Source organism: Ahaetulla prasina, chromosome 8 (genome assembly GCF_028640845.1).
Source record: "Ahaetulla prasina isolate Xishuangbanna chromosome 8, ASM2864084v1, whole genome shotgun sequence".
Classification (NCBI taxonomy): domain Eukaryota; kingdom Metazoa; phylum Chordata; class Lepidosauria; order Squamata; family Colubridae; genus Ahaetulla; species Ahaetulla prasina.
Window position 1 is genome coordinate 7,970,834 of NC_080546.1, and position 144,179 is coordinate 8,115,012.

At 44.4% G+C, this 144,179-nt stretch overlaps 2 long non-coding RNA genes across 2 annotated transcripts; both read left to right on the forward strand.

Annotated features, from left to right (window-relative positions):
• The first annotated feature begins 9,396 nt into the window (after positions 1-9,396).
• Positions 9,397-81,949, forward strand: LOC131202984 (uncharacterized). The gene is made up of 3 exons (XR_009156275.1): positions 9,397-9,757; positions 77,466-77,745; positions 80,424-81,949. It is a non-coding gene; the product is annotated as an uncharacterized LOC131202984 (long non-coding RNA).
• Positions 62,226-75,843, forward strand: LOC131202985 (uncharacterized). The gene is made up of 5 exons (XR_009156276.1): positions 62,226-62,310; positions 62,461-62,529; positions 62,623-62,742; positions 64,118-64,177; positions 75,833-75,843. It is a non-coding gene; the product is annotated as an uncharacterized LOC131202985 (long non-coding RNA).
• Positions 81,950-144,179: the final 62,230 nt, after the last annotated feature.

Here is a 144,179-nt window from a genome sequence, read left to right on the forward strand (position 1 = left end):
GCCGCCGTCCTCTGGGTTCACCACGGTGCTGGTGGTGGTGGACATGCTCACCAAGATGGCACACTTCATCCCATGCCGCTGGACTGCCCACAGCCGCAAAACGCCCGTCTCTTTCTGCAGCACATCTTCCGCCTCCATGGTCTACCGGACAGGGTGGTTTCGGACCGCTGGAGTTCAGTTCACAGCCCGCTTCTGGAAGAGCCTGATGGCCGCGTTGGAGGTGCAGGTATGTCTGTCATCATCGCACCATCCGGAGACCGACGGGGGTACAGAGAAGGTCATCGGTATACTGGAACAGTATCTCCGTTGCTTCATCAACCAGCAACAGGACAACTGGGCCGACTACCTGTCCCTGGCGGAGTTTGCTTTTAACAACTCTCAGCACACCTCTACTCAGATGACCCCGTTCTTTGCCAATGTGGGTACCATCCGCGCTCTTCCTCTGGCACCACCGGACTCTCCTGTTCCCGAACGCAGCCCTTCCTGACGGAATTGCATGCGGTCCAACAGTTGGTACGCCAGCAGCTGAATCGGGCAAAGGAGGACTACAAACGGTCCGCCGACCGCTCCCGACGGGCAACGCCCCCGCTGGCAGTTGGAGACCGGGTGTGGCTCTCCACCAAACACCTCCCGTCCGACCGCCCGGTAAAGAAGTTGGACCACCGATTCATCGGCCCGTTCCCTGTCGAGGCAGTCATCAACCCGGTAGCCTACCGACTGACCCTGCCACGATCCATGCGGATCCACCCCGTTTTTCACCGGTCCCTTCTGGTTCCTGAGGCCACACCGAGTCCCCTTCGGTGCCCAACAGCACCCGTCACTGTCGCTGAGGACGGATCGGAGGAATACGAAGTCCACAGCGTACGAGACTCTCGCTGGCTAAAGGGTCGTTTCCAATATTTGATCGCGTGGAAGGGATACGGGACTGATTTCTCCTGGGTAGATGCCTCCGACGTTCATGCCCCTGACCTGGTGCAGGCCTTCCATGAGCAGAACCCAGCCCGACCGCATCCCGATCGTCAGCCCCGGGGGAAGGGCCCTGCGGTGAGGGATAGTGTTGTGACCCAGGTTCCTGGACCCAGACTCCTGGACTCGGATGATTCAGAAAATGAGGGAGAAGACCTGGCAAGCCCTGTTTCTCTTGAGCCCTCTCCCTCCCTGGCACCCACTCAAAGGGAGGAGGAGGGGCCGGCACGGCCTGATTCTCCCGGGCCTTCTTCTGATTTGGCAACGCCCCAAGAACAGTTTTGGAGTGACGCAAGATTACGAAGACTTGATCGACGTGCGCAGCAGCGGAAGAGTTGGGACAAAGCCAAGTCATAATTGTCATGCAGTGACATCTGCAGAGACTATAAATAGGAGGCGGGACTTCCTGGTTTTTTGTCTTGGACAAAGCAATGAATTTGGCGCGAGCTAACTGTTTCATGGAGGGAAGAATATATTCGTGAGTAATTCTGGCCTTATCTATAATTTCCTCGTTATCTCCAGAAACTTGGCAGGCCCGTGGGTAGACGTGGCCAGGACATGTATCTATGTAAATAAAAGGGAAAAAAAGGAAGGCCTCTGACGGACTCTTTGCTGGGAGTATTGGGGGAAGGGAAACAGAACAGTAACCAACACCTTGAATTGCACCCGGAAGGCTACCGGCAGCCAGTGTAGACCGCGCAGGATGGGTGTTATATAGGAGCAACGCGGTGCTCCCTCTATCACCCACGTGGCTGCATTCTGGACTAGCTGGAGTCTCCTGGTGCTCTTCAAGGGGAGCCCCATGTAGAGAACATTGCAATAGTCCAGGCGGGAAGTAATGAGGGCATGAGTGACCGTGCGTAAGGAGTCCCGGTCAAGGAAGGGGCGCAACTGGCGGATCAGGCGAACCTGATAAAATGCTCCCCTGGCGACGGCCGTCAAGTGTTCTTCTAAGGACAGCCGATCATCCAGGAGAACGCCTAAGTTGTGCACTCTTCCCCTGGGGGTCAATACTTCTCCCCCAACAGTCAGCGATGGCGTAAGCTGACTGTACCGGGATGCCGGAACCCACAGCCACTCTGTCTTGGAGGGGTTGAGCTGGAGCCTGTTCCTCCCCATCCAGACCGCACGGCCCCAAGACATCGGCCCATCACCTCGACACCATGTTAGATACATGGATAGAGAGACTGGAGACAGGCTTCAACAATAGCTCTTTTATTAGCAACTATGTACAATTCAGCAGCTAGCCTCTCTGACAGCCAGTACTTTTATAGGGAGCTGTCAGGAGGACTAGCCAATCAAATCCAAGCTCTTTTCCCGCTTGAATAACGGACCAGAGGGAAAACTTTAGTCGTCAATATCTAACATTTTCCATCCAGCATAGCAATGGACGGAAACTAATCAAGGAGAGAAGCAACTTAGAACTAAGAAGGAATTTCCTGACAGCGAGAACAATTCATCAGTGGAACGACTTGCCTTCAGAAGCTGTGAATGCTCCAACACTGGAAGTTTTTAAGAAGAGATTGGACAACCATTTGCCCAGATTGGAACGGCAAAACCCCCTTGAATAAAAAGAATTAATTAAAAAAATAAACACGATGTTCCGGAGCCCATGATTTTAGTCACTAAATAAATTCGTTAGGGACAAAAAAAATCTGCAAAAGAAGTATTTTTTAAAGAAGTCGCCGATTTTTCCATCCAATTGAATAAGAATGGCGTTAAAACAAAGAAGAAATGTTTAGCGTAGCATTTTTTTTTCCACCTTCATTTCCTTACCAAAAGCTACCTACAATCATTCCATCATTTAATACAAGCCAGAGGCAGGAGGTTGCCCTCAGCAATCTACAGGACCTCTACCAATCTTAGATTCAGTGGTTCTATGACAGCTGGAAAATAAGTGCTCACCTTTTTATTCTAGCCATTTTGGTCACCTCTAAAATAGTAAAAAAGAAAAAGAAAGTGAGAAGGTATTGAAACACAATTCCCCAAGTGCTATACAAAAAACACATTTTGGGTAGATATTGTTTGATGTATTGCTTGATATGTAGAATAGAGTAAAGTAGAGTAGAGTAGCGTGGGTGGAGAGGGGAAGGGAACGGAAGGGAAGGGAAGGGGAGAGGAGAGGAGAGGAGAGGAGAGGAGAGGAGAGGAGAGAAGAGAAGAGAAGAGAAGAGAAGAGAAGAGAAGAGAAGAGAAGAGAAGAGAAGAGAAGATGGATGGATGGATAGATAGATAGATAGATAGATAGATAGATAGATAGATAGATAGATAGATAGATAGATAGATAGATAGATGATAGACAGATGAGAGAGAGAGTTAACAGACATGTTGCTAACTTAACAACTACCCATGTTTTGTTTAACAACTGTGGTTAGAAAGGTCCTAAAATGGAGCAAAGCTCACTTAACGAATGTCTTATGACTAAAATTGGGCTTGATTTTCTGCTTTCTAGCAAATATTCTTTCTAGCAAATCTAAATCATGTGGTACAACTGTTCCCCTCCCCTTGCTGTTCTACTTACCTTCCCAAGCCTCCTTTTTTCATGCGAAGCATGCGTTTGGTGCACACTGTGCAAGTGTGCATGCAGCGCATGTGCAGCGCATGCACAGCGCACTTCACACATGCGCGGGTAGCGCACATCACACATGCGCGGGTAGCAAATCGGTGGCAAACCAGTAAGGATTTCACCACTGACTGAAATGCTTCTGTCGTGTCCCCCTCCCCCTCCGACGACCGGGTCTAGGAAGTCCGTATCAAGCGTGCCCGCGAAGCCTCTGCAGCTTTGCCAAATTCTTTCCAGGTTTCTCAGGGCAGGCAGGAGTCCAAGTTGTGACTTCAGCAAACTAGATGAGACTTTACTTGACTCAAGGTTGGGATGCCATAAGCAGGTCCTTTATATAGGCTGTGGAGTGTGGCTCCATGACTCAGCATTTATCCAGGCCTGCCCCTCCCTTCCTTCTGCTGGCGTCGCCTCTCAGATCTCCTGAAGCAAGGATCCTCCTACTGTGAATTCTTTTCAGCTGGATCTGCTGTCGGTAATTCCAGCACGTGGCTGGCTCCCGGCTCACACGCTGTTTGTTTGTTCATTCCTGACATCCTGTCCAGGAACGGGGCCAGGGCCGGTGGCTGGAGTCATGACAGGCCGTTCATCTTCATTATCAGACTCTGAGTCTGTTAACAGGCCCGGGTGTAGATGGGAGGGGCCCGGCTAAGGAGAGGAGGGAGGACGAGGCACAACAGTTTCCATGGCGAAAGGATTTGCTGGTGACATCACTGTTGCCTGGGAGACACCCATTTGGAGTCTCCTTCCATATCCCCGTGAAGTTGCCCACTGAAGTGGTACCTATTTACCCACTTGCGGTCGCCCGCTTTTGAACCACTGGGTTGGTGGAAGATGGAACATGTAACAGGAGCTCGCCCACCCCGTAGTCGCAACAGGTCTCAAATGCAAGACTATCAATTGTCAGCCCAGCGTTTTAGCCTCGAGAGCCACCACGCTGCTGGTACACACAAAGCTAAAGAACTATCCTTTGTTGGTATAGCTGACAAAGCGAAGAGAGCCCATGGCTTAGAGGTTAATACATCTACCTAATATGCAAACAAGCCCAGGTTCGAATCCCAGAAAGGGTATGGCTAGCTGACGAGAACTAAACAGTTTGAAATAGATCTGTACTAGTCTCCCTTTATTTCTTTATCGGTAAAATATAAATTCAACACAAAAACAGTTTGTCACGAAAGCGACTGCCTGCGAAGGCTCCTGGATTAGGGCTGAAAGGCGAAAGCAGAAGCAGTATGCTTCGTCCCATAGTTGGGTAGACCAGGTTGCCCTGATAGACTGGTCTCATCAGAAAAAAAAACCACATACAAAGCTAAAAAGTATAAGTAAGTAAGTAAGTAAGTAATAGAATAGAATAGAATAGAATTTTTTATTGGCCAAGTGTGATTGGACACACAAGGAATTTGTCTTGGTGCATACGCTCTCAGTGTACATAAAAGAAAAGATACGTTCATCAAGGTACAACATTTACAACACAATTGATGGTCAATATATCAATATAAATCATAAAGATTGCCAGCAACAAAGTTACAGTCATACAGTCATAAGTGGAAAGAGATTGGTGATGGGAACTATGAGAAGATTAATAGTAGTGCAGATTCAGTAAATAGTTTGACAGTGTTGATGGAATTATTTGTTTAGCAGAGTGATGGCCTTCGGGAAAAAACTGTTCTTGTGTCTAGTTGTTCTGGTGTGCAGTGCTCTATAGCGGCGTTTTGAGGGTAGTGGTTGAAACAGTTTATGTCCAGGATGCGAGGGGTCTGTAAATATTTTCACGATAAGTAAGTAAGTAAGTAAGTAAGTAAGTAAGTAAGTAAGTAAATAAATAAATAAATAAAAAATCTAAAAAGAAAAATAAAAGCAATGAGCCAGCATATAAAACCCTTAGCAAACTAAATCAAGGTTCATGATTAATGACTTCATCCATTTTTGATGGTTTGCAGAAATCGAAGTTCCTGGGTCTGTTCCGTAACGTTCCTTCTCGTTTCCTCTCATCAGCAATGCTAAGATACCTGTGAATGGCTCTTAAATAAAACTAAGCAATTAAGCCAGTGAACAGCTAAAACAGAATCGGGAGCCTTAAATAATAATGTACAGCTATAAAGCAATCATCAGTAAAAAAAGGAAAGCAAATAATAAAAAGAGAGGTAACTATTGGAACAGCTGTTCCCGGTCAGAATATATATCCTTGGTTATGTCTAGGTTAATGAAAAGAAGGATGAGGGCAGGGGTGGGCTGCTGGGGGTTCGCAGGGGTTCGGGAGAACCTCTAGCTAAGACTCTGTGCAGTTCAGAGAATCCCCAAATCTCACTCCTGGCTGGCCCCACCCTGTCCCTCCCAGGAGTCCCCATGTGGCCCATTTTGGATGCAGGTAACTGCAGGGCGTGTGCAGAGCTTCAGGGAGGGCAAAAAATTGTTTCTGGCCTCCAAAGGGCCTCTGGAACCTGGAGAGGCTGTTTTTGCCCTCCCGAAGGATCAAGGAAACTGTTGTGCCTCGCCCACCCTCCTCTCCTCAGCCGGGCCCCTCCCATCTCCTGCTATCTGAGCCAGAGACTGATAGTGAAGAAGAATGGCCTGGCATGCCTCCAGCCTCCAGCCCCCAGCCCTGGCACCATGCCCGGAAAGACTGAGCAAACAAACCTCCCTACAGCGTGTGAGCACGAAGCCAGCCACGAGCTAGAATTGCCGGCAGCTGAGGACGATAAGACACAGTGGACAGATACCCGCTTCCGGAGAATGGAGAGGCGACGTCAGTAAAAGGAAGGGAGGGGCAGGCCTGGATAAGTGCTGAGTCATGGAGCCACACCCCATGGCCTACATAAAGGATCTGCTTTCAGGCAAAGTCTAATCTGGTTGCTGAAGTCACACCTTGGATTCCTGCCTGCCCTGAGAACTCTGACAGGAATTTGGCAAAGCTGCAGAGGCTTTGTGGCCACGCTTGATACAGACTTCCCAGACCCGGCCGTCAGAGGAGGAGTGGGACACGACAGAAACCCTCCAGAGCCCGGGGAGGGAAAAAAATGCTCCATGGTACAGGGGGCCGACTAGGCCACACAGAGGTAGGTTTCAGCAGGTTCTGGAGAACCGGTAGCAGAAATTTTGAGTAGTTCAGAGAACCGGCAAATACCCCCTCTGGCTGGCCCCGGAGTGGGGTGGGAATGGAGATTTTGCAATATCCTTCCCTCAGGAGTAGGGAGGGAATGGGGATTCTGCAGTATGCTTCCCCTGCCACACCCATCAAGCCATGCCCACTAATCCACACCACGCCCACCAAGCCACTCCCACAGAACCGGTAGCAGAAATTTTGAGTAGTTCAGAGATCCGGTAGTAAAAATTCTGACTGGCTCCACCCCCATCTATTCTCTGCCTCCCAAAATCCCAGCTGATCTGGAGGAAATGGAGATTTTACAGTATCCTTCCCCTGCCACGCCCACAGAACCAGTAGTAAAAAAATTTGAAACCCACCACTGCCCACCATGGCCACGCCCACCCAGCAACCGGTAGAGAACTCCGTGCTAAAATTTAGCTAAAACCCCTGCACGAGGGGTGACATGATAGCAGTCTTCCAATATTTGAGGGGCTGCCCCAAAGAAGAGGGAGTCAAGCTATTCTTCAAAGCACCTGAGGGCAGGACAAGAAGCAATGGGTGGAAACTAATCAAGGAGAGAAGCAACTTAGAACTAAGGAGAAATTTCCTGACAGTTAGGACAATTAATCAGTGGAACAACTTGCCTCCAGAAGTTGTGAATGCTCCAACAGTGGATGATTTTAAGAAGAGATTGGCCAACCATTTTGTCTGAAATGGTATAGGGTTTCCTGCTTGAACAGGGGGCTGGACTACAGCACCTCCAAGGTCCCTTCCAACTCTGTTATTGATTCTGTTTACTTAAACTCAACTTCTTTTGATGAATCAGAGTCAAAGCTCATATTTATGGGGTTTTTTTTGGCCGTGAATTTAAAAAAAAAGTGAGGGAGGGAGCACGTTGTGATCACTTGTCGCAGAATAATGCTCCATATTGTGATGGAATTATCCTGGTGAACTTGGATTAGCCTCGTCGTGTGGCTTGCTAGAAATCTCTTGCCATTTTGGGCCCCTGCCTAAATCTCTGCTTTTAAAGTATCTTGTGATGCCTTTTGAAACGAGATGGGAGACAATGGCTATAAACTCCCCACACACACACACACACACATCGTCTCATTTAAAAACAATTTGAGCTGGTCCAAATGAGCATCCATCATTTTAATAGATCAATTTTGCATCAATTACGGGCTGCCATTATTTTCCAACTCATTACGGTCTCACAATCCCGTTCCCCGCCCGCCGCACAATAAAACAGCCACCTTTTCAGGCAGAAAATCGCAGGGCGTGATTTTTGGCTGCCCGGGTTGACGCAACGCTGGACCAACCTCCCAAGTCTTCCTTGGAGATTGGAGATGGACCAAGTCATCTCTGTAGGAGGTTTAATTGGTTTTGTGTGTTTGGGTGTGTGTGTGTGTGTGTGTGTGCCTTTTGAGGAAAGGTTCAAAACATCAGATTGGGGGAAATCAATTTTTCAAAGCTGCATTTTGGCTGAAATTCATTTTATAGGTACGAAACCAAAAATTAAAAAAACCAAACAGAAGGGTTGCAAGAAAATTTCTGCCAAAGTTAGTCCTTGAAACTCTTAAATCGGGCAGCTGCTGGGAGCGTCAAGTTTTCTACAGATACCACCAATAAAGCATGGATCACTTCTTTTTAATTTTATTTATTTGCTTGCCTGTTTAATTATTTTCCTACTCTGCAACCCCAACCCAAAATACATGGCTGACTTTAACCCCTAATTGAATTGCCACCGTGTCTCCTGAATTCCGTCATTTAAATTTCTTAGATTTGGAAAACTGCACGAGAAATTTAAAATCTGATCCGGGTTGAATTATCTGGCAGCCTTTTCTGGCTTTCTCAGAATCCAAAAGGCATAAATCAACCACCAAAAATGAAGTGATAAATACAGATTGAGGTCAAAAGGAAAGAGTTCTGACTTGGAGACAAGCAATGTTTCTTTTCTTTTCTTTTTTTTTAAATTAAGACATGTTCCAATTGAAGCTTCTGAACAAGCTATTTTGTTCAGTTTTTTCATTCATTCATTTGTTCATTCTTTCGTTCACTCATTCATGTATTTAACTTCCATCTAATCCAGACTCTCAAAGATCATATTCCAGAATATAAAATACAGAATAATAAGAGTTGGAAGGGACCTTGGAGGTCTTCTAGTCCAAATGCCTGCTCAAGCAAGAAGGCCTATAAGATGTCGTGTCCCACTCCTCCTCTGACGGCCGGATCTGAGAAGTCTGTATCAAGCGTGGCCGCGGAGCCTCTGCAGCTTTGCCAAATTCCTGTCAGAGTTCTCAGGGCAGGCAGGAATCCAAGGTGTGACTTCAGCAACCAGATGAGACTTTGCCTGACTCAAGGAATGCCCAAAAAGCAGATCCTTTATATAGGCCATGGGGTGTGGCTCCATGACTCAGCACTTATCCAGGCCTGCCCCTCCCTTCCTTTTGCTGACGTCGCCTCTCCATTCTCCGGAAGCGGGGATCTGCCCACCTTTCGTCCTCCTGCTCAGCTGCCGGCAATTTTAGCTTGCGGCTGGCTTCGTGCTCACACGCTGTAGGAGGGAGGTTTGTTTGCTCAGTCTTTCCGGGCATGGTGCCAGGGCTGGGGGCTGGAGGCATGCCAGGCCATTCTTCTACACTATCAGCCTTTGGCTCAGATAACAGGAGATGGGAGGGGCACAACAGGAGATGGGAGGCTGAGGAGAGGAGGGCGGGCAAGGCACAACAATATTGTTTCAAACAGCGGGATGTCCAATCTCTTCTTAAAAGCTGGGTGGGAACAACAGGGACCAGAAGCTATCTCTATGCCATGGAGATGTGAATTCTCCGTTGGATATTGGGTATCTCCCTTCTCGACCGCATCACAAATGACACCATTCCACAACAGTTTGGTGTGTGACACCAATTATAGAGCAGAAGAGAGAAGGCCAACTCCATTAGCATGGACATATCCAGAGTGCGGCACCTTCCACTGTGGCCAAGACTGCCTACCAAGTTGAAGACAATGGCCGGCGATCTTGCGGGTGCCCAAAACAGAGATGGCAAGACACCATCAACAAAGATATGCAAGTCGCGGGCTGCGCCCTGGAGACACAGCTGACCATGCAAAGAATGCGTACTCACATTTGTGAACCGGTAGGGAAGGTAAGTTAATCCCCTCTCTGATGCACACTACATTTCAAGTAGTAAACTCCAAGTAGAGATCCTTGCAGTATCGTGCCTCTGTTGGAAGAAATGTCCATCTGGGTTCAGTTCCAAGTTGGGAAAAAGACACTGGATTCATGGAAGTTGTTTGGAAAGAAGGTTTATTGATGAAGAGGATGACATGGCTTGAGATTCTGGGCAAGAAAAGGGGTAGAGATGCTGAGAGTGCCTGGGTTTTATGCCTTCTGTTGGGCTTTGAATTTGAGCTTGCATTCCACAGGTGGGTTTCAGCAGGTTCTGACCAGTTCTGGAGAACTGGTAACAGAAATTCAGAGTAGTTCAGAGAACCGGTAAATACCGCCTCTGACTGGCCCTGCTCCCATCTATTCTCTGCCTCCTGAGTCCCAGCTGATTGGGAGGAAATGGGGATTTTGCAGTATCCTTCGCCTGGAGTGGGGTGCAAATTGAGATTTTGCAGTATCCTTATCCTGGGATGGGATGGGAAGGGACATTTTGCAGTATTCTTCTCCTGGAGTGGGGTGGAAAGGGAGATTTTGCAGTATCCTTCCCCTGGAGTGGGGTGGGAATGGAGATTTTGCAGTATCCTTCCCCTGGAGTGGGGTGGAAAGGGAGATTTTGCAGTATCCTTCCCCTGGAGTGGGGTGGGAAGGGAGATTTTGCAGTATCCTTCCCCTGAAGTGGGGTGGGAAGGGAGATTTTGCAGTATCCTTCCCCTGCCTCGTCCACCAAGCCAACGCCCACCAAGGCACACCACACCCACAGAACCGGTAGTAAAAAATTTTTGAATCCCACTACTGTTGTGTTCTGATTGGTTGTCCGACTCCCACTGGGCCATGCAGGGGCAACTTTAGTAGGTTGTCTTTTGAGTCCCAGGCTTGGTTGACTCTCGCTGGGTGATGATGAAATGAAAGGGCTTTGCTGTACAGTGATTGAGACTAAATTGATTTTGAACTTAATAACAGCAGCAAGACTGTTGATTGGACAATATTGGAAGAAAAAAGAATTACTTACAATAGAAGAATGGATATTGAAAGTTTCCAATTTGGCTGAGATGGCTAAAATCTCAGCCTTCTGGAAAAACAGTACTCAAGAAAAATATCTAAACGAATGGAAGAATTGGATTGATTATATTCAAAATAGATATCAGATTAAGAGATATCAGATTGCCTTTGAATGAAGGATCTCGTTTTTGATTTTAATGGAAGAAGTCAGGTTCAGTGAAAGAGAAGGATTATAATTGTGTTAGATTCCAAAAATTTAATGTATGAATGTTTGTTTATTGAACTATACTGTTGGAAGAAATGTCCATCTGGGTTCAGTTCCAAGTGGGGAAAAAGACACTGGAAACATGGAGACTGCTTGGAAAGATGGTTTAATGGTGGTCACATGTTCAAGGCGTTGGGTGAAGAACCAGAGAGGAAAGGAGAAGAAGAGAAGAAGAGGGTAGAAGGGTAGAAGGGATGCCGAGTGCATGAGTTTATACTCTCTGTGGCGCCCCACCTTGGTGCTTCCTGTTCCTGTATAAGAAATGTCCCCTGATTGGTTGTCAAACTCCCAGGTGGTTTAGGGGTCTTAGCTAATGTTGTAGGTTGTCTCTCAAGCTTGCCTGAGCCTTGCCATGTGGTGAGTTTCTGTTGCTAGATGAGTCCTATTGTGTTGCAAATGATGGTCCATTGACAAAGGTGGGGGGATTGAGTGAGCTTGGCTGAAGCCTTAATTGCCCATTGACAAAGGTTTGAGGAGGCAGGAAGCTGCTTTGTCTTTAAAACAGGTTTCTCCATTTCTCATCTATTCAATATCCTCCAAAATATTTCATGCTTCTAGGAGAGGGGTGAGTGCTAGCTTCCTACAATGCCTTGTGTTTGCTCCGGGAAGTCAGGTGGGGGGGAGGGGGGTTTTGGAGGGAGGGGGAGGAAGGGGGGAGGGGGAAAAAATTTATTTGTTTTTATAAAACTTTTTCAATAAAAAAAGAAAGAAAGAAATGAAAGGGCTTTGGGCAACTCCTGCTATGGCTCTGCCTGCGGGAGGTAGATCTTTGTTATGTAGAATAGACTGGCCCAGGCCTTAATGGCCCATTGAGAAAGGTGGGGGGTTGAGCTGAATTTCTGCCTCCCTTTTAGGGGAAATACTCTGCCCTTTTAATATTTCCTAAAATATCTCATTTTCCTAGGAGAGTGGTGGGTGTCTAACTTCCTACCCATAATATCAAGCAGCAGGATAGTCCTCTTTTTTTTTCCCCTTAAGAAGCAGAGATACTGGCTCAACAGATGTATTTTTAGAGCTTTGGAAATGTTTACTCTGACATTTCAATTCTGCCTTATTAGTCACCGACTCCCATTTTAGAGGAAGAAGATCAGACTTGTTTACACTTGGAAGCAAAGACAAAAAAAAAACAACAGCCTTGACATTCAGACCTGTCAGAAGGCACATTTTCTGCCTCTTGATGGCAGTTTTGATATATAGTTATTTTTGCACCAGGAGTTAACTGCCCTGCTATATCTGAAAATGCAGGCAGTTCGTCCAGATGTAATAGGACAGTGGAGATTTTGCAGACTGAATAGTCAGCTATCCCTGAAATTAAGTTAGTGTTGTGTCCCGCTCCCCCTCTGACGACCGGGTCTAGGAAGTCCGTATTAAGCGTGGCAATGAAGCCTCTGCAGCTTTGCCAAATTCCTTCGAGGTTTCTCAGGGCAGGCAGGAGTCCAAGTTGTGACTTCAGCGAACTAGATGAGACTTTGCTTGACTCAAGGTTGGAATGCCAAAAGCAGATCCTTTATATAGGCTGTGGGGTGTGGCTCCATGACTCAGCATTTATCTAGGCCTGCCCCACCCTTCCTTCTGCTGGCGTCGCCTCTCAGGTCTCCGGAAGCGAGGATCCTCCTACTCTGAATTGTCTTCAGCTGTCTCTACTGTCGGCATCTGGGAAAGGGAGAGGTCAGAGGGAGCAGGTCCGGGTAATTGCACCACTTGGCTGATTTCCTGCACTGACGGCTGCGTCGAAGGAACGCACGTTGTAGAGTGAGATTTATTGGGCTACTCCTTTCACTCCTGGAATCGTCTCCGGGCATGGGGCCAGGGCTGGGGGCTGGAGGCATGACAGGCCGTTCATCTTCATTATCAGATTCGGAGTCTGATAACAGGCCCGGTAGGAGACAGGAGGGGGCCGGCTGAGGAGGACGAGGCACAACAGTTACTATAGGAAGTCCTCATGTACAGAAGTGCTATTTAGCCCGTTCAGACCTGTTTGCCTGAACTGATAGCGGGTCACCCAGCTCTATGCCATTCTATTTAGGCAAGTTTTTAAGGCTGGGCGCATGCATGGAAGGCAGGTGTGCGTGTGATATGAAGCAAGCATGCATGAGAACGGTGAACCAGTAGTAACATAATGTGAAACTCACAGCTGCTTACATATGACCAGAATTCAGGACAAGAATTTCCATTGCTAAGTAAGCATGTTAAATGAATTGCACCTTTATTGCCATGGTTATTAAGCAAATCATTGCAGTGGTTAAGCAAATCTAGCGAATCCATGGTGGCGCAGTGGTGAGAATGCAGTATTGCAGGCTAACTCTGCCGACTGCCAGAAGTTCGATCCTGAACGACTCAAGGTTGACTCAGCCTTCCATCCTTCCGAGGTTGGTAAAATGAGGACCCGGATTGTGTTGGGGGCAATAGGCTGACTCTGAAAACTGCTTAGAGAGGGCTGTAAAAGCACTCTGAGTCGAACAATACAAATCTAAGTGCTATTGCTATTGTCAGAAGCCAATTGGAAATGTTGTGAGGGCAATTCCATGATCATAGGACACTGCCACCTCTGTAAATATATGCCAGTTGACAAATGCCTAAATTTTGATCGTATGACCATGGAGATGGTGTAATGATTGTACAGGCAAGAACTAGTAGGAAGTATGTCTGGGTCCAAGGAGGAGGTTAAGATGGAGCTAGGGCCGATGGAGAAATGACCAAAGGACCAAGGCATGCAGTCCCAGGTCCTGTTGTGTCTGCGCCCCCTGAGCCGGGCCTCCTGCCAGAAAGTGACTTAGAGCCGGGCCTCCTGCCAGAAAATGACTTGGAAAGTGAGGGGGAAGGGCTGTCAGGACTTACCTCAGGAGCACCGGCTTCCCTGGCTCAGCTCCAGGAGCCAGAGGCAGGCCAGGTGGAAGAGATAACGAGGCCTCCATCCCCTGACTCTTTCCCTCCCTAGGCCACGCCTTCAGACCCAGCTGATGGCAATCAGGCTTGGTTGGACCCTAGGTTTTGTAGGCAGGAGAGGCGGGAACAACAGAAGCAGGGGTGGGGCAGGCCTAGGAAGTGCTGAGTCATGAAGCCACACCCCACAGGATATAAAGGCAGCAAGAACTGCTGTGCCTCTTCGTAGCAGGCAAATCAACTGAGTAACTAAGAGCTGAAGTTTGTTCCTGGGTGACTCATTGGCGTTGAGGGAGATAACAGAGACACTTGACAGACGCTGGCTATTCTGCTGCCGGAGCTGATAGTGCCGACTAATTAAGCCATCGCTCGGACGGAGGCGAGGGGGGACAGAACAGGTCCGTTGAGCCTGGGAAGGCTTGCCAGTGAAGGAGAGAGGGTGCAGGATGAACAAGCGAGCAGGGAGGAGAGGGCAGGCATTGGAGCAGAGCAGCTCTCGCAACGAGCAATTACCCCCAGTCAAGGGTGAAATCTAGCAGGTTCTGGTAGCGGAAATTCCTTCTCCTAGAGTGGGGTGGGAATGGAGATTTTGTAGTATCCTTCCCCTGGAATGGGGTGGGAATGGAGATTTTGCAATATCCTTCCCCCAGGAGTGGGGTGAGAAGGGGGATTTTGCAGTATCCTTCCTCTGGAGTGGGGTGGGAATGAGGATTTTGTAGTATCCTTCCCGTGGAGTGGGCTGGGAATGGAGATTTTGTAGTATCCTTCCCCTGGAGTGGGCTGGGAATGGGGATTTTGCAGTATCCTTCCCCCAGGAGTGGGGAGGGAATGGGGATTTTGCAATATCCTTCTCTTGGAGTGGGGTGGGAATGGAGATTTTGCAATATCCTTCCCCTGGAATGTGGTGGGAATCGAGATTTTGCAATATCCTTCCCTCAGGAGTGGGGAAGAATGGGGATTTTGAAGTATCCTTGCCCTCGAGTGGGGTTGGAATGGAGATTTTACAGTATCCTTCCCCTGGAGTGGGGTGGGAATGGGGATTTTGTAGTATCTTTCCCCTGGAGCGGAGAGGGAATGGAGATTTTGCAATATCCTTTGCCTGCCATGCCCACCAAGCCACACCATGCCCACCAAGCCATGCCCACAGAACCAGTAGTGAAAAAAAATTGGATTTCCCCACTGCCCTCAAGCACAGAGAAAAGACAGGATTGGCGCAGGGCGACCTGGTAACTCGGAAGGGGGGCCCTGCCCCTCTTCACAAGGCTCAACTGGGGAATGAGATTTAAAGAGACGCCATTGGGAGGGGCACTTGTCAGGAATAAGCGTTGCCTTTTTCCAGTCTCACGTGCTGTTACCAACATCCTGATACATGGCTGTGCCTTGACTTGCTCGTTTTGCTTGCCTGACCTGGCTGTTGTAGCTCCAGCCCCCGAACCTGGCCCCATACCCGAAAGTGAGAGTGAGGGGGAAGGGCCAGTAAGGCTTACCTCAGAAGCACTGATTTCTTTGGTCCGGCTCCAGGAGCCAGAACCAGGTCAGTCGGAGGATGTAATGAGGCCGACATCCCCTGATTCCTCCCTTCCTCAGGCTACGCCTTCAGACGCAGCTGATAATAATACTAATCAAGCCTGGATCGACCCACGCTTCAGAAGATTAGAGAGGCTGCATCATCAAAGGGAAGGGTGGGGCTCAGGATATATAAGGAGCTTTGGGTCTGCTCTCAGTTCCACGGGAAGCAAATTAGCTGAATCATTTCGAAATGAGCTGAAGTCTTAATCTGTTTAAACTTTTTGGCAGGCAGCTGCGTTTTCTCGGCCAGGACTGATAGGAGCCGTGAATCCACTGGCTGTAGGCCAGCTCGTTACTCCAGAGTGGGAACGGAGACAGAACACTGGCTATTGTGCGCATTTGCAACAACACAGTTGTGCTTCGGGTTGTACTGCAGTCCCGATGAACTCTTCCTGTGACGAGGACTCCCTGGAACCAAATTCCCTGGATGGTGGCCACTCTCAGAACTGTGCTGCTCCTCCAGATTAATGGCAGCCAGGAACTATTGGAAGTGCGTGTTTAGAGCTTTGCTGCTGGACTTGCAGTAAACAGTGGGACTTTTTGGGGAAAGTTGGAGCAACAAAGTGGAGCTGTGCCTTCGTTCCGACTATGTTGCTTCTGTGCCCAACTCTGGGTCATCTCAATAAGTCTCATTTTTTTTAGTGCCCTTTTAACTTGGAATGTCCACTAAAGAAATGGTTCTAAGTTGAGAGCTACCTACAGTTTTAATAAGACAGCACATTAATAAAATTTTTATACCGATAAGGAACAGAAAAAGTGAATGTCAACTTCGATGGTCTGAATGGAACTCAGTTACAGGTTTAGTCAACAAGGGTTTAACTCAGCGGTTCTCAACCTCTGGGTCGCGACCCCGTTGGGGGTCGAATGACGATTTGCCAGGGGTCGCCTAAGACCATTGGAAATATGGGAAGTATACTTGCGAGTCAAAGAATCGCGCTTCAATGGTTGACTTCACAAGCCAGCTGCAGGCTCTTCAAATCGCTAGCCAAATTCAGCTTCAGGCGCGATGAATTAAAAAAGAGAGAAATCTTTGCTCTGATGTCTCCCTCTCAAGCCAGCTGCAATCACTCCCAATCGCTAGCCTAATCTGGCTTCAGGCGCGATAAACTTAATAGGGGAGGAGTCTCCACTTTAATGCCTCCGTCCTCAAGGCAATTGCAAGCAGTTCAGATCGCTAGCCAATATGGCTTCAGGCGCGATAAATTCAAAAAAACAATTTGCCGCTTTTTTTCCCCTTCTGCGGTTGGGGTCACCACATCGTGGGGAATTGTATTAAAGAGGTCGCAGCACTATAAAGGCTGAGAACCACTGGTTTAACCGGACTCAAAAGATATATTTGACAAAGTCCCCTGTCTCCCGTAACTTGATTCTTTCCTCTCAGTATTGATTCTCAACAATTACTTATAAGTTTTTTGAGGTGATTCATCTTACACCAAACTAGTGGTGGGATTCTACCGGTTCAGACCAGTTCAGCTGTACTGTTTGCTCAGACTTTCAGCCATAAGTGAACCGGTTCTCTCTTTCTTTGAAGTGGGCCCACCCGCCCGCCCCTGCGTTATACTTACCTATATTTCTGCTTCCGAAGCCCAGCTGATCAGGGCGACAGAGTGGATTGCTGCTCCTCAGCTGTTTTCCTTGCTCTCAGCAATGTGAAAGTTCAATGTTCTGCAAAGCGCGCATATGCGTGCAGTGTGTGTCTGGCGCGTGCTAAGCAAACTGGTTATTAAACCAGCAGGATCCCACCACTGCATCAAACCCTTTTGTAGGGTCATGTGATCACATTTTGTGACCGTCTGAGAAGCAAAATCAACGGGGAAATCAGATTCACTTAATAAATGGGTTACTAACTTATCAATTGCCATGATTCATTTAACGGCGGTGGTAAGAAAAAGGTCATAAAATGGAGCAAAATTCACTTAACAAATATCTCACTTAGCAGCCAAAATGTTGGGCTCAATTGTGGCTGTAAGTTGAGGACCAGTTGTATATGGTTTATTTTTAAGGGGTTAACAAGTTTTTGAATGTATGAACTTCTACAACAGATGCTGCTTGTATTCATGTTTTCTTAGTGAAATACAAACTTTATATACATTCTGTATGTCACTAAATACAGGTAGTCCTCGACTTATGACTGGTTGCTTAGTGGCCATTTGAAATTATGACCTACCTGAAGAAGGGGAATTATTACCCAGATCCAAAGTTCTGAGGGTCTCTCTCTGTCTCTCTGTCTCTCTCTCTCTCTCTCATCTCTCTCTCATCTCTCATCTTTCTCTCTCTCATCTCTCTCTCTCTCTGTCTCTCTCTCTCTCATCTCTCTCTCATCTTCTCTCCCCATCTCTCTCATCTCTCATCTCTCTCTCATCTCGCTTTCTCATTTCTCTCCCACATCTCTCTCTCATCTCTCTCCCCCATCTCTCTCTTTCATCTCTCCTCTCTCTCTCTTTCATCTCTCTCCCCCGTCTCTCTCTCTCTCTCTTATCTCTCACCTCCCATCTCTCATCTTTCTCTCCCTCCCTCTCTCTCTCTCTCACACACACACAAAGACACACACACAGAGCAATCATGTGACCACATTTTGGATGTTCAACAAAACAGTGGCATTTACAGTCGGTTACAGAGCCATGCAGTTCCCTGACTCCATTTTATGAAGGCGTTGCTGAAAACCAGCATTTATTTCCAGTTTTTGGCAAAACAAACAAACAATGGGTTTGCACTTACGACCACCGCATTTCCTTACTGACTGCAGTGTTCATGCTTACATTTAAGGACCATGCAATGAACCTTCTAACATTGTATCAGCTACATAACCGACCCATTTTACGTCTGTTACGACTTACGATTGTAATAGGCAGGTTCCATGATGGTCATAACACCAAGACCACCAGTTAAGAGCAAAGGACAGAGTGCACATCCCGTAAGAAACTTCACCAGGATTGTCCTCCCTTTAGAGAACATTTTTTTCTAAAAAATAAACTTCTCTTCCCTCAAGTCGAACGAGAACAGATTGGTGGGGGAAATGCATCAGATGTTTTTACTACTCTGGGTTGGCCAAAGGTGAAGGGAACGATTGCTTTTCCCTGTTTATCGCTGCACGTATAACTAGCAAGAAGTAGTTCAATAGATATTTCTTTGAGCTCGGCGTTTTGGATCAGTAGCTTAGAATGCAGCATGGATAATTAAGAACTGTACAGTTTTAGCCAGAGGCTGAAACATCCGAAGAACGGTTGCAGGAACTGGGCATGGCTAGTCTATAGAAAAAGAAGGACTAAGATGTTACATGTAATAACAGCAGTGAGAATTATGCAGGAACAAAATTCTAAAAACAAAAGTATACCTATAGGTGAAAATGTAATAAAGAAAATAAGATGGCTCAGTGGCTAAGACGCTTGTCGATTGAAAGGTCAGCAGTTCAGTGGTTCGAATCCCTAGTGCTGCCGTATACTTGTCGCAGCTTCTGCCAACCTAGCAGTTCGAAACCACGTAAAAAATGCAAGTAGAAAAATAGCGACCACCTTTGGTGGGAACAGCGCTCCATGCCCCTTTGGCATTGAGTCATGCCAGCCACATGACCATGGAGACGTCTTCGGACAGTGCTGGCTCTTTGGCTTTGAAACGGAGATGAGCACCGCCCCTTAGAGTTGGGAACAACTAGCACATATATTCAAGGGGAACCTTTACTAAAGAAAACCTTTAATAAAGAAAATAGACTGTGCTGAAATGGACAGGTTAACAATGAAAATTAAGGAGAAAGAGGAAACAGATATTATTGAACATGGAACCGATTTTATAAATGGTTTGAAAACAGAAGCAGTTCATATATTTATAATTAAGGATGATTAATAAAATAGAGGTGAATGTATACATATAGATATATATAAGCATAACACTATAAGCAATATTATTATTGGATTACATTTGATAACAGATTAAATTGTATAGAGCGACCAGAAGTGAATGTTATATTGTATATATTAAGAGAATAATGGCTATCATTAGGGTGTATAATATTATGTGTACTCAAAAGAGATTTGATACGGACAGTACACCGTTGTTGCAGACATGGAAACGCGATGTATAACAAAGGAAGATGTATAATAAAAAAGAATATTAAAAAAAGAAAAGAAAAGAAGGACTAAGGGAGACGTGATAACAGTCTTCTAATATTTGAGGGGCTGTCACAGGGAGGAAGGGGGTCACCCTATTTTCCAAAGCAAACCAGAAGGCCAGACAAGGAACAATGGATGGAAACTAATCAAGGAGAGAAGCAACCAGGAATTAAGGAGAAACTTATTTATTTATTTTATTTATTAATTTATTAGAATTTGTCAAACAAAAACGAGAACAAGAATAAAAGAAAAAAAAATACAATGAGAGGGATGCTTAGGCACATTAGGGTAATTCTGCATGACCCCTCTACGGACCACAATGTCAGCATTCCAGAATAAAAATCCAAACTTCAAGTAAAAATTCTGAAGCAAGCATTTTTCAAAGTTCTATTTACTAGGATAGGTAAACTGGCACATCTGGGAAAACCCGAATCTGAGAGGTCCAGGTTTTCCCTCAGTAAATCAAAAACCCCAAATCCATCCCCTCATTCCGCAGTCGACCACGTGCTCCAATCGCCATCCGTCCCATCCCGAGACATCACTCCGACCACTCCTCCTCCAGACGCAGGATCGGCCTGACCTTGACCGACAGGAAGAATGCTATTATGTCTAAAGACAACCCCTCTACTAAGTCCCCCTTCCTACTTTCCCACACATGAGAAAGTGGCAGCACGGAAGCTTCCGGCCTAATATGGCTTCCAAAGCTGACACACTTAAGTATGAAGTAAGGTCCACGGAAGTCAATTTGTGACTGAAACTGTGAAAATTTGTAGCTGAGACAACCGGATCAATAGTAGGGCATTCCAGACTTTGACAACTTTGTTACAGAAATCATACTGTTTACAGTCAAGTTTAGAACGATTTACATTGGGTTTATTCAAATTTATATACCGCCCTGAGTCCTTCGGGAGATAGGGCGGTATATAAATTTGAATAAATAAAGCGGTTGTTCGCGCGCGTATTATTGAATAGAATAGAATAGAATGTATTGGTCAAGTGTGATTGGACACACAAGGAATTTGTTTTGGTGCATATGCTCTCAGTGTACACAAAAGAAAAGAAAAAAAAATACCTTCATCAAAGGTACAACATTTACAACACAAATGATGGTCATAGGTTGCAATTTAACCCTTAATGATAGCAGCAAAAAGTTACAGTCATACAGTCATAAGTGAAGAGAGATTGGTGATGAAAACGATGAGAAGATTAATAGTAGTGTAGATTTAGTAAATAGTTTGACAGTGTTGAGGGAATTATTTGTTTAGCAGAGTGATGGCCTTCGGGAAAAAACTGTTCTTGTATCTAGTTGTTCTGGTGTGCAGTGCTCTATAGCGTCGTTTTGATGGTAGGAATTGACACAGTTTATGTCCAGGATGTGAGGGGTCTGTAGATATTTTCACAGCCCTCTTTTTGACTTCTCTAGTATACATGTCCTCAATGGAAGGCAGGTTGGTAATAATTGTTTTTTCTGCAGTTCTAATTATCCTCTGAAGTCTGTGTCTTTCTTGTTGGGTTGCAGAACCAAACCAGACAGTTATAGAGGTGCAGATGACAGACTCAATAATTCCCCTGTAGAACTGGATCAGCAGCTCCTTGGGCAGTTTAAGCTTTCTGAGTTGGCGCAGAAAGAACATTCTTTGTTGTGCTTTTTTGATGATGTTTGTTGTGTCCCACTCCTCCGCTGGTCAGGGAAATCCCAATCAGGCATGCCTCTGCAGCTCTGCCAAAGTCCTAGCAAAGTTCTCAAGGCAGGCAGGAGACCAGAAAGTGATTTCAGCAAGATAAGGTAGACTTTGCCTGACTCAGAGAATGCCAGAAAGCAGATCCTTTATATAGGCCATGGGGTGTGGCTCCATGACTCAGCACTTATCCCGGCCTGCCCCTCCCTTCCTTCTGTTGACGCCGCTTATCAATTCTCCTGAAGCGAGGGTCACTCCAGTCTGCAGCTGTTGGTAATTGACCTTCCTCAGGCTCACATGCTGTGGGGGAGGGGGAGGGGTCTAGTTGCTCCGTTTGCCTGGGCATGGAGCCAGGGCTGGGGCCGGGAGGCATGCTAGGACATTCCTCAGCGTTCGGAAGCAGATAAGAAGGCCCCGGCTGCGGGGAAAGTGGACAAGGCACAACAATGTTTTTGATGTTAGCTGTCCATTTTAGATCTTGAGATATGGTAGAACGTAGAAATTTGAAGTTCTCTACTGTTGATACTGTGTTGTCTAGTATTGTAAGAGGTGGAAGTATGGAAGGGTTTCTCCTAAAGTCTACCACCATTTCTACGATTTTGAGTTCGGTTTTGACTTGATAATATGCAAGTCAGACTCAACCCCTGGCTATTCTTTTTTTTTTTTAATTCTTTCATGCAGGAGCCCCATGTCAGCCCTGAGCCATTCATAAAGTCGGAGTTGTGGTGAAACTCAGAGGCTGCCTTAGCCACAACCTGGGGTCCTTCTCTAATGTGACAGTCTTTCAGCATTCGGTTTAGCAAGAATCCCTCCAGAGTGGTTTTTAATTTGCTGGGCTCAGGTGGCTGCAAGCAACAGAAGAATTGCTAGTTGCTAATTGCTCTGACTGCCCATCCCAGTCTGGTTATCGTGTGTGTGTGTGTGTGTGTGTGTGTGTGTGTGTGTGTGTGTAAGAGAGGGGGAGAGAGAGAGAGAGGGTCACGCTTGTCTTTGTGAGTTCACTCCTTTTACATTTAATGAGACTGACAGCAAATTGCAAGAGACTAGCTGCCAGAACTGAAGATGGCCATTAAAGCAGCAGATTTAACATTCCTGTTTAATGGGCTCCCCATGGCGAATTTTGCTTGACCTTGCTCGTGGTTGTTTGATCAGAAAGTTTCCTGCGCATTTTCGCTGTTACCAAACTGGACCTGGCCATTCCGCTCTGTTTGGTAGATTGTTTGACTTTTTGAAGAAAATAAACATCAGGTCTTCTTCTTAAGAGGAGAAGGATTATCAGGTCTTCTTCTTAAGAGGAGAAGGATTTACGGGGTCCTTAATGCTCCGTGAGCTTGGTTGTTTTCTTGCAGACATTTCATTACCAAACTAGACAACAACATCCATGCTAGAAGGGAGTGGGGCTTGTTGCCTGTTTATATACAGTTGCTCTGTCAGTATTGATGGGAGTCTTCTTGGCTGTTCCTTGATTAGGCTGTTGTCTATGTTTGCTTGTCTGAGTGGGTATATCCTTGATTAGGCTATTGCTTTCCACTCTTTTGTCTGGTGTTAATCCCTGTGTTCTGTCTCCTTCCCCACTCCAGACTCACGAGCTGGCCTTCAGCCAGTGGATTCACGGCTCTTATCAGTCCTGGCAGAGAAATCACAGCTGCCCGCCAAAGTTCAAACAAATGACTCACGTGGCAAGACTTTCAGCTCTTTTTGAAACAGATCAGCTAAACTTTTGCTTCCCGTGGAGTGAGAGCAGTCCCAAAGCTCCTTATATATCCTGTGGGGTGGGGCTCCTGCCCCACCCTTCCTTTTGATGATGCCGCCTCTCTAATCTTCTGAAGCGCGGGTCGATCCAGGCTTGATTAGTATTATTATCAGCTGGGTCTGAAGGCGTAGCCTGAGGAAGGAAGGAATCAGGGGATGTCAGCCTCATTACATCCTCCAACTGGTCTGGTTCTGGCTCCTGGAGCTGAGCCAAAGGAATCAGTGCTCCTGAGATAAGCCTTACCGGACCTTCCCCCTCACTCTCGGAGTCACTTTCAGGCATGGGGCCAGGCTCGGGGGCTGGAGTCACAACACCCTGCTTATCCCAGATGCACTGTGCACTGTGCACTGTGCTGATCCATGACATCATGCTGGCCACAGGACCATGGAAATGTCTTCAGTCAGTGCTGGCTCAATGGCCTTGAAACAGAGATGAGCATCGTCCCATAAAATTGGCAACAACTAGAAAGAGTAAAATCCACCGGGATTCCTTTACCTTTTTTTACCTGTCAGAACACTGAAGGTCGGGCTTGCAGATACCTTCCTTGGCTTAAAAAAACCCATGGTAGTAACAACACAATCAAATCAGCCTTTTGATTGGCTCCATCTCCATTTGCGGTCCCCTGGTCACAACCTTTTGGAAAAACAGCAGGCTGGGGGCCAACCATACTTACTTTCTTTCTTTCTTTCTTTCTTTCTTTCTTTCTTTCTTTCTTTCTTTCTTTCTTTCTCGTGCAAGATAGCAGGTATAGGTATAAACATAAACAAAAGAAGTAAGTACTGATAAATGGGGACAGTAGGACAGGGACAGTAGGCATGCTGGTGCACTTATGCATGCCCCTTTTATGGACCTCTTAGGAATGGGGTGAGTGAGGTCCACAGGAGACAGTTTGAGGTTGAAGCTCTGGGGGTTTGAGGCTGTAACAATGGAGTCAGGTAGAGCATTCCAGGCATTGACCACTCTGTTGCTGAAGACGTATTTTCTGCAATCGAGTTTGGAGTGGTTTACCTTGAGTTTGTATCAATTGTTTGCCAGTGTATTATTGTGGTTGAAGCTGAGGAAGTCATTGACAGGTAAGATGTAGCAGATAATTTTGTGTACTATGCTTAGATCGGACCGAAGGCGGCACTGTTCCAGATTGTCCAAGCCCAGAATTTGAAGTCTGGTGGCATAAGGGATTCTATTGTGACTAGAGGAGGGGAGGACTCTTCTCGTGAAATACCTCTGGACCGGGTCAATCGTGTTAATGTCCAATATACAGTGTGGATTCCAGGCAGATGAGCTGTATTCAAGAATTGGTCTGGCAAAGGTTTTGTATGCTCTAGTTAGCAGTACAATGTTACCAGAGAAGAAGCTTCGCAAGATTAGGTTAACAATTCTTAATGCCTTTTTGACAATGCTGTTACCGTGAGCTCTGGGGCTTAGATCATTTGAGATGAGTACTCCTAGGTCCTTGACAGAGTAAGGGTCATCTATGAGATTGTTTCTGCCCAACTTGCATTTGGTGTTCTGATTTTCTTTGCCAGTGTGTAAGACAGAGCATTTGTTGGTTGAGATTTGGAGTTGCCATACCTTGGAGGAAATGAAGTTCTATAAAGAAGGGGCCACCGTCGAGAAGGTCCTTTTTCATTATCCCATCAGATGACCAGCCCTAATTGATGGGACTTGTACTATACCTACCCTGAGAGCATCTGCACCAAAACAAATTCCTTGTGTGTCCAATCACACTTGGCCAATAAAAAATTCTATTCTATTCTATTCTATTCTATTCTATTCTATTCTATTCTATTCTATTCTATTCTATTCTATTCTATTCTATTCTATTCTTTCTGCCCTAGTGTACCAGAAGGCTATAATAGGGGAGAGACAGTCCTTCAAATAACCTGGTTTCAAACCATGTGGGGTTATGATGTGATAATCGGCACCTTGGATTGTACCTGGAAGGAGATTGGCAGACAAACATTTTTTAAAAAATTGTTATTAGATGCTACCAGACTCCTGGTTTTTGCTATCTTTTTGGGTATCACAAAGTGTTTCTCCTTTGGAAGTTAAACCAGGACTAATAACAGAATAACAGGGATGGAAGGAACCTTGGAGGACTTCTAGTCCAACCCCTTGCTCCAGCAGGAAACTCTATACCTTTCAGACTATCCTGTTTCCCCCAAAATAAGATATCCCCTGATAATAAGCCCAATCGGGCTTTTAAGCACTTGGCAATAAGGCCAAGCGCTTATTTCAGGGTTCAAAAAAATATAAGACAGGGTCTTATTTTCGGGGAAACACGGTAATGTTTGTTCAATCTCTTTCTTAAAAACCTCCAGTATTGGAGCACCCACAATTTCTGGAGGCAAGTCGTTCCACTGATTAATTGTTCTAACTGTCAAGAAATTTGTCCTTAGTTCTAGATTGGTTCTTTCCTTGATGAGACTAGATTAAATAAGGAACAAATCAACATTCAGAGCCTGGAGTTAGATCACCAATCAGGTGAGAAGGGGGAAAAGAAAAGAAAAGAAAAGCTTGTCTGCTTTGAAAAGTTAAGAAAGTTTAGGCAACTTTTCAACAATGGCTTGATATGCATGATATTTTAAGCTCGTAACGAGATATTCACATTTGTATTCATTTAAATTAAGAATAGGAGATTGTCCGCACACACAAACTACATCTGCTCTTTATTATAATCCTTAGTAACCATAACGAAATTCATTTCGATTAATCTTCCGGTTTTGTGTGTGGTTGGATTAGTTCCTAATCCTTACCCAACTCCGGCGGGAATATTCGGGGGAGGCGAAGGCTGCGACGCTAACGCTTCCTCTTACACTCAGCTTGTCAGACGTACAAAATAATACATACACAACTGTTCTTCAAGAAAAGCTGTGAAAATGAAAACTGCACCATTAATCATGGATTCCACCCGTGAACATTGAAAACACATTAAACAAAATGGATCTCTGGAAAAAGGTCATTTCCATCCTTGTGCTGAAAAATAAGTCCTGTATCCCGGATAATCCATTTGTTTAACTCTGGCTGCTGTCTGCATTTGAAGCTGATCCATTTATATCCGTAGCTAATTGTGTGAACTATTTAGAACTTCAGCAAATCTACAGGGCTTCCTCAAACTCTTAAACCCTGATAAATCCACACTAAATCTACTAAATCCTAAGCCCTGAGGAACCAGACTCAATTGATGGGATTCAAGAAACACGACGTGTCCAATTAAGGAAGAACGTTACGCTTTGAAACGGTGTCGCATCCACAAGACGTGAATGTGGTCGTACGTCAAGGACTACCTGTAGTAAGTTTGTGTTTCTAATCAGTCCAGCACTGATGATGTTACCTACAGTAGTGGCCAAAATTGTGGAAAGCTTTTGGGAAAAGTGCATTTTCTAAAACTAGCTGATAACACTCCCTTTTTTTTTTGGAGTAGTACCATAAAATTAGATATCAATGGTAAGATAATTTAATCAAGAATGTAACGCAATAACTTTGAGAATAGAATAGAATAGAATTTTTTATTGGCCAAGTGTGATTGGACACACAAGGAATTTGTCTTGGTGCATATGCTCTCAGTGTACATAAAAGAAAAGATACCTTCATCAAGGTACAACATTTACAACACAAATGATGGTCAATATATCAATATAAATCATAAGGATTACCAGCAACAAAGTTACAGTCATACAGTCATAAGTGGAAAGAGATTGGTGATGGGAACGATGAGAAGATTAATAGTAGTGCAGATTTAGTAAATAGTTTGACAGTGTTGAGGGAATTATTTGTTTAGCAGAGTGATGGCCTTCGGGAAAAAACTGTTCTTGTGTCTAGTTGTTCTGGTGTGCAGTGCTCTATAGCGTCATTTTGAGGGTAGGAGTTGAAACAGTTTATGTCCAGGATGCGAGGGGTCTGTAAATATTTTCACGGCCCTCTTCTTGATTCGTGCAGTATACAGGTCCTCAATGGAAGGCAGGTTGGTAGCAATTATTTTTTCTGCAGTTCTAATTATCCTCTGAAGTCTGTGTTTTTCTTGTTGGGTTGCAGAACCGAACCAGACAGTTATAGAGGTGCAAATGACAGACTCATTGAGGAAGGATTTGCTATTAGAATAGCAGTTATAAAGAAGAAAAGTGAAATGAGATATACAAAAATAATCACCATAGAAAAAATGAGACATCCAAAAATTATCACCATGTTAGTGAATACTTAGCTGAGTAACCTTTAGCATGAATTATGGCCTTACAATGTCTTTTCATGGAGTGAATCAAGTCTTTTAGTTCTGCGACTGTTCTAATGTGAAACCAAGATTGAAGGATGGCTTCTATTAACTGGGTTTGATTGCTGGGTCGCTTCTGACTAACCAGTTTCTTTAGTCGGCTCCTTGGATTTTCAATTGGGTGAAGGTCTGGGCTATTCCCAGGCCATTCCAGCACTGGAATAGGATTATCTTGAAACTCCCCCCCAAAAAAGTGGTGTTATTAGCCATCAAACCTCAAAAATAAACTTTTCCCAAAAGATTTCCACAATTTTGGCTACTACTGTAGTTGGGTAATGAAACATCTGTGAAAAAATAACCAGGGTCAGAGAAAACCAAGGACCCAATAGTCTGCCTCCTCCTTTTCCTCCTCCTCCTCCTCCTCCTCTTCCTCCTCCTCCTCCTAACCTCCTCTCCTTCTATCACTGATGAAATTACCTGGTTTGGTAATGAAATGTCTTCAAGGAAATTACCAAGTTCAGAGAGCACCAAGGACCACAGAGTTCTCCCCCTCCTCCTCCTCCTCCTCCTTCTCTTCCTCCACCCTCAATAATATTGGTGCTTTGTTTATCACTCCCATTAGGTTGAGAGATGAACAGAATATATGCCAGGAAGAAGAAAGTCCACCCCACCATTATGAAACAAAGCAAAGCAAATGTTCTGTTCCCCCCCCCAACCACAACCAAGAAGACATGCGAGCTGACTATATCTGCCAGCAATTTATTCCTTCGACAGATATCAGTTCTGGCAATGAACCTGCGATTGCCTGCCAAGTTCTCTTATCTCCTTGGAAGCCAGCGTAACTGCAGTTCGTTGCTGGAGCAACCAAGAGTTCAGAAATAAACAGAAATCCAGAAGCCAAATTCTTAGTCTCGAAATATTGCAGCCAAAGTTTCCAAGAGTCAGTTTTTGTCCATCACAAGAAGCTATAGAGCAGCTCCTCCTGCTTTTATACCCTGTGGGGTGCAGCTCAGTGACTCAGCACTCTCTAGGCCTGCCCCACTCCTTCTTTTTTTATTTTTTTATTTGAATTTATATCCCGTCCTTCTCCAAAGACTCAGGGTGGCTTACAATGTGTTAAGCAATAGTCTTCATCCATTTGTATATTATATACAAAGTCAACTTATTGCCCCCAACAATCTGGGTCCTCATTTTACCTACCTTATAAAGGATGGAAGGCTGAGTCAACCTTGGGCCTGGTGGGACTTGAACCTGCAGTAATTGCAAGCAGCTGTGTTAATAACAGACAGACTTAGTCTGCTGAGCCACCAGAGGCCCCTTTTGTTGTTCCCGTCTCTCCTTTCTGCGATGCCTGGGATTTAACCAGGACTGATTGTCAGCAGCTGGGTCTTGAGGCATTGTCTGGGAGGGGGAAGAGTCAGGGGACGGAGGCCTCGTTATCTCCTCCACCTGGCCTGCCTCTGGAATCTGAAGCGGAGCCAGAGAGGAAGGTCCTGCAGAGGGAAGCCCTGTCGGCTCTTCCCCCTCACTCTCTGAGTCACTCTCTGCCAAGGGGCCAGGCTCAGGAGCCGAAGACACAACAGCAAAGCAAAGCAAAGCAAAGCAAAGCAAAGCAAAGCAAAGCAAAGCAAAGCAAAGCAAAGCAAAGCAAAGCAAAGCAAAGCAAAGCAAAGCAAAGCAAAGCAAAGCAAAGCAAAGCAAAGCAAAGCAAAGCAAAGCAAAGCAAAGCAAAGCAAAGCAAAGCAAAGCAAAGCAAAGCAAAGCAAAGCAAAGCAAAGCAAAGCAAAGCAAAGCAAAGCAAAGCAAAGCAAAGCAAAGCAAAGCTGTTGTGCCTCGCTCGCTCCCCCCGCCGCAGCTGGGCCCCTCTTATCTCCTGCCAGACATTGATAGTACAGAAGAATGTCCTGGCATGCCTCCAGCCCCCAGCCCCGGCACCATGCCCGGACAAACCGAACAAACAAACTCCCCTCCGATAGCATGTGCTCCTGAAGCCAGCCATGAGCTGGGATTACCAACAGCTGGAGATGAAACAATGCAATGGATAGATCCACGCTTCCGGAGAATGGAGAGGCGACGTCAGCAAAAGGAAAGGAGGGGCAGGCCTGGATAAGTGCTGAGTTATGGAGCCACACCCCATGGCCTATATAAGGGATCTGCTTTCTGGCATTCTCTGAGTCAGGCAAAGTCTAATCTGGATTGCTGAAGTCACATCTTGGATTCCTGCCTGCCCTGAGGACTCTGATAGGACTTTGGCAGAGCTGCAGAGGCACGCTTGATACGGACTTCCCCGACCCGGCCGTCAGAGGAGGAGTGGGACACGACAAAAGCAAAGCAAAGCAAAAAGCAAAGCAAAGCAAAGCCAAGCACTGCTTTATGCCACTTAGTTCACATTCCTCGTGTTCAACAGGATGTTGACAGTCACACGTTTTCTTCTGACCTTCCTGGCAGAGGAAACATTTCCCTCGGTGATGGGAAGCAAAAAGAACGGCAGGATCTCTCCTGAGATAAATTTACGGAAGATGTGAGACAGGGAGATATTGCAGAATTTTTCAGGGTTTCCAGCGGCACTCTTTATATAGGAACGAACGGAGTGCACGAATAACCATTTTGTTTATTTTCACACTTTTGGGTTTTGCCATAATAAATTAAAAAAAAAAATTCCTCTCCACTTTCTTTGTCCTGTAATCATCTCTTTTCCAGGCGCTATAATCGTTCTCCAGATTCAGACAGTAACTTGCCTCTCTCCAGAGAAACCAATGGGCAATGCTCCTTATAATAAAATTATGTAACAATTTAGAAACGCGGGGGGAGGATTTTTGCCCGTAGATTCCATGCACAGGACACTGATATAAAGATATCACTTATTTTAATAAGAGAGTGATAGGATAGAGCAGTGAGGGCCGACCTTTTTGACATCAATACAATTGAGCGAGTCCAGAAATATTTCACAAGAAGAGTTCTTCATTCCTCTGAAAACAACAAAATACCTTATCCCACCAGACTTGAAATCCTGGGTTTAGAAAACTTGGAACTCCGTCGCCTTCGACAAGACCTAAGTTTAACTCACAGAATCATCTATTGTAATGTCCTTCCTGTTAAAGACTACTTCAGCTTTAATTGCAATAATACAAGAGCAACCAATAGATTTAAACTTAATGTCAACCGCTTTAATCTAGATTGCAGAAAATACGACTTCTGTAACAGAATCATCAGTGCTTGGAATACTTTACCTGACTCTGTGGTCTCTTCTCATAATCCTAAAAGCTTTAACCAAAAACTTTCTACTATTGACCTCACCCCATTCCTAAGAGGACCATAAGGGGCGTGCATAAGCGCACAAACGTGCCTACCGTTCCTGTCCTATTGTTTTTCTTTTCTTCTTCTAATATATATATATATTAGAAGAAGAAAAGAAGAAGAATTATATATTAGAATTATATATTAGAAGAAGAAAAGAAAAAAAATGAAAAAAAAAACACCTCCATCCAATCAGAGCACAGCCAAGCTCCCACCCAATCAGTTCAAACCCCCACTAGCAGTTAAAAGGAAGAAACAGCTGCGATCACACATTGCTCCCAGAAGCACAAAGCTGAAGCCTGAAGATGACGAATGAGACTTCGTCGAAACGTTACCAAGACATTTCCAATTTTACACGGGAGAAAACCCGAACAACCAAAGACCTACATACAAACACCCGTGAAAACCTCAGAAAACAAATATATATATATATATATACTTATACCTCCTAATATTTACTCATATATATGTTTATATACTATATAATCTTTTTATATGATGTTGTGACTAAATAAATAAATAAATAAATAAATAAATAAATAAATAAATAAATAAATAAATAAATAAATAAACAAACAAACAAACAAACAATCAACCAATGGAACAGAAGTTGCCTTTGGAAGTTGTGAGAACTTGATCCCTGGAAGCTTTCAAGAAGAGACTGGACTAACATTTGTCAGAAATGGTGTAGGATCTCCTGTTTGGGTGGGGGGGGTTTGGACTACATGACCTATAAGGTCCCTTCCAACTCTGTTAATCTGTTAAAGTTGAGGGTTACCTAAATATCATCAGGTGTCTCATCCTTTCCAGTTAGAGCTACTAGGCTACAATTTTCTATGTACTGCAGAGAAGAAGAAGTTGAGCAGGCATCGTACCAGTTAGGCTCTCTACATTCGTGGAATTATTTCTCAAACCCTACCAGCGTTAATAATATCTGGTATTTATTGCTGGGTTTCTTGCCTCCTAGTATCCCCGCGAGGGGAATCCAGTTGTTCAGGTTAATCTTTAAACTAAAAAGGAAGGCCTTTTCTTGACCAATGCACAAGATTTTAAAGTTTAAACAAGGACGGAAACAAGACTGGAAGGTATCAGTGCAAAAACCTATATCAAAAATGTATGCTCTGAGACCCCTTCACTCTCGCACCAACCTTTTCAGGCAGGAAGAACAATAGCCAAGCGAAGTTTTTGGGTAGTTCCCTCCACCTCATCGTTTTCAAAGCATATGATCTCTAAAGTGGCTGAAAGAGTCCGTGAAGGCAGAGCTTTCATAAAATATTAATTTATGTCCTTTGGCCAGTTTTCAAGGAAACGAGTTTGAGTAGAGTGGTTTTTTGCTGTGATCTCCACCTGAATTGCCTGGTGGATCTAGAATAGAATAGAATAGAATAGAATAGAATAGAATAGAATAGAATAGAATAGAATAGAATAGAATAGAATAGAATAGAATAGAATAGAATAGAAAATATGGACTGGACTAGGATAGAATAGAATAGAATAGAATAGAATAGAATAGAATAGAATAGAATAGAATAGAATAGAAAATATGGACTGGACTAGAATAGAATAGAATAGAATAGAATAGAATAGAATAGAATATATGGACTGGACTGGACTGGACTGGACTGGACTGGAATAGAATAGAATAGAATAGAATAGAATAGAATAGAATAGAATAGAATAGAATAGAATAGAATAGAATAGAATAGAATAGAATTTTTTTATTGGCCAAGTGTGATTGAACACACAAGGAATTTGTCTTTGGTGCATACGCTCTCAGTGTAAATAAAAGAAAAGATACCTTCATCAAGAATCATAAGGTACAATATTTAATGATAGGCATAGGGTACAAATAAGCAACCAGGAAACAATATCAATATAAATTGTAAGGATTCTAGCAACAAGGTTACAGTCATACAGTCATAAATGGAAGGAGATGGGTGATGGGAATAATAAGAAGATTAATAGTAGTGCAGATTTAATTAATAGTTTGACAGTGTAGAGGGAATTATTTGTTTAGCAGAGGGATGGCGTTTGGGAAAAACCTGTTCTTGTGTCTAGTTGTTCTGCTGTGCAGTGCTCTGTAGCATCGTTTTGAGGGTAGGAGTTGAAACAGTTTATGTCCTGGATGTGAGGGGTCTGTAAATATTTTCACAGCCCTCTTTTTAACTCGTGCAGTATATAGGTCCTCAATGGAAGGCAGGTTGGTAGCAATTGTAAACCAGCATTTACTTCCAGTTTTGGACCAAAAGCACTATCGCAAACAACTGTGATAATTCATTTAATGACCACAACACACACACACAAAAAAATGTTGTAAGATTGGGTTGGTCCCGTGATGATCCACTTTATGACCGTCACAACTTGCAACGCTAATGGGCAGGCTCCATGATAGTCATTAGTCGAGGATCTCCTGTATATTCTTACCCATCTTTTGGGACCTAAATCATTACTGGAGGCCCTATAGCAGTGTCGGCGAAACTATGGCGTGCGTGCCGGAAGCGGCACACGAAACCATCCCGCGAAGAATGCGCAGCCTCTCTGTATCCTGTTCCGCGTTCCTGTGATCACATGCACGCCCGTCAGCAGGTCGTTGCATGCACAGGAAGAGTGGCGTTCCATCAAACATGCACAAGACGGCACCCGGCCTTCTGGGTTGAAGTTGCGCGCATGCGCAATGGCCAGCTGTTTCATCGGACGCGCTTCCATGCTGGTATCTGGGTGTTCAGGTGCCAGTTCGCGCATGTGCGATGGACCGCCGCTCTTCCGGGTATCGGCGCTCCCGCGCACGCGAAGGCCAGCAGGGCCGCACATACTTCGCGGGATGGTTTCGCGGACCACTTCCGGCATGCGGGCACATCAAAGGTTCGCCATCATGGCCCTATAGCCTAGTCCAGCTCTTATTTAGTGTAAATAAAGGGTAAAAAAATGGCTATGGCATGGCACTTTTGAAGAAAACTCTATTTAGGAGAGAAATTGGTAATTGGTTCAGGAAAGGTTTCTGCTCCACCAGGAATGCAATTTTGATAAGGAAATTGAAAACCGTGGATCTTTGCACATTTCATAACATTAATTAACGTTATCCTGCATCTTACCCGCTCTGGCAACCTCCTTGGATGTAGGGACAATAATGTTGAGCATTATTGTGAGGAATTTTGTTTTTGTTTTAGGTTGCTTTCTAGAAAAGGGGACTCCAACCTTGGCAACTTTAAGCCTGTTGGACTTCAACTCCCAGCTTTGCCGGCTGGGGGATTCTGGGAGTTGAAGTCCGCCAGGCTTAAAGTTGCCAAGGTTGGAGACCCTTGCTCTAGAAAAAAGGACAGAAGAGACGAAGAAGACAAAACATAAAAGAAGGCAATTTTCAGTCGTTCCAATAGTGCAAATATGCTTTTAGGGCAAAGATCCGACTGCTGAGCAAAAGTGCCCTCGGACAGATTACAAGTAAAATTACCAGGCTGAAAAAAAAAAATTATAAAGGAAAAAAGATAAAAGTCGAAGCGGGATACAGATCTCTCCAAACTTTAAAAGTAAAATTAAGCCTCTTTTTTTTTTAAAAAAAAAGTTTCACACAGCTTGACGTTAAGAGTCAGTTTGGTGTGATGGTGAAGGTGCTGGGTTAGAACCAGGGGTGGGATTCAAAGAATTTAACAACCGGATCCCTGCCCTAATGACTGGCTGGGTGGGCGTGGCCATGATGGGCGTGGCCAAGGGTGTGTGACAGGCAGCACTCGACCTCCTGAATCCCCCTGGGAGCAAAATCGGGCCACGGGGGGGGGATGCACCGTACCCCACCCCCTGTGCCCCGTTTTGGGCCTAGTAGGCCTCCCTGCAACATTTTATTCCAATTCCTATTCCAATTCCAATTCCAATTCCAATTCCTATTCCTATTCCTTTCCAATTCCTATTCCAATTCCAATTCCAATTCCTATTCCTATTCCAATTCCAATTCCAATTCTAATTCCTATTCCTATTCCAATTCCAATTCCTATTGCTATTCCAATTCTAATTCCTATTTCAATTCCAATTCCAATTCCTATTCCAATTCCAATTCCAATTCCAATTCCAATTCCAATTCTAATTCTAATTCTAATTCCAATTCCAATTCCAATTCCTATTCCTATTCCAATTCCAATTCCAATTCCTATTCCTTTTCCAATTCCAATTCTAATTCTAATTCTAATTCTAATTCTAATTCTAATTCCTATTCCTATTCCTATTCCAATTCCAATTCCAATTCCAATTCTAATTCTAATTCCTATTCCTATTCCTATTCCAATTCCAATTCCAATTCCAATTCTAATTCTAATTCCTATTCCTATTCCTATTCCAATTCCAATTCCAATTTCTATTCCTATTCCTTTTCCAATTCCTTTTCCAATTCTAATTTCTATTTCTATTCCTATTCCTATTCCAATTCCTATTTCAATTCTAATTCCAATTTCTATTCCTATTCCTATTCCTATTCCTTTTCCAATTCCTATTCCTATTTCAATTCTAATTCCAATTCCTATTCCAATTCCAATTCCAATTCCTATTTCAATTCTAATTCCAATTCCTATTCCAATTCCTATTCCAATTCCTATTCCTATTCCAATTCCTATTCCAATTCCAAATATCTCAAATATCCCAAATTTTGCCACAGCTATGACTAGCAACTTTGCAGATCTTGAGAAATAACTTTTCAAGATACACTTACCTGACAACCCATAACTGAAATGAAGAAATGGAAATTTATCTTAGCATGATGAAAATGCACAATTACAACCTGTATTCTATTCATCAACCTCGACAAATTGTTATTTTCTCTCATCCTTCTTTGGCTATTCAAAAGGAAAAGAAAAATGAAACGGCATGTTTTCCATAGAGTGGAAAGCCCACAATTTGACAAAACTGGAATGAAACTGTCTGGATCCTCTCTTGTTTTTCAGATATGAGAATTGGCTTAGATTAGATAAATTGCAGCTGCAACTCTTAAAATTTTAGTTGCCAGGGGCTGGGATAGAAATACGGGATTTGCCAGATTGGGGTAAAATGACTTTCATGAAGACAAAAACCATTTTTTTCCCCAGCATAAACCATGTATGTATCACAGAAGAACATTTACATTTATAAAAGTTACCTATAGATCAGAGGTGGATTTCAAATTTTTTTACTACCGGTTCTGTGGGTGTGGCTTGGTGGGCATGGCATGGCTTGGTGGGCGGGGCTTGGTGGGCGGGGCAGGGGAAGGTTACTGCAAAATCCCCATTCCCACCCCACTCCAGGGGAAGGATACTGCAAAATGTCCCTTCCCATCCCACTCCAGGAGAAGGTTACTGCAAAATCTCCATTCCTACCCCACTCCAGGGGAAGAATACTGCAAAATCCCCATTTCCTCCCAATCAGCTGGGACTCAGGAGGCAGAGAATAGATGGGGGCAGGGCCAGTCAGAGGCGGTATTTACCGGTTCTCCAAACTACTCTGAATTTCCGCTACCAGTTCTCCAGAACTGCTCAGAACCCGCTGAAACCCACCTGTGGAATGCAAGCTCAAATTCAAAGCCCAACAGAAGGCATAAAATCCAGGCATTCTCAGAATCTCTGCCCATTTTTTGCCCAGGATCTCAAGCCATGTGACCCTCTTCATCAATAAACTTTCTTTCCAAGCAACTTCCATGAATCCAGTGTCTTTTTCCCCACTTGGAACTGAACCCAGATGGACATTGGATAAAAATTTGGTGGGTTATGCAAAATAAAAAGAAGATAAAGTTCACTCCGCAGTTGTTTTTATTGGGTATAATTACGGACTGTACGGCAATAGAGACTAAATTGATCTTAAATTTAATATCAGCAGCTAGACTATTGATAGCGCAATATTGGAAGAAGGAATATCTGCCTACCATTGAAGAGTGGATATTAAAAATAGCGAATTTAGCAGAGATGGCAAAAATCTCAGCATATCTGAAAGACTATTCAGAATAGAATAGAATAGAATTTTATTGGCCAAGTGTGATTGGACACACAAGGAATTTGTCTTGGTGCATATGCTCTCAGTGTACATAAAAGAAAAGATACGTTCATCAAGGTACAACATTTACAACACAATTGATGGTCAATATATCAATATAAATCATAAGAAATATGATTTTATAAATATAAATTCACAAGAAAGATATATACTGGAATGAAGAAGATGGATTGATTATATTCAAAACAAATATCAGACCAAGAAGTACCAAATAGCTTATGAATGAATAAAAAGTAAAATGGTATTTGTATATTTTCTTTATGTAAAAGGGAGTTAAGGCTCTAGGGAGGGATGGGAGTTTATGGATAGTTAGCGTATTCTATGATTGTTATGATTGTTAGATGTTATACCCTGTATTTTGCTCTGGGAAGTCCGGGGAGGGATTGGGGGAGGGGAGGGGAGGGGAGGGAGGGGGAGGGGAGGCATTTGTGGAAATTTTCTGTAAAACTTTTTAATAAAAAAGAAGAAGAACATTTACATTTATAAAAGTTACCTATAGATCAGTGGTGGGTTTCAAATTTTTTTACTACTGGTTCTGTGGGTGTGGCTTGGTGGGCGGGGCTTGGTGGGCATGGCAGGGGAAGGTTACTACAAAATACCCATTCCCACCCCACTCCAGGAGAAGGATACTAAAATCTCCATTCCCTCCCCACTGCAGGGGAAGGATATTGTAAAATCTTCATTCCCTCCCCACTCCAGAGGAAGGTTACTGCAAAATCCCCATTTCCTCCGGATCAGCTGGAACTCAGGAGGCAGAGAATAGATGGGGGCAGGGCCAGTCAGAGGCGGTATTTACCGGTTCTCCAAACTACTCTGAATTTCCGCTACCAGTTCTCCAGAACTGCTCAGAACCTGCTGAAACCCACCTGTGGAATGCAAGCTCAAATTCAAAGCCCAACAGAAGGCATAAAACCCAGGCACTCTCAGAATCTCTGCCCTTTTTTGGCCCAGGATCTCAAGCCATGTGACCCTCTTCATCAATAAACCTTCTTTCCAAGCAACTTCCATGAATCCAGTGTCTTTTTCCCCACTTGGAACTGAACCCAGATGGACATTGGATAAAAATTTGGTGGGTTATGCAAAATAAAAAGAAGATAAAGTTCACTCCGCAGTTGTTTTTATTGGGTATAATTACGGACTGTACGGCAATAGAGACTAAATTGATCTTAAATTTAATATCAGCAGCTAGACTATTGATAGCGCAATATTGGAAGAAGGAATATCTGCCTACCATTGAAGAGTGGATATTAAAAATAGCGAATTTAGCAGAGATGGCAAAAATCTCAGCATATCTGAAAGACTATTCAGAATAGAATAGAATAGAATTTTATTGGCCAAGTGTGATTGGACACACAAGGAATTTGTCTTGGTGCATATGCTCTCAGTGTACATAAAAGAAAAGATACGTTCATCAAGGTACAACATTTACAACACAATTGATGGTCAATATATCAATATAAATCATAAGAAATATGATTTTATAAATATAAATTCACAAGAAAGATATATACTGGAATGAAGAAGATGGATTGATTATATTCAAAACAAATATCAGACCAAGAAGTACCAAATAGCTTATGAATGAATAGAAAGTAAAAATGGTATTTGTATATTTTTCTTTATGTAAAAGGGGAGTTAAGGCTCTAGGGGAGGGATGGGAGTTTATGGATAGTTAGCGTATTCTATGATTGTTATGATTGTTAGATGTTATACCCTGTATTTTGCTCTGGGAAGTCCGGGGAGGGATTGGGGGAGGGGAGGGGAGGGGAGGGGAGGGGAGGGGAGGGAGGCATTTGTGGAAATTTTCTGTAAAACTTTTTAATAAAAAAGAAGAAGAACATTTACATTTATAAAAGTTACCTATAGATCAGTGGTGGGTTTCAAATTTTTTTACTACTGGTTCTGTGGGTGTTGCTTGGTGGGCGGGGCTTGGTGGGCATGGCAGGGGAAGGTTACTGCAAAATCCCCATTCCCACCCCACTCCAGGAGAAGGATACTAAAATCTCCATTCCCTCCCCACTGCAGGGGAAGGATATTGTAAAATCTTCATTCCCTCCCCACTCCAGAGGAAGGTTACTGCAAAATCCCCATTTCCTCCGGATCAGCTGGAACTCAGGAGGCAGAGAATAGATGGGGGCGGGGCCAGTCAGAATTTTTACTACCGGTTCTCCGAACTACTCAAAATTTCTGCTACTGGTTCTCCAGAACTGGTCAGAATCTGCTGAAACCCACCTCTGCTATAGATTCATAAACTTTATTATATAAACTTATGTTTGAGCTGAGACATATTTTGATGAAAGCATAGTCATTTATTCGTTGTCATTTGAGGAATTGTTCAACTATACTACATTAGATTTTCACAACCTTGAGAACTTTAAGGCACGTGGACTTCAACTTCCAGAATTCCTCAGCCAGCCTTCCATCTTATTTTTATTTATTTATTTATTTATTAGTCAAGAACGTATTAGGTAATAAGTATAAACATGGATTGGATACATAAAATAGATACGAATAAAAGGGAACATTAGGACCGGGACAGTAGGCACGCTGGTGCTCTTATGCACGCCCCTTGCAGACCTCTTAGGATGGGGTGAGGTCAACAGTAGCCAGTCTAAGGTTAAAATTTTGGGGGTTTTAGGATGAGACCATGGAATCTGGTAGCGCATTCCGGGCATTAACAACTCTGTTACTGAAGTCATATTTTCTGCAATCGAGATTGGAGCTGTTCACTTTAAGTATGAATCTATTGTGTGCTCATGTATTGTTGTGGTTGAAGCTGAAGTAGTCATTGACAGGAAGGACATTGTAGCAGATGATTTTATGAGCTATGCTCAGGTCATACCAAAGGCAGCGTAGTTGTAAATTTTCTAAACCCAGAATTTCAAGTCTGGTGGCATAAGGTATTTTCTTGCGAGCAGAGGAGTGGAGGACTCTTCTTGTGAAATATTTCTGGACGCACTTAATTGTACTAATGTCCGATATGCAGTGCGGGTTCCAGACAGATGAGCTGTATTCGGGAATTGGTCTAGCAAATGTTTTGTATGCTCTGGTTAGTAGTGTGATATTACCGGAGAAGAAGCTATGCAAGATTAGGTTTACAACTCTTAATGCCTTTTTGGCAATGTTGCTACAGTGGGCTTTGGCACTTAGATCATTAGATATGAGTACTCCAAGGTCCTTGACAGAGTGAGGGTCATTTACAAGGTTGTGTCCACTCAGTTTATATTTTGTGTTCTGGTTCTTTTTGCCAATGTGTAAGACAGAGCACACCAACAAAAGTGCGTATAGTCAAGGCGATGGTTTTCCCAGTTGCAATGTATGGCTGTGAAAGTTGGACCATAAAGAAGGCCGAACCCCAAAGAATTGAGGCCTTTGAACTCTGGTGCTGGAGAAGACTTCTGCAAGTCCCTTGGGCTGCAAGGTGATCAATCTGGTTAGTCCTAGAGGAGATGAACCCTGACTGCTCTTTAGAAGGCCAGATCCTGAAGATGAAACTCAAATACTTTGGCCACCTAATGAGAACGAAGAACTCACTGAAGAAGAGCCTAATGCTGGGAAAGATTAAGGGCAAAAGAAGAAAGGGACGACAGAGAATGAGGTGGCTGGATGGAGTCACTGAAGCAGTAGGCATGAGCTTAAATGGACTCCAAAGGATGGTAGAGGACAGGAAGGCCTGGAGGAATGTTGTCCCTGGGGACAATGTTGGGCATGAGCCATTGCTGTTTACAAAGACTGAGCTGAAGAATGTGTTAAAGAGGTTTGCTTTAACTGCTTCATCATTGCATTCTTTACCGTTAGGTCCTTTTAGGGGTGGGATGGTTCTTGAGTCTGTAAGTTTGTTGTTTACAAAATTATAGAAGGCGCGGTTGGATTTCATGTGCAGTTCTCTTCTTGTTTGGTGTGGTAATAGTAGAGTAGAGTAGAGTAGAGTAGAGTAGAATAGAATAGAATAGAATAAATAATTATGGTAATTGCTGCTTTCAATGATGCTTTCTAATGATGCTTTCTTAAGGCACTTGATAAAGTAGACCTACTATTTGGTAAGATAGAAAAAAGGTGGGTTAGACAGCATCACCACCAGATGGATTCGTAACTGGCTGACCAACCACACTCAACGTGTAGTCCTCAGTAGAACTGCATCTACATGGCAGGAAGTATGCAGTAGAGTACCCCAAGGGTCTGTTTTAGGTCCAGTTCTCTTAAACATCTTCATCAATGACTTGGATGAGGGGATAGATGGGGAACTCATCAAATTTTCAAGCTGGCAGGAATACTCCCACCCTGGAAGCTTTTAAGAAAAGATTGGACAACCATTTGCCTGAAATGGTATAGGGTTTCCTGCCTAAGCAGGAGGTTGGACTAGAAGACCTCCAAGGTCCCTTCCAACTCTGTTGTTCTGTTCTGTTCTGTTCTGTTCTGTTCTGTTCTGTTCTGTTCTGTTCTGTTCTGTTCCGTTCCGTTCCGTTCCGTTCCGTTCCGTTCTGTCCTGTCCTGTCCCGTTCCATTCCATTCCGTTCTACTCTTCTCTTCTCTTCTCTTCTCTTCTCTTCTCTTCTCTTCTCTTCTCTTCTCTTCTCTTCTCTTCTCTTGTTCTGTTCTGTTCTGTTCTGTTCTACTCTACTCTACTCTATCCTACCCTTCCATTCCATTCCATTCCATTCCATTCCATTCCATTCCATTCCATTCCATTCCATTCCATTCCATTCCACTCCACTCCACTCCACTCCACTCTTCTGCTCTGCTCTGCTCTGCTCTGCTCTGCTCTTCTATTCTATTCTATTCTATTCTATTCTATTCTATTCTATTCTATTCTATTCTATTCTATTCTATTCTATTCTACTCTTCTGTTCTGTTCTGTTCTGCTTTGCTCTGCTCTGCTATTCTGTTCTGTTCTGTTCTGTTCTGTTCTATTCTATTCGTTAACAAGGGTGTAACCAAGCAAATACTTCTTTTTTTCGCTCTTTGAAACACTGCATTTTGGAATAGCTGCATTCCAAAGGATGAGCTGAAATATGACATAGGTCAAAAGAAAAGGAAAAAAAAAACATTACACAAGTAACATGTGACAATTGCGAAAAATGGAGAAAACCTGTTAGGCAGCATTTGTGAAAGGAATGATAATCGGGTGGCTCACTTGAATTTTCTTTTCCCGCATTCTCACCCTATTCCTCGTATGGATGTTATGTTCTTTTCCTAGTTTAAGTACTTTTCCGGGTACTTTGTGTTCTTTTATCTTGGTCCAATTTATGGATGTCGGAGTTCTCTTACAGACCCCTGCTGAGCCTAAATAGGACAAATATATGCTGTCAACCAGACCCCTGGGTGGATCATTATCTGGCAGTGCTCTGTCATTTTTATTATCTATTTTTTTTCATGAGAGGATGCAGGCAGAAAAACAACGCATGAATATCACCAGTGCATCTTGTAAAAAAAAAATGTCAGCACCAACTGGGCCATCAATGTTAGATTTTCCTTGTTTAGGGTCTGTGTGTGTGTGTGTGTGTGTGTGTGTTTGTGTGTGTGTGTGTGTGTGTGTTGAAGGATGGCAAGAAAATATGATAGTTCTCCATTTGCTGCCATCTAGTGGTCATCGTCTGGATTTGTGCAGCCTCGATATTTTATTTACTTGTATTTATTGATAGCTTGAAGGGACAGGGTGGCTCAGTGGCTAAGACGCTGAGCTTGTCAATCGAAAGGTCGGCAGCTCAGCGGTTCGAATCCCTAGTGCTACCTAATGGGGTGAGCTCTCATTCCTTCTCCCAGCTTCTGCCAACCTAGCAGTTCGAAAGCACGTAAAAAATGCAAGTAGAAAAATAGGGGCCACCTTTGGTGGGAAGGTAACAGCGTTCCGTGAGCCTTTGGCATTGAGTCATGCCGGCCACGTGACCACGGAGACATCTTCGGACAGCGCTGGCTCTTCGGCTTAGAAACGGATATGAGCATCGCCCCCTAGAGTCGGGAACGACTAGCACATATGGACGAGGGGAACCTTTACCTTATACCTTGCTCTTATTGTTTTTACAAATAAGACAAGGTAGCACATCTATCCCACAGACTTTCTTCCTCCTATGTTCCTGACAACAACAACCCTGTGAGGTGGGTTGGGCTGAGAGGGAATGACTGGCTCAAAGTCTCCCAGCTGGCTTACATGGCTAAAATGGGACTAGAACTCACAGTCACCTGGTGATTGGCCTAGACTCACCCAGCTGGCTTTCTATCTTAAAAAGGGACTAGAACTCACCATCCCCTTTCGTGTCCTTCTGAAAAGTAAAGTCAATAGGGAAGCCAGATTCACTTAACAATTCTGTTTACTAAGTTAACAACTGCAGTGGTTCACTTAACAACTCTGGCAAGAAAGGCCGTTAAAAGGAGCAAATTTCACTTAACAAATGTCTCGTTTAGCAGCAGAAATTTTGAGCTCAGTTATGCTCCTAAGTCAAAAACCACCTGTACCACCCTCTCTAGACAAATATGCAACTTTGGTGACTAAAGAACGCAAATCATAGAACGATAGGGCTGGAAGGGACCTCGGAGGTCTTCTAGTCCAACCCCCTGCTCAAGGCAGGAAACCTGATACGATCCCATTCAAATGGTTGTCCAGTCTGCTCTTGAAAACCTCCTGTGATGGAGCACCCACAACCCCAGGAGTCAAGGCATTGTTGAAGGGGATGGATTCAGGGGTGGGCTGCTGGGGGTTCGCAGGGGTTCGGGAGAAGCTCTAGCTAAGATTCTGTGCAGTTCGGAGAACCCCCAAATCCCACTCCTGGCTGGCCCCTCCCACCCCATCCCACCCCTCCCAGAAGTCCCTACATGGCCCGTTTTAAATGCAGAGTGCGTGCGGCAGCTTGGGGAGGGTGAAAAATGGGCCTACCGGAGGTTTGGGAAGGCTAAAAATGGGAGGGCCTCCAGAGCCTGGGGAGGCCATTTTTGCCCTTCTGGAGGCTTGAGAAAAGACTCCCGAGCCCAGGGAGGACAAAAATGCCAAAAAAAAAAAAAACCACTAGGGTGCATGAGGTTGACTAGGCCACACCCACCATGGCCACGCCCACCCGGCAAGAGGGCAGAGAACCCCTTGCTAAAATTTTTGAAGCCCACCCCTGGATAGATGACGATGAGTGAATAAAAACATCATAAGACAACTGGCATCGAAAGAAGGACTGAAAATCTCTTCTTGTGAAAGCAAGTTTAAAAGAATACCAGCTCTAATGATTGGGGGAGGGGGGACAGGAGTCTGATTTAAAAAAAAAACAAACCAGAACAAAATGCAAGAAACATAATTAAAGTCATAAACACATGGGCTGTTCTAATTATTTGACATACTGCGGGTATAATTGATTGGACGCCAGCTGAATTATACATACTTGATCAGAAAACAAGAAAAACTAATGAGCATGAATCAATTAAAGAACCAGAGTTAAAAGTGGGAGCGGATTATTCTAAGTCAAGTCACCATCAGAAAAAAAAGGAAAGCAATGCTTGAAGTATTATGGCGGGCCTAATAAGGATTGCCAATGGAAGTTGTTAAAAACAATTGGAAGGGCTAATACAACATTAAGATTTGCTGAAAATGGCCTTTGCTCAATGTTGGAAACAGCCATGTACACATACAGAGAAACTTGTTATATAAAAGGTCATGAACTGCACAGAAATGGACAAACTAAGGCTAAGTTTAAAAGATAAAGAGACATCGATATTTCATAATATATGGGAACAGAATAGAATAGAATAGAATAGAATAGAATAGAATAGAATAGAATAGAATAGAATAGAATAGAATAGAATTTTTATTGGCCAAGTGTGATTGGACACACAAGGAATTTGTCTTGGTGCATATGCTCTCAGTGTACATAAAAGAAAAGATACATTCATCAAGGTACAACATTTACAACACAATTGATGATCAATATAAATCATAAGGATTGCCAGCAACAAGTTATAGTCATACAGTCATAAATGGAAAGAGATTGGTGATGGGAAGTAAGAGAAGATTAATAGTAGTGCAGATTCAGTAAATAGTTTGACAGTGTTGATGGAATTATTTGTTTAGCAGAGTGATGGCCTTCGGAAAAGGCCGAAGTGAAACATGGACTTCGGAAAAGGCCATTGTGAAACATGGCTGAATTCATCCCTTCCTGACTCCATTATCTCAAACAAAGAATATCAAGTCTATCGATCAGATCGGGAAAACCGAAGAGGTGGTGGAGTGGCTATCTTTTACAAAAAAACACTGAATGTAAAAAATATCCAAGTAGCACATAAACTCTCTCTTCCTGAAACTATAGTATGCGACCTATCCCTTGACACTACTCTTCGATTCTTACTATGCTACAGAGCCCCCGACTATGACATTACCCACGCAAATATGCTAACCTCAATGCTAACATGGACTACCTCTTGCCCATACCCTCTTATCTTCCTGGGTGACTTAAATCTACCTCTCATTAACTGGACAACCAATGAATGTTCAACTGACCCAATCCATACTACACTATACAACGCTGTTACAAACCTAGGTCTTGAACAACTTGTAACTAACAATACAAGACTCAACAACTGCCTTGACCTCATCTTCTGCAACAATCCAAACTCAATTTACGGACTACAAATTAAAGAACCTTTTTCAAACAGTGACCACTGCATGATTGATTTTCGTCTCAATATACGTCCATACTTAAATCGTCATAACACCAGAACTCCCAACTACAACTTCAAGAAAGCCAATTACGACCTTATAAACAACGATCTTTCACTTCTGAACTGGCAAAATCTGTTTGCAACCTGCATAACCGCTGATGACCTCTATAGAATCTTCCTACTTGAAATCAATAGAGTCATTAAATTATATGTACCACGAATGACTACCATGTCCAAGAAAACAAACTACCCATATCAATAAAAAGCTTCAATCAAAAAAAATCCTCTGAAAAGAAACAAAAAGGCTATGTTACAAACTTCAGAAACCGTTACAGAAACATATGCAACCAAATAAAACTCAATGCACAAATTACCACACCAAGCAAGAAGAAAACCTTCTACGCACAAATTCCAATCGTGCCTTTTATAATTTTGTCAACAGTAAACTTAAAGATTCAAGATCCATCCCACCACTAAAAGATTCTAACAACAAAGAATGCAATGACGAAACAGTCAAAGCAAACCTCTTCAACATTTTCTTTGGCTCAGTTTTTGTTAACTCCGATAACACATATCCAACATTCCACAAACGAACCAGCAATGACTATGATGATTTAACTCATATAGATTTCACAGAAGACAACGTTGGTAAAGCTCTTCACAACTTAAAACCATCGCTTTCTATTGGACCTGATGGTCTATGTGCATATTTCTTAAAAAAACTTTCCATTAATATAGCTGAACCCCTAAGTATTATCTTTGATAAAGCTTTCACTACCAGTTCTCTTCCCAAACTTTGGTCACTAGCCACAGTCATCCCCATCTTCAAAAAAGGAGACCCCAGCTTAGTCGAAAACTACAGACCGATCTCCCTTTGCTGCGTCACCTGCAAAGTCATGGAATCTATCATCAATCAATCCATTACCTCACACTTAGAAACTAACAACCTACTCTCCAACAAACAATTTGGTTTCAGGAAAAGTTATCATGTAACTTACAACTTCTCCACTGCAAAAACATATGGACTTCAAATCTAGATCAAGGCAAATCAATAGATGCAATCTACATAGACTTCTGCAAAGCTTTTGACTCAGTAGTACACGATAAACTTCTCCTTAAACTAACATCCTATGGCATCTCAGGACCCCTCCACAAATGGATATCTGCTTTTCTGTCTAACAGACAACAAGTGGTCAAAATTGGCAATGCTTTATCAAATCCTGTTCCTGTCAAGAGTGGCGTTCCTCAAGGCAGCGTCCTTGGACCAACACTCTTTATTCTATACATTAATGATCTTTGTGACCATATCTCAAGTAATTGTGTTCTCTTTGCTGACGATGTCAAACTATTTAACACCACAGACAACACTTCTATCATTCAAAACGACCTTGACCATCTAACCGCTTGGTCTAAAAATTGGCAGCTCCAAATTTCAACCAGCAAATGCTCAGTCTTACATATAGGAAAAAAGAACTCTAAAACTAAGTACATACTAGATGGACATTACCTTACAGACGACCCCCATCCCGTTAAAGACCTTGGAGTTTTCATGTCAAATGATCTAAGTGCCAAAGCCCACTGCAACTACATAGCAAAAAAAGCTCTAAGAGTTGTAAACCTAATTTTGCGTAGCTTCTTTTCCAAAAACACCACACTACTAACCAGAGCATATAAAACATTTGCTAGACCAATTCTAGAATACAGCTCACCTGTTTGGAACCCTCACCACATCTCTGACATCAATACAATTGAACGTGTCCAGAAATATTTTACAAGAAGAGTTCTCCATTCCTCTGAAAACAACAAAATACCTTATCCCACCAGACTTGAAATCCTAGGCTTAGAAAACTTGGAACTCCGTCGCCTTCGACAAGACCTAAGTTTAACTCACAGAATCATCTATTGTAATGTCCTTCCTGTCAAAGACTACTTCAGCTTTAATTGCAATAATACAAGGGCAACCAATAGATTTAAACTTAATGTAAACCGCTTTAATCTAGATTGCAGAAAATATGACTTCTGCAACAGAATCATCAGTGCTTGGAATACTTTACCTGACTCTGTGGTCTCTTCCCATAATCCTAAAAGCTTTAACCAAAAACTTTCTACTATTGACCTCACCCCATTCCTAAGAGGACCATAAGGGGCGTGCATAAGCGCACAAACGTGCCTACCGTTCCTGTCCTATTGTTTTTCTTTTCTTCTTCCTATATATGTTTATATGTATATATACTATATAATCTTTTTGTATGATGTTGTGACAAAATAAATACAATAAAATACAAAAAACTGTTCTTTTGTCTAGTTGTTCTGGTGTGCAGTGCTCTATAGCGTCATTTTGAGGGTAGTAGTTGAAACAGTTTATGTCCAGGATGCGAGGGGTCTGTAAATATTTTCACGGCCCTCTTCTTGATTCGTGCAGTATACAGGTCCTCAATGGAAGGCAGGAACTGTGGTATTAATGGATAGAAAGGAGATAGACAAAGATATTTAGTTACCAAGTATAAACAATAGATAAAACAAGAACACAAATATGTACAATTTAATGTTTGTAATCATTGCACGGATTATTGTTATAAGAAAAACACCACAAATAGCTGTTAAGTGATATAACCTTTTCTTTCTTTTTTTCTATGTTTTTAATGTAAAAAAGGTTTAATAGGGCCTCTGCTGGCTCAGACTGGTAAGACAGTCTGTTATTAACAGCAGCTGCTTGCAATTACTGCAGGTTCAAGTCCCACCAGGCCCAAGGTTGACTCAGCCTTCCATCCTTTATAAGGTAGGTAAAATGAGGACCCAGATTGTTGGGGGCAATAAGTTGACTTTGTATATAATATACAAAAGGATGAAGACTATTGCTTGACATAGTGTAAGCCGCCCTGAGTCTTCGGAGAAGGGCGGGATATAAATGCAAATAAAAAAATAAATAAATATATATATATTTTTTAAAAAAAAGATTTGCTGAAAATAAGGCTGAAAAACCTTGGAAGGAAAAAGATCAGCTATCACTATGAGCAGGGATCAGAATTCTTGGAACCGTGTCCAAGGAAGACAACAAATATTTGGAAGTTCATAAAAGCCAACTGGTATATTCTCAGTAGCTGCAAAAAGCCGAACAGTGTGACAGGGTAAATTGTGTAAGTGGTACCAACAGAAGAGAATATTTGTGTCTCAGGGTTGAACTATGGGGTCCTTGGTGCTCTCTGAGCTGTGTGGTTTTCTTGCAGACGTTTCACGACCCATCTAGGGAACATCATCAGTGCTAGAAGGGAGAGACGTATAGGGAGGAGGAGGAGGAGGAGGAGGGGAAGGGGAAGGAGAAGGAGAAGGAGGAGAAGACTGTGGGGTCCTTGGTGCTCTCTGAGCTTGGTGGTTTTCTTGTAGACATTTCATGAGCCAACTAGGTAACATCATCAGTGCTAGAAGGGAGGAGGAGGAGGTGGAGGACGAGGAGGAAGAGGAGGAGGACTGTGGAGTCCATGATGCTCTCTGAGCTTGGGATGTCGTGTCCCACTCCTCCTCTGACGGCCGGGTCGGGGAAGTCCGTATCAAGTGTGCCTCTGCAGCTCTGCCAAAGTCCTATCAGAGTCCTCAGGGCAGGCAGGAATCCAAGGTGTGACTTCAGCAATCCAGATTAGACTTTGCCTGACTCAGAGAATGCCAGAAAGCAGATCCTTTATATAGGCCATGGGGTGTGGCTCCATGACTCAGCACTTATCCAGGCCTGCCCCTCCCTTCCTTTTGCTGACGTCACCTCTCCATTCTCCGGAAGTGTGGATCTATCCATTGCATCGTTTCATCTCCAGCTGTTGGTAATCCCAGCTCGTGGCTGGCTTCAGGCGCACATGCTAGCGGAGGGAGGTTTGTTTGTTCGGTTTGTCCGGGCATGGTGCCAGGGCTGGAGGCTGGAGGCATGCCAGGACATTCTTCCGAACTATCAGCGTCCAGCAGGAGATAAGAGGGGCCCCGCTGCGGTGGGGGGAGGGGCGAGCGAGGCACAACATGGTTGTTTTCTTGCAGATGTTTTATTACCCAACTAGGGTCTTGTGGAGAAGAGGAGGAAAAGAGGAGGGAAAGAGGCGGAAAGGAGGAAGAGAATAGGAGGAGAAGAAGGAAGACAAAAGTGGGGTCCTTGGTACTCTCTAAGCTTCGTTCTTTTGTTACAGATGTTTCATTATCTGACAAACTGTAACATCATCCGTGCTAGCATGGAGAGCAAACCCCACTCCCTACTAAAACTGATGAATCTACCTGGTTTGGTAATGAAACATCTGCAAGAAAACTATCGAACTAAGAGACCCCCAAGACCAGTGGTGGCATTCAGCCGCTTCTATCCAGTTCGGGCGAATTGGTAGCGGCGGCGGCGAGATACTCCGTCCTCCCACCCGGATGTAATCACGTCCCATTTATTCACATTTTTGATGTTCTGCACATGGGCGGAAGGCCCTGCCCGAGCGCTCACATTTGTTGCTAGCAATCCTTATGATTTATATTGATATATTGATCATCAATTGTGTTGTAAATGTTGTACCTTGATGAACGTATCTTTTCTTTTATGTACACTGAGAGCATATGCACCAAGACAAATTCCTTGTGTGTCCAATCACACTTGGCCAATAAAATTCTATTCTATTCTATTCTATTCTATTCTATTTGTGAACCGGTAGCGAAGGTAAATGAAGAACACCCCTGCCTAAGACCCCATTGTACAGATGGTCCTGAAATCTGAACACAGCTTTCCACACTGCAACATTTTGTAGCTAATGTCTCCAAAATTCTGTCCATTTTTTCTGGGTCATTCACAGCAGAGACACGTCCCAAAGTTCAATTTTCCTATTTACTCAGAGCCCATGTTTATAAAACTCAGAGTAAATCCTTAGAACCACATTAGAGAAAGGTCACCCAATAACACATTTTCCATTGGAACGCAGCAAAGTTTGAGCAAATCCATATTTCAATATTTCCCTGACTTTATATCAGTGTTGAGAGGGAATATAATTAGGCTTTGGTGAGAAATGTCTCTGTCTGCTGAAAAAGCTGGAAAGTGGAAGTTAATTTGGTGGAATCGCAGCAGTGAGAATGGACCTCCAAGACTAAGTGAGCCGTACTGTGCCTGAAGGCATTCTGTACTCAGAGGCTACAAAGGAGGGAGGATATGCAGAACAAATATAGTGTTGTGTCCTCCTCGCCTCCATCTGAATGATGGCTTAATTAGCCGGCTCTTATCAGCTCTGGCAGCAAAAGAATCAGCGTCTGCAAAGACCCCTCGATAGCTGCCAAGACGCTGGTGAGTCACAACCTTCAGCTCTAGTCAATCCGTGGATTTGTCTGATACAAAGAGCTCTTTGTCTGATACAAAGCTCTTGCTGCCTTTTATATCCTGTGGGGTTTGGCTCCATGGCTCAGCACTTCCTATGCCTGCCCCTCCCCTGTTTCTGTCGTTCCCTTCTCTCCTGCCTACGAAACCTGGGATTGAGCCAAGCCTGATTGCTGTCAGCTGGGTCTGCAGGTGTGGCCGGCGGGAGGGGGGGGAAGAGTCAGGAGTAGGAGGCCTCATTATCTCTTTCACTTGGCCTGCTTCTGGCTCCTGGAGCTGAGCCAGGGAGGCCGGTGCTTCCGAGGTAAGTCCTGATGGCCCTTCTCCCTCACTGTCCAAATCACTTTCTGACAGCAGGCCCAGCTCTGAGTCACTTTCTGGCAGCAGGCCCGGCTCCAAGGCACTTTCACGCATGGGGCCAGGTTCGGGGGTGGGAGCCACAACATATAGATATGAAATCATTTTCATTCCGCCGCTCCATCCTGCTCATCACCATCAACTTTAGCAGCATGAAAAAAGTATGGCATCTTGTGGTCCGCCAACAGCCTATGGAGCCAGACAGTGAGGCTGGGGAGGACCATGGGTCAGTCCTGGTGTCAGGGGAAAGCCAGGATGAGGGTTTTGTGGGGCCGGGGCCATCTGGGAGCGATGCACACACTCTGGAGCTCCCAGAGTCAGACACCAGAGAGGCACAGGAACAGGAGGAGCCTGTTCCTAGTGCACGCATGTGAAGAGCTGCCAGAAGGCAAGAACAGCTGAAGCAAAAAGGATGACTCGGGAGTAAGGCCAAGAGATGATTGGCCCCTCCCATAATGCTTAAAAGAGCAGCAATGGCATTTGTAGGAAAGCAACGTTACTACAATTGTTTCTTATCTCTTGTTTCCAAACTTCGTGGGGTTCCAAAGAAGACAAAGGTTTGTGATAAAGCTGAAGGACTTGTTCTGAAGGATTTGTTTTGGAATTAATGTGGACTAAGCTGAGAATGAAGTAGTTCTCAGATGTTCTGATAAAGTATATTTGTTTAGGACTGATTGAGTCTGGTAATAACTACTTGGGCCTGGATCACAATGCATCTGTAATGTGAAACTTCTGACAAATTCCAATAATACTTTTTTTTAATTGTAGTTCAATCGCTAAATCATGTCCAACTCTTTGCAGCCCTATGGTCCACAGCACGCCAGGGCCCATGACCTCCACGGCCTCCTACAGTTTCCCCAAATTCATGTTCATTGCCTCGATGACACGATCTTACCATCCCCTTCTCCTTTTGACTTCAGTGAGAATAATAAAGTTGGAAGGGACTTTGAAGGCCTTCTTTTTAACCTGTGATAGTGAACCTATGACACATGTGCCAGAGGTGGTACACAGAGCCCTCTCTGTGGGCACGTGAGCTGTCGTCAGCTATTCTTTGGGTTTCCAGTGTGCGCATGTGAGCCAGCCAGCTGGTCTTCACATGTGCCAGAGTGCTTGAAACACATAGACCAGCTGGATGGTGCACATACATGCACAGGCCAGCTGGAGTCTTTGGGTTTCCAGTACTTGGGCATGTGAACTTGCATGTACTTGGTGGAGAAATGGTTTGTAATCACTGCCCTGTACCATTACAGAAATATGGTTGTCCAATCTCTTCTTAAAAACCTCCAATGGTGGAGCATTCATAACTTCTGGAGGAAAGTCATTCTACTGGCTTGTTGTTCTGTCAGGAAATTTCTCCTTAATTCTAGGTTGCTTTTCTCCTTGGTTACCGTATTTTTCAGAATATAAGACGCACCTTTTTAACCCCCCAAAAGAGGGTGAAAATTTGGGTGCGTCTTATAGTCCGAATGTAGTCCCGCCCAGCCTCTGAAACCTCCATTTGAGAGGTTGAAAAAAAGCCTCTGAAATGGAGGTTTCACAGGCTGAAAAAAAGCCTCTCAAATGGAAGTTTCAGAGGCAGAAAAAAAAGCCTCTCAAATGGAGGTTTCAGAGGCTGAAAAAAAAAGCCTCTCAAATGGAGGTTTTAGACGCTGAAAAAAAGTCTCTGAAATGGAGGTTTTAGAGGCTGATAAAAAAGCCTCTCAAATAGAGGCTTCAGGAAAAAAATAGCTTCTCAAAAGGAGGTTTCAGAGGCAGAAAAAAAAGCCTCTCAAAAGGAGGTTTCAGAGGCTGAAAAAAAAAAGCCTCTCAAATGGGGGTTTTAGAGGCTGAAAAAAAACCCTCTAAAATGGAGGTTTCAGAGGCAGAAAAAAAGCCTCTGAAATGGAGGTTTCAGACGCTGAAAATAAGAAAGCCTCTCAAATGGAGATTTCAGAGGCAGAAAAAAAAGCAAGGCACAGAGCTCACAACCAACAAACCTGTTGCTAAAATTCCCCTCTGGGAACAGCTGATTGGGGGTATTCTGGGAGGCTGATCCACCTCCAATCAGCCTTTTTCTTATTTTCCTCCCCAAAAACTAAGGTGCGTCTTATAGTCCAAACAATACAGTAGTGTCCAACCATTGCTTCTTGTCCTGCCTTCAGGTGCTTTGGAGAATAGCTTGACTCCCTCTTCTTTGGGGCAGCCCCTGAGAAGACTGCTATCATGTCATCCCCAGTCCTTCTTTTCATTGAACTGCACACACTCAATTGTTTGTTTCCTTATAAAAGCTTGTCAGCTTGAAAAGCTTGAAACAATGAAATCTTGTGGAAAAGTCCAAATCCCTTTCTTTGATTGATCTGTGCAAGTCCATTTTGCATCGAAGATCAATTGCAGATAACACTACTAAATCTATAAGAAGTGAGAGCAGGAGGAGAGGAAACTGGATTGAACCCAAGTGAGAAATTGGAGAACTAAAAAAAAAATGTTTTATCCCCTAAATTTAGGCCAGCTTCTCTTCAAATATTTATGCTAGCCATTCTTTTCATTGTTGGATACAATTTCTGACCTATATTGTGTAATCTGCATCAAAGGCTGAACCAGACAGTTCTGCTAATGCTTTGCTCTCCTTTGCTAGCTTAAAAAAAATGGAATGAGTTAGTGTTTGCTTTAAAAATTTAAAAAAAACAAAAACCCAAAATCTGCAGATTGAAGTTATTGGCGCCAAAGTTTTGTGAAATGAGAAGAAAGCACCTTGACACAAGATGAAAAGTGAAAACAAAAAACAAAACAATTAAGTCACATCACCTAAACAGACGAAACATTACCCTGAATTTTAATCAATATTCCTGAAAAGATTTCTTTTTCCAGTATTCAAAATATATACTCTGTAGACCCAAAGGTACTTTTTCAGGAGGTAACTGGACTTCCTGGTTTTTCTTTGAAGGCATTTCGCTTCTCATCCAAGAAGCTCTGACTGGATGGAGGGGAATGGAAGGAGTTACACTTCTTGCAGACAGTTGATCATTTGCATCCTTTTAGAGCAAAGGTCTCCAACCTTGGCAATTTTAAGATTTCTTCCATGTCCCCGACAGGAGCTGGAGTGAAGGATGGGAGCTCACCCCCACCACAGCAGCATGCAGGTCTCGAACACAGGCTTGCTAACCTCCAACCCAGCATCCTAACCATGTGAGCCACCATACCCCATTCCCTACTCAGGTAGACATGTGGTCAGGGTTTCAACAGATGCCCTAATTAAATCATGAGTCTCGAGCCAAGCTTCCAAAGAAATACAGTTATTTATTAGGAGCTTCATGTTGGTACGTTCCCAAGTGAAGCCAGCTCTGACCCCATGTAATTTACGCTCCAATCATGCAGTGGTGGGATTCAAATAATTTAACCACTGGTTCTCTGCCCCAGTGGTGGGATTCAAATAATTTAACAACCGGTTCTCTGCCTAATGATTTCTTCCAACAACCAGTTCACCAAACTACTCAGAAGGTTAACAACCGGTTCTCCTGAAGTGGTGCGAACTGGCTGAATCCCACCACTGCAATCATGACCCTGTTTCCCTCCCCCCCCAGGGTGTGTCATCAATCACATTAGCCAACGGAGCAATTTCGTGGGTTGTAGAGATCACTCCCCTCCAGCCGCTGTGGGTAACCCTGGGAGACAGCCTTGAGAGAGAGATATCTGGAATGTGGTTTTGTTTTTGGCTGCCATGCTCCATCAGTTTCCCTTGCCTATGGCAACTTCAGTGCAGGTCAGGGATGCTTAGCGAGTTGACATAACTGAAAACAGATGGTCCTTCAAATAACATGGCTTCAAGCCATGTAGAGCTTTAAAAGTGATAACTAGAAACTTGAATTGGAATTGGATCTGGAAGCAAACAGGCAGCCAATGTAACTCCAGCAAGAGAAATGACACATTTTTTGCAAATCTAGGCTTGCGCAAAACCATGCAGGCCGCCACATTTGAACCAATTGAAGCTTCCAGATACTTCAACATCTCCTAAATAACAATATTTTGATTTTTTATTGCTCCCACTTATAAGATCAGTGTTCTGTTTCCTTCCCCACTTCAGACCCATGAGCTGGCCTTCAGCCAGTGGATTCACGGCTCTTATCAGTCCTGGCAGAGAAATCGCAGCTGCCTGCCAAAGTTCAAACAAATGACTCACGTTGCAAGACTTTCAGCTCTTTTTGAAATGGTTCAGCTAAACTTTTGCTTCCCGTGGAGTGAGAGCAGTCCCAAAGCTCCTTATATATCCTGTGAGGTGGGGCTCCTATCCCACCCTTCCTTCTGATGACGCCGTCTCTCTAATCTTCTGAAGCGTGGGTCAAACCAAGCTTGATTATTATTATTATCAGCTGGGTCTGAAGGTGTAGCCTGGGGAAGGGAGGAATCAGGGGATGACGGCCTCATTACGTCCTCCGACTGGTCTGGTTCTGGCTCCTGGAGCCGAGTCACAGGAATCAGTGCTCCCGAGGTAAGCCTTACCGGCCCTTCCCCCTCACTCTTGGAGTCACTTTCAGGCATGGGGCCAGGTTCGGGGGCTGGAGTCACAACAATCGGTGTCTATACTTCTCTTCCTAATGACGGTGACCTTCACGCTTCTCGAAAAGAAAGAGTGATGGGGAAACAGTGACAGAGAAACGACCTAGACCTCTCGAGTCTTGAACCAAATTCTTTCTTTCTGTGAATGTTTACGGCCATCTTACAAACCCCTTGGAAAATCGGGGAAATGCCAACAAACCATTAAATGCAACGCCGCAACAAATGCCCTGCTTGCAATTTTATATTCCTCCAAATGCTTTACAGCGTCTGAAACAACAACAACAACAACAACAACAACAACAACAACAACAACAAATGAAAAGAGCAAAAACTAGTAAAACTCAGCACCGAATTCACTTTTTCCAGTCAATTCTGAGGTAAATTGTATGGGTTTTTTTTTCCTACCAGCTCTTCAGAGAGATTTCCTCCTCTCTGTCTTTTTTAATTTCAAGAGCCAATTCTCTCAGTTCTTCGGCGGGTGTGGAAGTTTCTGTCCATCTGCTGCACAACTGACTCGACAATAGCAACGAAAGGAAAAATCTGCCCTCTGAGGCGTATTTATTCTTTAGCACAAAAATGAGTGTTGGAGGACCAAAATGCTAATTTTGCTGAGGGCATGTTCCGTTTCAAGTGGGTTCAAGAGAAACCCGAAGACTTGCCAGAAACACAGTCGCACCTCTTTCCCCAAGACTTCCACCTCAATGTATGTTTTCTTGTAGCGCTCACTGTTTTTTTATTTTATTTTAAACAAACAGTTTTCCAATAAGAAAAGCACCAGGAGGCGGTTTCCACTCAGGCGTGTTGCATACACTTGGAAGGAAGCTTGAACAATTTATAAAGCAGGAGAGATGGTGCAGATAGAAACCTCACCTCTGCATGGATTGTTGCAATGCCAACGGATTGCTCATTATGACTCGTCCCTTCCAAGTTATTGTTTTCTTCAAGCTGAGCTCAGTTCCTGGTGACTTCAGCTACACATCCATATAATTTGCTTGGAAGCAATCCAGACGCAGCCTGCAATTGCTGCCTTCTGAGATATCTCTCTCTCTTTCTCTCCCTCCCTCCTTCCATTCCTCTCCCCCTCTCTCCTGTATCTATCTACTCACTCCATCCATCCATCTTCCTTCCTTCCCTCCTTCCTTCCTTCCTTTCTTCCTATCCATCCATCTCCCAAACTAATCTTCAGTCCTAATATGAATCAATATCTATCTATCTATCTATCTATCTATCTAATCTATCTATCTTATCTATCTATTTTATCTATCCATCCATCAATACATCCATCCATCTCTATGTATTTACTCACTAACCCACTCATTTATTCTATCCATCCATCCATCCATCCATCCATCCATCCATCCATCCATCCATCCATCCATCCATCCATCCATCCATCCATCTCCTCAAGTATTAATTCCTAATATCTTTCTACTCACTCACTCCATCCTCCATCTCCCAAACTAATCTTTAGTCATAATATCTATCTGTCCATCCTTCCATCCATCTCTCTCTCTCTTTCTCTCTCTCTCTCTCTCATCTATGTATTTATCTCTAAGGTATCTCACTCTCTTCATCCATCTATCCATCCACCCATCTGTATCTAGTCTTCAGTCTTCTAGTTTTCTAGTCTTCTAACTAGTCTTCAGTCTTAATATCACAGGCATTTGCAGCAGAGGTGGGTTTCAGAAGGTTCTGACCAGTTCTGGAGAACCGGTAGCAGAAATTTTGAGTAGGTCGGAGAACCAGTAGTAAAAATTCTGACTGGCCCGCCCCCATCCATTGTCTGCCTTCCGAGTCTCAGCTGATTGGGAGGAAATGGAGATTTTGCAGTAACCTTCCCCTGGAGTGGGGTGGGAATGGAGATTTTACAGTATCCTTCCCCTGCCACGCCCACCAAGCCATGCCATGCCCACCAAGCCACACTCACAGAACCGGTGGTAAAAAAAATTGAAACCCATCACTGCATTTTGCAGGATCTGACCTTTTCCTCAAAATAGTGAAAGCAACATCACAGCACCAGGCTGCAAACTCCATCCCTTCTGAATGGATGCGTGTTGACACAATGCCCATAGAAAAAGAGCACAACTCAACTTGTGGTGCCATGAGGTAAAAGCTTCGGTGTTTTGTCCTCTTTGACCACCTTCTTAGGATACTTCTGCCTGGAGATCCAGTCTATTACTCATTCGACTTAACTCCCAAGCCCAGTGAAGGCTGACAGAAACTTCCATTTATTGAAATAAAGTCCTTCAGAATTAGTGTTATTTTAAAAAAACAAACCCCAAGCAATGGAAAAGGTAGTGATATCTCAAATAAGGTCAAGTATGCATCCTTTTTATTCAGCGATGGTTTTAATATAACATAACAACAGAGTTGGAAGGGACCTTGGAGGCCTTCTAATCCAACCCCCTGCCCAGGCAGGAAACCCTACATCATCTCAGTCAGATGGTTATCCAACATTTTCTTAAAAATTTCCAGTGTTGGAGCATTTACAACTTCTGCAGGCAAGTCGTTCCACTGATTAATTGTTCTAACTCTCAGGAAATTTCTCCTTAGTTCTAAGTTGCTTCTTTCCTTGATCAGTTTCTACCCATTGCTTCTTGTTCTACCCTCAGGTGCTTTGGAGAATAGTTTGACTCCCTCTTCTTTGTGGCAACCCCTGAGATATTTGAACACTGCTATCATGTCTCCCCTAGTCCTTCTTTTCATTAAACTAGGCATACTGAGTTCCTGCAACCGTTCTTCATATGTTTTAGCCTCCAGTCCCCTAATCATCTTTGTTGCTCTTCTCTGCACTCTTTCTAGAGTCTCAACATCTTTTTTACATCATGGCGACCAAAACTGGATGCAATATTCCAAGTGTGGCCTTACCAAGGCATTATAAAGTGGCACTAATACTTCGCGTGATCTTGATTCTATCCCTCTGTTTATGCAGCCCAGAACTGTGTTGGCTTTTTTAGCAGCTGCTGCACACTGCTAGCTCATATCTAAATGGTTATCCACTAGGACTCCAAGATCCCTCTCACAAGTACTACTATTGAGCAAGGTATCACATATACGGAACCTGTATTCAGCCGGTTTGGATCGGTTCAGGCAAACCGGTAGTGGTGACCTGCTGAGGTATTCTGGTAGTTGAAGTCCACAAGTCTTAAAGTGGCCAAGGTTGGAGACCCCTGGCCTAGATTGTTATTTCATTTGGTTCAGCCCTTGTGCCCCTACAAAGGGGACAAAGTAGCTTACAGCAGCTGGCCAAAGGCACTGAGGTTTCTGTCTTGTTCCTCCATCAGTCTCCCCTCGCCTTGTGTTGCATTGCCTCAGGTCCAGCGCTGCCTTCTGCTCTTCGCACACACACAAACAAAGGTAGTTTCCCCCGCCCCACCTAAGTGGTACCTATTTATCTACTTGCAATTGTTGGAAGAAATATCCATCTGGTTCAGTTCTAAGCTGGGGGAAAGGCACTGGAGACAAAATGGAGGCCAGAGGCTGATTGGAAAGAGGATCCATTTATTGATGAAGTGGAACCATCAAGCAGGTGTGATTCTGGGCAGCTGACCACATGGAGTTGAGAGTAAGAGAGGTTTTATAGCTTCTCTTGGGTTTTGCACTTGAGCTTCCTGTTCCTATGCAAGAACATGTATTCTATTGGCTGTTGTCAGACTCCCATAGGTCATGGGGCCATGTAGGGGTCATGTTTGTCTGAGCTAAATGGCTAAAGTTTCTGAGGATGATGCAATGTCCTTAAGCCTAGAGTGGTGGAGCAGGGGTTAGAGTGTGGAACTGCAGGCTACTTCTGCTGATGACTGGCTGCCAGCAGATTGACAGATCGAATCTCACCAGACTCAAGGTTGACTCAGCCTTCCATCCTTCCAAGGTGGGTAAAATGAGGAGCCAGATTGTTGGGGACAATAGGGCTGACTCTGTAAACCACTTAGAGAGGGCTGTAAAAAGCGCTGTGAAGCGGTATATAAGTCTAAGTGTTATTGTTATTGCTATTAAGAGATAGTGCAATGTGGTGAGCTCTGTGTTTGAGTGGGTTAATCCCATTATGTTCTGAAGGGTCATATCTTAATCCCTTCACCCTGGAGCTGAAGGTCTTTTGTTTTGTAGATAGGCTGGCCCAATCTTTCTCAATGGGCATAAAAAACTGCTGGGTGGGGGGGAGAGAAGGAGATTGTGTCTGCTTTCTGTCTTTTAAGAAAAAACATGTTTCTCCACTTCTCATTTAGGGAAATATAATATTCTGCCTTTTTAATATCCCTTAAAATATTTCATTCTTGCAAGCTTCTGAATTGATGAGTAGGCACAGGAGCTCGCTCCATCTCGCAGAGCGGGACTCGAACCGCTGAAATGCAGACCATTTCTAGCCGACAGTTCCAGCGTCACTAACTGCGCCACCACACTAGGGGAAGTTTTGTTGGGAAAAAAGCTACAGGGAGCCAACACTGAAAATGTGTCCAAACAAGTTGGGTTTTGCCTGAAAAGAAACTTTTTTTCCCCCTATGGAAAAAAAAAAACACCAAACCCAGACAATTATTTTTAGGGAAATACTCATAGTGAAACCTTCAAACCTGGCAATTTCTCATTTTTGCTAGGTTTATTTGCATCCGTGTATCTATTAAGAGCCTTTTTCATTAACTTGCTGTTTGAATATTTGCCCAAAAATGGCAATTTAAATTCACATTTATTCTGTCCATGCATGCCATTTAACTATTTATTTCAGCTCAGGAGGCATCAGGAATGCATAATAAAGTTGTTTGTTAATGGAGGTTCATCCTGCAAATTAATATAACGACAGACATTCAAATCATATCAGAATGAACAGGTACAGTACATTTGGCCCCCCCAAAATCTCAGATTGGAATGAAATGCAGGTAGACCTTGAATTACAACCCCAGTAGAGACCAAAGTGGCTAAGTGAGTTTTACCCCCATTTTATGACCTTTCTTGCCATAGTCGTTAAGTGGAGCACTGCAGTTCCTAAGTTAGCACCCTGTTTTCCCGAAAATTAGACCCAATCGGAAAATAAATTCCTAGCATGATTTTTCAGGATGCTCGTAATCTAAGCCCTACCCACCAAAATAAGACCCAGTTACAATTCTCAGCCAGATGGATGCATTTAGTACCGTATTTCCCCCAAAATAAGACCTAAGCAGAAAATAAGCCCTAATGCGTCTTTTGGAGCAAAAATTAATATAAGACCCAGTCTCATTTTCGGGGAAACATGGTTGTTAACCAAATCTGGCTTCCCCCATTGTCTTTGCTTGTCAGAAGGTTGCAAATGAGGGTCACATGACCCTGCAGATACTCTCATAAATATGAGTCAGGTCCAAATTTTGATCATGTGACCGTGGGGATGCTGCAATGGTTGTTAAATGTGAAAAATGGCCATACGTCACTTTTTTCAGTGCGGTCACTAAATGAACTGCTGTATGTCAAGGATTACCTGTATTACTTTTTGGTTTTCTTTTGATTACAGAGCCATGGATTTTTTTTGTCTACCGCAGACGACGGGGAAGAAAAAAAATTGCAGTTGGGAGGAGAGATATTTAAGAATATTGTTCTAAGTTTTTCTTTTCTTTTCCTTCCTTTTTCTTTCTTTCTTTTCCTTCCCTCCTTCTTTCCTTCCTTCTTTTTTCTTTCTTTTCCTTTCTTTCTTCCTTCCTTCCTTCCTTCCTCTTTCTTTTTTCCTTCTTTCTTTTTTCTTTCTTTTCCTTCCTGCCTTCCTTCTTTTTGTTTCTCTTCTTCTTTTCCTTTTCTTTCCTTCCTTCCTTCCTTCCTTCCTTCCTTTCTCTTCTTCTTTCCTCCCTCCCTCCCTCTCTTTCTTTCTTTCTTTTTTCCTTCCTTCCTTCCTTCCTTCCTTCCTTCCTTCCTTCCCTTCCTCCCTTCCTTCCTTCCTTTCTCTTCTTCTTTTCCTCCCTCCCTCTCTCCTTTTCTTTCTTTTTTCCTTCCTTCCTTCCTTCCTTCCCTTCCTCCTTTCCTTTCTCTTCTTCTTTTCCTCCCTCCCTCCCTCCCTCTTTCTTTCTTTCTTTCTTTTCCTTTCTTTCTTCCTTCCTTCCTTCCTTCCTCTTTCTTTTTTCCTTCTTTCTTTTTTCTTTCTTTTCCTTCCTGCCTTCCTTCTTTTTTGTTTCTCTTTCTTTCTTTTTTCCTTTTTTCTTTCCTTCCTTCCTTCCTTCCTTCCTTCCTTCCTCCTTCCTCCTTCCTCTTCTTCTTTCCTCCTCCTTTTCTTTCTTCTTCCTTCCTTCTTCCTTCCTTCTCTTCTTCTTTCCTCCTCCTCCCTCCTTTTCTTTCTTTTTCCTTCCTTCCTTCCTTCCTTCCTTCCTTCCTTCCTTCCTTCTTTTCCTTCCTTCCTTCCTTCCTCCTTCCTTTCTCTTCTTTTCCTTCCTCCTTCCTCCTTCCTCTTCCTTCCTCTTTCTTTCTTTCTTTCTTTCTTTCTTTCTTTCTTTTTTCCTTCCTTCCTTCCTTCCTTCCTCTTCTTCTTTCCCTCCCTCCCTCCCTCCTTTTCTTTCTTTTTTCCTTCCTTCCTTCCTTCCTTCCTTCCTTCCTTCCTTCCTTCCTTCCTTCCTTCCTTCCTTCCTTCCTTCCTTCCTCCTTCCTTTCTCTTCTTTTCCTCCCGCCTCCCTCCTCCCTTTCTTTCTTTCTTTCTTTCTTTCCTTCCTTCCTTCCTTCTTCCTTCCTTCCTTCCTTCCTTCCTTCCTTCCTTCCTCTTCCTTCCTCCCTCCCTCCTCCCTCCCTTTCTTTCCTTTCTTTCTCCTCATAACAGTTTGATCTTACTTCATTCTCTTGACTTATTCACATCCTTCCCCCCCCCCCAATATTTTGAGATTTAAATTCAACTGAGAACTGAACAGAGTACACAACGGCAAGCATAAGCCTAGAGATTGCAAGCACATTTAAAAAAGAAAAAAACCTCATTCCTTCGCGGATTTCCAAGGTGAGCGATCAAGGTTGTGCTAATTAAAATGTACAACTCACACAGGTAACAGATGTCCAATGCCTTACTGATTGTTTTCTCCCCCCACCATACCCTCCTTTCACTTTTCTCAATTTCTCTCTTCACCTCTCCTTTTTCTGTGCAATTTAGGAGAAAGAGGCCTCCCCTGCCAAATAGATGAGACCGCTGATAGCTTAATTAGATGACCAGAGATACTGAGTGCGTAAGATCCAGGCTTATTTGTGGCTTCTCTGTTCACTATCTTTTTTTTTTTTTGCTCTTTTAACTCTGCTAAAGATTTTCCTTTCTCAGGAGCGGATGCCAGCATCAGGTCTAACAGGGATTATGGTGTCCACAGGAAGATGGAAAGATGTAGACCTGGGCCAGTGGGTCCCCAATGTTTTCTGCTTCCTGTGGGGGCCACTAATACAGGTAGTCTTCGACTTACAACATTTCACTTAGTGACCGTTCAAAGTTACAATGGTACTGGGAAAAGTGTCTTAAGACTGTTTTTTTCACACTTATGACCTTTGCAGGATCCACATGGTTATGTGATGAATAGAATAGAATTAAATAGAACAGAATAGAAAATATGGATTGGATTGGATTGGATTGGATTGGATTGGATTGGATTGGATTGGATTGGACTGGACTGGACTGGACTGGACTGGACTAGACTAGACTAGACTAGACTAGACTAGAATAGAATAGAATAGAATAGAATAGAATAGAAAATATGGATTGGATTGGATTGGATTGGATTGGATTGGATTGGATTGGATTGGATTGGATTGGACTGGACTGGACTGGACTGGACTAGACTAGAATACAATACAATACAATAGAATACAATAGAAAATATGGATTGGATTGGATTGGATTGGATTGGATTGGATTGGATTGGACTGGATTGGACTGGACTGGACTAGACTAGACTAGAATACAATACAATAGAATACAATAGAAAATATGGAATGGATTGGATTGGATTGGATTGGATTGGACTGGACTGGACTGGACTGGACTGGACTGGACTGGACTAGACTAGACTAGAATACAATACAATAGAATAGAATACAATAGAAAATATGGAATGGATTGGATTGGATTGGATTGGACTGGACTGGACTGGACTGGACTGGACTGGACTAGACTAGACTAGACTAGACTAGACTCGACTCGACTCGACTCGACTCGACTCGACTCGACTCGAATCGAATCGAATCGAATAGAATAGAATAGAATAGAATAGATTTTTTTATTGGCTAAGTGTGATTGGACACACAAAGAATTTGTCTAGATGCATATGCTCTCAGTGTACATACTGTCAAAGAAAAGATACCTTCATCAAGAATTCTAAGGTACAACACTTAAAGCCATAGGGTACAAATAAGCAATCAGGAAACAATCAATATCAGTATAAATCATAAGGATACAAGCCACAAAGTTACAGTCATAAGTGGAAGGAGATGGGTGATGGATACGATGAAAAGATTAATAGTAGCGCAGATTTAATAACTAGTTTGACAGTGTTGAGGGAATTATTTGTTTAGCAGAGTGATGGCCTTCGGGAAAAAACTGTTCTTGTGTCTAGTTGTTCTGGTGTGCAGTGCTCTGTAGCTTCGTTTTGAGGGTAGGAGTTGAAACAGTTTATGTCCAGGATGCGAGGGGTCTCTAAATATGTTCACAGCCCTCTTTTTGACTCGTGCAGTATACAGGTCCTCAATGGAAGGCAGGTTGGTAGCCATTATTTTTTCTGCAGTTCTAATGATCCTCTGAAGTCTGTGTCTGTCTTGTTGGGTTGCAGAAGCAAACCAGACAGTTATGGAGGTGCAGATGACAGACTCAATAATTCCTCTGGAGAACTGTAAGACTCCCATTTTGCCTCCCTGCATGTTCGCATGATCGCATTTTGCATGCTTGGCAACCGGTTCGGATTTATGTCCAGTTGCAGCGTTCTACGGTCACCTGGCTGCAATTTGGCATGGTTTGTTTTATTTTTCCTGTTTTCCAGTACTTTCCCTATTTTAAGGTGTTTTCCAGCATCTTCTCCGTATCTTAATTTGTGGAAGGAAAGATCAAAGAGAGAGAAACCTCATCCACGGTTCTTGGTAACAGATCGCTGTTGATTTACTTAAAACGCTGGTTGGGTTACGCGGAAGAACAAGTTGGTTAGAAAAGCTACAGGAATCCATGCTTGGCTTCCTTCCCTTTCCATTTGTGGCTTTTCCCCTGTGTCATCCAGCAAAATTGACAATAAAGCTGCAAACAGCAGTCCGTAGGGACAAGCATTTTAGGTAGTCTATAATAGAATACCTAAAAGGTAAAGGTAAAAGTTCCCCTCGCACGTATGTGCTAGTCATTCCCGACTCTAGGGGGCGGTGCTCATCTCTGTTTCAGAGCCGAAGAGCCAGCGCTGTCCGAAGACGTCTCCATGGTCACGTGGCCGGCATGACTAAACACCGAAGGCGCACGGAATGCTGTTACCTTCCCACCAAAGGTGGTCCCTATTTTTTCTACTTGCATTTTTACGTGCTTTCGAAACTGCTAGGTTGGCAGAAGCTGGGACAAGTAACGGGAGCTCACCCCGTTACACAGCAGCACTAGGGATTCAAACCACTGAGGTGCCGACCTTTCGATCGACAAGCTCAACGTCCTAGCCCCTGAGCCACCACGTCCCTTTGGGAAAAATAGTAGAAAGCAAAATGATTAAGCCTGTTCACTGCCTAATAGACCCTTAACTGCCATAACTAGGATACATGCAATATTTTCAACTATGTGCACATATATAATCAGCCACCTATAACAAGCATCCATTTTTTTTTATTTTAAAAAAGACACATCAATATTATGATGTTCATCCTGCAGAATTCTGTGCATACACACACACACACACACACACACACACACACACAAACATGCATCCATGCAAACACATGCAAACAAATGCATAATTTACACACTGTACTCCTACACTGTGTGCATATTCCCATCCACCCACACAAATTCTCATTGTTTTGTTCTTTCCAAATCAGGGTTTAAAATAATTGCTGGCAGCAGATTTGGGGGTTTTCACCCTCAGCATATCCGTGACAAGGTGAACTTTTGCACGGATTAACAGCAGCTCATCCTACTCCCTCCTCGGGGGAAAATAACCTCCCTTTTGAAAAGGCACAAAATGCCTAGGGCAGTTGGCTCCTTTCTTCATTCTTCCTTCTTTCCTTCTTGCACAAAACCATTATATATATATATATATATATATATATATAGGTCTTTGGTTGTTCGGGTTTTCTCCCGTGTAAAATTGGAAGTGTCTTGGCGACGTTTCGACGAAGTCTCATTCGTCATCTTCATGCTTCAGCTTCGTGCTTCTGGGAGCAATGTGTGATCGCAGCTGTTTCTTCCTTTTAACTGCTAGTGGGGGTTTGAACTGATTGGGTGGGAGCTTGGCTGTGCTCTGATTGGATGGGGTTTTTTCTGTGCTCTGATTGGCTGGGGGTGTGTCCTGTGTTGGTGGGGGCTTGGTTGTGCTCAGTCTAATCTGTGCTGCAGGGGGATTTGAGCTGGTGAGCTGCACTGCTGCTGTTTGGCTTCGTGTTCGTGGTCGTGCTACATCTTCGTAGTGGGTGTCAGTCTGCTGCATGTATGGATTGGAGGGGTTTGAAGTGGCTAATGTTGCAGCTGCGGTCTGGCTTCTGGTCCTTGGTCGTGCTTCCTGATCAGTGTGGGTTTGGGTGTGCTTTCTGGGTGGATGTGTGGTGGTGACATCCTGTGTGGACCTCGTGAGTGTGGGTCTGGTGTCATTCCTCGTGTTAGGGACACGTTTGTCAATAAGGGCAGGTTTCAAATGGCTGGTAGGGGAGGTATCATCTCGTTTGTTCATGCTGTGTGGGCGTTTATCTCGATGGCTTCTCTGATTATTCTGTTGTTAAAGTGTTCAGTTTTGGCGATAGTTCTGGTCTTTTAAAGTCAATATCATGTCCTGTGACTTTAAAGTGTTGGACCAGGGAAGAAGTTGGTTCCTCTTTTGAATGAGTTCTTGTGTTCTCCAATGCGTGCACTTATTCTTCTGTTGGTTTGTCCAATGTATGTGGTGGGGCAGGCGGTGCATGGGATTTCATATACTCCTTGATTTTCTAACTCAATTTTGTCTTTGGGGTTTCTTAGGATGGTGGATATTTTTTTGGTTTGTGCAGAATGCTGTCTTGATGTTATGTTTGTGGAGGATCTTGCTGATTCTGTCTGTGGTGCCTTTTATATATGGGAGGAGGGCTGTGCCATTTTCTTGCTCTCTGTCTTGGGTTTTAGTGGGGGTTCTTTTGGATTAGTTTGGTAATCTTATTTCTCTGGAATCCATTGGATGTTAGTACGTTTGTGAGGGTGTGTAGTTGGGTCTGTAGGTGTTGTTCGACAGCTAAGCATTTTGTTCTAGAGATGAGTGTCTTGGCTACGGAGTTGATCTGTGCTGGGTGGTGGTGTGAGAGTGCATGCAGATAGCGGTTTGTGTGTGTTTTCTTCTGGTAGATGGTGTGTCCTAGGGAGCCATTGGGTTTCTTGTAGACTAAGACATCTAGGAAGGAAGTTGGTTGTTAACTTCTGTTTCCATGGTGAACTGTATTTTGGGGTGTAGGCTATTGAGGTGTGTGAGGAAGTTTTCAAGTTTTTCTTTCCCGTGTGGCCAGATTATGAAGGTGTCGCCTACGATCTGAGCCAGAGTTTGGGTTTGTGATCAGATATTTCTAGTGCTTGGGTTTCAAAGTGTTCCATGTAGAGGTTGGCAATGACAGGTGAGAGGGGTGATCCCATGGGTGCGCCTTCTATTTGTTTGTATTTTGTCCGTTATAGATGAAGTATGTGTTGGATAGGCAGTGGTTGGTCAGATCTAGTATGTGCTTGGGGGTTATATTTGTTTTGGATAGCTGTCAAGGCTTCTTTGATTGGCACTTGGGTGAAGAGGGATATGACATCAAAGCTCACGAGTAGGTCGCTGGGCTGTAAGTTTTGTTTCTTTATGATCTCTATGAACTGGAATGAGTTTTTTACGTGTGAAGCGATGGATTCTGCATAGGGCTGTAGTTGTTTGGCGAGAAATTTGGCTAGGTTTTGTAGAGGTGAGCCTATGGAGCTGACTATGGGTCTGAGTGGGGTTCCTTCTTTGTGTATCTTGGGGAGGCCGTAGAGCTTAGGGCATCTGGATGATTTCTCTCTGGGAATGATTCTTTGTTGGATTTCTTCGCTGATATATATATGTTTTCTGAGGTTTTCGCGGGTGTTTGTATGTAGATCTTTGGTTATTCGGGTTTTCTCCCGCGTAAAATTGGAAGTGTCTTGGCGACGTTTCGACGAAGTCTCATTCGTCATCTTCAGGCTTCAGCTTCGTGCTTCTGGGAGCAATGCTACTACGAAGCAGTAAACACCAGCCTGAAGATGACGAATAAGACTTTGTTGAAATGTCATCAAGACACTTCCAATTTTACGCGGGAGAAAACCCGAATAACCAAAGACATACATCTATCTATCTATCTTTCTATCTTTCTATCTATCTATCTATATAATCAGCAAGTTTATAAATGTTTCCTTTTATATTGAGAAGGGGATAAAGGCAAATGTCTCTCTTCTTCTTCTTCTTCTTCTTCTTCTTCTTCTTCTTCTTCTTCTTCTTCTTCTTCTTCTTCTTCTTCTTCTTCTTCTTCTTCTTCTTCTTCTTCTTCTTCTTCTTCTTCTTCTTCTTCTTGTCAACAAGTTCTATCTCCTGTCATTATCCTAGACCCTATCCTTTTTATTTCTTTTCATTTTGTTTTTTTCAGAAAGTAGAATAGAGTGGAACGGAATCAGAGGTGGATTTCATATATTTTTACCACTGGTTCACTGTGCACGTGCAAATGCACTTTGCTCACCTGCGTGCCTTCCACGCATGCACCTGGCCTCAAAAATGTGGCTAAATAGTACAGCATAGCACTAGGTCAGGTGGGCAGGCCAATTCATGATCGTTGCTACCAGTTCGCCCCAAACTGGTCTGAACCAACTGAATACCATCACTGAACGGAATGGGTTGGAATAGCACAGAACAGAACAGAATAGAAAATATGGAATGGAATGGAATGGAATATAGAATATAGAATAGAATAGAATAGAATAGAATAGAATAGAATAGAATAGAATAGAATAGAATAGAATAGAAAATATGGAATGGAATGGAATGGAATGGAATGGAATGGAATAAATAGGATTGGAATAGAGATTAGAGAATGGAATGGAATGGAATGGAATAGACTAGACTAGACTAGACTAGACTAGACTAGACTAGACTAGACTAGACTAGACTAGACTAGACTAGACTAGAATAGAATAGAATAGAATAGAATAGAATAGAATAGAAAAGAAAAGAAAATATTGAATGGAATAGAATAAATAGGAATGGAACAGAGAATAGAATAGAATAGAATAGAATAGAATAGAATAGAATAGAATAGAATAGAATAGAATAGAATAGAATAGAATAGAATAGAATAGAATAGAATAGAATAGAATAAAAATTCTGAACAGCCCTCTCTAAGCGGTTTACAGAGTCAGCCTTTTGCCTCCAACAATGTGGATCCTCATTTTACCGACTTCAGAAGGATGGAAGGCTGAGTCAACCTTGAACCGGTCAGGATCGAACTCCTGACAGTGAACAGAGTCAGCCTGCCATACTGCATTCTAACCCCTGCGCCACCACGGCTCTTGTCTCCTTAGATGCTTTGTTGGCCAGTCTTATCAGACCAATAGATTAGTGTTTGTGAGGTGTCTTTCCCACAGGAGAAGAGAGCAAGACAGAGAATATATGCCTCCGAGCATTTATCAAAAGGGTCATTCATTGATTCTGTTCCTACAGTCGCCTTTTATATGTAGAAAACCCAGCTGGACACACTTCAAGCTTCTCCTAGCCACACATCCCCTCGGGCGTGACTTAGCCAAGCAGGAAACATCCTCAGGAGATGTCCTGCTTGTCAAACTGTCGCTCCGTTTCCCTCCCAGTCTTTTGCTTGAATATTAATAATGCATCCCTTTATCGCTTTGCGGCTGTCTATAACGCAACCACAGCGTCAAGAGTCAACTGTTCTTTTTATCCTATCTTCTTGCTTTAGAACAGGGGTGTCAAACTCGATTTCATTGAGGGTTGTGCAACAGGGTTGTGTTTGATCTTGGGGGGCCCGGGGGGGGGGAGGGAGGCGCAGCCAGGGTGGCCATGGCCAGCTTGACGTCACTCATGTCGGGGGCACCTGTGGCTGGCTGAGTGCTCTCTTTTTTTTTTTTGTATTTATATCCCACCCTTCTCTGAAGACTCAGGGTGGCTTACACTATGTCAAACAATAGTCTTCATCCATTTGTATATTATATACAAAGTCAACTTATTGCCCCCAACAATCTGGGTCCTCATTTTACCTACCTTATAAAGGATGGAAGGCTGAGTCAACCTTGGGCCTGGTGGGACTTGAACCTGCAGTAATTGCAGGCAGCTGCTGTTAATAACAGACTGTCTTACCAGTCTGAGCCACCAGAGGCCCCTTTCTGCCAGCGAAAACGGGCTTCCGAGCTCCATTTTCAGCCTTCTGCTGCCCTCTGCCACTGAAAATGGAGTTCAACCCCCAGCCCATGTAGCTGGGACAGCCTCCTGCAACGTGGTGGGATTCAAATAATTTAACAACAGGTTCTCTGCCCTAATGACTTGCTTGGAGGGGGCATGGCCATGGTGGGCGTGGCCAGTGGATTTGACAGGCAGCACCTGGCCTCCTGCACCCCCTTGGGAGAAAAAACAGGCCCATTTTTCGGCCTAGTAGGCCTCCCGGAAGCCTCCTGGGGATAAAAACTGGTCACGGGAGGGCCACACCACATCCCCCCAGGCCACGTTTTGGCCCTAGGAGGCATCCCTGAAGCCTCCTGCAAGCGAAAATGGGCCACAGGGGGTGGGTGGGTGCTGGAAGGGGAGAGGCAGGAAAGGGTGGGGCCAGCCAGCAATGTAACTACTGGTTCATCCAAACTGGCTGGAACTGGCTGAATCCCACCACTGCCTGCCATCCTCTGCCAGCAAAAACAATGTTGTGTCTGTGCCCCCCCGAGCTGGGCCTCCTGCCAGAAAGTGACTTGGAAAGTGAGGGGGAAGGGCCATCAGGACTTATCTCGGGAGCACTGGCTTCCCTGGCTCAGCTCCAGAGGCAGGCCAGGTGGAAGAGATAACGAGGCCTCCGTCCCCTGACTCTTCCCCCCCAGGCCACGCCTTCAGACCCAGCTGATGGCAATCAGGCTTGGTTGGACCCTAGGTTTCATAGGCAGGAGAGGAGGGAACAACAGAAGCAGGGGTGGGGCAGGCCTAGGAAGTGCTGAGTCATGGAGCCACACCCCACAGGATATAAAGGCAGCGAGAGCTGCTGTGTTTCTTCATAGCAGGCAAATAAACTGATTAACTGAGAGCTTAAGTTTGTTCCTGGGTGACTCATCGGTGTCGAGGGAGATAACAGAAACACTTGCAGACGCTCGCTATTCTGCTGCCAGAGCTGATAGTGCCAGCTAATTAAGCCATCACTCGGACGGAGGTAAAGGGGGACAGAACACAGATCTGGTCTACAAGCCTTGAGTCTGACACCCCTGCTTTATAAATTGAAAGCTGAAATATTAAAAAGGACCTTCAGTGTGACTGTGGAACCGCAGTACAGGTAGTCCCCGACTTACGACCCCAACGGAAGCCAAAATTTAGGTTGCCAAGTGAGATTTTGGCAGGAAATTTTCCGTTCTAGGAAAATGGAAGGGATTGTTGCTACTTTTGAGTGTAGCAAGGAGATGTCTGTAGAGATTCTCAGCCATCCAGGTCATGGTTGCCTCAAAGATGCTTTTTCAAGAGGCAACTGGACTTTCTGTTTTTGTTTTTTTTGTTTTTTGAAGATGTTTCACTTTTCCTCCAAGAAGCTTCTTCAGTTCTGACTGGATGGTGGAGGATAGAAGGATTTATACTCCTTGCAGACAGCTGGTCATTTGTATCCTTTTATAAAGTCTTTGAGGCCACTTGGAGGTTTATCTGTGTCCTCGTGGCGAACGGGTGTGAAGCCTTCTTGGAACTGCTGACTGGGTTTTAGACTAGAAGTAGTGATTACCAAACACAATTCAGTCCTGAACAAACTTATTTTATTAAAACAGCTGAGAATTGATTCATTCTCAGCCTAGTCCAAAACAAATTCTTCATAAACAATCCTTCGGCCTTATCACCAACCTTTGTTGTCTTTGGCAACCTGCCAAAGGCTTTTCTTGGCAAAAACCCCACAAAGTGCAAGAGACGCTGACAAGAAGCAATGGAATTTAACATTGCTTTTCCACAAAGAACCAGCTGGTTGTTGCTTTATTTAAGCCTTATGGGAGTGACCAATCATCTCCTGGCCTTACTCCAGAGTCATCCTTTTTGCTTCAGCTGCTCTTGCCTTCTGGCAGCTCTTTGGATGCGTGCACTAGGAACAGGCCCCTCCTGTCCACCTCTGGAGGCTCCGGAGTCTGCACATCACTCCCAGATGTCCCTGGCCGCATCTCTGCCTCTGACGCAGATCCCTAGTCTGGGCCTTCCCCTGACTTCAGGACTGGCCCATTGTCCTCCCCAGCCTTCTCAGTGTCCGACTCCGCTGCCATTTCCACAGGCTGCTGGCAAACCACAACAGATGTTGTATCTCTCTGTGGAGAGAGGGCTGTTCAGTTTTGAAAGAGTTGCCCTTTTTTTTTCCTTTTCTTTTTTCTTCTTTGTTTTTTAGAACTGCCCTTGAGAAAGGAATTCATTTCCAAAATGAATTTGGAGCATCAGGCTCCAATAAAATCATTTCTACTGGCATCTGGGATTTTCTCCTTCCTCTTTGTCCAACGTTAGTCAAAGCCAAGTGGTTTTTTGGTTTTTTTTGGCAAGGTGAGACAAAGCAAAGCTGCCATTGTTTCCAAAAGTATCACTATCAAGTCATCTCCTGCATATCAAGTCTCCTGTGTTATATCAAAAGGAAATGGGCTTTTTTATTTTTTAGCAATGCACTCCAAAGTCCTTCTGCCACAGTCCTGAAATTTATGTCCTAAGTCCAACACTGCAGAGAGACAGAAAGGAAGAAAATACGACGTCAAAAGGGAGAACCACCCACTGTACAGATAGTCCTTGACTTCCGACCACACTGCAACCGCCATAAATACAATGTCAGGGTTCCGACGGATTGTCCTAATTAAATCACGAGCCTCGAGCCAAGCTTCAAAAGAAGTCCAGTTATTTATTAAGAACTTCATGTTGGCACGTTCCAAATAAAGCCAACTCTGACCCCACGTAATTTACAACCCAGGGCATGACCCTGTTTCCCCCCTCTGCCCAGGGTGTGTCATCAGTCACATTCACCAACTGAGCACTTTTGCAGGTTGTAGAGATCACTCCCCTCAGGCCGCTGTGGGTAACACTGGGAGACAGCCTTGAGAGAGATATGTCTGGAATGTGCTTCTGTTTCTGTTTTTGTTGTTGTTTTTGTTTTTTGAAGATGTTTCACTTCTCCTCCAAGAAGCTTCTTCAGTTCTGACTGGATGGTGGAGGATAGAAGGATTTATACTCCTTGCAGACAGCTGGTCGTTTGTATCCTTTTATAAAGTCTTTGAGGCCACTTGGAGGTTTATCTGTGTCCTCGTGGCGAACGGGTGTGAAGCCTTCTTGGAACTGCTGACTGGGTTTTAGACTAGAAGTAGTGATTACCAAACACAATTCAATCCTGAACAAACTTATTTTATTAAAACAGCTGAGAATTGATTCATTCTCAGCCTAGTCCAAAACAAATTCTTCATAAACAGTCCTTCGGCCTTATCACCAACCTTTGCTAAGACTTTGGCAGAGCTGCAGAGGCACACCTGATTCGGATTTCCCTGACCCGGCCGTCAGCGGAGGAGTGGGACACGACAATTGGAACAAACTGTAGATAAAACAACCTGGTTTTCTCCCACTTTCAAAGTATACATCCCGACGTTGTCTTTTAGGCACCCGAATCAGATCAGCTTGAAGTTTCCAATTGTCCTTGCTGTCAGCTACTTTTCATCGGCAAAATACAGTTTTCAGAAACCTGCGTGCAGGATTTCATTTCCAGAACATACAATCGATTTGCAAGTGGATCGGGGGTGTGGGGTGTGGAACGACACTTAACAGCCCTCTGCAGAATTGAAAGTATCAAATGTCTCTTTTTCACTGGAAGTTTATGAGAGGGGAAGAAACATTAAAAAGAAAAAAGAAAGATGGTAGAGTACTGAAAACAGCAATCATTCAAGTGATATAAGCAACATAGACAAATGCAGAGAAATAAGCCTGTACTGCTAGCCAAACTATATTCTATTCGGAGGTCTCACATAAATCTTAGCCTGGCTGGGTGGCTCGGTAGCTAAGACGCTGAGCTTGTCAATCAGAAAGGTCGGCAGTTTGGTGGTTCGAATCCCTAGTACAGGTCTCCTGCGTGAGCAGGGGGTTGGACTAGATGACCTCCAAGGTCCCTTCCAACTCTGTTACTGTTCATCTTGACTGAAAACACTACATCCTCATGTCCATAGTGTTAAACAACTTCCATGGGAATGGATGGTGAGTGTTTCCTGCATTATTAAATCTCGATTTCCACACCCACACCCACACACACCAACTTTCTTTAAGAAGTTCAGTGTTGTGTCATATTCACAAATTTCCAAGCTGTGGGATCCTTGGTCCTCTCTGAGTTTGGTTGCTTTCTTGTAGACCCAAAGGCGTCTGGACTTTCTGGTTTTTCTTTGAGGACATTTCACTTCTTCATCAGCTGAAGAAGCTTCTTGGATGAGAATGGGAGAAATCTATTTACCGGTACCTTCCTTACCGGTTCGGAAATGCACGCGCTGTGCACAAAACCTTCTGCACATGTGCAGAAGATAAAAAACACATTACTTCCTGGTTAAAACCCGGGTGGGTAGGTGGAGCTTTGCTCCGACATCGCTACTGGATCGCCGAACCACCACCCACGATCGCTACCGGATCGTGCGATCCGGTCCGAACCGGGAGCATTTCACCCTTGGATGAGTAGCAAAACTTCTTCAAATTAAAAACCAGAACGTCCAGTTTCCTCTTGAAAAAAAAAGCACCTTTGGGACAACGGTGACCTTGGATGATGGAGAATCTCCGTAGACTTTCTTGGAGACGTTTCATTAACCAATTAGGTAACATCATCAGTGTTAGAAGGGAGTGGGATTTGCTTTCATTTTACATGCTAACCATCCACACACATCTCAGGGCCAATTTATCTCAGATCAAAGTGAGAGCAAAAATGATTGAAGGTCTGACTCCAAGATATCAACATTGTTTAGTGAGCCTGTTTGGTCTAGTGATGAAGATACCAGAGTAGAAGCTGGAGACTGGGGCAGGCCGAAAGCCAAAGATGGACAGGGAATCTAATTGACTCCAATTCTTTATTTGCTTATGGCTAATAGACAGAATCTTGCCAAAGTATAACCTTCTAATCTAATAGATGTATTATGAGAGATTTTAGATTGTGGCAACCATTCAGTCCAGGACTGCGAAATCTCTTTTTTTGGACTCTTCTCTGGAAAGTCTTGTCTCCTCCCTGGGAAACCATGATACTCACACCAATATTCCTACACACAAAGAAACACACACAACTTCTTCATGTCTTCCTTCCTTCCTTCCTTCCTTCCTTCCTTCCTTCCTTCCTTCCTTCCTTCCTTCCTTCCTTCCTTCCTTCCTTCCTTCTTTCTTCACTTCCTTCCTTCTTCCCTCCCTCCCTCCCTCCCTACTTTCCTTCCTTCATTCCTTCCTTCCTTCCTCCCTCCCTTCCTCCCTCCCTTCCTTCCTTCCTTCCTTCTTTCCTCCTTCCTTCCTTCTTCCTCCTCCTCCCTACTTTCCTCCTTCCTTCCTTCCTTCCTTCCTTTTTCCTTCATTTCCTTCCTTCTTTCCTTCTTTCCTCCTTCCTTCCTTCTTCCCTCCCTCCCTCCCTACTTTCTTTCCTTCCTTCCTTCCCTTCCTTCTTTCTTTCCTTCATTTCCTCCCCCTCCCTCCTCCCTTCCTTCCAACTTTCCTCCCTACTTTCCTTCCTTCCTACTATCCTTCTTTCCTACTTTCTTACTTTCCTACATCCATCCTTCCTCCCTCCCTCCCTCCCTCCCTCCCCTTCTCCAAATGATAAAAATTTGAGGACATGGCACAGCTGATTAAAATAACTGTCTGTCCTCATTTTCATCCGTTGTAGTCCTCGACGATTTGATAAAACACACACACACACACACACGCTTCATACTGGAAGCAAATAGAAAAAAGGTAGGCAAGAAAAAAACCTCACAATAGGGGAAGACTGCAAGCATGGCATTTCAAACCATGCCCCCTCGAATTACACGGATATACAACCATATTATCTTGTTGAAATTCAATAATCGTTTGTGCCAAGTAAAGGCCACTTGTGTGGGAATGTTGTCAGCTAAACTATTTCAGCTGATGGACTCCTCCTCTCGTTTCTTCCCTATTCAGCAAACTTCGAATGAGACCAAGAACCTGAGAATCTGGAATGAATCGTGAACCCGTTCTCATGAATGGTCCTTTTTTCACAACTCAGGGACTCACAGATTGCTATTCTGAGCGCAAAGGGGACCTGAGCATCCCAATGCTTCGATTCTCTCATGACCTCACATACTTTTGGCAACAAAATAAAATCAGCAAGCAGGAATGTCTTCAGAAAAAAACCAGGACAAGCTATGTGTCAGCTCCACCAGGAAGACCAAACCGGGAAATCAACTTCACAGGAAAACTAAAATTACTTTTATTGAGAAAAGACCCCGATGTAGGGAATCTTATATAACAACAGAGTTGGAAGGGACCTTGGAGGCCTTCTAGTCCAACCCCCTGCCCAGGCAGGAAAACCTACACCATCTCAGTCAGATGGTTATCCAACATTTTCTTAAAAATTTCCAGTGTTGGAGCACTCACAACTTCTGCAGGCAAGTCGTTCCACTTATTAATTGTTCTAACTGTCAGGAAATTTCTCCTTAGTTCTAAGTTGCTTCTTTCTTTGATCAGTTTCCACCCATTGCTTCTTGTTCTACCCTCAGGTGCTTTGGAGAACAGCCCGATTCCCTCTTCTTTGTGGCAGCCCCTGAGATATTGGAACACAGCTATCATGTCTCCTCTAGTCCTTCTTTTTGTTAAACTAGACATACCCAGTTCCTGCAACCATTCTTCATATGTTTTAGCCTCATATGTTTTAGCCTCCTCCATGATGGAAGGCAGAAGGAGAAGGGGATGGCAGAGCATGAGGTATTTAAATAGTGTGATCAATGCAATGCTCCTGGGGAGGAAAGCTGTGGCGAATCTAGACAGCGTACAAAAAAGCAGAGACATCACCCTGCCAACAAATGTGCGTATAGTCCAGGCGATGGTTTTCCCAGTTGCAATGTATGGCTGTGAAAGTTGGACCATAAGGAAGGCATACATTGCTATTGATGCCCCTTTCTTACCACATATAGTTACTGGAACAGGTTACAAAGAACAGCATGTAGAAATATTCCTGTGCTTTAAAGAAAGCTTGCAACACCACCCCTCTGCCAAGCAATATACTTCCGCTTTTATGTGACACGTCGACTTCTATCTCTAATACATCTTGTTATAATCCTAACAAATAAACATAAAGCACTTGTAATATAAAGTATTGGGGTCCTGCTTCAAGGCAATGCGCACATGACCCACCCATGCTCCCCCCACCTCTGCTCTCAGTGTACATACAAATAACACAGCAACATAATCATAATATACCAATAGGAAAAGCTTGTAGGGGAGATGGGAAGGATAACAGATTCAAACTCATGCAGGAAAACACACATACACATACACACACACACAAACATATCTGGGAAAAGAAAAAATGGGACAAAATTGAGAAAGTGAAAGTCACTTATCCCTAGCTCAGCCCATTTTCTACAATCTGCCCTCCATTCACACATAAAGAAAGAAAGGCCATCACACTCTTGCACACTGGAATCCCTGCTGTGGAGATTAGTTTAAATCATGTTCATTTCCAGCTCTGAGCACCTCATTCCTCTTTCTGCTGGGACTATTCAGCACACATGCCAAGGACAAATTTACTTCTTTCCTCTTCAAATATTTGCAGCTCACCTTTTCCACCTCGCCATCGATCACGCTGGGCCTTCGGTGCTGCTCGCGGAGGCAGGAACCCGAAAGGGAAGAAAAGAGGCCGCTGATCAAAGAGGAATCGTCAGCAAGCGGTTATGAAAGCAGAAATGAAAAGTCTGAGGAAAATAAGCGACTTGGAAACTGAATGGAATCGGCGGAGAATCAAAGGGCGAGGGTCACAAAGCTAGGGGTGAAAAGGAGGGGAAGAAGGAGACGCTCTGTCAAAAGAGAAAAATAAGATCATCAACAGACTTTCAGTAAGTAGATCAAGTTTCTCCATTAATGAAGTCACAGTGCTTCAAGCAGTTTATTTATTTGGAAAGCGAAAAGGTATAGGTGTCAGGCTTATCACGACTTGGGCATTTAGGAAAGAAAGACCCTCGACTCCATTCTCCATTCTGGTAGGTTTTCCTGTCAGTTGTGTCCGGCTCTAGGGCACAATGGTCATCTCTATTTGGCTGAGGGACACAATTTCTGTGATTACGTGGCCAGCATAGCTATATGCCAAAGGCCACATATTTATTTTATTTATTTATTTTATTTTATTAGATTTTTATACTGCCCTTCTACCGAAGGACTCAGGGCGGTGTACAGCCAGATAATAAAAACCCACAATATACACAGTAAAACAAAACTAAAACCGAGCATATTACAAAGATGGCCGAAATTTAAAACAATTTAAAACCCTAAAATTCATAAATAACCCCAATTAAAAATTTGATAAAAACTTTTAAGCCAGTCCCGCTTGAATAAATAAGTGCATTTTCAGCTCAGTGCGTTGTTACCTTCACACCAAAATGATACCTATGACTGCTTTATAAAACCCTAGTAGGACCAGACCTGGAATACTGCAACCCATTTTGGGTCATCATCCTACAAAAAAGCTGTTGAGACTTTGGAAAAAGTTCAGAGAAGAGCAACTAAGATGATCAAAGGCCTGGAGTCTAAAACATATGAAGAACGGCTGTAGGATTTCGGCTTGGCTAGTCTAAAGAAAAGAAGAATTAGGGGTGACATGATAGCAGTATTCCAGTATTTGAGGGGCTGCCACAAAGAAAAGGAGGCCAAATTTATTCTCCAAAGACACCAGAGGGCAGGACAAGAAACAATGGATGCAAACTAATCAAGGAGAGAAGCAACCTGGAATTAAGGAGAAACTTTCTAACAATTAACCAGTGGAACAGGTTGCTCATCACTGGACATTTTTAAGAAGAGACTGGACAGTTACTTGTCTGAGATGGTATAGGTCAGGGGTCAGCAACCTGCAGCTCTGGAGCTGCACGTGGCTCTTTCACTCTTCTGCTGCAGCTCTCTGTCACTCAAAATATGCATCACAACTGCCAATGTGTGAAACCTGCCAGCATGTGATTTATTGAGCTTTTCAACCCCCGGTAGGCCAACCATGGATAAATCCAAGAAAAGAAAAGTTTCAGAAGAAAACAGAACGTTTAATTCAATTACATATGTTAGTTTTGTGGCCACTCAAGAAATAGCCAGGCACGGTAAGGGTTTTGTGGCTCCCGGTGTTTTGGGAAACGGGTCCAAATGGCTCTTTGAGTGTTTAAGGTTGCAGAGACCCCCGGCCTAGGTTCTCCTGCTTGAGCATGGGGCTGGACTAGAAGACCTCCAAGGTCCCTTCCAGCTCGTTCATTCTATTCTATTTATCGACTCGCGTTTGCCTGCTTTCGAACTGGTAGCTGGGCAGGAGCTGCAGCAAAGAATAGCAGCTCGGGTCTCAAACCTGTCAGCTCCAGTGAACAAACTTAGCATCTTTAACCCCTGAACCATCAAAGGGGCCTCTGGTGGCTCAGACTGCTAAGACAGTCTGTTATTAACAGCAGCTGCTTGCAATTACTGCAGGTTCAAGCCCCACCAGGCCCAAGGTTGACTCAGCCTTCCATCCTTTATAAGGTAGGTAAAATGAGGACCCAGATTGTTGGGGGCAATAAGTTGACTTTGTATATAATATACAAATGGATGAAGACTATTGCTTGACATAGTGTAAGCCGCCCTGAGTCTTTGGAGAAGGGCAGGATATAAATGCAAATTAAAAAAAAAACATTTGGAAAAAACCTTTGGATTTTTTTTCATTAAAGATTTTTTTTGGGGAGGGGCAGATTCCTCAATGAAAATAAAAGCGAATCTGATGAAAATCCTGTATGTTGCATATGACTTTCAATGATGGATGCACTTTAGTAGAGCACTACTTCTACTACACTACAGCCACCTCTTCTATTACCGTTATTTATGAGTAGTAAGAAGCCCATGCTTTGAGGGTTATAAATTTTCCCCTGAAAATACGGTCCTCAAGCCTTATGGGAATGTATTTATTTCTGTCTCACCTTTATTATTTTACACATGACTCAAGGCGGCAAACACATCCAAAACACCTTCTACCTCCTATTTCCCACTTAGCAACAACCCTGTGAGGTGAGGTGGGCTGAGAGTGAGACTGGTTCAAAGTCACCCAGGTGACTTTCATACCGAAGACGGGACTAGAACTCACCATCTCCTGGTGATTGGCCCAAAGTCACCCAGCCAGCTTTCATGCCTAAGGCGGGACTAGAACTCATGATCTCCTGGTGATTGGCCCAAAGTCACCCAGCCAGCTTTCATGGCTAAACTAGTACTAGAACTCACCTTTTCTTACTTTCTAGCCTGAAACCTTAATTGAGAATAAGTAAAAGCCATTCTTTTAATCACTTTGCCAAAGAAAAAGGTGATAAAATGCTGAATGTGTAGGTTGTTTTTATAGTGATGTCTTTTAATGATTTTTTTTTTTACTGTTGTAAGCTGCCTAGAGTGGTAAATTTGAGATAGGAGGATATATAAATTGAATACTTGAATGAATGAACAAACTGAATGCTGTTTATGTAATCTCGGTTGTGAGAGTCTAAATAAATGTCCTACTTCTTGTCATATCTTCATTTTCCAGGCTGCAACAGTGGTGTCGTGTCCCACTCCTCCGCTGACGGCCGGGTCAGGGAAATCCGAATCAGGTGTGCCTCTGCAGCTCTGCCAAAGTCCTAGCAAAGTCCTCAGGGCAGGCAGGAGACCAGAAAGTGACTTCAGCAAGATATGTTTAGACTTTGCCTGACTCAGAGAATGCCAGAAAGCAGATCCTTTATATAGGCCATGGGATGTGGTTCCATGACTCAGCACTTATCCAGGCCTGCCCCTCCCATCCTTCTGTTGCCTCCGTCTATCAAGTCTTCTGACGCGAGGGTCACTCCAGTCGGCAGCTGTTGGTAATTGACCTCCCTCAGGCTCACATGCTGTGGAGGAGGGGGAGGGGTCTAGTTGCTCCGTTTGCCTGGGCATGGAGCCAGAGCTGGGGGCTGGAGGTATTTCTTCCTCTTCAGCCTGTCTGGGCATGGAGCCAGGGCTGGGGCCGGAAGGCATACTAGAACATTTCTCCGTGTTCGGAAGCAGATAAGAAGACCCCGGCTGAGGTGAGATTGGATGAGACACAACAAGCGGACAGCTCCCTGGGAGTCAAACCTGTTTGTTTTTTTGATCCCAAAGGAAAATGAACAAGAGATAACTTTTCACATTTTCAAACTGGGCAATTGAAGAAAGCAACTCTAGCAGTGATATCCATTGCCAGCAACAATAAGGCTCAAATATACCACCAAGAAAATAAAACGAAGTTATTGTCAAATAACTTCAGACAAGCACCCCAGGTTAAGATCCTGATGTAGAAACCAGGAGACAGTGAGTTCTAGTCCTGCCTTAGGAGTGAAAGCTTGAGCGTATACATCTGTTTCCTGCATATATTAACCGCAACTAGAATTGTATTTGCAGAATAATGGAAAAATGACGAGATTCCGTCTGAGGGGAATGTAATTAAGAAAATATTAGACTGCGCAGAAATGGATAGATTAACGCTCACTATTAAGGATAAAGAAGAAACTGAATATTTTTTGATATGGGATATAGTCTATCAATGGCTAGGCAATAGAGCCAGAAGTTAGAAAGGAGGAGATATAAGGTTAATGTGGAGAGTTGTTAAAGAACATGATGTTTTATTAAGAAAATAATGGAATGTGCTGAAATGAGTAAATTGACATTTGAAATTAGAGAACAGGAAGATAAACAATATTACAAGATATGGGATTTATTTTATCAATGGTTAGATAAAAAATATGTTAAGGAAGTTTGATAGAGACTTTTACAATGTAAGAATTGTTGAAACATACAAAATATAATGAAATATTATCGGTTCGATTTAAGATGATGAAATAAATGAATGATATAATACAACTAACACAAAATTTAGAACATTTTATATGAAGTGAGGGAAGAAATACCTATAGTTAAACAAATGATTAATTGACCAAAATATTTGGATATATATATTAGACTGGTAAAATGTAAAATCAGATAAATTACACATTATGAATATGGTGAAATTGCACAAAAGATCAGTAATCAACCAACTGACACATTGTTTGCATTTGTATTGAAGATGTTTTTATGTATGTTTGTCTAAAAATAAATATTTTTTTAGAAAAGATGATGTTAAGTATTATATTTATTATTATTATTATTGTTGTTATTGTTGTTGTTATTATTATTATTATTATTTTCTTAATAATATGGTGATGAATACTACAACAAATATTTATTTATTTATTTATTTATTTTTATTTTTTTTGTCATAACATCATACATAAGCATGAAGCAACAGTAGGACAGGAACGGTAGGCATGTTTGTGCTATTATGCACGCCCCTCATAGACCTCTTAGGAAAGGGGTGAGGTCAATAGTAGACAGTTTTTGGTTGAAGCTGTTGAAGCTTTGGGGACTTTGAGAAGAGACCATACATGGACTATAATAATAACAACAACTACAACAACAACAATAACAACAGAGTTGGAAGGGACCTTGGAGGCCTTCTAGTCCAACCGCCTGCCCAGGCAGGAAACCCTACACCATCTCAGACAGATGGTTATCCAACATTTTCTTAAAAATTTCCAGTGTTGGAGCATTCACAACTTCTGCAGGCAAGTCGTTCCACTTATTAATTGTTCTAACTCTCAAGAAATTTCTCCTTAGTTCTAAGTTGCTTCTTTCTTTGATCAGTTTCCACCCATTGCTTCTTGTTCTACCCTCAGGTGCTTTGGAGAATAGCTTGACTCCCTCTTCTTTGTGGCAACCCCTGAGATATTGGAACACAGCTATCATGTCTCCCCTAGTCTTTCTTTTCATCAGACTAGACATACCGAGTTCCTGCAACCGTTCTTCATATGTTCTAACCTCCAAACTACAAACTATAAATCATATAAACTATGATTGTTTAAAAATAACTGTACCCGGATCACACACTGTTTGATAGAAATTGAAGGTTATATAAATAAAACAAATAAAACATGGGGTGTGGGGGGAAAGAGTGTGAAAGCTGGATGAGGGACTTTGGGCCAATCACCAGGAGATGGTGAGTTCTAGTCCCATTGTAGGCAAAAAAAACCTGGCTGGGTGACTTTGAGCCAATCATCAGGCGACAGTGAGTTGCAGTTCCACCTTAGCCATGAAAGCTAATTGGCTGACTGGAACAAACAACCACCAGCAGACTACGAATTCTACTCTTGTTTAGGCATGAAAGCTGACTAGGTGACTTTGGGCCAAACACCAAGGGATTGTGAGTTCTAGTCCTGCCTTAGGCATGACGGCCAGCCAGGTCACTTCAAGCCAGGCACTCTCTCTCAGCCCAGCCCACCCTCATAGGGTGTGTGGGGGGTTTTGTGTTTTTTTTTTGAAAAATAGAGAAGGGAATATTATATATATTCGCTCCCTTGAGTTACTTAAAGGTAAAGGTTCCCCTAGCACAGGGGTAATCAACCTTTTTATACCTACTGCCCACTTTTGTATCTCTGTTAGTAGTTAAATTTTCTAACCGCCCACTGGTTCCACAGTAATGTGTTGTGTATCGTTGTCTGCGCATGCCTCTTGCGCATCGTGGATTGGATTTGGGGGGGCGCCGGCTACCAGCTCTGCTTGTCTGTTACAGCTGGGTGGTGTGGGGGGAGATGCGCGAGCTATTCTGGGACGAGGCTGTTTTGTTTGCGGTCGCACTATAGCACCATTTAGTTTCACTTGCATAACGTAAACTAAACTTATGCGCGGGCGATACAAATAGTATATTTTCAGAAATTTAAATTATCACGGGGAATTTTATGAAAACCTAATGAAAATGTTTTTAAATAATGCTATGGAAATTTTTTAAAAAGTCAATTAAATGAAAAAAAAGGAAAGTGCTTCAGTATTGGACAAAACCCCTATCGCCCACCATGAAAGCTGGAATGCCCACTAGTGGACAGTAGGGACCAGGTTGACTACCACTGCTCTAGCACATATGTGCTAGTCATTCCTGACTCTAGGGGGCATTGCTCATCTCTGTTTCAAAGCCAAAGAGCCAGTGCTGTCCGAAGATGTCTCCGTGGTCATGTGGCCGGCATGACTAAACACCAAAGGCGCACAGAACGCTGTTCCCTTCCCACCAAAGGTGGTTCCTATTTTTTCTACTTGCATTTTTTTACGTGCTTTCGAACTGCTAGGTTGGCAGAAGCTGGGACAAGTAACGGGAGTTCACCCCGTTATGCGGCACTAGGGATTCGAACCGTTGAACTAGATTGTGGCGGGGGGAGGGAAATCTAATATATAAATGAAATAAGAGAACTATAAGCCATGGGAGCCCTCACATACAATAAAAAGTCTACATAGCGTCCTTCCTTAAGTCGTCTTTTCACCTTAGCCTGACAAATTAGCCTCTGGCTCAGGAAGGGAAGGGAAGATTGTGGGAACGTGTAAAACCCACCGTTCAGGTGGGGAAAAAAAGCTAATCAAAGTTTTATGCCAGCCTTCGCTTCTACATGGCTGAGCCTTTGAATTAAAAAAAGAGAGCAAGCGGTATCATTGTGGCATGTATCATTTCCTGCCAATTCACAGATGGATGGATAGCATTTCAGACTAGCAGCAAGGAAAGGTCACCCTCACACCCAAGCGAGCATAAGAATTTCCACCTAGATCCTTCTGAGAAAAAAAATGACACCAGCTCCAGTATCCTGTCTTGAAGTCATCTCATTTTCATCTCCTCAGATGGTCCCCTCAAACAGCCGTTTCAGCTAATATTGGAATGTGCAGAAATGAATAGATTAACACTCGCAATTAAAGGGAAGGGCGAATCCGCTTATTACAATATATGGGATTTATTTCATCAATGGTTAGAGAATAAATAGGAAAGTAATGTATACTAAAGTTAAAATACGTTAAGAGGAGAAATGTTGTGATAATAGATATGTTAAGTGTTAAGTATTAATATTAAAATAAGAGTAGATATAAATAATGAATATGGTGGTAAGCTTTAACTGTTACGACACAAAAAAATTGTACCCACACACTGTTTAATGAATGATGTAATGTTTTGTATTAAAAGAAAATAATTGTTTTTTAAATAGCCATTTCAGCTGACCATCATAAATATACAAGTAGTCCTCAACTTACATCCACAATTGAGCCCTAAATATCTGTTGCTAAGTGAGACCCTAGGCAGGAAAAAACACCTGGTCAGGAAAAACCAAAGGTACAAGTACAAATTAGGCAAAACATGGTTCAAAAACAGTCACTGTGAGAGGGACCTTGGAGTCCTAAGGGATGATCACTTAAACATGAGCCAGCCGTGTACAGCAGCAACCAAAAAATCTAATACAATCCTTGGTTATATAAATAAAAACATAGAATCAAAAGCCATGTGAAGTATTAGTACCCCTTTATAAAGTCTTAGTAAAGCCATACCTGGAATATTGCCTCCAGTTTTGGTCGCCACATTACAAAAAAGATGTTGAGACTTTGGAAAAAGTGCAAAGAAGAGCAACTAAGAAAGCCTTGACTTTCTAGAAAGAATGTTATTTTGACTACATATCATCTTCACTCCATACAATCCCCCCTCCCATTTTCCTACCGTAGAAATTGTGGCAGGCCTGAAGGCTCAAAGGTAAAAGATGGCTTCCAGGTCTGACAGGACCACGAAGATGTAACGGTCGTAAGTGTGGAAAATGGTCACACCTCTCTTTTTTCAGTGCTGTTGCAACTAGTAACCATCACTAAACGAACTGTTGTAAGCTGCCTAGAGTGGTAAATTTGAGATAGGAGGATATATAAATTGAATACTTGAATGAATGAACAAACTGAATGCTGTTTATGTAATCTCGGTTGTGAGCATCTAAATAAATGTTCCACTTCTTGTCATATCTTCATTTTCCAGGCTGCAACAGTGGTGTCGTGTCCCACTCCTCCGCTGACGGCCGGGTCAGGGAAATCTGAATCAGGTGTGCCTCTGCAGCTCTGCCAAAGTCCTAGCAAAGCCCTCAGGGCAGGCAGGAGACCAGAAAGTGACTTCAGCAAGATATGTTTAGACTTTGCCTGACTCAGAGAATGCCAGAAAGCAGATCCTTTATATAGGCCATGGGGTGTGACTCCATGACTCAGCACTTATCCAGGCCTGCCCCTCCCATCCTTCTGTTGCCTCCGCCTATCAAGTCTTCTGACGCGAGGGTCACTCCAGTCGGCAGCTGTTGGTAATTGACCTCCCTCAGGCTCACATGCTGTGGAGGAGGGGGAGGGGTCTAGTTGCTCCGTTTGCCTGGGCATGGAGCCAGAGCTGGGGGCTGGAGGTATTTCTTCCTCTTCAGCCTGTCTGGGCATGGAGCCAGGGCTGGGGCCGGGAGGCATACTAGAACATTTCTCCGTGTTCGGAAGCAGATAAGAAGACCCCGGCTGAGGTGAGATTGGACGAGACACAACAAGTGGACAGCTCCCTGGGAGTCAAACCTGTTTGTTTTTTTGATCCCAAAGGAAAATGAACAAGAGATAACTTTTCACATTTTCAAACTGGGCAATTGAAGAAAGCAACTCTAGCAGTGATATCCATTGCCAGCAACAATAAGGCTCAAATATACCACCAAGAAAATAAAACGAAGTTATTGTCAAATAACTTCAGACAAGCACCCCAGGTTAAGATCCTGATGTAGAAACCAGGAGACAGTGAGTTCTAGTCCTGCCTTAGGAGTGAAAGCTTGAGCGTATACATCTGTTTCCTGCATATATTAACCGCAACTAGAATTGTATTTGCAGAATAATGGAAAAATGACGAGATTCCGTCTGAGGGGAATGTAATTAAGAAAACATTAGACTGCGCAGAGATGAATAGATTAACGCTCACTATTAAGGATAAAGAAGAAACTGAACATTTTTTGATATGGGATATAGTCTATCAATGGCTAGGCAATAGAGCCAGAAGTTAGAAAAGAGGAGATATAAGGTTAATGTGAAGAGTTGTTAAAAGCAAACTCCGCCAGAGACAGGTAGTCGGCCCAGTTGTCCTGTTGCTGGTTGATGAAGCAACGGAGATACTGTTCCAGTATACCGATGACCTTCTCTGTACCCCGTCGGTCTCCGGATGGTGCGATGACGACAGACATACCTGCACCTCCAACGCGGCCATCAGGCTCTTCCAGAAGCGGGCTGTGAACTGAACTCCGGTCCGAAACCACCCTGTCCGGTAGACCATGGAGGCGGAAGATGTGCTGCAGAAAGAGACGGGCCGTTTTGCGGCTGTGGGCAGTCCGCGGCATGGGATGAAGTGTGCCATCTTGGTGAGCATGTCCACCACCACCAGCACCGTGGTGAACCCAGAGGACGGCGGCAGGTCTGTCAGGAAATCCATAGAGATCGCCCCAGGGTCTGTCGGGTGTCGGCAAGGGTTGGAGGAGCCGGGAGGGGCCCCGTGGCGGTCTTGGCTTGCCGGCACGTGCAGGATGTCACGTGGCATGTATATCATGCCGCTGGGAACCACCAAAGGTCCGTGTCACCAGGTGGAGGGTCTTGAAGAACCCAAAATGTCCTGCTGCAGGGTTGTCGTGGCACTGGGTCATGACGAGGGCTCGGAGTGGTCCTGTGGGTACATATAATCGCCCCCGAAACTTGAGTAAGTCCTCCTCCAAGGTCCAAGGAGACGCGGGGCCCACCTCCGCTCTCCTTTGCTGCGACCAGGCGTCCTGGCGCTGCGCCTCTCGCACCTGGGCCCGCAAGTCCACTGGCTCCCGTGCTGCGGCCAAGGCTTCTGCCGGCAGCACTGTCCGTGGAGGAAGGGGGTCCTTGGCGCAGAGGTACTCTGGCTTGCGGGACAGGGCATCCGCCCTCCGGTTGTGACCGCTGGGAATGTAGGTCACGCGGAAGTTGAACCGGGCAAAAAACAACGACCACCGGATCTGCCGCTGGTTTAACTTCCGAGCTGTGGTGAGGTGCTCGAGATTCCGATGGTCCGTTCGGACCTCCACCTGATGTCGGGCCCCCTCCAGATGGTGTCGCCAAGCCTCGAATGCAGCCTTGATAGCCAGCAACTCTTTTTCCCAGATAGTGTAGTTGCGCTCGGAAGGGTTGAGTTTCCGGGAGTAGTAAGCGCAGGGAAAAAGTGTGCCACCATTCGTCGGAGCCTGTAGCAGCACCGCTCCCAGAGCCACATTGGACGCGTCCGTTTCCACCACAAAAGGCCGGAGCGGGTCGGGATGCCTCAGGACGGGTTCCGTGACGAAGGCTTTCTTGAGGGCTGTGAATGCTTCTTGCTGCGGGGGACCCCACCGGAATGCAATCTTCTTCCTGAGGAGCTGGGTAAGTGGAGCTGTCAGTGTGGCGAAGCCCGGGATGAAGGTCCGGTAGTAGTTGGCGAAGCCCAGTAGGCGCTGAACATCCTTCACCCGACGAGGGGCTTCCCAGCTACACAAAGCTTCTACTTTACATGGGTCCATGGCTATGCCCTCGGGCGAGATGATATGTCCGAGGAATTCTATGGAAGTCCGGAAGACGCATTTCTCCAGCTTCGCATTGAGTTGTTGCTCCCGCAAGCGTTGCAGAACCAGACTGACGTGTCGAAGGTGGCTTTCCCTGGACCGGGAGTAAATCAGGATGTCGTCGAGGTAGATAACCACGAACCGATCCAACATGTCTCGGAACACGTCGTTCATGAAGTGCTGAAAAACGGCGGGAGCATTGGTCAACCCAAATGGCATGACAGTGTATTCGTAGTGTCCGTATCGGTGCGAATGCCGTCTTCCATTCGTCTCCTTCTCGCATCCGCACCAGGTTGTAGGCCCCCCGGAGATCGAGCTTGGTGAAGATCGTGGCCTCCCGCAACCTTTCCAGTAGCTCCGGGATGAGCGGCAGGGGGTAGCGATTCCGCACCGTAATGGCGTTTAGCGGTAATCACAGCATAGGCGCAAGTCCCTGTCTTCTTCTTCACAAAGAGGACCGGGGCCGAGAGGGACTTTGAAGGCGGATGAACCCTCGGGCCAGGTTTTTGTCCAGGAAGTCCCTGAGGCGGCCAACTCGGGCTCCGACATGGAATACAGGCGTCCCACAGGCAGTGGTGCGTTGGGCAGAAGGTCCACGGGCAATCGTGGGGCCGATGCGGGGTAGTCGGTCCGCCTCCTTCTCGCTGAACACGCCGGCGAAGTCCGTCAGCTCAGGAGGCAAGGTGATGGCAGCGGTGGGGCGTTCTGGCCGGCACAGGTGTGGCGGATGTGATCGACGCACTGCAGACTCGGGAAAGAGATGGCGTTCATGACCAGGCCACCTGAGGATCGTGGGTCCGAAGCCAGGCCAACCCAAGGACCAAGGGAAAATGAAGGTCCGCGTGACATAAAACTGGATCGCCTCCTCATGGTCCCCAATAGCCAGGCGCAAAGGCTGGGTGGCGAATTTAATGGGGCGGACACCAGTTCTCGCCCATCAATTGTCTCTACCGCATCGGAGGGTCCACGGAACCACGGGGACCGCAAACTGGGTCACAAAGGCCTGGTCCATAAAGTTTGTTGTGGCCCCTGAGTCCACCAGCGCATGCGCCTGGAGCCCGTCCGACTGGTTCCCCAACCATATCCGTGTGTCCAGAATCAGATGCCGAGGGGGCCCAGAGTCTACTTCCGCAACGTCCAGTGGGGGCTTAATACGTGCCCGACCTAGGGTTTCCCAGTCGGGCCTGCTCCGTTCCCATTGGTCACGCTGTGATTCGGGGACCGGCGTCGTGCCACTTCGCTTTCTGGGGCAAGCGGCGAAGAGGCGTGGCCCATCGAGCAGCCGAGCCGGAAGAAGGTTAATCACGAAGGCCACCTTAGCCCGGTCGTCTGGGAAATCCTCTGGCCTCATAGCCATGTAGAGCTGGCACTGTCCCAAGAAGGTCGGGAACATCTCAGGCTGCCCAGAAAACTTATCCGCACGGTTATCGGGCACTTGCGGCGAGGAGGAGGAGTGGAGGATGGGGGCTGCAGGCACATTCCTGGCAGCAAGTTGGCCTGCCAAGTGAGCCACTTGCTGCTGGAGCTGTTGATTAGCCGCGTGTGGCTGCTCTAACTGCTGCTGTACCTGCTGCTGATCCATCTTTGGTGGAAGATGTTTTAGTCAGGTCTCGGACAAAATGTTCTGTTTCCTTCCCCAATACTCCCAGCAAAGAGTCCGTCAGAGGCCTTCCTTTTTTTCCTTTTATTTACATAGATACATGTCCTGGCCACGTCTACCCACGGGCCTGCCAAGTTTCTGGAGATAACGAGGAAATTATAGATAAGGCCAGAATTACTCACGAATATATTCTTCCCTCCATGAAATAGTTAGCTCGCGCCAAATTCATTGCTTTGTCCGAGACAAAAAACCAGGAAGTCCCGCCTCCTATTTATAGTCTCTGCAGATGTCACTGCATGACAATTATGACTTGGCTTTGTCCCAACTCTTCCGCTGCTGCGCACGTCGATCAAGCCTTCGTAATCTTGCGTCCCTCCAAAACTGTTCTTGGGGCGTTGCCAAATCAGAAGAAGGCCCGGGAGAATCAGGCCATGCCGGCCCCTCCCTTTGAGTGGGTGCCAGGGAGGGAGAGGGCTCAAGAGAAACAGGGCTTGCCAGGTCTTCTCCCTCATTTTCTGAATCATCCGAGTCCAGGAGTCTGGGTCCAGGAACCTGGGTCACAACAAATACAGATCTGAATTTGTTTCTGTATTTTTATATGCCCCGCTCCGTTTTCCTGTTTTAGACTATGCTTATCATTTTCCAGATTTGTTGGAAAGATAGCCCTTTTTTCCCCTCATCTGTCGCAGTTCTTAAAAATGTTAGACAACTTCACATTTAATAACCACAGAAACAGAGATAATGAGTGTCAAATGACCTTAGCTTTGAAAATAGCTTAGATTCACAGACCAGGCAGCCAGTCCTATGCAAGAGAAGGCAAACTAAATCCATAATGGATTTCTTTTCAAGCAAAATGAAGTGACTTGCCAAAAAAGAAATTCATTACAGCAGGAGAAGACATGTGATTTTGGAGTCTGTGGGCATCTTCTCAAAATATTTCTTGGCTGACAAATTGTTTTCACAAATATGGGCCTTTTTTTGGGGAGGAATGGGAGGGCAAAAAATAGCAAAAGCATAAATCTGGGAAAGAAGGAAACAACAACAACAACAATTCTGCATCTTAACCAAAAGTTGCATTAATGTCACTGGTTTAAATATGAATCTGTTAGAATTGAATAGAACTGGTTGATACTGCATTGGATTCTGCTTAGCGCTTGAATAATGATTTAGTCTGGATTTAGTCTGGATATACCCAGCCCTGTCCAAATTTAAGTCATTGCTAATAAGGGGAAAGTGTGCTAATTTTTAACGGTGCAGAGCAACGGAGGGTTTCACATTATGGTACCACCGGTTCGTGATGCGTGTGCATACTTCGTGCGCACGCCTGCCTTCTGCACATGCACCCAGCTTTCCGGTCATGTGCTTTGCTTGTACACGTACCTTCAGCGCATACCATTGGCCTCAAAAACCTGCCTAAATAGAGCCGGGGCATAGACCTGGGGCGGGTGAGCGTGAGATTTCCACTACCGGTTCAGGCAAACCGGTCTGAACCAACGGAATACCACCTCTGGTGCAGAGCCAGTTTGGTCTAGTGGTTACGGCACCAAACTAGAAGCCGGGAGAGTCAGAGTTCTAGTCCTGCCTTAGAAATTTAACAGATTTAACAGATTAACAGAGTTGGAAGAGATGCTGTAGGTCTTCTAGTCCAGCCCCCTGCCCAAGCAGGAGACCCTACATGAAAGTCAACTGGGTGACATTGAACCAATCACCAGGTGATGGAGAGTTCTAGTCCTGTCCCAGGCATGAAAGGCAGCTGGGTGACATTGAACCAATCCCCAGGTGATGGAGAGTTCTAGTCCTGTCCCAGGCATGAAAGTCAACTGGGTGACATTGAACCAATCACCAGGTGATGGAGAGTTCTAGTCCTGTCCCAGGCATGAAAGGCAGCTGGGTGATCATGGGCTAGTCACTCTCTCTCAGTCCAACTCACCTCACAGGGTTGTTGTTGCGGGTAAAACAGGAGGAGATTGCCATCTTGGATTATTTATAAACCAATAAAGGCGGGATATTATATAAAATATTTCTTAGTTGTATATCTACCTTACTTCTAGGAACACAAGGCAGTATACATAACACACCATGTCTACAATAACAATGGCAACTATTAGTTGGGTAGAACGCATGATTGATATAATGTCATGTTAGAAATTCTGTTTATATATAGCACCACAGAGCAAACAAAGAGTACAGTCACCATGTGCATTACTGCTCAACTGTTTAACTATAACAGGAAACAGGAAACTCTAGAACTATATACCCTAGAGCAGGGGTGTCCAAACTTGGTCGCTTTAAGACTTTTGGACTTCAACTCCCAGAGTTCCTCAGCCAGCTTTGCTGGCTGAGGGACTCTGGGAGTTGAAGTCCAAAAGTCTTAAAGGGACCAAGTTTGGACACCCCTGCTCTAGAGTATAGGGTATATAGAATAGATCCTAACTTGTAAACACTGCCATCTAATGGCTAAATACTACTGTAGTTGTTGCCCAGAAATAGATTCCAACGATGAATTCCAATGCATCACCTCTTAATATAATCCCACCTTTGTAATGTAACATCACCAGGATGGGATTCTATTGTCAGTTTTGTGTCCAAAACTTTCAGTCTGACACTGCATTGTAAGAACAATTTGTTGTCCAGGCATATGTTCCCTTTCTAATGTTCTTATTCATTTATCAGGTATTATAAAAGGCTTCTTTCACCTTCTGCCCTAGTAAACTGCTCCTGTGATTTAGGAGGCCTCTTAAAACCTCTGATCTCTATTATGTTTTACTGCACCAGTAAATGGGATTTGTTTAATCACATATCGAGTGTAAAAAAAATGCTTTGGTGTTGATAAAATCCAATCAGACAGGTGGCAGTAAATGATGTGGCTTTAATATGATTACTTCGGAAAGGGAAAATCCCAGATAAGCAGAATTTCTCATTATCCAACATGCTGAAATTTTAGATAGATAGATAGATAGATGATAGATAGATAGATAGATAGATAGATAGATAGATAGATAGATAAACAGACAGACAGATAGAGACAGAGAGCGAGAGGGAGGGAGGGAGGGAGGGAGAGAGAGAGAGAGAGAGAGAGAGAGAGATTTCTCCCTCATACGAGGGGCATTTACAGATGACAGGCCTAAAAAAAGCAAAGGTAGCAGAGTCAAATGTGTGCTTGCAGCCATTTTCTTGAGATAGATAGATAGATAGATAGATAGATAGATAGATAGATAGATAGATAGATAGATAGATAGATAGATAGATAGATAGATAGAGATAGAGATAGAGATAGAGATAGAGATAGAGATAGAGATAGAGATAGAGATAGAGATAGAGATAGAGATAGAGATGATAGAGATAGAGATAGAGATATAAATATGTAGGTCTTTGGTTATTCGGGTTTTCTCCCGCATAAAATTGGAAGTGTCTTGGCGACGTTTCGACGAAGTCTCATTCGTCATCTTCAGGCTTCAGCTTCGTGCTTCTGGGAGCAATGTTTGATCTCAGCTGTTTCTTCCTTTTAACTGCTAGTGGGGCTTTGAACTGATTGGGTGGGAGCTTGGCTGTGCTCTGATTGGAGGGGTGTATATATATATATATATATGTGGTGTGTGTGTGTATATATATATATATTGCTAGCCCACAAATGTCCTAGTTAATATAACATTAACCTGGCATTTTCTAACATCTCTCACCACTGGAGATGAACGAAAACAAGACGGGATGACAACTCAAACCATTCTCCACTAGCATCTAGTCGACATGTCCTCAACACATTTTGGATTGGTGGGTATATCCAGAATTTTGAAAGCATGTTGTGGAGAATATAAAATGGTTGCCATGGCAGGAGAAGGTTGCCTCTGCATAAAATGGCTGCTGTGAGATTAAGTTGAAGCTACCATATCTAAAGATGAAGCAGGCATGTAAGCAAGGTGGCCATAAAACAAAACAGGAATCTTGACTAAAAAGTAGTTTTAACCTAGTAGTTAAGGCACTAGGCTAGAAAGTGGGAGACGGTTAGTTCTAATCTGGCCTTAGCCATTAAAGCCAGCTGGGTGACTTTGGGCCAATCACTAGGAGATGGTGAGTTCTAGTTCTGTCTTAGGCGTTGGACTTTGCTGGGTGACTTTGGGATAATCATGAAGGGATATGGAGTTCAAGTTCTTTCTTAGGCTTGAAAGTTGGCTGGGCCAATCACCAGGGGACTGTGAGTTCTAGTCCCGCATTAGGCATAAAAGTCAGCTGACTGATTTTGGGCCAAATCATTAGGAGATGGTGAGTTCTAGTTTTCACTTGAAAGTCAGCTGGGTGACTTTGAGCTAATCTTGCTCTCTCAACCCAACCCATCTCACAGCTTTGTGTGGGGTAAACAGGAAAGAGTAGGATGTCAGAATATTCATGACTGGGAAGACATGGTAACAAGGTCAGCCAATGAATAGGCATATCAACTAAGTCAGCCAATTGGGAGCTGAAACAGACTGGAGCCAGGATGTGTCTTAGTCTGCAGCTTCTGATTCTGTGCAGAGAAAAGAGAAACTGAAACCAGTGTCTGTACATGCTGTCTGCTCTGCTGAAATAAAGCAAACTGTTCTCTCTTGCCTTGTGTTGTAACTGTTACTACGTTGAAAAAGAATCTATACTGGTATTGTAAATACATCATCTGTTATTATGTATATAAAAAAGTTAATGAATCCAGATGTATCAGTTTATCTGTGTGTGCTTCTGGATTTGATTTTTGCAAGAAACACTGACATAGAAGATATATTTGCTGCCTTACAAAAATAATAAAGGTGGGATAAAACATTTTTAAAAAAACATTAATCTAAGAGTAGAATTCATACCAGAGTAGAAATCCAAGTGGACTCTGGTGCCAGGATGTGTAAAAAGTGTTACAAAAAACCTGCTCTCAATTCAGATCATGGCTGCATTATGCTTAATTGTTGTATCCTATTTGGGGAATTCCAAATGGGAGTGATTTATTTCCCCTGTCCTAAAATTCCCTGCTTTGCTAACAAAGTCTTATGATTTTTTTCCCCCGGTACGTGCTGGCATTTTAAACTTTCTTTAGAGAACAGAAAATCTCAGGCAGGCAGGCAAGCAGTCAGGCAGCCAAAAGCTCTCTGCGTTTTCAAAAGAGACGGTTTCCCCCTTCTTTTTCCATGTCACAATTTCCCCTTCACGATGGCAGCAGCTAACCTTTCGAGAAGCAAAGCAGTGACCTTTTCGGCATTACACGCATGACTTAGCCGTGCTTTTCAACCGCTGACACCCCATATGGCTGCAGTAAATGGAGTCCCCTTTCCCGCCCTTCCCTTTGATTGCATCTATTGTGTGGTGGGTTTCAGTACCGCAAGGACTAGACCAGCTTAGCTGCAGCAGCATTTATTGACTCAGAAATGGAACTCAGGAACTGCAGGCAAATGTCTGTTATTTATACTCTAGGCCAATGATGGCTAGCCTTTTTGCTATCACATGCCAGGAAGGAGGGGGGGAGTCGTGCATGTGTACCCATACCCATAATTCTATATGCCCTGCCTCTGCCCCCAACCCCCATGGGACCAGAAGTTGGCAAACAAGCCGTTTTCAGTCTCTGGAGGACCTCCGGGGGGGGGGGAGGCCATTTTTGCCCTCCCCAGACTCCTAGAGAGGCTCTGGAGGCTGGGGACAGCAAAAAATGGGCCTTCCAGTCCTATTGGAAGTTGGAAAATAGGCCGTTTTTGGCCTCTGGAGGACCTCCGGGGGGGACGCTGTTTTCACACACACCCCAGACTCCTAGAGAGGTTCTGGGATGAGGTGAGAGAGAAAAACGGGCCTTCCCTCCCACCACCCCCCGAGACCCTTTGGAGTCAGGAAACAACCTGTTTCCCTACTTCTGGTGGGCCCAGAAGGCCCGAAAATCAGCTGGCTGAGCGCTCATGTGTGCCGGAGCTGAGCTTGCATGCCCACTGATATGGCTATGTGTGGTTCGCCATCATGGTTCTAGGCCCACAGGGCCTTAACCAATCATAGAGCTAGAAAGAGCCCGCCCAAATATAAATGTTCGAAATTTCCCTCCAAAACAGTTGGGGTCATCTAAAGGTTCGTTTCACTTTAACACAACTATATACATTCAATACATAACAGCATCCAAGCAACCACTTCATTGCTGCCTACAAAGAAGTGTAGAAAGTTAGCACCCGCCCCTCTCCTAGAAGAATGAAATATTTTGAGAAATATTAAAAAGGCAGAATATTATATTTCCCTAAAGGAAAAATATGGTCTTTGGAAAGCAGCCTTGACCTTTGTTAATAGCCCGCAGCAGGACTGGGCCAACTTATCTACAAGACAAAAGGCCCTCAGCTCCAGGATGATGGGATTATCCTTCTGGGCAAAGCCATTCAGCCACAATAAGAACTGCATTGCATCAGCCCAAATTTCAACCAACCTTGACTCACAAAACTCAGGGAAAAATCCCCCTCTCGTTTCATGGTGCAGGAGGCCAACTAGGCCACGCCCACCATGCCCACTCCCACCCAGCAAACCGGGTAGAGAACCCCTTGCTAAAATTTTTGAAGCTATTCTGTCCCGCCTCGCCTCCATCCGAGCGATGGCTTAATTAGCCGGCACTATCAGCTCTGGCAGCAAACTAGCGAGCGTCTGCCAAGTGACTCTGTTATATCCCTTGATGCTGATGACTCACCCAGGAACAAACAGTACTTCAGCTCTAGTTAAGCAGTTGATTTGCCTGCTATGAAGAGGCATAGCAGCCCTTGCTGCTTTTATATCCTGTGGGGTGTGGCTCCATGACTCAGCACTTCCTAGGCCTGCCCCACTCCTACGAAACCTAGGGTCTAGCCAGGCCTGATTGCCATCAGCTGGGTCTGGAGGCGTGGCCTGGGGGGGGAAGAGTCAGGGGACGGAGGCCTCGTTATCTCCTCCACCTGGCCTGCCTCTGGCTCCTGGAGCTGAGCCAGGGAAGCCGGTGCTCCCGAGATAAGTCCTGATGGCCCTTCCCCCTCACTTTCCAAGGGGCAGGGGGCAGGGGCAAGGGCCCCGGCTCGAGGGGCGCAGACACAACAGAAGCCCACCCCTGGGGAGAAGCAACCTGGAATTAAGGAGAAACTTCCTAACAGTAAGGACAATGAACCAGTGGAACAGCTGGCCTTCAGATGTTGTGGGTGCTTCTTCCCTGGAGGCTTTTAAGAAGAGACTGGACAGTCACTTGTCTGAAATGGTATAGGATCTCCTGCTTGAGCAGCGGGTTGGACTAGAAGATTGGGTATGTCTAGTTTAATGAAAAGAAGGACTAAGGGAGACATGATAGCAGTGTTCCAATATCTCAGGGATTGCCACAAAGAAGAGGGAGTCGGGCTGTTCTCCAAAGTACCTGAAACAGGACAAGAAGCAATGGGTGGAAACTAATCAAGGAAAGAAGCAACTTAGAACTAAGGAGGAATTTCCTGACAGTTAGAACAATTAATCAGTGGAATGACTTGCCTGCAGAAGTTGTAAATGCCCCAACACTGGGGGGGCATTTACAACTTCTGGGCAGGGGGTTAGACTAGAAGGCCTCCAAGGTCCCTTCCAACTCTGTTGTTATTATTATTACCTCCAAAGTCTTTTCCAGGCCCAGCCCTATGATCCTATGATTTTATGTTACACACGACCAGTTGGTGGTTCTCAGTTTTTTTCGGAAAGATATAACCAGAAGAAAGTCAGACTCATTATTTTCTTGAATCATCACTGCTACTCAGCGATTGATTGATTGATTGATCAATTTTGGCTGGTTTATCAGCCAATGGAACGTGTGGGTGACCTTGGGGAGCGAGAGGTTAATTGTTACCTATCAAGCAAACGGGGAAATATCTTGAAGACATGATACTGGAGGAGCTAGATTTGAGGGATCTGCCCTAGCAAATTGCTTCTGTGTGGCTTCTGCCACATGTCTGCTAGGGGGAAGAAAATACTAATAATTCTGATTGGAAAAGTTCTGGAAGTCGAGACCAGTTGCCGCTTCTTAATTGAGGAAAAAACCATATAAGAAACTGAGACATTGATGATCACCTCTCTGACTTTGGTGACCCCAGGATATAGGAGATCATGTGTCTCAATTACACCTTTCTGAACTTCAAAAAAACTGTTTTTGAACTAGGCTGGGAATTCATCGCTGGTGATACGGGAATAACATCTTCGGAGAGATTAAACATCCCATTGTTCAGCAGAAGGAGAAAATGGCAAATCCATCATGGCTAAATTTTGCTTACGAGACACTAAGTATCTGAGCTAGCATGGGGCAAAACGTTTGCAACCCAGTTTTTCTTTGTTCGTTTTTTAAAATTTTATTGCCAAAAGCAAATATTCATCCATGTGCATAAGATGATGACAACGACGATGGGTCAGCATTTTTATCCACAAACAGAGTCCTTCTCAATGACCTGGAATAAGCAGATGTTGTTGCTTGAAGGCGTTGAAAGTATCGTTGCGGGATGTAAGCTGTCCCGAATAGAGCTGTTTCTTGCAATTGACTGGTGGTGATTTTGTGAACGCCGATGGTGTTCAGTTAGTGCTCTAGGTGTTTTGGGACTGCACACAGGGTGCCAACTGATATTGTATTAGGTCAATTAGGGTGCTTTGAATAATTCAGCAAGGGTGGAGACATTTCATAGGTTTGGTAGCTAATGCAGTTTACGGGTACCGTGTTTCAGCCGAAAAAATGCTTTTAAAAGTAAAAAGAAAAGCCTCTGATGATCGCGCGGCTAAGCTGGGATTGTCAGAGCCTTTTAAAAGCATTTTTTCTACAACCTCTTTGGCCAAAAAAATGCTTTTAAAAGGCTCTGATGATCCCAGCTGAGTTGATTGATCGTCAGAGGCTTTTCTTTTCTTTTAAAGGAAAAAAAATGCTTTTAAAAGAAAACAAAAGCCTCTGACGATCAGGCAACTCAGCTGGGATCGTCAGAGCCTTTTAAAAGCATTTTTTACAACCTCTTCGGCCAAAGAGGTTGTAGAAAAAATGCTTTTAAAAGTAAAAATAATTTGGCCACACCCACGCAATCACATTACCTCCCCACCATCAAGCCATGCCCACAGAACCAGTAGTAACAAATTTTACATTTCACCACTGCTTTACATGTATTTAGAATAGAATAGAATAGAATAGAATAGAATAGAATAGAATAGAATAGAATAGAATAGAATAGAATAGAATTTTTATTGGCCAAGTGTGATTGGACACACAAGGAATTTGTCTTGGTTCATATGATCTTGGTTTGCCAGATATAACGACCAGGAATTTTCAGGGGGTCAAGGAACTGCCAGGTTGCAAAATGAAACCAGTTCTTTTGGGTCCATGTCTCTGCTTTCTTGAGACAGATAGTGTTTGCATTGATTTAGAGTAGTGGCCAAAATTGTGGAAACCTTTTTGGAAAAGTGTATTTTTGAGGTTTGATGGCTAATAACGCCACTTTTTTTTTTTTTTTGGAGTTTCAAGATAATCCTATTCCACTGCTGGAATGGCCTGGGAATAGCCCAGACCTTAACCCAATTGAAAATCTATGGAGCCGACTAAAGAAACTTGTTAGTCAGAAGCGACCCAGCAATAAAACCCAGTTAATAGAAGCAACCAGTCAATCTTGGTTTCACATTATAACAACTGCAGAACTAAAAGACTTGGTTCACTCCATGGGAAGATGTTGTAAGGCCCTAATTCATGCTAAAGGTTACCCAAATATTTTATTTTTTATTTATTTTCATCAAACATGTATTTTATGACAGATACAAGTGTAAACATAATTAAAAATTGAGTCTGTCATCTGCACCTCTATAATTGTCTGGTTTGGTTCTGCAACCCAACAAGACAGACACAGAGTTCAGGGGATAATTAGAATTGCAGAAAAAAACAATGGCTACCAACTTGCCTTCCATTGAGGACCTGTATGTTGCACGAGTCAAAAAGAGGACTGTGAAAATATTTACAGACCCCTCGCATCCTGGACATTAACAGTTTCAACTCCTACCCTCAAAACGACACTACAGAGCACTGCACACCAGAACAACTAGACACAAGAACAATATCTTTCCGAACTCCATCACTCTGCTACACAAATAATTCCCTCAACACTGTCAAACTATTTACTAAATCTGCACTACTATTAATCTTCTCATCGTTCCCATCACCCATCTCTTTCCACTTATGACTGTATGACCGTAACTTTGTTGCTAGTAATCCTTACGATTTATATTGATGTTGATTGTTTCCTGTACCTATTTGTACCCTATGACTATCATTAAGTGTTGTAAGAGTTGTACCTTGTTGAATGTATCTTTTCTTTTATGTACACTGAGAGCATATGCACCAAGACAAATTCCTTGTGTGTCCAATCATACTTGGCCAGTAAAAAAACCTATTCTATTCTATTCTATTCTATTCTATTCTATTCTATTCTATTCTATTCTATTCTATTCTGTTCTGTTCTGTTCTGTTCTGTTCTGTTCTGTTCTGTTCGATTCGATTCTATGGAAAGGACATTAGGTGGCTCAGTGGCTAAGACACTGAGCTTGTCCCTCAGAAAGGTCGGCAGTTCAGCTGTTCGAATCCCTAGTACAGGTCTCTCGTGTGTGCAGGGGGTTGGACTAGATGACCTCCAAGGTCCCTTCCAGCTCCATTGCTGTTACGAAGAGACCGTTTAAAGACGACAACATTAATCATAGTATCTGTCCCTTCCACCATGGTACGTTTGCTGAGGGAGAGATAATGAATGCAACGTCTAATATTAAAAGATAAAGGTTCCCCTCGCACATATGTGCTAGTTGTTGCTGACTTTAGGGGGTGGTGCTCATCTCCGTTTCAAAGCCGAAGAGCCAGCACTGTCCGAAGTTGTCTCCATGGTCATGTGGCCGGCATGACTCAACGCCAAAGGCACATGGAACGCTGTTCCCTTCCCACCAAAGGTGGTCCCTATTTTTTCTACTTGCATTTTTTTTACGTGCTTTCGAACTGCTAGGTTGGCAGAAGCTGGAACAAATAACAGATGCTCACCCTGTTACAGGGCAGCACTAGGGATTCGAACCACCGAGCTGCCGACCTTTCGATCGACAAGCTCAACATCCTAGCCCCTGAGCCACCATGTCCCTATGTCTAATATTAGTCCCTCATTATTGCAGATTAACCGGGAGGATGTAGCTATATTCCAGCCCTGCTGTTTTAGTGCCCGAGAACAGATGTTAGTTATGTCCTGGCTACTTCCAGATTATATCAACTCCTGATGGAAGACAGAACTGCATCTAAGGGAGAGCTCATTAAACATAACGCCACATTTTCAGGACAATTTGGTATTCATCCCTTCCTGTTTTCCTTTTTCTTTGTTCAGGGATCTGAGCACCGAATTTTCATTGCAGAAGCATTTGTAATCAGTCATCTGGTAGGCCCTGACTAGAGGGAGAATACTTTCTTGGCCAAGTGTGATTGGACACACAAGAAATTTGTCTCCGGTGCATAAGCTCTCAGTGTACCTACAAGCAACAAGATGAGGGAATAGGAGGGGAACTCACCAAAACTGCAGATGATGCTAAGCTGGTAGGAATTCACCCTAGAAGATAAGCTCAAGATCCAGAAGGATCTTGACAGACTTGAACACTGGGCCCTATCTAACACAGGGGTCTCCAACCTTGGTCCCTTTAAGACTTTTTTTTTTATTTGCATTTATATCCCGCCCTTCTCCGAAGACTCAGGGCAGCTTACACTATGTCAAGCAATAGTCTTCATCCATTTGTATATTATATACAAAGTCAACTTATTGCCCCCAACAATCTGGGTCCTCATTTTACCTACCTTATAAAGGATGGAAGGCTGAGTCAACCTTGGGCCTGGTGGGACTTGAACCTTCAGTAATTGCAAGCAGCTGCTGTTAATAACAGACTGCATTAGCCTGTTGAGTCACCAGAGGCCCTGAGCAAAGCTGGCTGAGGATCTCTGGGAGTTGAAGTCCACAAGTCCTTAAAGGGACCAAGGTTGGAGACCCCTGATCTAACAAAATGAAATTCAATGTAGAGAAAAGTAAAGTCTTATACTTAGATAAGAAAAACCAGATTGTGAATGCTCCAACACTGGAAGTTTTTAAGAAGATGTTGGATAACCATTTGTCTGAAGTGGTGTAGGGTTTCCTGCCTGGGCAGGGGGTTGGACTAGAAGACCTCCAGGGTCCCTTCCAACTCTGTTATTCTATAATAGGACTGCTAATAGTCCTAATAATAGGACTATAATAATAGAAATTATTATTATTGCTGCAGCTTGCCTTCAGAAGTTGTGGGTGCTTCATCACTGGAGAGTTTTAAGAAGAGACTGGACAGTCTGAAATGATACAGGATCTCCTGCTTGAGCAGGGGGCTGGACTAGAAGACCTCCAAGGTCCCTTCCGGCTCTATTCTGATCTAGTTCGAGTTTCAGAGATGCCGTAGAAGTGAAAAACTACCTTCTCACAAATCATCTTGAGATGGGGGTCTCCTCAGAAAAAGGAGTTTACTCACGAGGAAATAAAACAGCCAGCTGTGAAGAGTAAGCCAACAGAAAAGCAAGAATAGGACTTGGAAGAGCAGAGTGTGGATATCAAAGTTGGATTAGAAGTTGTTGTTTTTTTAAAACATTGTCCCTTATTCTTTCACCGGGTACAATATGGGTCACGAATAGATCGTGCGAGACATCGTATGAGCGTCTTACATAATGGGAAGGGCCCATAAATTAGAAGTGACTCAGAAACGCCAGACAGGCGGAGAATTTAGCTGAGGTAAAAGAACACTCAATCTGTCACCTCAACTATTAGTTCTTCCAACAGCCGAAATTTGGGTTTGTCCCTCCATTAATAGGACAACCTCTTAAGCATCCAGTTGAGGTCAAAAGCGAATTTGGCGGTCAGCAAGCTATTTGTGGAATTCACTGCCGTGATGAATGACGGGGGCTGTCATTCTTTTCGTGGTTTTTAAAAAATGATTAACCAGTTTTGCAGAAGACCCATCCAAAGCTATAATAGCTCAGTTTTGAACAGAGGGAGAGGCTTAACCAGGGGTGAAATTCAAAAAAATTTCCCTACCGGTTCTGTGGGCGTGGCTTGGTGGGCGTGGTGTGGCTTGGTGGGCGTGGCTTGGTGGGCGTGGCAGGGGAAGGATACGGCAAAATCCCCATACCCTCCCCATTCCTGGGGGAAGGATATTGCAAAATCCCCATTCCCACCCAACTCTGGGGCCAGCCAGAACTGGTATTTGCCGGTTCTCCGAACTACTCAAAATTTCCGCTATATTTTTTTTTTATTTGCATTTATATCCCGCCCTTCTCCGAAGACTCAGGGCGGCTTACATTGTGTCAAGCAATAGTCTTCATCCATTTGTATATTATATACAAAGTCAACTTTTATTGCCCCCAACAATCTGGGTCCTCATTTTACCTACCTTATAAAGGATGGAAGGCTGAGTGAACCTTGGGCCTGGTGGGACTTGAACCTGCAAGTAATTGCAAGCAGCTGTGTTTTATAACAGACTGTCTTACCAGCCTGAGCCACCAGAGGCACCACTATGTCTTTCTTTAATGTACACTGAGAGCATATTGCACAAAAGACAAATTCCTTGTGTGTCCAATCACACTTGGCCAATAAAAAGTTCTATTCTATTCTATTCTATTCTATTCTAGTGGTCAAAATTGTGGAAAACCTTTGGGAAAAGTGTATTTTTAGGGTTTGATGGCTAATAACGCCACTTTTTTTTTTTCTTGGAGTTTCAAGATAATCTTATTCCACTGCTGGAATGGCCTGGGAATAGCGCAGACCTTTTTAAACCAATTGAAAATCTATGGAGCCGACTAAAGAAACTTGTGAGTCAGAAGCGACCCAGCAATAAAACCCAGTTAATCGAACCCATCCTTTGATCTTGGTTTCACATTATAATAGCTGCAGAACTAAAAGACTTGGTTCACCCTTTGGCTTTGCTTGTCAGAGGGTCGCAAAAGGGGATCACGTGACCGCAATTTTTCATAAATGCGAACCCAATGCTGACGGTCTGAATTTTGATCAGGTGACCATAGGTGTTGTGTCTCGCCCACTTTCACCGCAGCCGGGGCCTTCTTATCTGCTTCCAAACGCTGAGGAATGTCCTAGTATGCCTCCCAGCCCCAGCCCTGGCTCCATGCCCAGGCAAACGGAGCAACTAGACCCCTCCCCCTCCCCCACAGCATGTGAGCCTGAGGAAGGTCAATTGCCAACAGCTGCAGACTGGAGTGACCCTCGCTTCAGGAGAATTGATAAGCGGCGTCAACAGAAGGAAGGGAGGGGCAGGCCTGGATAAGTGCTGAGTCATGGAGCCATACCCCATGGCCTATATAAAGGATCTGCTTTCCTTGAGTCAGGCAAAGTCACACCTTGGATTCCTGCCTGCCCTGAGAACTCTGACAGGAATTTGGCAAAGCTGCAGAGGCTTCGTGGCCACGCTTGATACAGACTTCCCAGACCCGGCCGTCAGAGGAGGAGTGGGACACGACACATTACGTCTAGGTGGGTGAGCAGAGCCTCCCGTAGTCACTGCTACCAGTTCGCCTGAACCAGACATAACTGGCTGAATCCCACCACTGCACTTTTCCAGTCGAAAGACACGTTGCTGAATCCTCCTCCTCCTCCCCCTCCTTCTCCTCCTCCTCCTCCTCCACCTCCTCCTCTTCTTCTTCTTCTCTTTCTTTTTCTTTTTTGTTAAGCATTGTGTTGAAGTAAAAAAAGAAGAGCATGTCAGGAAGGACAGCTGTGAAAACAAACAAGGCGCGGCGAAAAATCCAATTAAAAGAAATAATCTATCATAAGTGTACTTCCTGAGAAATAAATCCCATTAATGGGGCTTTCTTCTGAATAAATGGATCGAGGACAGACAACGTGAAATGATTTCTAAGGCTACGAAACCGGCATGGGCAGAATATTGAAGATTAAGCTATAAAACAGAGAAATGGGATTTTGAATCGATACGTGAAATGCATCGCTTTTCTCATTGCTGAAAACGCTGCTGAACGGTTAGTAAAAAAATCGGCTGCTTCCTGAGCTTTGTTCGTATGGTCCCTGAATGGTCCTCGACTTACGGCCACAACTGAGCCCAACATTTCCATTGCTAAGCAGGATCAGTTTCTAAGTGAGTTTTGCTCCATTTTGTGACCTAGTGTTGTGCCTCGCCCGCCCTCCTCTCCGCAGCCGGGCCCCTCCCATCTCCTGCTATCTCAGCCAGAGACTGAGAGTGAAGAAGAATGGCCTGGCATGCCTCCAACCCCCAGCCCTGGCACCATGCCTGGACAGACTGAGCAAACAAACCTCCCTCCTATAGCATGTGAGCATGAATTGCCGGCAGCTGAGCAGAAAGATGAAAAGTGGACAGATCCCCGCTTCTGGAGAATGGAGAGGCGACGTCAGCAAAAGGAAGGGAAGGGCAGGCCTGGATATGTGCTGAGTCATGGAGCCACACCCCATGGCCTATATAAAGGATCTGCTTTTTGGCATTCCTTGAGTCAGGCAAAGTCTCATCTGGTTGCTGAAGTCACACCTTGGATTCCTGCCTGCCCTGAGAACTCTGACAGGAATTTGGCAAAGCTGCAGAGGCTTCGTGGCCACTCTTGATACAGACTTCCCAGACCCGGCCGTCAGAGGAGGAGTGGGACACGACACCTTTCTTGCTCCGGTTGTTAAATGTATCATGGCAGTCTTTTAGTGAGTAACTCGGCCGTTAAGTGAATCTGGCTTCCCCATTGACTTTGCTAGTCCGAAGGTCGCAAAAGGGGATCACATGATCCCAGGACCCTGCAGCCATTATAAATACAAACCAGTCGCCCAGCTTCCAAATTGTGATCACACGATGCTGTAATGGTTGTAAATGTGAAAAATGGTCATAAGTCCTTTTTTTTCAGGGCTGTTTTAACTTTGAATGGTCTGGAATTGAACTGTTATAAATTGAGGATTACCTGTACTTAAGCACCTCATCTAAAGACCTTTCTTATAAACCATGATTTCCTGACTTATTTATTTATTTATTTATTTGTCACAACAGTATATATAAGCATAAGCATGAAAAACTATACTATATAAAGCATATATATAATCATAAGTATCCTTTCATATCTGTGATATGAAATCCAGCATAGTTATCTCGTTTGCTATGTATACTGTCATAACAACAACAACAGGAACAGAGTTGGAAGGGACCTTGGAGGTCTTCTAGTCCAACCCCCTGCTCAGGCAGGAAACCCTACACCACTTCAGACAAATGGTTATCCAACATCTTCTTAAAAATTTCACAACTTGGAGCATTCACAACTTCTGGAGGCAAGTTGTTCCACTTATTAATTGTCAGGAAATTTCTCCTTAGTTCTAAGTTGCTTCTCACCTTGATGAGTTTCCACCCATTGCTTCTTGTTCTATTCTCAGGTACTTTGGAGAAGAGCTTGACTTCCTCTTCTTTGGGGCAGCCCCTGAGATATTGGAGGACTGCTATCATGTCTCCCCTAGTCCTTCTTTTCATTAAACTAGACATGCGCAATTCCTGCAACTGTCTTCATATGTTTTAGCCTCCAGTCCCCTAATCATCTGTGTTGCTCTTCTCTGCACTCTTTCTAGAGTCTCCACATCTTTTTTACATCATGGCGACCAAAACTGAATGCCATATTCCAAGTGTGGCCACATGGTCTGGGAAGCAGGAGACAATTCTTTCTTCTGCTTCCCAGACCGTTACAATTCAAATTCACAAGCCAAGAAATATTATCCTCCACATCAGGGGTCTCCAACCTTGGCAACTTTAAGACTTGGGGACTTCAACTCCCAGAATTCTGGGAGTTGAAGCAAAGCTGGCTGAGGAATTCTGGGAGTTGAAGTCCACAAGTCTTAAAGTTGCCAAGGTCGGAGACCCCTGCTCCACATGACAGTGAGATTCAACAAAGGGTACCCATTTTAGAGGCAACTCAAAGCAAAGCGACATCCAATAAACCCCAGCTTATTTTCAATATAAGATACAGCCAGTTTCCGCTTTCTGTATGTCACCAATGAAACAGTAGAGGGCCGCAGTGGCTCAGGGGCTAGAACATTGAGCTTGTCGATCAAAAGGTCGGCAGCTCAGCGGTTTGAATCCCTAGTGCTGCCGTGTAACGGGGTGAGCTCCCATTACTTGTCCCAGCTTCTGGGACCTAGCAATTTCGAAAGCACGTAAAAATGCAAGTAGAAAAAATAGGGACCACCTTTGGTGGGGAGGTAACAGCGTTCCGTGCGCCTTTGGTGTTTAGTCATGCCAGCCACATGACCACGGAGACGTCTTCGGACAGCACTGGCTCTTTGGCTTTGAAACGGAGATGAGGATCGCCCCCTAGAGTCAGCAACGACTATTTATTTATTATTTATTTATTTATTTCTTCGTATTTTTATACCGCCCTATCTCCCTAGGGACTCAGGGCGGTTCACAGCCAGATAAAAAATATACATATAAATACAAAATAAAACCTCAATTAAAAAACTTATTACAAATGGCCGAATAATTAAAATAGCAATATACATAATAAAACCCATTAAAACCAATTAAAATTTAAAATCTAGTCCAGTCCTGCGCAAATAAATAGATGTGTTTTAAGCTCGCGGCGAAAGGTTCGGAGGTCAGGAAGTTGACGAAGTCCTGGGGGAAGTTCGTTCCAGAGGATGGGGGCCCCCACAGAGAAGGCCCTTCCCCTGGGCATCGCCAGCCGGCACTGCCTAGCCGACGGCACCCTGAGGAGTCCCTCTCTGTGAGAGCGCACGGGTCAGTGAGAGGTATTCGGTAGCAGCAGGCGGTCCCGTAAATAACCCGGCCCTATGCCATGGAGTGCTTTGAAGATAGTTACCAAAACCTTGAAGCGCACCCGGAAGGCCACAGGTAGCCAGTGCAGTCTGCGCAGGAGAGGTGTCACATGGGAGCCACGAGGGGCTCCCTCTATCACCCGCGCAGCCACATTCTGAACTAACTGAAGCCTCCGGGTGCTCCTCAAGGGGAGCCCCATGTAGAGAGCATTGTAGTAATCCAGACGAGACGTCACGAGAGCGTGAGTGACCGTGCATAGGGCATCCCGGTCTAGGAAGGGGCGCAACTGGCGAACCAGGCGAACCTGGTAAAAAGCTCTCCTGGAGATGGCCGTCAAATGGCACTAGCACATATGTGCGAGGGGAACCTTTACCTTTACTTTTAATGAAACAGTGAACGATTGGCAGTTTGCACGCAAAAAGGCACCATATCCTTGAGGTTTCAAAAAGATCAGATAAATGGTTCCTGTGTCAGACAAAACAACGCATTTTAAATGACTCTGTGCTTGAAATCCTGGGTTGAATGTATCACCGCGTTGTTGTTTATTTTTTTTAAAAAAACTGGGAATATAATTTCGAACTTCTGCATGTAACTAATATGAAATTTTAACAGCTCGTAATAGATTGCTTTTGAATCAGATTTTCAAAACAGGAAGAAAATGACAATGGGGGATGCCAGTTTTAATAAGGTTAAAAACATTTTTTCCCATACAAGAAAATGACAGTGTTGATTAAGGTATCATTTCTTCGTTAATTTTCTTTCTTTCTTTCTTTCTTTCTTTCTTTCTTTCTTTCTTTCTTTCACCCTTCCTTCTTTCCTTTATCTCTCTCATACACACTTTCTCTTCTTTCCTCCTTTTCTCCCTTCTGTTATCTCCTTTCCTCTCTCACTTTGTCTTTCTTCCTTGCTTTCCTCCCTCCCTCCCCCTCTTTCTTTCTTTTTTCTTTTTTTCTTTTTTCCTCTCTTCCTTCTTTCCTTTCTCTCTCTCACACAAACTTTCTTTCTTTCTCTTCTTTCCATCTTTCCTCCCTTCTCTGTTTCCTCCTTTCCTCTCTCACTTTGTCTTTCCTCCCTCCCTCTCCCTTCCTTCCTTCCTTCCTTCCTTCCTTCCCTCCTTTCCCTTTCTCTCTCTTTCTTCTGTCTTTCCTTTCTCTCTCTCACACACACACTTTCTTTCTTTCTCTTCTTTCCTCCTTTCCTCTCTCTGTCTTCCCTCTCTCCATCCCTCCCTCCCTTTCCCTTTCTTTTTCTGTCTTTCTTTCTTTCTGTCTTTCTTTCTCTCTCTCTCTCTCTTTCTTTCTTTCTTTCTTTCCTCCCTTCTCTGTTTCCTCCTTTCCTCTGTCTTTCCTCCCTCCTTGCTTTCCTCCATCTCTCCCTTTCCTTCCTTCCTTTCTTCCTTCCTTTGTTTCTGGAAGGGAAACAAAGAAACTTTTTTTGTGTGAAGTTTCATCTTCGGTTTTTCTTTCTTCTGTGTCTGGTCTTTTTTTCCTTTTTTATTTGGTGCTATCCCGATCAAGGTTGCTTGTATAACCTGTCACACGTAGACAGCCAAGAAACACCATTCTCTCCCAGGCTCTTGATGTTGTTACGTAGGCTGGTAATGAAACATCTGCAAGAGCAGAAGCCAGTTCAGAGAATGCCAACAGCCCAACCTTCAGCTCCATATATTATCCATGACAGCAAGAATGCTTGTTTCTGATTTTTAATAATAATAATAATAATAATAATAATAATAATAATAATAATAATAATAATAATAATAATAATAATAATAATAATATTTTAATTTATAGACCGCCCTTCTCCCGAAGGACTCAGGGCGGTTTACAGCCACTATAAAAACAAAAAACAGCACATACAATACTAAAAACAACCCTTTAAAAACTTATTCAAATGGCCAATTTAAAATACAGTATCAACCCTATAAAATTAAGAATTTAAAACCCATATTTAAAAATTCAAGCCAGTCCAGCAAGGCGGAATAGATAGAATTATCACTGTTAATTGTTTTACTATATTAAAGAACATAAATAACAGCCAGGTAAAGTGGCATTTTTACAGTAGGAGATGAACACTATTTACATGGTAATGACTAAAATAATTAAACCTTTCAAAATGGAACATGTATATCAATGTTACATATGATTTCTGAGATATCAATGGAGTTGATGCCGAAAAGAACATTGTTAAAAAGAGAAGGCTTTTCTAAATCCTGCTGCTAGAAAACCATATCTCATGTACAGTAGTGGCCAAAATTTGAAATTTTGAATTGATCAGACTTGAAATTAATCGTCTGATCAAGATCTCGAACTTCCTTAAGCTAGTAGCTTTTGAGCATCGCATGGAGATGTGAGAGAATAAGAGAACAACAGAGTTGGAAGGGACCTTGCAGATCTTCTAGAATCTAGTCCAACCCAATGCTGGAGCAGGGAACCCTGTAACATTTCAAAGAAATGATTGTCCAATGTCTTTTTAAAAACCTACAGTGTGTTGGGGCATCCACAAGGCAAGCTTCCCGCATTAGGAAAATCCACCTTAATTTTAGGTTGGTTCTCTCCTTGGTTAGTTTCCATCCATGGTTTCTTGTTCTTGCCTTCTGGTGTCCCAGAGGTGCTTTTTCAAGAGGCAACTAATAAGAATAGAATAGAATAGAATAGAATAGAATAGAATAGAATAGAATAGAATAGAATAGAATAGAATAGAATAGAATAGAATAGGGTAGGGTAGGGTAGGGTAGGGTAGGGTAGGGTAGGGTAGGGTAGGGTAGGGTAGGGTGGAGCGGAATGAGGTGGGGTGGAGTGGATTGGGGTGGGGTGGGGTGGGGTGGAGGGGAGGGGAGCGGAATGGAACAGAACAGAACAGAATAGAATAACAGAGTTGGAAGGGATCTTGGAGGTTGGAAACCCGTAGGAAACCCGACACCACTTCAGACAAATGGTTATCCAACGTCTTCTTAAAAACTTCGAGTGTTGGAGTATCCAGAACTTCTGGGGGCAAGTTGTTCCTCTGATTCATTGTTCTCACTATCAGGAAATTTCTCCTTAGTTCTAAGTTGCTTCTCTCCTTGATGAGTTTCCACCCATTGCTTCTTGTCCTGCCTTCAGGTGCTTTGGAGAATAGTTTGACTCCCTCTTCTTTGTAGCAGCCCCTGAGATATTGTAACACTGCTATCATCTCTCTCCTAGTCCTTCTTTTCATTAAAGAGAATTTTGATGAGAATTTCCTTCTTCAGCTGAGGAATAATAATGACAATGTTATGGAGATGGTTGCATGAACATTGATTGAAATCAGCCAATTTGTTTTCAGCAACACCCCCCCACACACACACAAAAAAAAAATAGCATTGCTTTCTCGTTCATTTCCGCTACTTGCTTCTACTAATGGGAGTCTAAACCCTCATTACTCCATCCAGGTGATTGCAATAGCTTGAAAATGTGGCTGCACCTTATTAATGTACAGCTCATATTGGTGGAATGACAAAAATTTCATTTTCTCTGTTATAAACCTCTTAATTTGTTTTTCAATTATCACTTTTCCCCAGGTGTCGTTAAAAAGACAGTGGAAGAACTATATTTACAAAATAAAAGCGAGGAGTGGGGGAGAAAAAACCCCCCCACATTTAACCACCTCCATAAAACTAATGATAATTGCTTGTGACAATGTTTATGGGAAGGAACCTTTTTCTCACCCCAGTCTTTTCGTTACCCGCCAATAACAGGTCAAAAGTATGCAAATGGTTGAGGCAAAAGCCTAGCAGCTGATGTTTTGCTAAACAGACGCGATTGTCAGAAAGTGTTATACAGAGATATAGCGGATATGTTTTGTCATGGCTGTTATGGTCCGCCAGCAGCCTATGGAGCTGGCAACGGAGTCAGAAAGTGATGAGGCTGAGGAAAAACATGGGCAGGAAGGCTGGAGAAGGCCTGGATGAGGGCTTTGCGTCGGAGGCAGAGATGGGGCCAGGGCCATCTGGAAGTGATGTGCAGACTCCGGAGCCTCCAGAGACTGATAGTAGTGAGACAGAGGAACAGGAGGAGCCTGTTCCTAATGCACGCATGAGAAGAGCTGCCAGAAGGCAAGAGCAGCTCAAGCAAAGAGGATGACTCGGGAGTAGGGCCAAGAGATGATTGGCCCCTCCCATAAGGCTTAAAAGACCAGCAACGGCGTTTGGGCTCTTTGTCGGAAAACAACGTTGATAGACGCGCTCTTTGTCTTGCTGCATTTATTTCTTGTCGGCATCTTCTGCTTTTGAACTTTTGCCAAGAAAAGCCTTTGGCAGTTTGCCTAATTAGACCAAGGTTGATGATAAAATTGAAGAGTTGCGTTATGAAGAATTTGCTTTGATTTAGTTTGGACGACTCTGAGAAGGAGTTAATTCTCAGCTGTTCTAATAAAGTCTGTTTGTTTTTTGAATTGATTGCATCTACTACTACCTACATGGGCCTGGGTTACAACAGTGGCCTCTGAGGAGCCTGGGTCCAAAGAGGAGGGTGAGACAGAGCCAGGGCGGATGGAGGCGATGGAGCATCATCTCTGGACCTGGAAGAGTAACCGGGGGAGCAGAAGGAAGCAGTCCCAGATCCCTCGGATGTTGGAAAGGTGGTCAGCGATAGAGAGAGGGTGCAGAATGACCGAGTGAAGGAGGAGGAGAGGCAGTGGTGGGATTCTGCCGGTTTAATAACCGCTTCGGTGATCACGCGTTTTGCGCACATGCACAGTTTTACTGCTGGAGAGTAACACAGCTGAAGTGCGGCAATCCATTTCTACCGCGTGAATCAGCTGAGAAGATATAGGTCAGTAAAGCACAGGGGTGGGTGGGCAATTGTCAGAGTGAACCAGTTCGCTCCCAGCTGATCGTCAGAGCTACCGGTTCACCCGAACCAATCCGAACCGGTAGAATCTAATTTTAAACCTAATTTTATGCTGCTTCTTTTCCAAAAACTCTACACTACTAACTAGAGCATACAAAACATTTGCCAGACCTATTCTTGAATACAGCTCATCCGTCCGGAACCCATACAACATCTCTGACATAAATACAATAGAACGCATCCAGAAATATTTTACTAGAAGAGTTCTTCACTCCTCAGAAAACAACAAAATACCTTATACCACCAGGCTTGAAATCCTGGGATTAAAAAACTTACAACTCCGTCGACTTTGACATGACCTGTGTTTAACACACAAAATCATCTATTGCAATATCCTTCCTGTAAAAGACTACTTCAGCTTCAATCGCAATATTACAAGAGCAAAAAATAGATTCAAGCTAAATGTCAACCGCTTCAAACTTGATTGCAGAAAATATGACTTCTGTAACAGAGTTGTTAATGCTTGGAACTCATTACCTGACTCCATAGTCTCTATACTCAAAATCTCAAAATCTTCAACCAAAAACTGTCTACTATTGACCTCACCCCATTCCTAAGAGGACTATAAGGGGCGTGCATAAGAGCACAAAAGTGCCTATCGTTCCTGTCCTATTATTCCCTTCATTATATCAAATTAATATAGCTGATGCATATTTTTTTACATATATATATATATATATGTAGGTCTTTATTATTGGTTTTCTCCGTGTAAAATTGGAAATGTCTTGGCAGCGTTTGATGAAGTCTCATTCGTCATCTTCAGGCTTCAGCTTTGTGCTTCTGGGAGCAAAGCACGAAGCTGAAGCCTGAAGATGACGAATGAGACTTCATCGAAACGTCGCCAAGACACTTCCTATTTTCCGCAGGAGAAAACCCGAATAACCAAAGACCTACATACAAACATCCGCGAAAACCTCAGAAAACATATATATATATATGTATTTTCTTCATGATATGTTGTTTTATTTATGACGTTTGTGTATACTGTTGTGACAAAATGAAATTAAAAAAAAAATCCCACCCCTGAGGAGAAGGAAAGAGTAAGCAGCGGAGCAGAGGAGCAATGGAGCTCCGAGGAGAAACATTGGCCTCCTCAGTCCGATCCTTGAGCACGGAGGATAGAGAAGAGTTGGGATCAGTGCAGAGTGAACAGATGGCTTGAGGGGCGGGTGCCCCACCTCTCATCGCAAGGTTCACTGGAGGAATACGATTTAAAGAGGCGCCATGTGGAGGTGCTTGTTGGGAAACAAGTGTTGCCTTTTTCCAGCCATGCTTGCAGTTGCTGACATCTTGCTACCTTGTCTTACTGGGCTTAGCTTTGCTTTGCCTGGGTTCAACTTGCCTTGCTCAGCCCAGCCTGGCCTGGCCATGGGCAAATGCAGCCACGCCCACCAAGCCATGCCAGGCCCACCAAGCCACACCCACAGAACCGGTATTTATTTATTTATTTATTTATTGTTTAGATTTCTATACCGCCGTTCTCCCGAAGGACTCAGGGCGGTTTACAGCCAAATAAAACAAGAACATAAAAATTAAGAACATTATTAAAAAACTTAATCAATTTGGCTAACAATTAAAATTCAATACAAAACTAAAAACTTAAGTTAGACTCCATTTAAAAACCCCATTAAAATTATTAAGCCAGCCCTGCGCGATGGAACAAGAATGTCTTCAGTTCGCGTCTAAAGGTAGTAAAATAATTTGGATTTCACCACTGCCCGGGATCATAAATCGAGGACAATCTGTACTGTTGTTTTCCTTCAGTTGGATACGTGTGATGTGGGTGCGCCTTATTGTAATAGAAATTAAAATTTTGGTGAGCAAAAAAGAAAAAAAATGTTTCATTCTTAGGCATGAATGAAAAAGAGCACTTGAACGCATTTTTTTTTAAAAAAAAGGCAATAACACATCCAATGGGGTTGGGTGTGCAATAAATTAGATTATTCATTAAAGATCTAGTTAACATCCTAGAAATTGATAAGGGCAGCAATTATCCGTAAGGGCAAATAAGCAACATCTTCAATTAAAACAATGTTTCCGTTCCCCTTTTTATTTACATAATCAATGCAATAAATGCAAGCGTATCTCAAGGTAATACAGTTCCGGAATAAATAATGATTTCGCAAAGGAGCAACTGGTTGTAACTAGCAAATTGGCAGTACCATGTTTCTTGGGTAGTTGGCCTTAAAATGACTGGTCGCCTGCCTGTGCCTTACTTTAAAAAAAAAAAAAGGATATGGAATTGGGAAAACTGAATAGCAAATCTCATCATTGTTTGTATCTTTTCCAAAGATTCTAATCCTCCTTAATGTAATGATAAAATATGAATAATCCCTCTGGGTAGAGTTGCTTCTTGAAAAATATTGTAAATATGTAAAAACACAGGTTCAGTGAAGAGTCACAGGTGTGTGTGTTTGTGTGTGTGTGTGTGGATAGGTAGATAAATAGATAGATTAGATAGATAGATAGATAGATAGATAGATAGATAGATAGATAGATAGATAGATAGATACTGTAGATAGATATAGAGATACTGATAGATTGATAGACTGATAGACTGGGCCTCTGTGGCTCAGACTGGTAAGTCAGTCTGTTATTAACACAGCTGCCTGCAATTACTGCAGGTTCAAGTCCCACCAGGCCCAAGGTTGACTCAGCCTTCCATCCTTTATAAGGTAGGTAAAATGAGAACCCAGATTGTTGGGGGCAATAAGTTGACTTTGTATATAAATATACAAATAGGATGAAGACTATTGCTAACATAGTGTAAGCCTCCCTGAGTCTTCGGAGAAGGGCGGGATATAAATGCAAATAAATATATATATATATAGAGAGAGATAAAGGATGGATGATGAGGGAGAGAGAGAGAGAGAGAGATTATTTACCATATTTTTCAGAGTATAAGATGCACTTCCCCCCCCAAAGAGGATAAAAATTTGGGTGCATCTTATACACCGAATATAGCCCCACCCACTCTTTGGCCTCTTCCTCCCAGCAATTTACCTCCTTGCCGCAAACAGCAAGCAGCCCATTTCAGCTTCAGCACAGCCTGATTAGCACAAGCAGCTGATTGTCGGTTGGATCAGCCTCCTGACCCTCAGCTGTTTCAGGCTGCAGAGATTGCCATTGTCTATTGCCACACGGGCCTCCGCTGTTTGCTGCCAGGAGGCAAATTGCTGGGAGGCAGATTTTTTTTCTTATGCTAATTAGGCTGTGCTGAAACTGAAACAAGCTGTTTGCTGTTTGCTGCAAGGAGGCAAATTGCTGGGAGGCAGAGGCAGATTTTTTTTTCTTGTTTTCCCCCCCAAAAAAGATAGGTACGTCTTATTTATTTTATTTTATTTTATTTTATTAAATTTTTATACCGCCCTTCTCCCGAAGGACTCAGGGCAGTTCACAGCCAAATAAAACCACAATAATAAATATCATAAAACAGTAATTAAAAAAACTATCAAATATGGCCAATTTAAAATATATATAAAACAATAAAACCCAGTTAAAATTTAAAACCCCAATAATCACATATAAAATTCTAAAATCCTATGCCAGTCCTGCTCGAAGAAATAGGTACGTCTTCAGCTCGCGGCGAAAGGTCCGAAGGTCGGGAAGTTGACGAAGTCCCGGGGGAAGTTCGTTCCAGAGGGTAGGAGCCCCCACAGAGAAGGATCTTCCCCTGGGGGTCGCCAGCCGGCATTGCTTGGCTGACGGCACCCTGAGGAGTCCCTCTCTGTGAGAACGCACCGGTCGCTGGGAGATAGAAGATGGCAGTAGACGGTCCCGTAAATATCCTGGTCCTAAGCCATGGAGCACTTTAAAGGTAGTCACCAATACCTGGAGCGTCTTATACTCCAAAAAATGCAGTATATTATTATTGAAGTTTTTTTAAAAACAACAACATTCATTTGTTATTGCTATTTTAATTACCATAAACTGCATAAAATCCACAAGGAGAAATATGTTCCCTGCATAAATGCACAATCAACACTTTTATAGGCTACATTACAGTATTCTTATTTTATTAATACATTTATACGCTCCTTGCTAAGCCCGCTGTTTCTCAAATAGAGTTGGTCCTTTTGCACATGGTCTCATCTGTTGCATGTTACTGTTCACGAAACCCGATTATCCCTTTTTAATAAACAACCATCGTTGTTTATTTGGCCATGCAGCGTTAAAGGAAAACCACAATTTAAACCAGAGGCAGGTTAAATTAAAGTTATCTTTCATTAATAAAAGAAATTAACGCAAAAGAAGAGACAGAAGATTACGTAATTTGGAACAAATGGTATGAATGCCTTGAGACTAGAAATAAAGAATATATATTGTTCTTTATATACAGGGGAGAATCTAAAAATGTAAAATTGGTATATAACAAATATATAGAAATGTACAGTATAAAAGTAAGGCTATTAGTGTTAGAAAATACAAAGAAAAAGGGACAAGGAAGAAAATAAAACACTAATTAAAAACCTATCAAATATGGCCAATTTAAAATATATATAAAACAATAAAACCCAGTTAAAATTTAAAACCCCAATAATCACATATAAAATTCTAAAATCCTCTGCCAGTCCTGCTCGAAGAAATAGGTACGTCTTCAGCTCGCGGTGAAAGGTCCGAAGGTCGGGAAGTTGACGAAGTCCCGGGCGAAGTTCGTTCCAGAGGGTAGCAGCCCCCACAGAGAAGGCCCTTCCCCTGGAGGTCGCCAGCCGGCATTGCTTGGCTGACGGCACCCTGAGGAGTCCCTCTCTGTGAGAACGCACGGGTCGGTGGGAGGCAAACGGAAGGAGCAGGCGGTCCCGTAAATAACCCGGTCCTAAGCCATGGAGCGCTTTAAAGGTGGTAACCAATACCTGGAGCGTCTTATACTCCAAAAAAATACAGTATATTATTATTGAAGTTTTTTTAAAAACAACAACATTCATTTGTTATTGCTATTTTAATTACCATAAACTGCATAAAATCCACAAGGAGAAATATGTTCCCTAAATAAGTGCACAATCAACACTTTTATAGGCTACATTACATTACGTATTGTTATTTTATTAATACATTTATACGCTCCTTGCTAAGCCCACTGTTTCTCAAATAGAGTTGGTCCTTTTGCACATGGTCTCATCTGTTGCATGTTACTGTTCACGAAACCCGATTATCCCTTTTTAATAAACAACCGTTGTTGTTTATTTGGCCATGTAGCGTTAAAGGAAAACCACAATTTAAACCAGAGGCAGGTTAAATTAAAGTTATCTTTCATTAACAAAAGAAATTAACGCAAAAGAAGAGACAGATGATTACGTAATTTGGAACAAATGGTATGAATGCCTTGAGACTAGAAATAAAGAATATATATTGTTCTTTATATACAGGGGAGAATCTAAAAATGTAAAATTGGTATATAACAAATATATAGAAATGTACAGTATAAAAGTAAGGCTATTAGTGTTAGAAAATACAAAGAAAAAGGGACAAGGAAGAAAATAAAACAGTAAGAGAGAGATGGGGGGGAAAGGTAGAAAACGGAAAGAAGACCACTAAGAAACATTGGTTAAAAAGAGGGTATATTTATATGTTGTATGTTATGTGCTTGTCATATTGTGTCATGATAAAATATTAAAAATAATAAATAAATAAATAAATTAAAAGTTGTCTTTCGCCTTTAAAAATAGATCTTCATCAATGCCCAATGGGAGAAGAGGGTGAGTAAGATCAGTTGTTTCCTGTTTAACTTGAAAAGAAACACTACTTTTTCATCCTAAATGAGGAATACAGTTCCTTGAAATGCAAAATGAGAGCATTTCAAACTGCCCTGCGGTGTTTCTCGTGTAAATATACAATAAGCTGAAATGAGAAGATGCTTGTTTGGGGTCTCACCTGTCAAACAAATGACTTTCATCCCCCAAATCATTAACGTCGCCTAGATTAGAAACTTGACTTTATTGCCGTAAATAAACATTTTTGTTGCCATCTGGATCTATTTATTTTTTTTTGCCACCAGATGTAAAGATTTGGGGTGGGTGGGTAAAAATACAATGCTTTGAACAGCTTCACGCCAAATGTTGTTTCGTGTCTAAGGAACGGGGTGCAGAAGTAGAATGAATAAACTCCAGAAACAGATAATACTAAGAAATAAAGAATGGATTTGCTCAACCGTAGCCATGTGCTGGAACGTCAAAGAAAGAGAACATCAACTAAGTCTAAACTTGTAATATTCTGAACAATCTTTCATCAGAATACAGAATCGCAGAGTTGGAAGGGACCTTGGAGGTCTTCTAGTTCAACTCTCTGCTCCAGAGAGGAGACCCTACTTCAGGAGTGTCTGTTGTGGTCCGCCCGAAGCCTGTGGAGCTGGCAATGGAATCTGTTGTGACCCAGGTTCCTGGACCCGGACTCCTGGACTCGGATGATTCAGAAAGTGAGGGAGAAGACCTGGCCAGCCCTGCTTCTCTTGAGCCCTTTCCCTCCCTGGCACCCACTCAAAGGGATGGGGAGGGGCCGGCACAGCCTGATTCCATGGAGCCTCCTTCTGATTTGGCAACGCCCCAAGAACAGTTTTGGAGCGATGCAAGGTCACGTAGACGTAATCGCCGTGCGCAGCAGCGGAAGAGTTGGGACAAAGCCAAGTCATAATTGTCATGCAGTGACATCTGCAGAGACTATAAATAGGAGGCGGGACTTCCTGGTTTTTTGTCTTGGACAAAGTAATGAATTGGCGCGAGCTAATGAATTGGCGCGAGCTAACTGGTTCAATGGAGGAAGAATATATTCGTGAGTAATTCTGGCCTTATCTATAATTTCCTCGTTATCTCCAGAAACTTGGCAGGCCCGTGGGTAGACGTGGCCAGGACATGTATCTATGTAAATAAAAGGAAAAAAGGAAGGCCTCTGACGGACTCTTTGCTGGGAGTATTGGGGGAAGGAAACAGAACATTTTGTCCAAGACCTGACTAAAACATCTTCCACCAAAGATGGATCAGCAGCAGGTACAGCAGCAGTTAGAGCAGCTACAAGCGGCTAATCAACAGCTCCAGCAGCAAGTGGCTCACTTGGCAGGCCAACTTGCTGCCAGGAATGTGCCTGCAGCCCCCCATCCTCCCACCTCCTCCTCCTCGCCGCAAGTGCCCGATAACCGTGCGGATAAGTTTTCTGGGCAGCCTGAGATGTTCCCGACCTTCTTGGGACAGTGCCAGCTCTACATGGCTATGAGGCCAGAGGATTTCCCAGGCGACCGGGCTAAGGTGGCCTTCGTGATTAACCTTCTTTCCGGCTCGGCTGCTCGATGGGCCACGCCCTCTTGCTCCAGGACAGCCCCTGCTGGCGGACCAACAGCGTTTTGGCAGCACCTCGCACCATGTATGAGGACCCGTTCGAATGCTGACGGCAACCAGGCGCCTTAAGGAACTCCGTCAAGGGAAACGCCCCTGCAGGAGTACATCGCGAATTTCGTCTTTTGTGCCAGGACTCTGACTGGAATGATGCAGCGCTGGTGGGCCAGCGTTCAGGAGGGACTCTCAGAGGAATTGCAAGACGAGCTGGCCCGCGTGGAGGCGCGCGGACCCTCGACAACTTGGTGCCCTTTGTCTCCGCCTCGATGCCCGTCTGCAACGGCGACCGTCCCGTCGCACCCCGGGACCCTCCGTCGACATCTGCACCCCACTTCCTGCACCACCAGCACCCAGGGTCGCCCACGTTTTGTAACCGCTGCGGAAGAGCCCATGGAGTTGGGAGCGGCCAGACCTCGCCTAACAGCCCAGGAGCGGAACCGAGGCGCCAAGGGGATTGTGCCTGTACTGTGGGGAGCCCGCCACTTCGCCGCTTCTTGCCCCAGAAAGCGGCGGGCACGACGCCGGTCCCGAATCACAGCGTGACCAATCGAACGGAGCAGGCCCGACTGGGAAACCCTAGGTCGGGCACGTACTAAGCCCCCACTGGACGCTATGGAAGTAGACTCTGGGCCCCTCGGCATCTGATTCTGGACACACGGATATGGTTGGGGAACCAGTCGGACGGGCTCCAGGCGCATGCGCTGGTGGACTCAGGGCCACAACAAACTTTATGGACCAGGCCTTTGTGACCCAGTTTGCGGTCCCGTGGTTCCGTGGACCCTCCGATGCGGGTAGAGACAATTGATGGGCGAGAACTGGTGTCCGCCCCATTAAATTCGCCACCCAGCCTTTGCGCCTGGCTATTGGGGACCATGAGGAGGCGATCCAGTTTTATGTCACGGCGGACCTTCATTTTCCTTGGTCCTTGGGTTGGCCTGGCTTCGGACCCACGATCCTAAGGTGGCCTTCGTGATTAACCTTCTTTCCGGCTCGGCTGCTCGATGGGCCACGCCCCTCTTGCTCCAGGACAGCCCCCTGCTGGCGGACCAACAGCGTTTTTGGCAGCACCTACGCACCATGTATGAGGACCCCGTTCGAATGCTGACGGCAACCAGGCGCCTTAAGGAACTCCGTCAAGGGAAACGCCCCCTGCAGGAGTACATCGCCGAATTTCGTCTTTTGTGCCAGGACTCTGACTGGAATGATGCAGCGCTGGTGGGCGCGTTCCAGGAGGGACTCTCAGAGGAATTGCAAGACGAGCTGGCCCGCGTGGAGGCGCCGCGGACCCTCGACAACTTGGTGCCCCTTTGTCTCCGCCTCGATGCCCGTCTGCAACGGCGACCGTCCCGTCGCGCCCCCCGGGACCCTCCGTCGACATCTGCACCCCCACTTCCTGCACCACCAGCACCCAGGGTCGCCCCACGTTTTGTAACCGCTGCGGAAGAGCCCATGGAGTTGGGAGCGGCCAGACCTCGCCTAACAGCCCAGGAGCGGAACCGGAGGCGCCAAGGGGGATTGTGCCTGTACTGTGGGGAGCCCGCCACCGCGCTTCTTGCCCCAGAAAGCGAAGTGGGCACGACGCCGGTCCCGAATCACAGCGTGACCAATCGGGAAAGGGAGCAGCCCCGACCTTGGGGAAACCCTAGGCCGGGCACGTACTAAGCCCCCACTGGACGTTGTGGAAGTAGACTCTGGGGCCCCTCAGGATCTGATTCTGGTCACACAGATATGGTTGGGGAACCAGTCAGACGGGCTCCAGGCGCATGCGCTGGTGGACTCAGGGCCACAACAAACTTTATGGACCAGGCCTTTGTGACCCAGTTTGCGGTCCCGTGGTTCCGTGGACCCTCCGATGCGGGTAGAGACAATTGATGGGCGAGAACTGGTGTCCGCCCCATTAAATTCGCCACCCAGCCTTTGCGCCTGGCTATTGGGGACCATGAGGAGGCGATCCAGTTTTATGTCACGGCGGACCTTCATTTTCCTTGGTCCTTGGGTTGGCCTGGCTTCGGACCCACGATCCTCAGGTGGCCTGGTCGCGAACGCCATCTCTTTCCCGAGTCTGCAGTGCGTCGATCACATCCGCCACACCTGTGCCGGCCAGAACGCCCCACCGCTGCCATCACCTTGCCTCCTGAGCTGACGGACTTCGCCGACGTGTTCAGCGAGAAGGAGGCGGACCGACTACCCGCATCGGCCCCACGATTGCCCGTGGACCTTCTGCCCAACGCACCACTGCCTGTGGGACGCCTGTATTCCATGTCGGAGCCCGAGTTGGCCGCCTCAGGGACTTCCTGGACAAAAACCTGGCCCGAGGGTTCATCCGCCTTCAAAGTCCCTCTCTCGGCCCCGGTCCTCTTTGTGAAGAAGAAGACAGGGGACTTGCGCCTATGCTGTGATTACCGCCAAACGCCATTACGGTGCGGAATCGCTACCCCTGCCGCTCATCCCGGAGCTACTGGAAAGGTTGCGGAGGCCACGATCTTCACCAAGCTCGATCTCCGGGGCCTACAACCTGGTGCGGATACGAGAAGGAGACGAATGGAAGACGGCATTCGCACCGATACGGACACTACGAATACACTGTCATGCCATTTGGGTTGACCAATGCTCCCGCCGTTTTCAGCACTTCATGAACGACGTGTTCCGAGACATGTTGGATCGGTTCGTGGTTATCTACCTGACGACATCCTGATTTACTCCCGGTCCAGGAAAGCCACCTTCGACACGCCAGTCTGGTTCTGCAACGCTTGGAGCAACAACTCAATGCGAAGCTGGAGAAATGCGTCTTCTTCCGGACTTCCATAGAATTCCTCGGCATATCATCTCGCCCGAGGGCATAGCCATGGACCCATGTAAAGTAGAAGCTTTGTGTAGCTGGGAAGCCCCTCGTCGGGTGAAGGATGTTCAGCGCTTGCTGGGCTTCGCCAACTACTACCGGACCTTCATCCCGGGCTTTGCCACACTGACAGCTCCACTTACCCAGCTCCTCAGGAAGAAGGTTGCATTCCGGTGGGGTCCCCCGCAGCAAGAAGCATTCACAGCCCTCAAGAAAGCCTTCGTCACGGAACCCGTCCTGAGGCATCCCGACCCGCTCCGGCCTTTTGTGGTGGAAACAGACGCGTCCAATGTGGCTCTGGGAGCGGTGCTGCTACAGGCTCCGACGAATGGTGGCACACTTTTTCCCTGCGCTTACTACTCCCGGAAACTCAATCCTTCCGAGCGCAACTACACTATCTGGGAAAAAGAGTTGCTGGCTATCAAGGCTGCATTCGAGGCTTGGCGACACCATCTGGAGGGGGCCCGACATCAGGTGGAGGTCCGAACGGACCATCGGAATCTCGAGCACCTCACCACAGCTCGGAAGTTGAACCAGCGGCAGATCCGGTGGTCGTTGTTTTTTGCCCGGTTCAACTTCCGCGTGACCTACATTCCCAGCGGTCACAACCGGAGGGCGGATGCCCTGTCCCGCAAGCCAGAGTACCTCTGCGCCAAGGACCCCCTTCCTCCACGGACAGTGTTGCCGACAGAAGCCTTGGCCGCAGCACGGGAGCCAGTGGACTTGCGGGCCCAGGTGCGAGAGGCGCAGCGCCAGGACGCCTGGTCGCAGCAAAGGAGAGCGGAGGTGGTCCCTAGTCTCCTTGGACCTTGGAGGAGGACTTACTCAAGTTTCGGGGGCGATTATATGTGCCCACAGGACCACTCCGAGCCCTCGTCATGACCCAGTGCCACGACAACCCTGCAGCAGGACATTTTGGGTTCTTCAAGACCCTCCACCTGGTGACACGGACCTTTTGGTGGCCCCGAGTGCGGCATGATATACATGCCTATGTGACATCCTGCGTACCGTGCCGGCAAGCCAAGACCGCCACGGGGGCCCCTCCCGGGCTCCTCCAGCCCTTGCCGACACCCGACAGACCCTGGGGGGCGATCTCTATGGACTTCCTGACAGACCTGCCGCCGTCCTCTGGGTTCACCACGGTGCTGGTGGTGGTGGACATGCTCACCAAGATGGCACACTTCATCCCATGCCGCGGACTGCCCACAGCCGCAAAAACGGCCCGTCTCTTTCTGCAGCACATCTTCCGCCTCCATGGTCTACCGGACAGGGTGGTTTCGGACCGCGGAGTTCAGTTCACAGCCCGCTTCTGGAAGAGCCTGATGGCCGCGTTGGAGGTGCAGGTGTGTCTGTCGTCATCGCACCATCCGGAGACCGACGGGGGTACAGAGAAGGTCATCGGTATACTGGAACAGTATCTCCGTTGCTTCATCAACCAGCAACAGGACAACTGGGCCGACTACCTGTCCCTGGCGGAGTTTGCTTTTAACAACTCTCAGCACACCTCTACTCAGATGACCCGTTCTTTGCCAATGTGGGTACCATCCGCGGCTCTTCCCCATGGCACCACCGGACTCTCCTGTTCCCGAAACGCAGACCTTCCTGACGGAATTGCATGCGGTCCAACAGTTGGTACGTCAGCAGCTGAATTGGGCAAAGGAGGATTACATACGGTCCGCCGACCGCTCCCGACGGGCAACGCCCCGCTGGCAGTTGGAGACCGGTGTGGCTCTCCACCAAACACCTCCCGTCCGACCGCCCGGTAAAGAAGTTGGACCACCGATTCATCGGCCCGTTCCCTGTCGAGGCAGTCATCAACCCGGTAGCCTACCGACTGACCCTGCCACGATCCATGCGGATCCACCCGTTTTCACGGTCCCTTCTGGTTCCTGAGGCCACACCGAGTCCCCTTCGGTGCCCAACAGCACCCGTCACTGTCGCCGAGGACGGATCGGAGGAATCTGAAGTCCACAGCGTCGAGACTCCGCTGGCTGAAGGGTCGTTTCCAATATTTGATCGCGTGGAAGGGATACGGGACTGATTTCTCCTGGGTAGATGCCTCCGGCGTTCATGCCCCTGACCTGGTGCAGGCCTTCCATGAGCAGAACCCAGCCCGACCGCATCCCGATCGTCAGCCCGGGGAAGGGCCCTGCGGTGAGGATAGTGTTGTGACCCAGGTTCCTGGACCCGGACTCCTGGACTCGGATGATTCAGAAAGTGAGGGAGAAGACCTGGCCAGCCCTGCTTCTCTTGAGCCCTTTCCTCCCTGGCACCCACTCAAAGGGATGGGAGGCCGGCACAGCCTGATTCCATGGAGCCTCTTCTGATTTGGCAACGCCCAAGAACAGTTTTGGAGCGATGCAAGGTCACGAAGCGTGATCGTGCGCAGCAGCGGAAGAGTTGGGACAAAGCCAAGTCATAATTGTCATGCACTCACATGTGCAGAGACTTTAAATAGGAGGCGGGACTTGCTGGTTTTTTGTCTTGGACAAACTTATGAGTTGGCGCGAGCTAATGAATTGGCGCGAGCTAACTATTTCAATGGAGGGAAGAATATATTCGTGAGTAATTCTGGCCTTATCTATAATTTCCTCGTTATCTCCAGAAACTTGGCAGGCCCGTGGGTAGACGTGGCCAGGACATGTATCTATGTAAATAAAAGGAAAAAAAAGGAAGGCCTCTGACGGACTCTTTGCTGGGAGTATTGGGGGAAGGGAAACAGAACAGGAATCCGACAGTGATGACGCTGAGGAAGAACATGGACCAGTCCTGGAGGCTGGAGAAGGCCCAGGTGAGGGCTCTGCATCGGAGACAGAGGTGGGGCCGGGGCCATCGGGGAGTGATGTGCGGACTCCAGAGCCTCCAGAGGCTGACAATAGTGAGGCAGAGGAACAGGAGGAGCCTGTTCCTAATGCATGCATGAGAAGAGCTACCAGAAGAAAAGAGCAACTAAAGCAAAGAGGATGATTCAGGAGTAGGGCCAAGAGATGATTGGCCCCTCCAATAAGGCTTAAAAGACCAGCAATGGCGTTTGGGCTCTTTGCCGGAAAACAACATTGATAGCTTTGACTTGTTGCATTTGTTTTGTATCGGTGTCTTCTGAACTTCTGCCAAGAAAGGCCTTTGGCAGTTTGCCTAATTGGACCAAGGCTGGTGATAGGACTGAAGAATTTGTGTTGGGAGGAATTTGATTTAATTTAGTTGAACTACGCTGAGAATAAGTTAATTCTCCACTGTTCTAATAAAGTTTGTTTGTTTTTACACTGACTGAGTTTCCTACTACCTACTTGGGCCTGGGTCACAACAGTGTCAAACTTGATTTTATTGAGGGACGCATCAGGGTTGTGTTTGGCCTGGGGGAGGCATGGCCAGGGTTGGCATGGCCAGCTTGATGTCACTCGTGTCGGGGCACCTGTGATGACCCAAGTGTTCTCCCAGCAATAACAGGCTCCTGAGCTCCATTTTCGGCTGTGATGGCTTCCTGCAGTCCTCTGCCAGCGAAAATGGAGCTCGGGAGGGTCCTCCCAAGCTCCATTTTCACTGGCAGAGGCACCACAGGCTGATCCTTCACTGGTTCCAGGATGGCTGTGTGGACCAGATCTAAGCACCACCACCACCACCACCACCCCTGGCCGGATCACCTGGATAAGAGTGAGTGGGGGTTGTCTCCAGTTCGGATGGTGAATTGGGCCTTGAGTTTGATACCCCTGCCCTACACCTGTTGTGCCTCGCCCGCCCTCCTCTCCGCAGCCGGGCCCCTCCCATCTCCTGCTATCTCAGCCAGAGACTGATAGTGAAGAAGAATGGCCTGGCATGCCTCCAGCTCCCAGCCCTGGCACCATGCCCGGACAGACTGAGCAAACAAACCTCCCTCCTACAGCATGTGAGCATGAAGCCAGCCACGAGCTAGAATTGCCGGCAGCTGAACAGGAAGACGAAAAGTGGAAAGATCCCCACTTCCGGAGAATGGAGAGGTGACGTCAGCAAAAGGAAGGGAGGGGCAGGCCTGGATAAGTGCTGAGTCATGGAGCCACACCCCGTGGCCTATATAAAGGATCTGCTTTTTGGCATTCCTTGAGTCAGGCAAAGTCTCATCTGGTTGCTGAAATCACATCTTGGATTCCTGCCTGCCCTGAGAACTCTGACAGGAATTTGGCAAAGCTGCAGAGGCTTCGTGGCCACGCTTGATACAGACTTCCCAGACCTGGCCGTCAGAGGAGGAGTGGGACACGACAACACCATTCTGGACAAATGGTTGTCTCATCTCCTTTTGAAGACCTTCCGTGATGGAGCACCCACAACATCTGGAGGCGAGTCTTTCCGCTGATTATTGTTCTCACTAAGGGAAAATTTCTCCCCAATTCTAGATTGGGTCTCTCCTTGATAAGCTTCAACGTTTCTCCAACTTTTGATCAAACTTTTCTCCAACTCAACCAACTCAACCATCCGGGTATCACGAGATATTTTGGGACTACCAACGTTCAGTCCACAACCATCCTGCATGTTGGAGGACCACTGGCTTTGTAGTCCACTGTATCTGCCAGTGTCGTGTCCCACTCCTCCGCTGACAGCCGGGTCAGGGAAATCCGAATCAGGCGTGCCTCTGCAGCTCTGCCAAAGTCCTAGCAAAGTCCTCAGGGCAGGCAGGAGACCAGAAAGTGACTTCAGCAAGATATGTGTAGACTTTGCCTGACTCAGAGAATGCCAGAAAGCAGATCCTTTATATAGGCCATGGGGTGTGGCTCCATGACTCAGCACTTATCCAGGCCTGCCCCTCCCTTCCTTCTGTTGCCTCCGCCTATCAAGTCTTCTGACGCGAGGGTCACTCCAGTCTGCAGCTGTTGGCAATTGACCTCCCTCAGGCTCACATGCTGTGGAGGAGGGGGAGGGGTCTAGTTGCTCCGTTTGCCTGGGCATGGAGCCAGAGCTGGGGGCTGGAGGTATTTCCTCCTCTTCAGCCTGTCTGGGCATGGAGCCAGGGCTGGGGCCAGGAGGCATACTAGGAAATTCCTCCGTGTTCGGAAGCAGATAAGAAGGCCCCGGCTGTGGTGAGATCGGACGAGACACAACAGCCAGGTTGACTAAGACTGCTCAAAGCAAAACATCCCAGTGGGGTGAGATGGTCCCTCAGGTAACCTGGACCCATGCCGTGAAGGGTTTGGAAGGTGATCAACCACACCTTGAATTAAAGTGCTTGCTATTCAGAAATAAACTGCCTTTGTTTTTGAACTGTGGTGGGAATGGAGATTTTATAGTATCCTTCCCCTGCCATGCCCACCAAGCCACACCCACAGAACCGGTAGGTAAAAAAATTTGAAATACACCACTGCCTATACCATTCTAGACAAGTGGATGTCCAGTCTCTTCTTAACAGCCTCCTCTAGTGTTGGAGAACCACAACTTCTGAAGGCAAATCCTTCCACTGATTAATTGTTCTAACTGTCAGGAAATTCCTCCTTAGTTCTAAGTTGCTTCTCTCCTTGATTAGTTTCTACCCATTGCTTCTTGTCTTGCCTTCAGGAGCTTTGGAGAATAGCTTGACTCCCTTTTCTTTGTGGCAGCTCCTGAGATATTGGAACACTGCTATCATGTCTCCCCTAGTCCTTCTTTTCATTAAACTAAAGGTAAAGGTTTCCCTCGCACATATGTGCTAGTCGTTGCTGACTCTAGGGGGCGGTGCTCATCTCCGTTTCAAAGCCAAAGAGCCAGTGCTTGTCCGAAGACGTCTCCGTGGTCATGTGGCCGGCATGACTCAACGCCAAAGGCGCACGGAACGCTGTGACCTTCCCACCAAAGGTGGTCCCTATTTTTTCTACTTGCATTTTTACGTGCTTTCGAAACTGCTAGGTTGGCAGAAGCTGGGACAAGTAACAGGAGCTCACCCTGTTACACGGCAGCACTAGGGATTCGAATCGCTGAGCTGCCGACCTTTCGATTGACAAGCTCAGTGTCCTAGCCCCTGAGCCACCGTGTCAGACATACCCAATTTCTGCTACTGTTCTTCATGCCTTTGTTATCACTTATCAAAGATTTTTATTGGAATTCATTAAAGGAGTTTCATTTTTCTTCACAGCCAAACAAATGATTTAAAAAATTGGCAAAAAAATAAATAAATATCAGAACACCAAATACAAGTTGGGCAGAAACGATCTTGTAGATGACCCTCACTCTGTCAAGGACCTATCATCTCGAATGATCTAAGCCCCAGAGCTCACTGTAACAGCATTGCCCAAAAGGCATTAAGAATTGTTAATCTAATCTTGCAAAGGTTCTTCTCTCGTAAGTTTGTACTGCTAACTAGGGCATACAAAACCTTTGCCAGACCAATTCTTGAATACAGCTCACCCGCCTGTATATCGGACATTAACACAATTGAGCGGGTCCAGAGGTATTTCACGAATAGAATAGAATAGAACAGAATAGAATAGAATAGAATAGAATAGAGTAGAGTAGAGTAGAGTAGAGTAGAGTAGAGTAGAGTAGAGTAGAGTAGAGTAGAGTAGAGTAGAATAGAATAGAATAGAATAGAATAGAATAGAATAGAATAGAATAGAATAGAATAGAATTCTTTATGGGCCAAGTGATTGGACACACAAAGAATTTGTCTTTGGCATATATGAACTCAGTGTACATAAGAAGAACAGTACTCCAATAGTACTCCAATAGTATGAGAAGAATACTCCTCTCCTCTACTCACAATAGAATCCCTTATGCCACCAGGCTTGAAATTTTGGGCTTGGACAATCTGGAACTGCGTCACCTGGGGTCTGATCTAAGCATAGCACATAAAATTGTTTGCAATAACATCTTACCTGTCAACGACTTCTTCATTATTGTGGCTTCAACCACAATAATACACGTAATATACAATCAATACAAACTCAAGGTAAACCGCTCCAAACTCGATTGCAGAAAATACGACTTCAGCAACAGGGTGGTCAACGCCTGGAATGCTCTACCTGACTCCGTTGTTACAGCCTCAAACCCTCATAGCTTCAACCTTAAACCTCACCCCATTCCTAAGAGGTCCGTAAAGGGGGCGTGCATAAGTGCACCAGCGTGCTTATCATCCCTGTCTTACTGTCCCCATTTATCTGTGCTTACTTCCTTTGTTTATGTTTATACCTATATCTTCTATCTTGTACATGTTTGACAAAGTAACTAACTAACTAAATAAAAATAAATAAAAAGACACAGCTGTTTTAAAGAGGGACTTAGCTCAAGCTCTCATGTACTCTGAAACACAGCTCTAAATACTTTTCAAAGCTGGAACAATTTTAATAATTGGCCACTCTTGGACCATCAGTTTTTGTACTGGTACTGCACTTCTAAGGGATGCAGTGGCTCAGAGGCTAAGACGCTGCGCTTGTCGATAGACTCCCTAGTGCCGCGTAATGGGGGTGAGCTCCCGTTACTTGTCCCAGCTTCTGCCAATCTAGTAGTTCGAAAGCAGGTAAAAAATGCAAGTAGAAAAATAGGGACCACCTTTGGTGGGAAGATAACAGCGTTCCATGTGCCTTTGGCGTTGAGTCATGCCGGCCACATGACCACGGAGACGTCTTCGGACAGTGCTGGCTCTTCAACTTTGGTCACGTAGTCTTGGAAGTGTATGAAACATTGCTATTGAATTTGCAATATTTTGGTATAAGAACGCGTTCGTGTATAAGAAAGGTTAAAATATCAGCAGAAAATAGACAATTTGCTCTTAGACATATGTGTTTTATTTGCAAGAATGCAGATGATATGTCAAGAAAGGGAAAATTCCAAAAATGCAGATGGCTTGGCTCAGAAAAATATTAAAATATGAGGATAATACAGATGGCTTAATGAGAAAAAAAAAGATTAAAATATTTTGATGATAGTAATACATAATACATGATAATACAGAATACAGAATATTTAAGACTCTTTTGGGAAGATATAGATATAATAGATATACATAAATATAGATACATATATCATTTGCACCTCTATAACTGTCATTTGCACCTCTATAACTGTCATTTGCACCTCTATAACTGTCTGGTTCGGTTCTGCAACCCAACAAGAAAAACACAGACTTCAGAGGATAATTAGAACTGCAGAAAAAATAATTGCTACCAACCTGCCTTCCATTGAGGACCTGTATACTGCACGAATCAAGAAGAGGGCCGTGAAAATATTTACAGACCCCTCGCATCCTGGACATAAACTGTTTCAACTCCTACCCTCAAAACGACGCTATAGAGCACTGCACACCAGAACAACTAGACACAAGAACAGTTTTTTCCCGAAGGCCATCACTCTGCTAAACAAATAATTCCATCAACACTGTCAAACTATTTACTGAATCTGCACTACTATTAATCTTCTCATAGTGCCCATCACCAATCTCTTTCCATTTATGACTGTATGACTATAACTTGTTACTGGCAATCCTTATGATTTATATTGATATGTTGACCATCAATTGTGTTGTAAATGTTGTACCTTGATGAACGTATCTTTTCTTTTATGTACACTGAGAGCATATGCACCAAGACAAATTCCTTGTGTGTCCAATCACACTTGGCCAATAAAAAATTCTATTCTATTCTATTCTATACATATAGACACACACGGACAAATACAAGTATATATATAGAAGATATATATCCCTCCTCCCATATATAAAAGCCCTCCTCCCATATATAAAAGGCACCACAGACAGAATCAGCAAGATCCTCCACAAACACAACATCAAGACAGCATTCTGCACAAACAGAAAAATATCCACCATCCTAAGAAACCCCAAAGACAAAATTGAGTTAGAAAATCAAGGAGTATATGAAATCCCATGCACCGCCTGCCCCACCACATACATTGGACAAACCAACAGAAGAATAAGTGCACGCATTGAAGAACACAAGAACTCATTCAAAAAAGAGGAACCAACTTCTTCCCTGGTCCAACATTTTAAAGTCACAGGACATGATATTGACTTTAAAAAGACCAGAACTATCGCCAAAACTGAACACTTTAACAACAGAATAATCAGAGAAGCCATCGAGATAGAAAAACGCCCACACAGCATGAACAAACGAGATGACACCTCCCGCCTACCAGCCATTTAGAAACCCACCCTTATTGACAAACGAGTCCCTAACACGAGGAATGACACCAGACCCACACTCACGAGGTCCACACAGGATGTCACCACCGCACATCCACCCAGAAAGCAGACCCAAACCCACACTGATCATGAAGCACGACCAAGGACCAGAAGCCAGACCGCAGCTGCAACATTAGCCATTTCAAACCCCTCCAATCCATACATGCAGCAGACTGACACCCACTATGAAGATGTAGCATGACCACAAAGCCAAACAACAGCTATGCAGCTCACCAGCTCAAATCCCCCTGCAACACAGACTAAACTGAGCACAAACAAGCCCCCACCAACACAGGACACACCCCCATCCAATCAGAGCACAAAAAAACCCCCATCCAATCAGAGCACAGCCAAGCTCCCACCCAATCAGTTCAAACCCCCACTAGCAGTTAAAAGGAAGAAACAGCTGCGATCCCACATTGCTCCCAGAAGCACGAAGCTGAAGCCTGAAGATGACGAATGAGACTTCGTCGAACACATGATACACCATCTTAAGCACAATCTTTCCCAACCATCTATTGATTCACAGCTTTTCAAAGATAGGTCAAGTGATAGATAAATAGATAGATAGATAGATAGATAGATAGATAGATAGATAGATAGATAGATAGATAGATAGATAGATTTTATTTATTTATTTATTTATTTATTTATTTATTTATTTATTTATTTATTTTGTCACAACATCATACAAAAAGATTATATAGTATATAAACATATATATGAGTAAATATTAGGAAGTAAAAGAAAAACAATAGGACAGGAACGGTAGGTACGTTTCTGCGCTTATGCACGCCCCTTATGGTCCTCTTAGGAATGGGGTGAGGTCAATAGTAGAAAGTTTTTGGTTAAATCTTTTAGGATTATAGGAAGAGACCACAGAGTCAGGTAAAGTATTCCAAGCACTGATGATTCTGTTACAGAAGTCATATTTTTTGCAATCTAAATTAAAGTGGTTGACATTAAGTTTAAATCTATTGGTTGCTCTTGTATTATTGCAATTAAAGCTGAAGTAGTCTTTAACAGGAAGGACATTAAAATAGATGATTCTATGAGTTAAACTTAGGTCTTGTCGAAGGCAACGGAGTTCCAAGTTTTCTAAGCCTAGGATTTCAAGTCTGGTGGGATAAGATAGATAGATAGATAGATAGATAGATAGATAGATAGATAGATAGATAGATAGATAGATAGATGGATGGATGGATGGATGGATGGATGGATGGATGGATGGATGGATGGATGGATGGATGGATGGATGGATGGATGGATGGATGATGGATGCAATAGCAATAGCACTTAGACATTTATGCCTCTTCACAGCCCTCTCTAAGCAGTTTACAGAGTCAGTACATTGCCCCCAACAATCTGGGTCCTCATTTTTCCCACCTCAGAAGGATGGAAGGCTGAGTCAACCTTGAGCCTAGTGAGATTCAAACTGCCAAATTGCAGGTAGCCGGCAGGCAGCAAAGTAGCCTGCAGTACTGCATTCTAACCACTGCGCCACCATGGTTCTTTAGATAGATAGATAGATAGATAGATAGATAGATAGATAGATAGATAGATAGATAGACAGACAGACAGACAGACAGACAGACAGACAGACAGACAGACAGACAGACAGACATTATATCCAAATAGTTATAAATGATTACCGTGTTTCTCCAAAAATAAGACCCTCTGACAGCAAAACGGAGGCTGCGAGTGATGTGCAGAAGTGGCGGCAAGTGGCTGCAGAAGAAGCGGGTAGCAAGGCAAAGCAGCTATCAGGGTGCAGGAGGCCTAGTAAGTAGGGCAGTTCCACCCCACCATCCCCACCCTAGCTTAATTTTTACCTGTGCACCTCGCCCCACCCCTTGAACCCTAGAGTGGGAGGGTCTTAATTAGGGCTTATTTTTGGGGGGGGAGTAGGGCTTATATTGGGTGCACATGTAAAAATCAAGCTAGGACTTACTTTTGGGGTAGGTCATATTTTCGGGAAAACGGGGTTCATCAGTAGACAGACATGTCAGAGCATCTACATGGCAATCAGAGGAGATAATTTTGGAGAGTTCATCGCTGATACAACTCTAGAACATGCTGTTTTTAATAAATTCATCCCCATTTGTTGGCTCCTTTTTCTGGATCTCTTTTTAAACACATTCCCTCTGTACAGCTTTATATATATATATATAAACTCCTTAACTGAGGGTGTACAGGAAGAAAAGAAGGAAGAAGAGATGGAAGGACAAAAGAAAGGAAGAGGGAGGGAGGGAGAAAGGAAGAGAGGAGAGGGAGGAAGGGAAGGAAGGAAGGAAAGAAAGAAGGAAGGAGAGGGAGGGAGGGAGGAGAGGGAGAGAGGAAGGAAGGAGAGGGAGGGAGGGAGGAAGAGAGGAAGCCGTGGGCTATGCTTCCTCTTATCTGACTGTTCTGTAGGCAACATCTCTTCACCTAGATGCCAAAGGTGATTCCCAGACACTATTACATCCTCATACAGTACTCGGTAGGAACGGATTTTGCACAAAGCCTAACACAGCAACGTTGGGCCCCAAAAATTGTCATTAACACGAGAAGCTCAACTTTACTTGCATATGCTCAACAGAGAATGTCAGGCTCATGTGAACAGATGATCACATTTGACTTCCAAGAGGGCTCGGGCATGCCAGGAACATCCATCAGTCATGGCAAAGGGGAGAAAATTCATTTGTTGGGACCACAAAGTCACCAGAATGCTCGCCAGTATAATTAATCTTCTCCTGACCTCTGTACATGAGAAGACCTGAGCAGCAGAATGACAAATGGGCAGAAGACGTTGTCGACCTGGAATGTGAATCCAGGAAGGTCCTGATAGACAGTTTCTTTCTGACCTGTAATCTGGAAGAAAAGCAGATTTAAAAAAAAAAAAAGTTCAACTGCCTCCAGCAGTTATAAATGCTCCAACACTGGAAGTTTTTAAGAAGAGATCGGATAACCATTTGTCTTGTCAGGCCTGGAAGCCATCTTTTGTATTAGGCCTTCAGACCTGCCACGTTTGCAACTGTGGGAAACTGGAAGCGGGGATTGTATGGAGCGTGGGTGATAGTCATAATAACATTCCTTTCTCAAGAAGTCAAGGCCATCTTGCCCTGCACCTGGAAGGCTGGAACTGGGAGGCATCTCCAGTTGGAATGATGTTTCACTGGGCCATGTGATGGACTTGTGGGTGTTGGGGAGGGACTTGGACTTTCCTTTGGGTGGGGAAAACCTGAAAACTTTCAGATTCAGGTTTTCCCAGATGTGCCAATAGGACATCTCTAATAAAACGTAACTTTGAAGAAGCTCAAGCCTCAGAATTTTCTTTCATTGGGGGTGTTACTCGGAACGCTGACAGGTATAGGATTTCCTGCCTAAGCAGGAAGTTGGACTAGAAGACCTCCAAGGTCCCTTCGAACTCCTATTCTATTCTATTCTATTCTATTCTATTCTATTCTATTCTATTCTATTCTATTCTATTCTATTCTATTCTATCCTAACCTATCCTATTCTAATCTATTTCTATTCTACTCTACTCTACTCTAGTCCTTATTTCTATTCTATTCTATTCTATTCTATTCTATTCTATTCTATTCTATTCTATCCTATTCTAATCTATTTCTATTCTACTCTACTCTAGTCCTTATTTCTATTCTATTCTATTCTATTCTATTCTATTCTATTCTATTCTATTCTATTCTATTCTATTCTCTATGCCTGTCTATCTATTTATCTGTCTGTCTATCTATCTATCTGTTAAATTTCTACACCACCCATCTCACCTAATGGCTCTAATGATAACATTTCACCTCCAGTCCCTTAATCATCTTTGTTGCTTCTCTCTCCTTCTGCTGCTCTTTGTTACTCGTCTTAGATCCATGCCAGGAAGACTGACTTATTGAATTTGACCGAAACACATACATACGAATTTAATTCGACTCGCCTCTTTATAAAAGCTAAGTGATATTCGCATATTTCTTCATAAATATTATGGGATGGACCGGAGGCTTTTATTGACATCACGTGAGGGGCAATAAAACCAAAACGGTCATCCATCTTTATTACATTAGTCCAACTGATAAAGGATCCCCAACATATATGCAACCCTAAAATACCAATAAGGTCTGTGTGTACCTACACTGCTCATATGATTCTGTAAGGATGTTGTAACGCTAATGGAAAAATTAATTCTATGTGAAAGCAGAAGTCATCTTGCTTGACTGAGGCTTGTGTTGCAAACTTAGGGGAATATTTCTACATATTGTAACTGTTTACTTCTTAATTTTTTAACCCTGACATGTTCTGAACAAGAATAGGGTACTGGAGGTGACTAATGACACGTGTCAGAGGATCTCTCGTGTCGTGAAAGGATACTTAAGGTGTAAGATAACTGCCATATATAGACATGTTAACTGTAAACCAATTACGTACCATTTCGTATTTTCCTGCTTTCTACTTTCTGTATCTGAAGCTATCAAAGTATAGGCTTGGGTGGTGCCAGGTGTTGAGACTTTCTTTTTCCACGCAAGTGGAGGTCTGTGCCTATTTGCGCAAATAATTAAATAAATACTTCCTGTTTCTCTAATCCTTTGTGGTATTTTCTCCTCCACCGGAAAAGGTGGGCGTCTTCCCATATCACAACGATATCTTAAACCGAAGGGGTTTAATTGTCTTCTACTTTGGCAATTTCTCTTACTTGAATAAGAAACAGGCCAAATATGAATACAATAATTATTGGACCGAAAACCTCTCTGAATATATCTTTCTCCCCCCCCCACCTCCTGCTTTGGCATTGTACTGACATAGAAAAATGATATTAACAAAGCCACTGGTCTACTGAGTTGAATTAGATCCATATTTAATCATGAGATGATTTCTCAAGGTGACTGCAGGGGAAGGAAAAGAAGAAGAATTGGACAAAGCTTATTCCCTTGAATTATCAGGAAAAATAATGTGTTGCAGAGGTGAGTGGGGGGCGGGAGAGAGAGAGAGACAAAGGGCCAAATGAATATTGCATTAGTTATGAACTGCCTGACTCGAAAAAGAATTTCAAATACTTTCTATCTTTCTTTTAATGATCTCCTCATTATTGAGTCTTGGATAAACGAACGTTTCTTTAACCGCATAAAAATGTGGGTTTTTGGTTTTTTTGTAGTCCTTTATTCTTGCAGGATGAACTAATACACATTTCCATACATCTTTTCTTTTTTTCTTTCTTTTTAGAAAAAAAAAAGAAACAAAGAAAAAAAATGGCAAAGCCTTTCTGACCCTTTCCTTCACCAGGGTATTAAAAGTTTGGAATCCAGAAGAAAGACATCCAAGGTTGAGCCTCAGCAGTGTTACGGTAATAATAGCTATAGCACTTTGATTTATATACTGCTTTGCAGTGCTGTCCAGCCCTCTCTAAGCGGTTTACAGAATCAGCCTCTTGCCCCTCAACAATCTGAGTCTTCATTTTAGCCTGGTGAGATTCGAACTACTGGCAGTCGGCAGAGCTAGCCTGCAATACTGCATTCTGACCACTGATAGATGATAGATAGATAAATAGATAGATAGATAGATAGATAGATAGATAGATAGATAGATAGATAGACAGACAGACAGACAGACAGATAGATGATGGATAATGGATAGATAGATAGATAGATAGATAGATAGATAGATAGATAGATAGATGGATGGATGGATGGATGGATGGATGGATTGATTTATTTATTTATTTATTTATTTATTTATTTATTTATTTATTTATTTATTTATTTATTTATTTATTTATTTAAATTTCTATATCGCCCTTCTCCCGAAGGACTCAGGTCCTGAAGGACTCAGGTCCTAAGACATTTCTTCGACGCATGCCACCTCTCGGGATTCCAAAATCCGTCATCGAGGTAGGCCCTCGGTAACGTGGAGGGCCAGTTCTGCGAGGGGGGGAATCTCGCAACCCAAGAAGCTCTGCTGAAGAGTAGTTCATAATTCTGGTGAAGAGTGGGTCAGCTTCATCCCGATCAGATGGATGGTATTATAGCAGGACACTGGTTGCAACAGAAGTAGATGATAAAGTCCAGCTGTCGCGTGGACAGCAAGATGGCCGGTCCCCTGGGGTGCACACCCCTCAGGCAATTGTTGAAATATATCGCCACTATTGTTATAGTCACCCCCTTAATCTCCAAATCCAACACAGGGAGTCAGGGTCCAGCTGGCCCCAGGCAACAACCAGTCCCTGCCTGGGCCCCACCAGCGCAAACCCTGAAGCCATCGCAGTGACCATCTTAGCCCCCAGCCAACTCCAGTGTCAGGCCTGGAAACCATACTAGACTTTAGGGTTCCAGACGCTGCCACATTTTTCCCCTGAGGGGAAGAAGGGGGGTTGAGGGGTATGGTAACATTCTTCAAGCGGTCAAGGTCGGATGGTGTTCACATCTGCAGGAAGAGTGGCGAGAAGATGTTCGAATGAACTGGGAGAACGTGGGACCATGTGACCAGCAAAGGGGTCAGGGGGGTGGGACTCTTGGGGTTTGTATAACTGGGAAAAGAATCCGGAAGTTCAGTTTTGGAATTTCACTCATCGTGTGCCAGTTTCCTCATGCTAGTAAAGAACTCTGAAAGACAATGGCTTCTGAGTTTTTTTTATGCAGAAGAGGTTTTTCTGGAACCCTGACATCCAGGGGGTGAAGACGCCCACACCGCAGAAGAGCGAGGCCCCCATCGACCGCCAGGCACCATCGCCCAGCCTCCGCGGGGGGCTCCGCCGAATGGATGGATGGATGGATGGATGGACGGATGGACAGGCAGGCAGGCAGGCAGACAGACAGACAGATGCAAGGAACCAAGAACATCCCAATGATCCGCTCACAGAAATTTCTTTACTGCTGTTTTCCCATAGACAGGAATCTTGCCGGATTCAGCTCTGGATAACCCTTTGAGAACTGCATGCAACGAAATTTCATTTTAATGTATGCCGATTAGTGTACATTCAAAGTGACAATAAAGTTATTCCAAGTTCTAAATCCAAGTGTAATCTCATGAATCACTTCACTCCTCAAAACCAATTTATCTCTTCACTCCTGCAACTAAGCACCAGGTTTCCCTTAATCAAGTTGTGTGTGTTTTTTTTTAAATCCCTGAACATGCCGATGGAATGAGATGTATCAGCCAAGTGTACCAAGAAAAACAGAATTGGACCCAGGAATTATACTTTCATTATCAAAGCCGTGCAAAGCCAAAATCCACTCTGTTCTTTAATGCTTGGTGGATCAGCAAGGACCCACTGTAGGAAGTTAGCACCCATCCTTCTCCTAGGAAAACGAGATATTCTAGGAAATATTAAAAGGGCAGAATATTTCCCCTAAAAGGGAGGCAGAAACTCAGCCCACCACACACACACACACACACACACATCTTTGTCAATGGGTCCTTCAGGCAGAGCCGTAGTAGGAATTGCCCAAAGCCTTTTCATTACATCATCACCCAGCAAGGATCAACCAAGCCTGGAACACAGACAACCTACAAAGTTACCCCTGCACATCCCCATGGGAGTTTGACAACCAATCAGAACACGAGCTCAAATTCAAAGCCCAACACAGGATATAAATCTCTCTCTCTCCCTCCCTCCCTCCCTCCCTCCCTCTCTATCTCTATCTCTATCTCTATCTATCTATCTCCCCAATGTGCCTTTTTTGCCCAGGACCTAAAACCCATGTGGACCTGTCCACCATTAAACCATCTTATTGAACGTGTCCAGAAATATTTTACAAGAAGAGTTCTCCATTCCTCTGAAAACAATAAAATACCCTATCCCACCAGACTTGAAATCCTAGGCTTAGAAAACTTGGAACTCTGTCGCCTTCGACATGACCTAAGCTTAACTCACAGAATCATCTATTGTAATGTCCTTCCTGTTAAAGACTACTTCAGCTTTAATTGCAATAATACTAGAGCAACTAATAGATTTAAACTTAATGTCAACCGCTTTAATCTAGATTGCAGAAAATATGACTTCTGTAACAGAATCATCAGTGCTTGGAACACTTTACCTGACTCTGTGGTCTCTTCACATAATCCTAAAAGTTTTATCCAAAAACTTTCTACTGTTGACCTCACCCCATTCCTAAGAGGACCATAAGGGGCGTGCATAAGCGCACAAACGTGCCTACCGTTCCTGTCCTATTGTTTTTCTTTTCTTCTTCCTATATATATGCTTATACCTCCTTATATTTACTCATATATGTGTTTATATACTATATAATCTTTTGTATGATACCTACATATATTGTTGTGACAAAATAAATAAATAAATAAATAAATAAATCTTTCCAAGCAGTCCTTTCTCCCCACTTGGAACTGAACCCAGATGGACATGTTTTCCAACACCACTGTATTCCTGAAATGCCAGAAAAGTCAGTAGCAATCTTTTTTTTTTTTTTTTTTTGCAATAGAACAGCAAGGAATAACATCCTGGAACCGCACATTTCTTTTGAATTTTTATCCAGATAGAAACAAAGCAGTGAGAGCACCTCTCCCCACCACCCGCCCCTCACCAAATCTGCCAGGTTTTTCTGCTTTGGCAGACCTGTTTTCAGAACTGTTTGTTCTGTGATATTTTGACAGCTTGCTGAGTGGGGTTGTTTGAGAAAGCACTGCAACCAAATATAGTATTTGGATTAGGTTTTATTTGAGCTCCATCCTTGGGAAAGAATGACAGAGGGAAGACTTTTGAAGTTCTTTCTCGTTGTCAGCTCTGCTCTCCTAAAATTGTTCATCTCTTGGTGCTCCCTGAGCTTGCCTGTTTTCTTAGAGATGTTTTATTACCAAACTATGCCCGGTGCTACTGTGCACCGCATTATTGTATGCCACCTCTGCAAAGGGAAGGAGGCTTGCCCAGTCTTTCTGTTGATATGAGACGTAACACCTCAGACAGCGTTCCATCATGGCATTTGCTTTTTTGACAGCTCCATTGGTGCTGGGGTGGAGCGCTAAGCTCAAGCCTTGGGAGGAACCTACCCGGTGTACAAAGTCACTCCAGAATTTAGTGGAGAACTGCACCCCCCCATCTGAGATAATACTGTTTGTGGAGATTAAAGCTGAGTTTTGCCATGTTTGAGTGTGTGTGGCTCCCTTTGTTCCTACTAGGTCTGGGCTAGACCGGCTGAGAGATAGTGTCATCAATTGTTGTGACCCAGGCCCAAGTAGGTGGTAGTAGTAGACGCAATCAGTGCAAAAACAAACATACTTTATTAGAACAGCTGAGAATTAACTCATTCTCAGCGTAGTCCAAACCAAATCAAAGCAAATTCTTCACAACACAATTCTTCAACCTTATCAACAACCTTGGTCTAATTAGGCAAACTTCCAAAGGCTTTTCTTGGCAAAAGTTCAAAAGCAGAAGACGCCGACAAGAAACAAATTCAGCAAGACAAGAAGCAAGTCTATCAATGTTGTTTTCCAACAAAGAGCCCAAGAGCCATTGCTGGTCTTTTAAGCCTTATGGGAGGGGCCAATCATCTTTTGGCCCTACTCCCAAATCGTCTTCTTTGCTTTAGCTGCTCTTGCTTTCTGGCAGCTCTTCTCATGCGTGCATTAGGAGCAGGCTCCTCCTGTTCCTCTGCCTCACTACTATTTGTCTCTGGAGGCTCTGGAGTCCGCACCTCACTCCCCGATGGTCCTGGACCTACCTCAGCCTCTGACGCAGAGCCCTCATCCAGGCCTTCCTCCGCCTCCAGGACTGGCCCATGTTCTTCCTCAGCCTCATCACTGTCCGACTCCGTTGCCAGCTCCGCAGGCTGATGTTGGATCACATCAATGCTAGAAGGAGTGGGGTTGGTTCTCTGTTTATATACTAATGGCTTGCCCTACAGAGAGGCAACCCCACTTTCTTCTAGTACTGAGGATGCTTTCTAGTGTAGAAAGTTAGCACTCACTCCTCCTAGAAGAGTAAAATATTTTAGGAAATATTAAAAAGGCAGAATATTATATTTCCCCTTAAAAGACAAATGAAAATCTTAAGGGAGACAGAAACTCAGAGCCTCAGCTCCCTGGCTCCAGTAGATATTTGGTGCCCATTGAGAAGGACTGGGCCAGCCTATCTACAAAACAAAAGACTTTCATCTCCAGGATGATGGAATTAAGACATGACCCTCCAGGACATAATGGGATTAACCCATCTAGCAGCAGGGCTCCCTGCATTGAAAAACCGCCTAAGGATATTACATCAGCCCAGGCTCCAACCAAACTTGATTCAAACAAACATGACTCCCACATGGCCCCGTGGGAGTTCTGACAGCAGCCAATGGAATACATGCCCTTGCCACAGGAACAGGAAGCTCAAGGGCAAGGCCCTAGGGAGGGTATAAATAATCCTCACTCTCTATTCAACTGCACCAGGCCCATGTGCTTGATGGTTCTGCTTCATTGAACCATCTTTCCAATCAGCCTCCATGTTTCCAGTGTCTTTCTCCCCACTTGGAACTGAATCAGTGTGGTAATGAAATATGTACAAGAAAACCACTAAGCTCAGAAAGCACCAAGGACCATACAATAATCCTCCTCCTCCTCCTCCCTTCAAACAGTTCTCACTTCTAGTCCCCATGATGTTACCTAAATTGATAATGAAACATCTGCAAGAAAACCACCAAGATTTAAGAGCACCAAAGACCCCACAATTCAAACCTGTGCTACAAATATTCTCTTCTATTGTTTATCTCAAGCTAAAACAAATATGCCTATTGTTGTAGTTAGTTAGTTAGTTAGTTAGTTAGTTAGTTGTGAAGTCATATCTGACCCACCGCGACCCCATGGACAATGTTTCTCCAGGCCTTCCTGTCCTCTACCATCCCCCGGAAACCATTTAAGCTCCCGGCGACTGCTTCAGTGACTCCATCCAGCCACCTCGTTCTCTGTCGTCCCTTTCTTCTTTTGCCCTCCATCGTTCCCAGCATTAGGCTCTTTTCCAGGGAGTCCTTCCTTCTCATTAGTTGGCCAAAGTATTTCAGTTTCCTCTTCAGGATCTGGCTTCCTAAAGAGCAGTCAGTTAGGGTTGATCTCCTCTAGGACTGATCGGTTGGATCGCCTTGCAGTCCAAGCGACTCGCAGGAGTCTTCTCCAGCACCAGAGTTCAAAGGCCTCAATTCTTTGGCACTCAGCCTTCCTTATGGCCTAACTTTCACAGCCATACATTGCAACTGGGAAAACCATCGCCTTGACTATACGAAGTATGCCTATTCATTCTCCAAATCCTATTCTTTTATCAAATTACTATAAACAGTAACTAAGGGGTGTTTGCATGTAAGTTACCAAGAGGAATTATGCACTCCTAATTCTAGATATATTCCCTGCACTTTAGAGGGGGGAAAAATAATGGAAATCACTTAAAATGCAAAGCAAATCCTTCCACATTTTGACACAGCCGAGAGTGCAAGCTACTTTAAAATAATATAAGGGGTTTTGTTGCGAAATATTTTGTCAGCTTGCATAAGGATTCTCTGGGACTACTACTTCCAGTATAGCGGGAGAAAGCTTGTAAATTAGACTGAAGAGAAACTACTACATTTTAAGGGGAGGGTGGGAGCCACAGAAATATCTGTCTTTTGTGAATTGCCTGCCTAACTTTTATGCCTGAAAGGAGCTTTTGATCATCCTGCCTTTCGAGCAGAACCTAATCTATACTGCAAAAGCAAGGAAAGGCCCCTTCCAAATCTTTATATGATTCCATACGTCTTAATAGAAATGTTAAAATTCTTAGAATTCCCTTGGGGTGGAGGGGAAAAAAAATGAGAGAGTGTTGTGGGATCACAAATTTAAGCATGTTAAAAGAGAATACGGGACAAAAAATTTACCTACCGCACTGCTTTTCTCAAGGGGCTATGATTGTCAGCCTGTAGTTATGGAAATGGCACATTTTATTTTATTTTATTCTTTTAAACAAGCTTAGAATTGTGGGGAAGATTTGGGCCCAGCCTCAGCAAACAATAGCTTGAAGACAGCTACCGGTGACTCAGTGTCTCTCTATCCTCTCTGGGGCTTTAAATAAGCTCTACTCAAAATGCCGATAGGAATGAAAGAAATCCATTTCTATCCCAAGGGATTCCTGGGTGAAAATGCACGCAAACAGAATCACACGGAGGCACGCTAGGGCGAGATGTCTCAACTTGCAACTCAGGTTGCGGGGTTGATACGGCGTATATTCCACGATCATCATCTGCATTTACAGAACACAGATGTTAGAAGAGAATATTTGTCGCTCAGAGTTGAAGGCGCTCTCTGAGCTTGGTGGGGTTTTCTTGCAGACGTTTCATGACCCAACTTGGTA